Genomic DNA, 143,418 nt, shown 5'->3' with positions numbered 1-143,418 from the left:
AATACATTTCTTTGCCAAAAACAGAGGCACATGAGATTGTACCTGAGAGATCACTCATAGCAGATGCACTACCAACGTGATTGGCCAAGGAGTTGGGCTTATTTCCATTGAGCATTGTCATGACATTCTGGTACTGTTCCGCCGTGAGGGTGAAGGAAGGCGCTATTGTATTGGCATTGACATGGTTGGCTTTGGGAAGAAAGTTCTTGTGTTCTTGCTGATCAGATCTACCACCTGCAGGATTCATCTTTTTTAGCTTACGACAAACATCAATGGTGTGACCTTTCCAGCCACAAAAATCACACTTAAGATGTGCTCGACATGTCTCTGAAGTGTGCCCAAGCTTGTCACAATTTCCACATTTTAAATGAGGATTTTTGGGTGTGAAAGCTCTCTCAGAGTTTCGTGAGTTGCTCCTTGCAGCAAAGGCTGTAGCTTCAGTCATCACAGCACTTCCTTTTGATATTCCTCGTTGTTTCTCATCCTGGAGGATGAGAGAGTGGGCTTTGTTGACAGTAGGAAGTGGATCCATGAGCAAAATTTGTCCTCGAACAGCAATGTAGGCTTCATTAAGCCCCATGAGGAACTTCATGGTCCTTTGACTTTGTTGGAACTGCAAAACTTCTTTCACAGTGCCGCAAGTGCACGTTGGGATACAACACAATGCGTCTCGTTCGTCCCAAAGGCCCTTTAGCTTGGTGTAATAAGCACCAATTGTCATGTTGTCCTGTTTACAATCATGGATGGCTTCCTCAACATGAAAAAGATGGACACTATTAGTGCGTGAAAAACGCTCTTTCAGATCAGTCCAGATTTCATGAGCACTTTCATTGTATATTACGCTTGCTTTAATGTCCTCCGAGATTGAATTGAAAAGCCAAGCCTTGACGAGGTTGTTGCAGCGCCTCCATTGTTGGAATTCTGTAGTGGAAGTTGTTGGTGGCTGTTGAATGGTGCCGTTGACGAAACCCTCTTTATTCTTGATGTTGAGGGCCATAAGCATGGCACGACTCCATGTGTTGTAATTTTCCTCAGTCAACGGTTGTGTGACGAGGATGAGTCCAGGTTGATCGGAGTGATGAATGTAAAAGGGATCATTTGGGTTATTGTATTCATTGGCCTCAGGCTTGGCTGAGTTTTTTGAAGTTTCAGTATCCTTTTCTGCCATGTGTGTTGGCTAGAAGAATGATGGTTGCTATGTTTGAGAAGGAAACAAGGGTTTAGGAACGTGTGTGCTCTGATACCATGAGAAGTGGTACAATTGTCCACACATCTATTCATTGAAAGAAAGGAAGTTTATATACAATACAGAAACTAATTTAGATCCTAAATTAGTGGATGTACACTGTCATTGCCTACTTACATTCCTATGAAAAAGGAAAACAAATCAAGCAAAGATGAATGAGGGTTGACTGTCCGTAATTGTAGGAGATCCCAGATTTTGTGCATCGGCTTTACATTCCTTAACAGCTTCAGATTACTACGATAAACTGTCGATAGGGCCCACACATGGCGGTGTGCAAACCACACATTTTACACCCAGCGGTAAAGAAGTTAATCTCTTCTAGAATTCTCAATTATTTACGGTACATTTGTTTTCATTTCCATCTCATTTTACTTTTCCTTCCTTTCTCCCACTTTCTTTGACTTCAAAATAGAGTTTTTTTTTTTTTCCCATGGACCAAACAGAGTTACCCAAGTATATATAAGGGGCAGATGGATAGAGTAGCACCGTCCGTAGTCATTCGTTCCAAAACTCCTCTTTTCTCTCTCTCACTCCCTCTCTCCTAGGGCTAGGTTTTTGGCTATTCAAGACAAAATACCAGTTTGTGAGGGTCGTCATGTTAGCTTCTATGATGCGTAAACATTACATTACCTTTGAGGCCACGGTCGAGCTTGAGGCTGCTGCTCTGTTTGCTTTTTAGGCCACTGTTTTTTTTGGATTCACCGAGGCGAGTATGCCATGAAGGTTATCTTGTGTTGTCTTAAACAAAATCAAAAACTTGATTAACCTCGAGGGACGGTTTGGTTCGACTTGTTTTATTTCTCATCATTATTAGATTGGTTTACATGCTTTATGCAGTCATATGGTTGAACTTACAGGAGGTTGCAACCATGTTAACTGCAGGTAAATTCTTCCAAACACTTCTACATTGACTTGCCTTGGGGCTTTGAATCCTGTTGTAGCGCCACTCCTGCTGTAGCGCCATAATGTACCCAATTAACCAACTGGGATAGCTAGTTATTTTTATAGTGAGGAAGGAAAAAATGGAGGGTACTGACCTATTATTTTTGTAATGATCCAACTTTCTGCTTTGCTACTTTTAAAACGTTTCAATCTTTCTCTCCCTTTCCAACAACTTGATTCCTTTCCTCGCAAAGAACTTTACCAACGCCCGGAAGTTCTGGCCTCCAACGTGATCCCTTATTCTCCAACCATCTACGCCATCTCCGTCAGCTCCTACGACCCCCTCCTCCACCACGAGGACATCTCCACCCTGATTCTTTCCGCCATTCATAACGTACACATGGCCCTCCGCAGTTTCGGCGTTTCCCACGTCGCCGTCTCAACAACCTTATCCTTCGTCGATATTATAACCATCCCCTTCCCCCTTCCTCCGCCGAGTTTCAAACGGCCGCCGCCGCCGCCCTCATCCATCCCCTCCTTCAATTTTTAAATGAAATCAACTATTCATTTTTTGTAAAATTTAGACCGTACGACCTTTATGTGGCAACCACCAATTCGGTTTGGAATTCGCCGTTTTCAGGAAAATCAGATCGTTGAAGACCGTGGAAACCAATATACGAATTTGTTTGACGCGATGATCGATTCGGTGGTGACCGCGTTAATAGTGGCGGGGCACGCCGGTAAACCTGTGGTGGTGATTGAAACGGGGTAACGGGGTGGCCGAGCGGCCCGGCCGGCTTCGCTGATGCAACGTCGGAGGTGGCGGCCTTATATATCAACGGCTTGATACGTCATCTCCATTCCGGATTAGAAAGCCCACTAAGGAAGGAAGGGGCCCTGTTCACGTTCGTATACCAGTTATTCGACAGAGATTGTGCTGGCCCTTGTTATGGCATATTTTACCGGAACCTGACCCAAAAAAGTGGGCGTGAATTTCATCGATCCACCGGTATATAGATCAACCGGAGACCCACCGGTATACAGCCTAACCGGAGACCCGCTGGTATACAACCCAATCAGAGACACGCAGGTCTCCGGTCCTACTGGATACCCACCCACTGCGGGTGGGCCGGATAAACTCGGTTGGGCAATTGCTATTGAGGTCAGTCTGGTCATGCTCGGGGCCGGGGTTCGTCGTTTGGTATTTTTATGAACAGAAGAGGAAGGGAATTCTTACTGTGCACGCGAGAAAAGATATAGAAATGATTGTTTCAACTAGAGCTGGGCAACGGACACGAGACACGATAACACGACACGAACCGGACACGAAGTTAGCGGGTTAGGGTTGAACATTTATGACACGAAACACGAAAATGACACGACTCGAGAACACGAATTCTAAATGGGTTGGGTTCGGGTTGAACACGCGAGACACGAAATTAACACGTCTAACACGGTTACTAATCTGTGTCACTCATTAACACGAACGTATCTACATAATATATGGTATATCTGTAATTCTATGTAGAGTTAGGCACAGACACGATAACACGACACGAACCGGACACGAAGTTAACGGGTTAGGGTTGAGCATTTCTGACACGAAACACGAAAATGACACGACTCGAGAAACACGAATTCTAAATGGGTTGGGTTCGGGTTGGGTGATTTGTGACACGAACCCGACTAACACGACACGAACACGACCTGACACGACCTGTTACCCAGGTCTAGTTTCAACCACGAGGGAAGGGGATCTTGAGTCTTTGAAGCTGCCGGTTCTGACTGGGGGAAGAAGAAGGAGGAGCTGCTGGTTCTGATTGGGGAAAAGAAGAAGAAGAAGAACGTGGAAGAGAAGGCATGGGATGGGTTGGAGAGGAGGGGGAGACTAGTTTATGTCTGTATGTCAACTTGGTATTAGTATATCAACTTTCTGGTTTGTAGTTTAGAATGTCAAAATGACTTTGATGAATACATTTTACGGCTCTCTGCACCTCCAGAAAAATAGTAGTACCATGTAGAAAATAGTAATACTATGTTTGATGCTATTTCGAACCAATTTTATTTTTCAAGATCTCTCTCTCTCTCTCTCGTTTATGAGCGCGCTTCTTAGTGAAGAAAAGTACTCAAAAAAAACTGTTAGGTTGCCAGTTTTTCCTTGTAGTGAAGCCATCTATATCATTGTAAACTTTGTTTCGATGATTAATAAAATTTTCTTTTACCAATAAAAAAAATGTTATGATTGATCACGTGGTAAAAAATAACTTTTGTTTTGATGTAGGTAGATATAACATCACTCTAACCTCACTCTTAACGGGTAATCAACCATAAAGAGAACATTACACGACGTCAACTTCAGCAACAATGACTGCTGTTGTTAATTTTGGGTGAGACAACAGCATTGATAAGAATCGAAACCTGAGACCATTAGGACTTCCTTTTTTTTTTTTTTTTTTTTTTTGTCTTCACTCAAATTTGCTACTGCTAATTTAATTTTGAGTGAACCTTTTTTTCTACTATAGATTATTAGTTCATCTCAAAGAGAGTAATCTCAAAAGTAAGAAATTATGATCAAAATTTTAAAAATGTTCACCAATAACAAAATTAATTCAAAACAAACCGTTGATGTTTTGAATTGTTTGTTATTCAAGTTTTCTCTAGTTTGGTTCTTACTCTTTATTTTTCTAATCAATAATGATTCCCACACAGATTTTTATGCACATATCATATACATACATTTTTGTGAGGCTCATATCAGGGTCCCACAAAATGATCCAAATCACTCATCTTTTTTAAAATATTTTTTGGAGGGTTTCCATAAAAAATGAATTCCAATGAATATTGATTGTTTTATCAGAAATCGTAGGGCGAATCGTTCTGAAAAGAAAAAAGAAAATCTGTACCAGTGATACACCTGCTTTTTCTATTACAAAATAGGTGAAATTACATGGAGACCCCTAATGTTTAAAATGGTCCATTCGGACTCCTTGGTCTATAGCGGATAAAAAAAAAAAAAAAAGACTCCTTGGTCTATATGTAATAAAAAATTGGCTAAAAATTGGCTAACTCTGTTAACGAGATGAGGAGAAATGACGATATTATCTTGTAAAACTCGCTCGCACTGACCCTCTCAACTATTGAAAATTGTTCATGTTGACTCCTTCATTTTAACAGTCTTTTGACAGAATGGTGCTGATTGATTAACCATTAGAGACGAGAGGGTTCTTTTGGGCGTTTTTAATGGTTAGGGTGTGTTTGCATCCAAAACGAATAGATGTGGGGGTCTCCATGTAATATCACCTAAAAGTACGAACCGGAATGAAGGATTACCCACTTTCGAGGGGATTGACGTTCAATCAGCTCACTTTCGATCTCTTGTCCTTCAAAACGGAAAGACTTTTCGCAGTATTGAACTTAACTTTGATAAGAAAAAAATATGATCAATTTTTTTTTTTTTTACAATGTATACAAAAATTGTATATGCAAGAATCTCATTTTTAACTCGTGATTCTACAAAATGATGAATACAATGAAATATTGAATGGTGAAATACTGGATAATTACATTTCCAAAGCCTGATAATTATGGGGCGTTATAGACTATGTGGTACAGTGTAGAGCACATCGTATAGCTGGAATCTTAATTGAGGAGAAGTCGAAGACTCTTGAGTCTGTTGAGAAATCGGTCAATCATAACCTACATAATGCACAACGAACAATCAAGAAAATAGCGCATATAGAAAAGTTGCACATATTTTTAAGTGAGTTTTCAACTGTGTAGTTAAATACATCTACTACTCACACAATTTTTACTATATATTAAATGAAAAGAGTACCATATTTATGACACAAATTGCCATAATATCCTTGTCTAAGTTTTCGGTAGTGCTATTCCTGAGCCCCAAACAGTAAGAGCAAGTGCAAATTAAACTGAATTAGGCTTCACAAAATCAAAAAGATGATGGGGAAATATGTGATTTATAATTGCTGTTATGAAATGGATTTACAATAATTTCAAATGTGTGCGATATTAGTAATGTGCATTTACTCTCTTTTTTTCACAAAAAAAGGGACTAAATACAAAACCTTAAAAAAAGCATATATCAACTGGGGTATTGAATTACCCTCTTGTCCTCCTCCAAAGCAATCAAGTCTCGCCCACCTGTTGTGGTTTGGGTGGTTGACCTTTGGTGCAGACCCCTTGGGTCCTCTGTTGTGGTGTCACTCTTTAGTGGCGAGGCTCTTGGGCCTGCATCAGCTGGGCTGACTCCCACATCGGAAGTTTGGATATCATGTGTATGTTTAAAGGATCCATTATGTCTTTCCTTGGTCAGCAATTACCTATATGAGTTGGTATGAAAATGGGGGTGCTCAATTACCTATATGAGTTGGTATGAAAATTGGGGTGCTCAAGCCTTCGCCAAGTACGGGAACCAATAGAAGGGTTTTGATGATTTCCACTCTCCCTCGAAGAAGAATTCAGTTCATTATATTTTGCTCTGCATTCACGTTTCAGTTATATTTGATCAAATCCAACCCGAGAGATGATTTTACAATAATAATTCTACAACCACACTCTTTTTACACATCCAAATACACATCCACACACACGTGTGTGGACCCTACACACACTAGACACTCTAGTGGCCCCACACACTTGTGTATATGGGTGTGTGTTTGGGTGTGGTCTTAGAACTACTCATTTTACAAACGAGTTATTGGGGAAAAATGACAATAAGATGGCGACGGCAGAGATGACATCCTGCGTGGGGCAACCCTGCCTATTGGAAACCCGATGCTATGCCAAAATTTTATTCGGATAGTTTAAAATGCAACCAATATGTCATTTTAAAAAATTATTGAACAGCTCGAATCATTCGTGCGACGTTCGGAGTAGACCCCGCGTGGCCGTCGGTTCTCTCGATTCCGTCGGTGGCCTTAGACTTTTCGGATCATAAAAGATTACTCCCTCTGTTTGGATTTAATAGTCATTTTTTGAGGTTCGTATCATTTTTCAATCGATTATATCTTCCAATTTATAATGTTTTACGTGATTTCGAAAACATTGTATTATAGAACTAATCGAGATCTATCAAATAAGATGCATATTCGATATAAAGTTTATTATGGATTCAAAGATATATAATTCATTTTTTAGCCGGTTAGAATAAAATTAAGGATAATTAAATCCGGACGAATGGAATATAATTCATTTTTTAACCGACTAAAATAGAATTAGAGACAATTAAATCCGGACGGAGGAATAAAAAATAGTCCACCCACGAGGATTTTCTCCCCACCGAGGCACCACCGGCCACCGTTATTGACCAGGTCTTATCTCAACTACTACGTGTGGCTGACAGTAAAAACAGGAAAACCGACCAATCCAGGTGGCGCGATATCACTGGCGTGGAACCTAAGCTACTAAACCGCCTTAAAAAACGCGGCAAAGAATACTTCCTTTTCCTTGAAAGATAAGGATATCCATCCACCGTCCGATCTCGAAGCACCTATAAATCCTAGCCGTGTATCTTCGCCGACCTCATCTATAAATACCCCTGCAAGTCCTACGTTTCCAACCGCGTCAGGTTTTAGGTCAGGTGCTCCCCTCTCTATCGGTATCATCTCTCTATCTCATGCTTCTTGTTCCGTATTTTCTCTTAGGGTTCGGAATTTGGCGTCTAATTTGGATGCCGGGCGATTCGGTATTGCATATTGTGTAGAAACGTAGTGCTTGATTATGTCGGCGTGTTGCTCTCTGAAATTGTTGAATTCCGTTTCCTAAAGGGTTATGTTTGGCGGGCGATGCCGTTAAGGTAGAAGATAGATTCGGGTCGAGTAGATGTTCTTGTTCGCCTCAATTCGAGTTTTAATTCAGGTTCTTTTACTAGTGGAATTCTCTGGTTTCTTTGGAATTTCTGTTGCTATACCTAACAAGTGGTGCTTGATTTGATCGGTGTGCTGTATGTGAAGATTGTTGAATTACGTTCCCTAAATTTATTAGTGTACGGCGATTCTGTATCGGTTGAGGATTTTTTTTCAGGTTTCGTAGATGTTCTTGTTTGCCCCCATTCGGATTCTGGCGGAGGTTTCTTTATCAATTGAATTCTTAATTCTTCTTTGGACTTCTCTTGCTATTACCTGACAACTTGTGCTTGGTTTGATGGATATGCTGATCGGGGGCTAATTGTTTCAGCGTTCCAGAAATCGGATAATGTTCTTTCAGATTCTTGATTTGAGAACGCTGGTTTGTTGGCTCGAGTAATATTTTTCTTTCTTCGATTCCTAGTTAGAGGTGATTGCTTGAACCAATTTTCATGTACTACCATGAGGCTATTACTTGAGATCATGAATTCTACAGTTCTCCGGAAGAGATTTTTAATGTAGACCCCAACTCTCAGAATCTTCGTTGGACAAGGTTTATGTGGTATTTTTCTTGGAGATATTTCGAACCTTTAGTATTGTTTTTTATTGGCCTTAACTTGTTGGGCTCCCTCTAGAATTGTTTTTTATTCGCCTTAATTTGTTGGGCTCCCTCTAGGGTTCTTTGCAGTTGATGATGCGTCCTGGCGTTTAGGATTCAAGTACGGTACAAGTACTATTGTGTTATGTTTGTGACCCCTTCTTGTTGATTATATTGTCTCAGCCGTGGACATCGAGTCTCAGCATGGTCATTCATTCAATTCCTATTTAAAATTTTTTCAAGTACATGTGAATGTTAGGGCTGGGTAATGATTTTCACACTCATTTGTTTATAAATATAAAAAAATGCATTCTAAGATTGAAATTGATGTTTAGACTAACGCACTGTACAATTTTCAAATCACACTAAAAGACAATTTTATTGTATTTATTTACAAGAATGGAGTGAGGAAATAATTTTTGTTTAGTTTAAGGGTTGGGGTTTATTCTAGTCGCTTGTCATTAGCTGGATTGGTATTATATGTTGTGGTCTGAGACCTGTCTTTTTGTTGCAGTCTTATTTGGGGTGGTTGAAGATCTTCAACAAGTGGCTGCATATGCTTTTGTAGGAGACGTGGGGGTATTACATAGTGAACATTTGCAATTGCGGTTTTAAATAATTTCCGCTTCTAATATGTGAGTAATATACACGGATATACAGGGATGAAGTTGGGGTTTTCAATAATGGTTTGGCTTGTGTGGTTCTGTTCATTACGATGAGAAATTCTTTGGTAAACTATTTTGGGTGACTGTTGATCATCTGTTGTGAACAGGAGGGAGCTGGATCACACTGGATGTGTTGGTTTTGGTTCGTTCCACACCGTTTAGTATTCATTTTTTTATTACAGGTTCTGGGATGATAGATAAGTGCGTTGCCATCATGTTGCTGGGTATATTGCTATGTTTCTTTCCTTCGTGTTAGCTCTCTTTTCTGCTGCCCTCCAAGTGATCTGTTTATGCCACACTATCTGTCTTTTTTTTACCCATTCCATGTTTGTCATGAGAGTCGCAGGCTCGCAGAGGTAAGCCATGCAGGTCGTAATGTTTCTCTCATCATGTTCCCTTTCATAAGAACTTGCTGATATTGAGTACACTACTTTCTGTGAAGTACTATATTATATATAGTTGTAATATATCGTGGAAATATCATTCAGTCAACCTGGATTTATTGTGTTTCTGTCCTCCTACAACCTAAATTTTGCAGATCTTTATTGGCTTAGAGAGGGAGATACTTCATCTGTTATTGGATCGTCAATGTTAGGTTTTTAGCACCTTACCTTTTATTGTTTTCTGGTTAACAGATTTCAAGCGAGTTGTTATAAGCAATATGAAAGGTCTTGGACTTTCTAGATGATGTTTACAAAAAAGAATAAGGATGTCCTAACACGTTACAAACTTTTTCTTGAAGAATTGGAGTTCCTCTAGTAAGTGGGTCAGTGCAACTAAATTAAGTGGTGATAAACTACGTGGCATTGAAAACATATACTCCCATAGTGTATTAGTCCTATTGAAGGGTAACCTTGTTTAATATGTCCAGAACAGCCATTTTACATCTCCAGGAGGTCTCGAACTAAGGCGGGTTGGTAGGTTGAGCCATTATAGAGATGATACTGTGTTTGTTTTCAAGTGTTTTCTTCTCTTGTTCTACCAGAGATTTGCTAACCTCTCTAGGTACTTGGAATTCACGTCATGGCTCATTGTTGAAGTATGAAGCTAGGGCGTTTTTAGATTTTGCCTTGTGTCCTTTCTTTGGATTACTAATGCTGGCACTTCATCCTTTTTTTGTGTGTGTGTGTTTCATGGTTGTGGCTTGTTATGTAGTGTTGTGTTTTGCAGCAAATTATCAGGAAGCCAGTTCAAAAAAAAAAAAAAACAGGATGCTGAACAGAGGAGGGGTGTAATAAATCTTTTCTTGCTAAATTTACCTTGCTCAGTTGTGCTTGATTTGGTCGGTGAGCTTATTGGGGGCAAATGGTTCGTTTTTGCTACTGTAAACGGTCCGAGTATTTTGGGTTAGTGCTGGCATAAGAGTTCGTTTTAATTGTTGGCCTGAGTAATAGATTCCTTTTATTGGATTCCTAACTAGAGGTGATTACTCGAACCAGATTCCATTTACTAGAAGAGATCATGACTACTAGGTAATTCTTTATTCTACAGTATTCTCGAATGGGGAGATTTACATTCTGATTGAGGGGAAGTGAAGAATCTGGAAGGATTTTGAATGTAGATCCTGCTCTCAGAATTTTTGATGTAAAAGGTTTATATAACGATTTTCTTCATGATTATTCCAACCATTACTACATATTGTTTGATGGACTTCCCTGGACCAATTGGATTTCTCTAATGGTGATTTGCAGTGTGTGATGCGTCCTGGATCTGTGATATTTTTCGCTGATGGGTGTTGCCTCTTTTGTTGGCGATGGTCTTGGTGGTCATTCATATGGTTTTTTCCTGTAATTTACATTGGTATTTTTAGATTGAGGATTGGGGATTATTCTGTTAAGTTTGTCGGTAGCTGGGTTGATATTTTATGTCATGCGCTGAGACCTGTCTTTTCCTTGCAGTCCTGGTTGGGGTGGTTCAAGATATTCAACAAGTAGCTTATGTGCTTTTGTAGGAGAGTGGGGACATTGGCGCACTAGATTTGCCTTTGTTGTCCTAAATTATTTGCTTTCTTAAGATGTGACCAGATAAATACAGGGATATTGCTTTTGGAGATAAGGATGATGCTAGGATTATCCCTATGTCCGCGTCAGAGGATGGGTTGTAGCACGGATTGGTACTGGCTTTTGCTTTTTACTATTTTCGTCATTTTAGTTGGATGGCCTTTTTTTAAACAAAATTTTGGTGACTGTCAGAGTCTCATCTCTTGAGGACAAGAGGGAGCTGGATCGACACTGGATTTGCTTTTGTTTCATTCCTTTTCTTTCTTTCTTTCTTTATTTTTTCCCCAATTTCTAGGATGATTGAAAAGCACATTGCCATCCTGTCGTTGGGTCTGTTGCTATGCTTCTTCCTTTCTTTTTTTTTTTTGCAGCATTTTCCGTCATGCAATAGCGGCTTTCCATTTCCATGTGCATTATCTGTCATGTGGTAGGTTTTAATGATTCTCTGGCATATTGTCTTCTGAGAACTATCATATGTTCATAACTACTATAGTTCTATTTTGTGTCATCTTTCTGTCCTCCTGCATAAGTTTTGCAAATCATTATTGGCTTGGAGATCATTATGGTTCCTGTCTGATTTACATCATATATTCTAGATTTTTTCATTTCACACTTGCTATTGGGTTACTGCAGATCAGATATAAAGCTGAATTTGAATTTTTTTTTAGATTTCTTTAGGAGTTAAAAGTATGTACTGATCGTCGAGTACTCAGGGTTAGAGGTTCATATATTCGCATTTGTGGAGTTATGATAAGCCGTGTGTTGGGTCTTGGAATTCCTTTATTTCTTGTGCCGATTTAAGTTTTTATTTTTTGCAGCCAATTATCAGGGATCTGAACATTGGAGGGGTAGTTGTAATGTTTTCCCCTAGCTCTCCTTTTCCCCTAACGTATCTGTGTGTTCTTGTCCATCGTGGATCAGGCTTTTTCCTGCAGTATTTGTTGAAGTTGGAATTGCATTTTAGGAGGTGTTTAATGTTGTGGTAGCACCTGCATATGTCTCAACTGTCTTGTTTTATCCTTTTTATTTTCTGTTGCTTTCTTCCTCCTTCCATCTGCCTAATTTTATCCACAGTTCCACACGTGTTTTAGATGTGGGGTTTGTCAGCCGCCAGCATGTTATGACACATCAACTTGATTGGATTTGAGGAAATGAGATAAATACTGTTCATTCCGTTGAAGAGCAAAACTGCAGTAACCAGATAGGTGTATTCCCACTCATCCTACTTTTTCTGTCTGCTTCATCCATTGAGATTGAGTTGCTCTTTTCCTTCAGTTGTATAAGATGCGGATTCAAATTTTCTCGGCATTCTCGTGGTATATGGGTTCTTTCTAATTTCGAGTGCTCCTGTAATTTGTGAGACAACCTGACCTCTGTTTCAGTTACTGCTTAGAATTGTACTCTGATTTCTCTCAGCATGAACCGATTAAGTGCTGTTTAAGTTCTGTATTGGTGATTGTTGGAAGCTGAAGTTCTGTATTGGTGATTGTTGGAAGCTGAGATACCGAAGCCAGGTGAAAAGGTGCATCACGGAGGGCACTTGCCGAATTGCTATTTTGTTACACCCTCTCCTATTACATCTTATCGCCATCTATATTATTGATGGGATAGAGCTTTAGCTTTTACAGTTCTATATTCTGCGATAATGCTGGGATTTTGGTTTTTGGTCTGTTGAAGTTTCACCTTCTTTTGAGCCTCTCAATCTCAGGGATGAACCAATATAGCGGCAAGTGACGATCTCTGAAACTAGGGTAAACTAATACAGTGGCAAGTGATGATCTCTGGTCGTTTCAGTCCATATGGAATCTGTCTGTTCATTGGTTGGCCTTGTCCTTCATGGTTAAACACTTAACCTTAATCACTTGTTCCAGCTTTTTGTTCATGGTTAAACACTTAACCTTAATCACTTGTTCCAGCTGTTGAGTTTGGCACCTTGCTTATATAATGATGGCTGTTCAGATGCAATTGGTATGCTTCTTCAGATATTAGAAAGATGTTTCCAACGTGGACTCAGACGTACTGCTATGATGGTTCATTTGTAATTCCATTAACATATCTTTCAGTTGGACGTGTGGCAGTTTTGCATATATTCGCTCATGCCTGCCACCACGTACAGTATCCCTATGAGGCTTCCAATACATAGTGCATGCAATTAAAGTCTAGACAGTCACTTAAAATGTCTGGTTTCAATCAAAATTATGGTGGACTTTATTGAGAGTTTCTTTTCTTAGAGTTGGATTTCAAGTTCCGTAGTCACCTATTTTTGGGGATTAATATACTACTCTATGAAGTTCTAGTATTTGGTGGTCCTTTCGATGATGTTTCATTACCTAGATGCCAGTTTTCTTACTGTTTTCATTCCTCATCAACATTTTTTTGTCCTTGTTGAATATTTTTCTTTTCATTTCAACCTTTTCATAATTGTTTTCCAGAAATCAGTGCAACTACAAGGGGGTGAATTTTACAATCATTACTGGAACCACCAAATTAAGTCACGATAAGCATGGCGTGATCTCCTTGTTTATGTATTAGGAACTTTTTGGGTCAGACTGTTATTTGGTATTGTTTTTAAGACGATTTAGCGTTGCTTTTTATGTTTCTCTTTTCACCAGAAATTTACAATTCTGAAAGCTTGCAAGGCCGTCATTTGAGTTTGCTGCTTCTTCCTTAACATGTCACTTTTTATTTTATTCCCTTTTTGTCCTTTTATTGTCTTCAATTTTTTATTTTTCTAGTTTGGTTTTTCTTTCCGAGTTATTCATTATTTTGTGGTGGTTATTTACTTGGTTTATGGGCAAATTACAAAACAGCGTAGTAGTGTTAAACGATATGAAGATTTCAACCTGATTGTTCTGAGTTCATTAATTGTAGTGGAGTACAACCTCTCTCTGTCTTTGTCAGACAGTACTTTACATGAAATTTTTGAGAGGGCATCATTTGGCACCCTTTCCACTATTTCCCCTGCATTTATATGCATTTTCTTTTCCTTGATTGATTACGTGATACCCTGCAGCATTCCAAGTTTCATTCAAGGAGGAAGCAAATATTGTCGGGCAGCCAAGGGTCTCTGTTAGTCTGTCCTCCCCCTTTTCCTGTTCCATTTTTCTTTCCTCATCCTCATTCTGTGGGTACGCGGTATAGATGTGGTCTGTCACCAAGCACACCATGAAGGCTGAATTAGAGGGTATATCAAGTTGCTATTGAGCAGCAGTACCCAGCTACCAAGTATCCCTAATAGCTTCTCCTTTTTTCTACTTGTTTGGCTGTATCATAACACTCTCTTCCACTCTAGCAAATATCCCTATAGACAGTTTGGTTTTTCTTTAACTTCTGTGGTGCAGATGTGTTCAGTAGATTCTATGTGCTGCTGAAAAGTGTGAGGTACTCTGAACTTAGTTCCAAATACTGTTTTGAACTGTATTCTTTTATTCTCTCGAGTAGGGTGCTCTAGCTTGTGGCGGATTTTTTTAGCAATTATGTGAATTCCAATCGTGGGTGAAAGGATAATGGGGAATATTGATCACAGTGGGGGTATTGTGTCTGCTACACTCTCCTCTGCATTTTTTATGTGTGCTTCAGTAGTTGTGGTTGTTCACTCTGTGCTGCAATTTTGTTCCTGGTCTATTCATGTAAGGTAATTGGAAGCCAGGGATCAATATCTGTCGAAGTCCGATTTATGATGGTCTCAATATGTTAGTGATGTTCTTGTTCCCCATTGGTGAATTGCCTTGTCCAAGACACATTGGGGATTGAATGCTGGTACTCTCTGGTTACTTATTACCCTTTTCCATATCCTCTATAATGTGGGTAATGCTACAATTGTTGTAAGGTCTATCCATGTTTGGGCGAGCATAATTTATGAGCTCGTATGCTGCATTGTTCAGTTAAGGTGGGATCTAAGACTGGTGAGATTTCAATTAACTTGTGATATTTCAATAAAGCTTTCCAGTTGTGACGTTGACACATTGGTTGGTCGTGGATGGTTGCTCAGATGTATTTGGCATGGTTCCATGGGGATTGTTAAGGGATAGGTTGCCGTGTATGCATCTTTTCTTTTTGGTGTTCCTCTTTCGATGCATTACCAGGTGCGACAAAGCTAAGTTACGGAAGGAAACCAAATCCTAATCTTGCCATATGAAAGAAACAGACCAAGGGAGAGGTATTGATTTTTTACTTGTTGCTATCAGTGTCAGCAACCTCTACTGGTCTTGGTATATCTCTCTTTACAGAAACACTTCTTATTTCCCATGTACACTGTCAAACCTCATATTTACAGTATCATTGGCAGACTTGGGAGCATGATACGGCCTATCTGCCATGTGTTCTAATTTCGCGACGGCCAAGTTCAACTGTTGTCTCACTCTGTTAAGGTATTTTTGCCGGTCTGGGCTTTTTCTTATGAATTCATGTAGCCATGATGGCCGAAAGTGGGAAAATGCCACTACAGCTTCTCAAATAATCAGATCTTTCTCATGATGATTAGTGTTGGAGGCTGTATATGGATACTTCGGGACACAGATATGTATATACAATTAACGAGGTTTGGCCATCTGTCCCCATAGTTTTGTCTGTTGGAAGGGGCCTGGGACTTTTACTTTGTTTCCAATTGCATGTGTTCGGGTGGAGGTGTTAAGTCTCATCATTGAGGTTTGGCTGGTGTTAAGCCTCATCATTGAGGTTTGGCTCATGAATCGATTCATTGGGGCCTTCGAAGCAAAACTGAGTGAATCGATTCATTGTGGCCTTCGAAGCAAAACTGAGGGAGCTAACTTTCGCATATGTTGACCTTCATACTACATTCATACATTGTATTCCATTGTCCATGGGCTGTTTTGGATAGGTCTCTTGTTTCAGCTCCTTGGAAGACCTTCATCTGTATGACTGTCATCAACCCCTCTAAGAATCTTCATCTGGGAAATTTGGTAGTTTGTTTATTCTCCATTGGTATCGGTGTCATGACAACTCATAGGTAAATCTATCCAATTTTTTTCCCCTGGGTTTTAACTGATTTTTTCTTCAACTTTTTTGATAATTCTATCTTGGAGAAAGGTTATGGTAATTATTTTTTTGTTGGTTTCTGAATTTTTTTTAGAAATTTATTTTTGTTGGAAGTCAGTGGTTTTAAATTCCAAGTTTATAAAGTGGATAATTTCTTTCTTAGGTGCAGTTTGTTTAATGGAATGATGTCTGACGAAAAAGTAGCAAAAAATTCACTTTGCCAGCTTTTGCCTATTATCCTCTTCCGGATAAAGGATAAGTATTGTTTCGGCTGGCTGTTTTGCTGGCTGTTTATCATTTTTCTGAAGTCCTGCGTATCTATATTCCCATGATTAGGTAGCGATGATGGATCTGGTCTTTTTGCACGCTCAGTAGAGAAGTTTTTGAGGACAATTAGAGTTCAAGACTCCTTCTGTGTGTGGTAGCTGGTTTGGTAGTTTAGTCTTTTTATTCTCTCTTGTCGCATCATTAGCTTTTTTAAATTGTTGGGAATGCATGCTGGGAGACATTAATAAATACTCTGTTCTTTTGACCAGTGATGCAAGATTTTCTGGCTACTTAATTTAACTGAGGATTGTAGGGTGTATCACTTGTTAACACTTATTTTGGTGAAAGTCTGGATGTACCTGCATCAAATGGGAAGTCTCTTGGGTAGAGGTTTTGTTGATGGGAGTCTCTTACCCTTTTCCTTTTTTGACCTCTTTCTGATCTGTTTGTGCAGAAGTTGTTGACTGATATTCTGAAATTCTTTTCAATTGTGGTCTGAAACTTGTCTTTCCCTTGCAGTCTTGTTTGGGTTCGGGTTCAAGATGTTCAGCAAGTGGCTGTATAATGTATTTCAACATGTTGGTTAGGTCTTGCATCTTAAAAGTCTTCATGTATTATTTGAAAATATTTTCTTTTTTTTTTTATCATATCCTAATTTTTTTGTCTCAATATTTTAACTCCGCCTGTGTTATCTTCCACACAGCCGGTCCCAAGCCCGGAGAAGGAGGAGGGTTGTACGTTTGGTATCCTGACAACCATCACGTAAAAATATTGCATGTCCTTTATGAACTTAATCAGGATATGGTTTGGTTTGATTTGCTCTTCACAAAAGTCAAATTGAGTAAGAAACATGAATATGCTTTGGAGATGGCCATGAAGTTAGCATTCTTCCCTATGTCTATGCGATTCATGTCTGGGGATGGTTGTAGCTGGACTTGAACCTATTGTAGTCTGGTCTTCTTACCATCTTGTGCATCATTACAGCTAGTCAATCAACTTTGATTAGTTGTTTGAGAATAATTGCTGAAATTTTTTAATGTATACTGTGCTTTCAGGACCAGTGATGCCTGACGTCCAGGCTGTTTTTTTATGGCCCATGTGAATTGTATAATATCTCGCACGCGAATAGTGCATTATGATTTCAGGTGCATGGATCTCTATGGATAGAAAGATAGGGTGCATCGTTGAGGTTTTGTTGGAGGATTCTCTTACCTCTTCCTTTTCTGACCTCTTGCCTGATCTGGTTACGCAGAAGTTATTTTATCGTGTGGCTGAGTGTGTTCGTTGTGGTCTTTTTTCCTGTGGTTCAAGATTTTCAGAAAGTAGCTGTTAATGCATTGGTGCTTGTCGTGGTTTTCGTTGTATCGCTTTTTTTGTTGCACTTTGATTTTCTATTGTTAGTTACTTTTTGGTGGCAGTTCAAGTCGTCTTTGTTGTGGATAGGAAGGAGCTGGATAAACGCTGGGTTGGTTTCCTACGCTTTGTTCTCTATCCTTTTTCTTTTTTTTTTGTTACAGATTCTGGGATGACTGATAATCGCATTATCATCTACTTTCACAATTCTTTCCTCTGATTACTTCTTCTTTCTGGTGGCCTTTTTTCACCTCGACTGAATGTTTAGAAATTGCCCGATAACAGGTGATGTAAAGCTCAACATGGATGGCTGTTGGTATGATTTTGATGGCAAGTCAGGGTTTGGTTTGGGGGCCTTCTTCGAGACTCTTCGGGAGAATGGATCCCAGGCTACTGTGGAAAGCTCTCATGCGGATCCAGCTTGGAGGCAGAACTTGGGCTATATATTGAGACCAATCATTATTGAAAAAACCATGCAGTGCAAGTTGAATCCAACTCTCTCATTGCGGCCAAGCTAATCAATGAGGATCCCCTACGGGACACCCTCACCGAGCCATTGTGGAAGATGCAAAGCTGCTTGCGACTTATACTGGAGTCTCCCCTTCTCATATCTATTGCTTTGCTAGGCAGTTTGGCGAATCTATGTGCAGACAACTTGGCAAGAATGGAGTGGAGCAGGCTCAAGACTTGGTGATCATGACCAACGTTCCACCAGCAATAAGCTCCTTAATCATTGAGGATTTCCTTCTTGTTGGGAGAAGTCTTGGCTTAGGGGTACCGAGTATTGGACTGATGTCCCTCAGTTTATGTTGCTAGTCATGTTGTTGGACTTATATTGTAGTACTCTTTCTCAAGTGTAATTTTATGAATTTCCCATTAACCCAAAAAAAAAAAGGAAGAAAGAAAGATGCTTACCGTTATGGTACTTTTGGAGTTTTGGTCATGAGGTATACTCTCAACTATCTAATGGAAGTGCCTTAAATTTCCCTCTACTCCATTTTTTAATTTGCTGAGAATTGAGAAATGCGAAAAGTACCCACGACCTGTGGAAATGAGATTATCTCTGCCCTTGACCCATAATATGGAAAAAATACGTTAAACTAGCATGGAACCATAATAATATAAATATGGAAAACATCCTAACGTATGTACCTATCTCTAGTTGATTTTCTCGTTATTTTCATTTAACTGAATGGAGGCATAGTAAAAACTAAGGGCCTGTTCCAGAACGTGAATAAGAACTTATTTTTTGTTCAATAATAAGGCTTGTTCCACAAAAATAAGAAGAAGGTACTTATTTTTTCAGAATTTATATAGGTACCAATGGATGTCGGGGAGGGAAATCGTACCGACGGCTGCGTTGGGCCGTCTCCGGCCACCGGACGGTGGATCCGAGTTGTCCAAAAATTATAAAAAAAATAACCGAGGGAGCCTATGCACAAACCAACGGCATCCGAGGTGTGTAGGATGCTTGATCCGAGCACCCCTTTTTCGTGTATATGATTTCACATGAAAAAGGGGTGCTCGGATCAAGCATCCTACACACCTTAGATGCCGTTGATTCTCGCGAAGGCCCCCTCGGTTTTTTTTTTTATAGAATTTTTGGACGGCTCGGATCGGCCGTCCGGTGGCCAGAGACAGCCCGCCGAGCGCGGCCGTCGGTACTATTTCCCTCCTCAGCGCCCATTAAAAGTTAAGTTTCTTGTACAACTTCTATAAGAATAGTTACATAGCTTTCAATTTCTTGTTATGAAAATTTTCCTCTTCATAATTTGCACTTTTTCAACTTCATTTTACACTTCTTTACCGATAGATAGATTAGCTAATATGTGCGTACACATTCAAAGAGAGGGAAGAAGTACTTACAACATCTCTAGTCTTGACTCAAATCCTTTCCCAAATTTAAAATTTGGGCAAAACGTTTAAAAATCTCTCTCCAATCTTCTACCCAAATCCTTCCCCATTTTGGTTTTTTCCATTTCTTTCCTTCCCCATTTTGGTTTTTATACATTTTTTTACCCAAATTTGAGACAACCCAAACCCTTTTCCTATTTTTGCAACGGCTAGTTAGAGAGAGAGACGTATAGATGAAACAAGTTCCTATAGATGGAAATCGGAGCCGGATTTTTGGGGATTCACATGGCCATCGCTGCTGTCGCCGCCAGTACAAGTTCCTACAGATGGGAAAGAAAGGATGATATATGGATCAGAATTCTTTGGGTGGTGGACTGTTTGGGTGGTTGCCGGAGGGTTGTGGTGATTGGTGGTTGCCGGAGCACGGGTCAAATTTTGGGGAGAAAAACCGGAGAGGTTGGCGGTGGTTATGGAGGTGGTTATCAGAGTTCTTCTTCTTCTTTTTCTTCACAGTAGTCACTCTCTACCCCACCAAATCAAATTTGTTCCCCTCACTTAGTTGCATTATTGCCATTGAATACTTAAAAAATAATATATTTGGGTAAAAGATCATTTTGCCATTGGAGTAGAGCTAACCCAAAATGAGTTTTTATCCAAATTTGAACTCAAATTTGGGTCAAGACTGAAGATACTCTTATTGTTTAGTAGTTTTTTTCAAATATGATCTCTTCTTTTCTCCTTCTAAAAGAAACGCATCTTTTATGTTTTTGAATTACCCAATAACTCTATGAGGGATAAATTGATAGTTTGTCCCATCTTCTAATCTTATATCGTTGGTTTTTTACCGAAAGCATAAACAAGATTTGGTAGAGGAAAACTGAGAAATTTGAGATTGCCTAATCCACTTTGTATGCTAAGGGTACTTTAGTAATTATAAGTATTTTCTTTTCAAGATTTTGACAAAATGAACTTATTTTAACAAAGAGCATAGAAGAAAGTTTTCTTATATTTATCTGTATTTCATTTTAATTTTCTTTATTTTCACTATTTATCAAGATTTTTTTTTTTCAATCAAACAAACGCTAAAAAGAATAATAATAATAATAAAAATCTAGGCACACATCTATTCTTAAATCATCTCTCACAAGCAGACGGTTAAACCCTCCAAAAATAATGTTGTAGGTCTCACATTCTTTTTTCTTTTGGTAAAATATTATATCATCAAAATAGCAAGAAGCTACGACGAATCAACATATTATCCCCTGAAAATCTGTACATCAAAAGGCCCAACATCAGACCAATGCCCAAAGCCATACAAGTAAGCAAACAGTTCCTATGGACAGTTGTTACTAGAGTCTACAAACCAAGCTTAACAAAGTCTTCGATTCTGGGTGGAGAATTTTAGAGATGACCAAGAGTTGACCTTAGCTCTAATTGAGTTGAAGATAGCTAAAGACACCCCATCCCTGGATTTGCCTTGAAAGATTTGTAGGAAAATAGTGCGGAAAACAATTAACAATTTTACTATTTCTGAAAATTACAACATAAACATGAATCGCAAAATTACAGAATATGAAATGTAAACATAAACTGTAAAAAGAGTTTTGACAATTCCAAACCGAGACCCGTTTTGTACAACGGTGCCCTTAAGACAAATTCGCCGCCTCACCGGTGCTGGAGGTTGTGTCGGTGTTCGTCTCCCAGGGTTGACTCGGTTACCACTCAGCCGCCGGAGCACCGCCGTAGACTGCCCGTCGAACCAACTTGTGTCTGTACTCTCTCTCTCTCGAAAAGAATAATCGTATTGCAGAAGAATGCTTTGGATTGTTTTCGGTGTGTTGAAACCAAAGATAGAGGTCCCTTTATATAGCTGAAGGAGGAGCCTCTACCATCAATACGACAATGAATACGAATATTTATGGAGGAGCCAATAATCAATAGGGGAATTGATTCCGCAATTCAATTCTGAAATAAAACTGATACAGTTATTATTCTCGACATTGAATACACAATCATGGGTAATAACTCTGGGTAATCAACCCAGCTTTGACCATTCAACCGTGCACTGTTGTCGGTCCAAAACCCACTTTGAGAGACAATTTCTCATTCATCTCTCAATGGAATTTAGGTCCACCTCGCGCGGTGTGGGTCCCACCAAATTCTCTTTGGTTAAAATTCCATTTTTCCAACAATCCCCCACATGAATGAAATTGACTGAATCCGACTCGGGAGACAAAGCTGATACGATAGAGAGTACAAAGGAAAAATTCCGCATAGGATAGGTAGCTTTTGGCCTTGAACCTTCCCTTGTGAATACCTATCGGATTTACTGGCTGACCAGTGAACATGTTGTCTTGAACTGTTCTGCCGTTTGTGTAAACAGAGACAACAGGCATCACACGGAACTTCTCCCAACACAGTTCAGTTCTCACTGTTGGGTTCGTTTTGGCCATGACACCCCTTCCTGGTTCTGCAAGTATTTTCTCGAGAATTTCGCCTTCCTAAATTCTCAAAGAAGCGGCCCCACTTCATACTCACATAGGTGACCTTCATATAAAGGGTATCCTGCTATACCCCGCCTGGCATTCCAGCGCATAAGAGTCATTAAAAGCCAACGCTTAACCTGTTTTCATTTGCAGGTATCACTGTTTCGCACTATAGGAATGAGCAAGAGAGCATGTCTCCATAGTGATCGTTCTCCGTTACTCGCAAGTAGGTTGTCCCATTGAACCTAGATCTTGGGATCTCCAGTCAGCTAGGTTGGGTTTCCTTCACGGTAACACGAGCGTAGTAGGCTTTAGCCCCATTCCCTTCGATGCTTTCTCAACTAGCTCTTTGTTTAACCCTTTGGTTAGCGGATCCGCAATGTTGTCCTTTGACTTCACATAGTCAACAGTAACAACCCCAGTTGAGAGTAATTGTCTAATGGTATTGTGTCTACGACGAATGTGCCTAGACTTACCATTATACATATTACTTTGTGCCCTTCCTATTGCTGATTGACTATCGCAATGGACGCAAATTGCTGGCACAGGTTTCGACCATCTTGGAATATCTTCTAGAAAATGGCGTAGCCATTCCGCTTCTTCAGTTGCTTTATCTAAAGCAATGAATTCAGATTCCATCGTAGATCGTGCTATACACGTTTGTTTTGAAGATTTCCAAGAGACAGCTGCACTACCAAATGTAAAGACATATCCACTCGTGGATTTCGAGTCTTTCATATCTGATATCCAGTTTGCATCACAGTACCCTTCCAGTACTGCTGGATATCTGGTGTAGTGCAGTCCCAAATCACGAGTATGCCTTAAATAGCGTAGTACTCTCACTATCGCCTTCCAGTGGTCATGCCCTGGATTACTCGTGTATCTACTCAGTCTGCTAACTGAATAGGCTATGTCGGGCCTTGTACAGCTCATCAAGTACATCAGACTCCCAATTATCCGAGAATACTCCAATTGGGATACCCCTACCCCCACATTCTTGGATAAGTGGAGATTCACATCCACAGGAGTCCTTGCTATACTCGTATCAGACTTGCTGAACTTCTCAAGAATCTTATCGACATAATGAGACTAAGATAGTGCAAGTCCATCAGATGTTCTAGTGATTTTAACACCTAGTATTACATCTGCAAGACCCATATCTTTCATGTCAAACTTTGAGTTCAACATCTTCTTGGTAGATGTGATAATCTTATCGTTACTACCAACAATGAGCATGTCATCAACGTAAAGACACAAAATGACATACCCTTCGTCTGTGTCTTTGACATATACACATTTGTCACACTCGTTGATTGTGAAACCACTTGACATCATAGCATTGTCAAATTTTTCATGCCATTGTTTCGGTGCTTGTTTTAGACCATACAAAGATCTAACAAGTCTGCAGACTTTCCCTTTTTGACCTGGCGCAGAAAAACCCTCGGGTTGTTCCATGTAGATTTCCTCATCTAAATCGCCATTTAGGAAAGCTGTTTTCACATCCATTTGATGTATCTCAAGATTTCGCAAAGCTGCAAATGCGATTATCATTCGAATGGATGTGATCCTGGTGACAGGAGAATAAGTATCAAAGTAGTCTAGGCCTTCCTTTTGTCTATAACCTTTAATGACAAGCCTAGCTTTGTACTTATCTATTGATCCATCTGCCTTCATCTTCCTCTTGAAAATCCACTTGTAGCCCAAAGGCTTACTACCAGGAGGAAGATCCACCAATTCCCACGTATGGTTTTGCAGAATGGAATCAATTTCACTCTTAATAGCCTCTTTCCACAAAGGACCCTCAGGAGAGCTCACAGCTTCCTTGAATGTCCGAGGCTCACTTTCTAACAGATACGTTAGGAAGTCTGGACCAAAGGATGTTGATGTTCTAGCCCTTTTGCTACGTCTTGGCTCAACCTCAACTTCTTCCTCTTGGTCTTGACTGCTTTCATAGGCAGTCTCCAAAGTCCGTTTCACGGAACTTGACTCTTTTATGGATCTATAAGGAAATATGTGTTCGAAGAACGTCACATTCCTAGATTCCATGATAGTGTTCTTGTGAATATCCAGTATCTGAGATTCATACACAAGAAACCGATAGGCAGTACTGTTATGTGCGTAACCAATAAACACACAATCAACAGTCCTTGGCCCTATCTTCTCCTTTTTAGGTGGAGGTACAGCTACCTTTGCGAGACACCCCCACATTCGAAGGTAACTGTAGGTAGGCTTCCTGCCTTTCCACATCTCGTAAGGAGTCTTATTGACTTTCTTGCGAGGTACCTTGTTAAGTATATAATTTGCGGAGAGGATAGCATCCCCCCACAAGTTCCGTGGCAACCCAGAACTTATCAACATAGCATTCATCATCTCTTTCAAGGTACGATTTTTCCGTTCAGCAATTCCGTTTTGCTGAGGGGAATAAGGTGCAGTGGTTTGGTAGATAATTCCGTGTTGTGCACAAAATTCTCCAAACGGTGATTCATACTCACCACCTCGGTCACTTCTCACCACCTTAATCTTTTTGCTAAGTTGATTCTCAATTTCATTCTTATAAAGAATGAATTTGTCCAACGCTTCATCCTTGCTATTAAGCAAGTATACATAGCCATATCTGGTGCTATCATCGATGAAAGTAATAAAATACTTTTTACCAGTTCGCGTTTGGACATACTTTAGATCACACACATCAGTGTGAACTAAATCCAATGGCTCAGTGCTTCTTTCAACCGCTTGAAAGGAAGACCTGGTCAATTTGGCTTCAACACAAGTCTCACACTTGTGTTTTTTATCAATTTGGAAAGCTGGAATGTGGTCTAAGTTAATTAACCTTCGCAAAGCATCATAATTAACATGACCTAGTCTACCATGCCACAAATTGGAAGACTCAAGCAAGTAAGCAACTGGGGATTTCATTTTATTAATACGTGGAATTACAGTCATTACATTGAGCTTAAATAGACCACCAGTCATATAGCCCTTTCCCACATATACCCCAGCTTTGGTGACAGTCACCCTGTCCGCTTCAAACACCATGCGGAAGCCATGCTTGCTCAGCAGAGAACCGGACACCAGGTTCTTGCGAATGTCCGGCACGAACAGGACATTGTTGAGAGTCAACTCCTTGCCAGATGTCATCTTCAAGATCACCTTGCCTTGACCCTCCACTTCAGAGGTTGCAGAGTTCCCCATGAACAGCTTCTCGCCGTTTGTAACCGGCTCGAAGGAGGTAAACAGCTTCTTATCACAGCAAATGTGGCGGGTAGCTCCAGTATCAACCCACCACTCTTGAGGGTTTGACCCCACCAAGTTCACCTCAGAGACCACTGCTGACAGGTTGACATCAGAGCCATCCTCCAGTTCTGCCAAATGCGCGCGCGCCCTTGGGTTCGGAGGCTTGGTGCACTCTGAAGCACGGTGCCCAACCTTGTCACAATTGAAGCACTTGCCTTGAAACTGAAACTTTTTCTTGGCAACGCCTCCTTTAGGTCCCAGCTTGACATCTTTGCCTTTCTGCTTGTCAGACTGTTTCCCAGACTGCTTTCCAGACTGATGCTTCTTCGTTCCTGAAGATTGACCATGTTCCACAACATTAGCCTTGGCGGCGTAGGTGCTCCCTACCCTCCTTTCAGCCATCTTATTGTCCTCCTCAATGCGGAGCCTAACAATAAGATCCTCCATCGTCATAGCTTTTCGCTTGTGCTTCAAGTACAACTTGAAGTCTTTCCAACCAGGGGGCAGCTTTTCTATCATGCATGCCACTTGGAAAGGCTCACACAGCAGCATCCCTTCGGTAGCAATTTCGTGCAAGATCACTTGGAGTTCTTGGACTTGACTGATCACAGTTTTCGAGTCCACCATTTTGTAGTCCAAAAACCGGCCGACGACAAATTTCTTTGATCCGGCATCCTCGGTTTTGTACTTTCTGTCTAAGGACTCCCACAGTTCCCTAGCCGACTTCTTTACACAGTACACGCTGTAAAGTGCATCGTGCAAGCAATTCAGAACATAGTTCTTGCACAAGTAGTCGTTCTCTGTCCAAGTGATTTGGTCCCTCAGGACTTGCATGTCTTGCTCATCTTCAGCAACGACAGGTGCATCCTCACTCAAAAACCTCGCAAGGCTCAGAGTCGTGAGGTAAAACAGCATCTTCTGCTGCCACCTCTTGAAATCCACACCAGTGAATTTCTCGGGTTTCTCCCCGTGGTTCACAGGAACCGCACGCACCGCCATTGGGATTGGAGGATTCTGAGCCAAAGTCACGGGAGGTTGCCCATTGTTGCCATTGGGGTTCCCGCTGCCACTTCCATTTCCAGTTTCAGTCGACATCTTTTCGGAATTTAAGATCGAACACAAATTAGTTCCACAATCTTAAACAGGAAAAATAGCCCAAACAGCCTAATCTTTTGAACTATATAAAGACTGGAATTGGAAAAACCAAAGCAGAGAGTATCAAGTAATCTTTAAACAATTGATCACTGTGTAACAAACAGTAGCTTGCTGAGGATTAAAACGGTTAGTCCACAGTCAAATATAACAAAATGAGCTATTAAAAATCATTGGTCAAATAAATATGCACTGATGTATCAAATAATAACGGACAAAACTTGAGAGTTATGCACAAACTACAATATCCACGTATTCAATGCACCAAATAAAAATGGTCAATAACAGTTGTCTATGAATATCCCCTACTGAATGTATCCAATGACTAGCATTTACTAGGGTAAAAATTAGCACAATAAAACTGTTGTTCTCGGCAATAATGACCAAAAGAAATGATACTACTGACTTCACTCCCTAAAACCGTAACAGCCACAAATGCTTTAAAGAATTCAATGCTCTTAATCAAAAAAAATTTCGTTACTGCAATAATCCTTTACTGTTACAAAAAATTCTAAAGTTTGAAAAGTCAAACAAGTATAATTCACTAATATTCAAGTCTATAGCAATGAATGTCTATTACAAAGAATATACTGCTTTTCAAAATCAAATGGGGAAAACCGTAACAGTAGTTTTTTTTTTTTTTTTTTCGTAACTGGCTAAACCAATTAGATCACAAAAGTTCCACAAATTCAGTAGTGAACCAGTAGCATACAATAACTCTCCAGTGATGTCAGAAGGAAAATCAAGGAGTATAGTCTAAATAAACACTAAATCAATAATACACTACTGTTACGAAACTGTTCACCCGTGAGCACTAATTTATTATTATTTTTTTTTTAAAAGCACTACACTGAGAATGTAAAACAGTTTAGACACAATTATCATGCAAAACTAATCAAAAGAAGAGCACGAGATGCAAATCAGTTTTTCACTAGCAAAGAGTAAAAAATCTTAGCCAATGAAAATATTAATCAGAATAGTATCTAAAAGGTTGATGCTAATAAAAATATGGTCACGGTTTCCAAAATCACAACCTGTTCTCGGAAAAAGTAAGAAAAACTTATTCTCGCAGAAAGTCAATTTGAAATCCAAAATACAGTTTGAGTGCCCGAAAATATTACGCCACAAATCCGAAACACATACAATTTTGTAAAACCGTATATTTCCCAAAACTGTTTTTTAACAATATCCAGAAAACTCAACGTAAACTGTTTGTTTTATAAAAACACTATTTTTCCAATGAAAGGGTTTTGTCTTAAGATTGTAGGAAAATAGTGCGGAAAACAATTAACAATTTTACTATTTCTGAAAATTACAACATAAACATGAATCGCAAAATTACAGAATATGAAATGTAAACATAAACTGTAAAAAGAGTTTTGACAATTCCAAACCGAGACCCGTTTTGTACAACGGTGCCCTTAAGACAAATTCGCCGCCTCACCGGTGCTGGAGGTTGTGTCGGTGTTCGTCTCCCAGGGTTGACTCGGTTACCACTCAGCCGCCGGAGCACCGCCGTAGACTGCCCGTCGAACCAACTTGTGTCTGTACTCTCTCTCTCTCGAAAAGAATAATCGTATTGCAGAAGAATGCTTTGGATTGTTTTCGGTGTGTTGAAACCAAAGATAGAGGTCCCTTTATATAGCTGAAGGAGGAGCCTCTACCATCAATACGACAATGAATACGAATATTTATGGAGGAGCCAATAATCAATAGGGGAATTGATTCCGCAATTCAATTCTGAAATAAAACTGATACAGTTATTATTCTCGACATTGAATACACAATCATGGGTAATAACTCTGGGTAATCAACCCAGCTTTGACCATTCAACCGTGCACTGTTGTCGGTCCAAAACCCACTTTGAGAGACAATTTCTCATTCATCTCTCAATGGAATTTAGGTCCACCTCGCGCGGTGTGGGTCCCACCAAATTCTCTTTGGTTAAAATTCCATTTTTCCAACAAGATTCTCATGTTGCATTCTCCCCAAATAACATAAATGGAAGCTGTCAATGAAAGCTTATAAAAAGTATCACATAAATCTTTTCCCTTCCTATTTTGGACTGCTCACTCCAATTGCTAGGCCAGAGGGGAAATAGGTCGAGAAATACCATTCCCAGACAATATTTGCCGCCATATCAACATAGAGAAATGACAATCAAAGAAAAGATGGTTGCTGAGGAAAAAAAAATCATAGAAAATATGGTTATGAGATTCCATATCAGTCAAACAAAAAGAACATTGAGGGGACACCATCATACCTTAGCTCACCAACCATATCATTTGTAGACAGCCTTCCAAAACAGCCAACCACTCAATAAAGCTCCATCTATAAACACCTTAACCAAACCACACAGGAGTATGCCATGGTTGAAAGAAATTCCTATGCCTACAAGCCTCTCAAGCAAACTTAGCTGAATACTTGCCATCTGAAATTAAAAGTCCAGTCCGAAGTGGATGGAATTGGTCCAAAACCTTCACTTATGAGAGAAGATGTAATAAGAATGAATGTAAATTTAGATGTGTATCTAGCATTGCTAAAAAGAATTAAGTGAGTACACTCATGAGAGAACACATGATGAGACCCATCTCCCATGGGCTGCGGGCAGTGGATGTTCTATACTGGTCCACCGAGAATAGCATAATACTACAACACATAGATCATCTGCTTTGTAGTCCAGTGGGCAAAGATTTTTATCTATTTTGCGAATTGTTCATTCTTTGTGCTGGGCAATTACAGCCCAATGTTATGTGGTCATAAGAAAATTATGAAAATGGATAAGGGTGCTAAACTAAATGAATTTCTGCTAAAATGTCAAGTTTTTTGAGCCCATTTAGTTTAGCGGAAACACATCGTAAGGTGATAAGGGTGGGTTTTCCTTAAACTTTTGACATTTTTTTGTTTTGGTATTTTTTTAAAATTTTTTTTGTTAGATTCAAATTTTATTTTATTTTAGCTTTTCATCTATCTTGACAAGAGAAATTTAAAAAATAAAAAATTATGATCAAAAGTAAGAAAAAATCATATGAAACAAAAAATACCATGGTAAAGAAAGACTACTATGAAAGATAGAAGGTTATAAAAACTAGATGGGACGTTATGAAAAATAAAAAATACCCAAAAAAATACTCCAACTGTCCGAATTTGTTAGTTTATTTTTGAAATTTGTGCCATTTTTGATTGTTTATATTTCTCAATATAGATATTAAAGAATATGTAATATGAATCTTATTTGATAAATTTCAATTAATTTTATGATACAAAATTCACAAAATCATAACATTTTTTTATAAATTAAAAAATATAAGCAATAAAAATAACAAATTTTAAAAACGGACCAACAAATACGAATAAATGTTAGTGCCTGAGACAAAGTTTAGGCGAGTGATTTTTCAGTGCCGAGCGAGTATATCCTACGTGATACCACTCGGCGCATCCGAGCCGTCCGATACACTTTTGGACGGCTCGGATTGAAACCCTCTCTCTCCTCTCATCCCTACACTTTTTTTTTTCTATTTTTCTCCAAATCTGAGCCGTTCAAACACATAATGGACGGTTCGGATGAGCAATCGGACATCACGTGACGTGGTACCACTAGGCACTGAAATTTTTTCCAGTTTAGGCAGTCAACCGACCACCTAGATTGACCAAGGAACGCGGGTATTAGTTGTCAGTTACGTGTGGCTGAGAATACTTTCATATATATATATATATATATATATATTCCTTAAAAAACGAGAGAATAAAAATAACTAACCAACCAACCGACACGACCCAGTGGGCGACAGGTGGCCGGATAACACTCGCGTAGATCATAAGCCGACTAACGAATCCACCGCCTTTGAAAACGCGGCAATGGTTCCTTCAAAGATAAGAACGTCTATCAACCATCCGATCTCAGAACATCGCCTAATCCTAGCCGTGCATCTTCACCGCCCTCCCCTATAAATAGCCCTCGACCTCTTTCGCTTCATGCCTTGTCTGGTTTTACGCATCTAGGCAGCGACTAGGTGATCTCCTGTCGGTATCTCCCTCTTACCCTTTTCTAGGGTTTCGGAGTTTGGCTTCTAAATTGGCGATTTGGTATTTTGCATATTGTGTAGGTTGTTTCAGGTTGACTTCGTTCCTTACGATCCGAATGCTTATTCAAGTTGGTAGCGGTTACGTATACCTTTGGAAATCGTTGATTTTTCTGTGGAACTTCCCTTGCTAATACCTTAAAGCGTAGCGCTTGATTTTAACGGTGTGCTGATCTTGGAAACTCTTCGATTCTGTTTCCTAAAGGTTATGTTTGGCGATTCCGTATCTGTAGAAGATAGATTCGGGTCGAGTAGATGATCTTGTTGGCCACAATTCGAATATATTAATTCAGGTTCCTTTACTAGTGGAGTTCTCTGATTTTTTTGGAATATCTCTTGCTATACCTAACTGGTGGAATTCCCTAATTTAATGTACGGCGATTCTGTATCGGGTGAAGATTTTTTCAGGTTTCATTCATAGATGTTCTTGTTTGCCCCATTCGAATTCTAGTCGAGGTTTCTTTATCAATTGAATTCTTGGATTTCTTTGGGCTTTTCCTGCCATTACCTAACAACTTGAGCTTGGTTTGAAGGGATATGCTGATCGGGGGATAATTGTTTCAGTGTTCCAGAAATCGGATTAAAGTACTTATGGATTTTTGATTTGAGAACGCTGGTTGTTGGCTTGGGTATAAGATTTCCTTTCTTTGACTCCTAGTCAGAGGTGATTAATCGAATTGATTTCCATGTACTACCATGAGGTTATTACTTTAAGATATCATGAATTCTACAGTTCTCTATTGGGATATCTAGATGCGGATTAAGGGGTATTGAAGGATTTGGATGAGATTTTGAATGTAGATCCACCTGTCAGAATTTTTTCGGGACAAGGTTTGTGGTATTTTCTAGTGATATCTCGAACCATATGTTTGATGTTTGATTGGACTTATCTTAACTAGTCGGATGGTTCTTTGCTGTTGATGATGTGTCCTGGAGTTTAGGCTTTAAGTATGGTACAAATAATTTCTGGGTTATGTCTGTGATCCCTTCTTGTTGATAAATATTGTCCTAGTCGTTGACATTGGATTTCCTTGGTGGCCATTCATATGATTCCTATTTTTTACACTAAACGGCAAACTAAAAAATCTGGCACGAAAGGGGGAATGTGTTCCCATGACTCTTGATAGGTTATTAGCTCTTGCATATTTCAGAAATTCCCCTTTTGTTTTCCATTCCAGCTCTTGAAAATCCATAACTTGGCAGGTCGCTCAAGCACGTAAATTTGTGCCTGAACTAACTTTATTGTGAAATTTTCATTATTTTATTTTATTGTGAAATTTTCTTTCTAAAATTTTGTGAAATTCATTGATATTTCAAGTTGTGGTATGATTCTTGCACTTTATTTATTCATACAAGCATTCTGAATTTTGTCATTGTATAGAGTTAGAGATCACACAATTTCCATAGCACAATTTGGGGCGGAAATTATTTTTATTTAGTTTGAGGATTGTGGTTCATGCTAGTCATTTGTCGGTAGCTAGATTGGTGTCATTGTCGGATACCTTTCTCTTTGTTGCAGTCTTGTTTGGGGTAGGTCAAGATCTTCAAGAAGTAGCTGCATATGCTTTTGTAGGAGAGTTGTGGGCATTGCATAGTAAAAGTTTGCTTTTGTGGTTTTAAATTATTTGCTTTTCTAGGACGTGACGAGAAGAAAACACGGATGAAGTTGGATTCTCAATGATGGTTTGTTATTGTTGTTCAATGTTCATTACAGTTAGAAATTCTTTGCTGAAGTACTTTTGGTGATAGTTGAGTCTCATATTTGGACAGGAGAGAGCTCGATCACACTGGATTTTTTTGTTTTGCATTGTTCCATATCATTGGTCATTTTTTTATTACAGTTTCTGGGAGGATTGCTGAGTGGGTTGCCATCATGTCATTGGGTATATCACTATGCTTCTTTCTTTTGTATCACCTCTCCTTTTGCTGGCCTCTACCTAATATGTTTATGCAGCACTGACTGTCAAGCGATGTCATTTTTTAAAATTTCCATTTCATTTGTATGGCGAGTCTTAGAAGCAGAAGCCCCTTGCATGCAGGTATGTTTCTCTAATTGTGGCACTCTTCTGTAAGAACTTGCAGATAATAGTTGCCCACTTATCTCTTGAAATACAAAACAAGGTCACCTTTTAATAAAACTAATACACTTGGCACTCAATATTTTCAGTGAAAGGTATCACTGCATAAGTTAAATAATGCACTTGCTCACCCACCGTAGGAACTCAAGTTCTTCTTTGTTCCTTTTTATGTTCTTTTTCATAAATACCATTTCATGAAGGAAGTCCAAGACCTTACCAACTGCCTATAACAACTCGTCCCAAGAAACTGTGAACCTCAAAATGAGAAATGATGCTAAACCCTAAGATGATAAAAACCTTGTTAACTGAGCTATATTCCAAACATTTATAACAAATTTATGGTAGTTTGCAGATTTTCAGTGAAGGTAGTTTATCATCTCGTAAGTTAAATGCACTTACTCACCACAGGAACTCAAATTCTTCTTTGTTCTTTTTCTGAACACCATTTCATAGATAAAGTCCAAGACCTTACCCATTGTATATCACAACTTGTCCCAAGAAACTGTTAACCCCAAAATGAGAAATGATAAGATGCTGAACCCTAAGACAATAAAAACCATGTTATCTGAGCTATTTGCAAAAATTATTGCAAATACATGGTAGTTTGTAGATTTTCGGTGAAGGTAGTTTCTTATTTTGTTTCTTCCAGAGATTTGCTACCCTAACTAGGTACTTGGAATGCACGTCATGGCTCAGTGTTGAAGTATAAGGCAATGGAGTTGTTTGACTTTGATTTTTGTCCTTTCTTTGGATTACAATGCTGGCACTTCATCTTAATAGTTTGGTTTCACGGTTTTTGCTTGTTATGTTGTTTGGTGCAAGTTACCGGGGAGCTGAACAGCGGAGGGGTGTAATAGTTCTTTTTTGCTGAGAAATCCAAGCTGCTTCAGTTTTAAGATACTGCATGATCTCTTTGTAGCAAATTTGGAACCCTATACTATGATGTTGATGATCTATGGCAATTTGGTATTGCATACTATGGGCTCGGGTTTATTTTCTTGTGTTGTTTGTTACTTTGGAGTTCTGATTCAGGATTTGTTTGGATTTCCCCTAGCTACACCTAACAAGTTGTGCTTGGTTTGATGGACATGCTGATTGGGGAAAATTCTTAAATTGTGTTCCTTAATGTCGCATCGTCTGGTGATTTCATCTTGGTCGAGGATTCGAGATAGATTTGGTTTGGGTTGGGTTGGGTTGATGTCTATTAATTCAGGTTCCTTTGCTATTGGTATTCTTTGCCTTCTATGGAATTTCTGTTGCTACTACCCAACAAGTTGTGCTTGATTTGATCGGTTTACTAATTGGGAGCAAATTGTTTTTCACTGTTGCAGAAAATGGTTTTGAGTGCTTTTGGACTCTTGGTTTGACATTGGGGGTGTAAGAGTTTATTTTAGTTTTTGGCAAGAGTAACAGATTCCTTTTTTGGGTTCCCAATCAGATGTGATTACGTGAGATCATGACTTCTAGTTAATTCTTACTTTTACAGTTCTCTCGGATGGAGAGATTTAAGATTTGATTGAGGTGAAGTGAAGGATCTAGGAGCATTTTGAATGTGGGTCCTCCTCTCAGAATTTTTGACGTAGAAGGTTTATTTAACAATTTTCTTCATGTTTATCCCAACCATCAAGAGATTTTGGTTGATGGACTTCCCTTGACTGGTTGGATTTCTCTAATGGTGCTTCGCACTGTGTAATGCGTTCTGGATATTTGATATTTTTTTGCTGATGGATACTGCCTCCGCCGCTCGTTAGTCTTGGTGGCCATTCATGTGATTGTTTTTGTAGTTTACTTTGGTCTTTATTATGGAGGATTGGAGATTATTCTAGTCATGTTTGTTGGTAGCTGGGTTTTGATATTTCATGTTATGGTATGAGACCTGTCTTTTCCTTGCAGTCTTTCTGGGGTGGCTGTTTATGCTTTTGTAGGAGAGGTGGGACACTGCTGGACTGTGTTGGCATTGCTCTAACTTATTTGCTTTCCTTAAGACATGTCGAGGAAATGCAGGGTTATGATGTTGGTGTTAAGGATGAAGTGGATTCTCCCTATGCTCAGTTGTTCGAGTAGTTGCAGGGACTGGTATTGGCTTATCATTGTTTGCGTTGTACTATTTTGGTTGTTGTAGTTGGTTTGCCTTTTGTAAACTAAAATTTTGGGGACAGTAGGTCTCATGGAGGACAGGACGGTGGTGAATTGATGATGGATTTTGGTCTTGTTTCATTCCTTTGCCTTTTTTAATCCCAATATTTTGGATGATTGAGAAGCACATTGCCATCCTGTCGTTGGGTATGTTTCTGTGCTTCTTCCTTTTTTTGCCATCTCTCCTACTGCTATCTATCTATGCAGCATTATCTATCATGGGTCTCGTTTTTTAGTTACCATGTGTGCCATGAGAGTCGCCCCCTGCATGCAGGTTATAACAATACTCTTGCATGTCTTCCTTGTACTATCCTATATTACGAGTATTATTTTACGACAGGTTTATTTTTTTAATCATCTTTCCGTCCTCCTGCGTAAGTTTTGCAGATCTTTATTGGCATGGAGAGGGAGATGCAATATTGGTTCTGTGACTTCTGTCTGTCTTACATTGTATATTCTGGAATTTTTTCCCCATGATTGGTATTAGATTTGTGTAGATAAGATATAAGACCAAACTTAACATTTTTGTAGATTTCTTTAGGTGTTAAACATATGTACTGATCATCGAATCGTCAAGGTTAGAGTTTTGCATTTGAGATAAGTTATGATAAGCCATGTATAGGGTCTTGGAGTTCCTTTGTTTTGTGTGCCTATTTAAGGTTTTATCTTTTGGTAGCTCGTTCTGTAAGCCAGGGAGCTGAACAATGTACTAGCAGTAATATTTTCTCCCTCTCTCTTTTCACCTGACATCCTAAGTTGTGTTCTTGTCCATCATGGTTTATATTAGGTTCTTTCCTGCAGCATTTGTTGAAGTTGGAATTGCATTTTAGGAGGTATTTGATATTGTGGTAGCACCTGCAGATGTCTCAAATGTCTTTGTTTTCGGCTTTGTCTTTTTTGTTGTTTTCTTGCTCCTTCTGTCAACCTAATTGTATCCTCACGTGTTGTAGATGTGGTTTGTCAGCTCCCAACCCGTTATGACACATCACCTGCATTGGATTTGAGGGAAACAAGATAAATATTGCTCATTCCATTCCCCTCTCATACTACTTTTTCTCTCTTCCTTCAATTGTATAAGATGCGAGATTGGCACGTCAAATTTTCCCCGCATTCTTGTGCTGCAGGGGTACTTTCTAATTTCGCGAGCTGCTGTAACCTGCGAGACAGCCTGACCTTTGTTTCTGTTCTTGGTTAGAAGTGAACTCTGATTTCTCTCAGTATCAACCGATTAAGGGCTGTTTTACATTCTGTATTTATTGTTATTGTTTCCTTTGAAGGAATCTGCAATGCTGAAGCTAGGTGAAAAGGTGCATCACAGAGAACACTTACAGTGTTGCTATTATTATAGTTATGTTAAACCCTCTCCTATTACATCTTATCTTGCTCTATTTTGTTGATGGGATAGAGCTTCAACTTCTTTAGTTCTATATTCTGAGATAATGCTGGGATTTCGGCTTTAGTTCGGTCAAGTTTGGATTATGGAACTTTTTCCCTAGATGCTGATCTGTGTTGAAGTGTCACCTAACCTCTCTATCTTAGAAACATTAAGGGATAAATCTATATGGCGGCAAGTGATGATCTCTGAAACTAGGATTATCCAATACAGCGGCAAGTCCAGTTTCAGTCCATACAGAATCTGGTTCTTCATTTGTTGGCCTTGTCCTTGTTGAACTCAAATCACTTGTTGTAGCTCTCTGGTTTTGTTGACTTCAAGCTCGTTGGCTACTCAGCCTTCAGTGATGCTTTCTGTTGAGTTTGGCACATTGGTTATCTAGTAATCTTCTAAGCAGCTTTGTGTTGAGTTTGGCATATAACCAATGATGGTTGTTCAGATGCAATCGGTGTGCTTCTTCCGGATATTTGAAAGATGTTTCCAACGACGACTCAAGTATACCACTATGATGGCACATCCCTTATTTTTCCATACATTTCTTTCAGTTGGATTTGCAAGCAGGTTTCCATATCTTCCCTCGTGCCTGCCACCACGTACGCTATCCCTATGTGGCTGCCAATTCATAGTGCATGCAATTAAAATCTATACTAGTCAATTTAGTTGTCTGGTTTCAATCCAAAAATTTTGGTTGACTTTGTTGAGTTTCTTTTCTTGATGATATTGTTTTCATTTTGGTTTGCAGTTCCTTGTGCTTCTTAATGTCAGTTGCCGAGCGATTGTTGGCCATACTTGGATTTTGAGTTTCGAGCTCTGCGGTCACCTGTTTTTGGGGATTTATACGACACTATGACGTTCAAGTTTGTGGTAGTTTTCGTGTTTCATTACCTATATGCCAGTTTTTTTCCCTCTATATTTCATCTTCTACGTGTTTTGGTCCTTGTAATTTTTTTTTGGGTCCTTGTTCTTTCATTAATCTTCATCTCTTCCATCTTTCATCACATTTCAACCTTTTTGTAATTTGTTTTCTAGAAGTCAGTGTGGTGCTGACAAGGGGATGTATTTTGCAATCACGGTGGACCACCAAATTAAGTCACGATAAGCATGATCTGATTCTGATTACAACAACATTCTCTGGCGATCAATCATTTTTATTGAAGAATCCATTGCTTAAGGTTTATGTTTGTTGGAATGCCGTGATCTCTGTCTCTGTATTAGTAACTCTTGAGATTTACTTTCAGAGATAGACATACCCTTGTCAAGTGCCGCGGGAATGCCAACTTGGGCCGGACTGTTATTTGGTCTTGTTTTAGACGGTTTAGTGTTGGTTTTTATTTTTATTTTTCTTTTGTCCAACAGAAATTTACAATATTAAAAGCTAGCAAGGTCGTCGTTTGAGTTTGCTATTTTTTCCTCAAGCTGTCACTCGTTATTTGGTTCCCTTTTTGTCCTCTTCTTCTCTTGAACTCTTTATTTCTTTTAAGTTTTGTTTCTGCTTTCCAAGTTATGTTTCATTTTGTGCTGGCTATTAGGTATTTGGTTTATGGGCAGTTACAAGCTTAATGTACTGATTTTGTTAATTGTAGTTGGTGTACAACAGCTCTTTACATGAGATTAATCGGAGGGCATCCTTTGGCACCCCTTTCCCCTATTTCTCTTGCATTTTAATGCGTTCTCTTTTCCTTTATTGATTGCGTGATTCCCTGCAGCAATCTAAATTTCATTCAAGGAGGAATCAAATGTTGTCGGGCAGCCAAGGGTCTCTCTCCTCCTCTCCTTTTGCCGTTCCGTTTTTCTTTCCTCATCCTTATTCTGTGGGTATGCGGTATATGTGTTCTATCACAAAGCACATCATGAAGGCTGAATTAGAGGGTAAATTATGCTAAGAAGTTGTTGAAGAGTCGTGCCCATCTAGCAAATATCCCTAATCACTTATTTTTTCTGCTTGCTCCCATCGGTGGCATCATAATGTTGTCTTCCACTATAGCAAATCCCTATAGGCAGTTCAGTTTTCTTTGACTTCTTGTGGTGCAGATGCGTTCATTATATTATATGTGCTGCTAAAAAGTGTGGAGTAAGCTGAACTTTTAACTGTATTCCCTTAAATCTCTGGAGTAAGGTGGTCTGGTGATTTTTTTTAGGAGCAAGATCATCACTAACCGTGGTATTATTTACATTATAATGTCTGCATTTATGTGGGTGTCAGTTATTGTGGTGGTTCATTCTGAGCTGCAACATTGTTCCTGGTCGATTCATGTAAGGTAACTGGAATCTAGGGCAATCTCTGCTAAAGTTCGATTTACCTGAGATGTTAGTGATGATCTTGTTCCTTATTGGTTTATTGCCTTGTCCAGCCTGGTTGATCTGTGACAAGTGACGCACTTCTATGTAGACTTCGAGACATTGGTGACTGAATGACAGTACTCTTTGGTTACTGATTACCCTTTTTCATATTCTCTATGTTCCGGGTAGTGCTACAATTATTGTTAAGTCTATCCATGCATAGGTGAGGATAAGTTGTTGATCTGGAATGTTGCATTGGTTGTTTAAGATGGGATCCTGGACTGGTGAGATTTCCATAAAGTTTTCCTGTTGTGTTCCTTCTATGTAGGTTTCTATTGACGTTGACAAATTGGTTGGCGCTGATGGTTGCTTAGATGTAGTTGGCATCGAAGGGATTGTTAGGCTGTGGGCTGGAAATCGTGATTCTTTTGGGGTAGGTTGCCGTGTACGTATCTTTTATGGTTGGTGTTCCTCTTTCGGTACATTACCAGGTGCAATAAAGCTAAGTTAGGGAAGGAAACTATATCCTAATCTTGCCATATGAAAGAAATAGACTGAGGGGAAGGTATCAATTTTTGCCATTTTTGTTTGATGGGGACACTGCTAACAGGAAGATTTCTATTGTAGTATCTGTCAGCAACCTCTATCGACTTTGTTATAGTTCTCTTTGCAGCAACACTTCTTATTTACCAGTGTACACTTTCAAGCAAAGTATTTCAAGTATCAGTGGCAGAATTGGGAGTGTGACAGGGCCTATGTGGTGTATGTTCTAATTTTGCGAAGGCCAAGTTCTACTTTTGTCTGACTTGTAGACTTGATGCTAAGGTATTCTTGCATGTCTTCCTCTTGGTTGGGCTTTTTCTTATATATTCTTGTATCCTTGATGGCCGAAAGTGGAAAAATGCTACTATAGCTTGTGAAGAATCCAATCTATCCCATGATGATTAGTAGCTGCTGCTGTGTATGGACACCTGGGGACACATATATGTAGATGCAATATACGAGGTTTGGTCATCTGTCTCCAATGTTTATTCTTTGCTAGGGGTCTGGGACCTTTTCCTTTGTTTTGGGCTCTTGTATGCGAAGTAGGGTTCTGTTTCATACTATGTTCATACATTTTACTTCTCTATCAATAGGCAGATAGGTCTCTTGTTTCAGTGCCTAGGAAGACCTATAGGCCTGTAATCAAGCTCTAACAGTTGTCGCTGCGGGAAAACTTGGTAGTTCTATCGTGCATCTTCTTTATTTATTCTCCATTATTATTGGTAATTTTTTATCTCATTCTAAAAAGTTTTTGTATCTACATTCCAATGATTAATAGCGATGATTTTTTTTTTTGATCCGATTAATAGTGATGATGGATCTGGTCTTTTTTAACACTCAGTAGAGGAGTTTTTGTGGGAAATTAGACTTCAAGACTCATTGTTCTATTTGTGGCAGTTGGTCTGGTAGTTCAGTTGCATCATTAGCTTTTTTAAGTTGTAGAGAATGTATGCTGGGAGACATTAATATACTCTCTTCTTTTGGTCAGTCATGCAAGATTTTCAGGCTACTTTCTTTTGCCCTCCTTTGGATTGAAGGGCATCTCACTTGCGAACTCTTATTTGGGTGTGAGTGTCTGTATAGATCTATTTGCATCAAATGGGAAGTCTCTTAGATGGAGGTTTTGTTGATGGGAGTCTCTTACCCTTTTTTTCTTTTGACCTCTTTTTGATCTGTTTGTGAAAAGGTTATTTCATTTTGAAGTCACTTCATTTGTGGTCTGAGACTTGTATTTGCCTTGCAGTCTTGTTTGGGTTGGGTTTCAAGTTGTTTAGCATAGCTGTGAAATGTATTTGAACTTGTTGGTTTGGTCATCTATTGATTCTATCCTAAAAGTCAGTATCTATTATATGAAAATAATTGTTTTTTGTTATTTACTAATATTTGTTGTATCAATATTTTAACTCCGCTTGAATTCTTTTACACAGCCGATCCCAAGCCCGGAGAAAGGAGGAGGGTTGTACATTTGGTAGGCTTACAATCATCACGTAAAAAGATTCAGTCAGATCTTTTATGAATGTATTCGATTTATGGTTTGGTTTGATTTGCATTTTGGAAACTCGACTTGAGTAAGGCACATGAACATGCTTTGGAGATGGGTATGAAGTTAGCATTCCCTTGTGTCTGTGGGTGGTTGTAGCTGGACTTGAACTTGTGGTAGTATGGTCTTCTTTTTCATGCCACAGCTGTAGTACTATCTGTCATGAGCTGTAATTTTTCTTCTTTCCCGGTGTATTATGAGGTCGTAATACGATTTTTCAAACTCTTGTATGTAGGTTTTGATGCTTTTTTAATCTCTTTCAATGCCAGTTGCTTAAAAGCACTCGGGTATGCAAGTTTCTGATAACTGTAATTTATGTTTCTATGTAAAAGTATTGGAATCAATCAGAGATTCCGAGTCACTATTTTAATCATTTTTCTCCCCTCCTCTTGCATGAATTCTGCAGATTTTATTGGCATTATCAGTCTTGTTTGTTTTACATCATGCGTTCCTTGCTTGGAGCTGTTGCTACAGTGGTCTACTGGTTATTATCTGTGCCGTTACATTCCTTCCTTCCTTGGAGCTGTTGCTATAGTGGTCTTACTATCTGTGCCTAACTGCTCGAACCCCCCTCTCCCTTTACTCATGTTTTCTGTTTACGGACTTCAAATGTCGTCTCCACTAGGTCATGCTTTCGTTCCATTTTTCTTTTTATAGGAACAAAGGAAGCTTTGGACTGGTTCCATCTGCAGTAGATTCACATCCTGTCTCATACCATGTTGGCCATGCCTACATGGCTCTCATCAGACATAGTGTGGGCTATCAAGTTCACCCAGGCTATTTGTAGTCCGGTTTCGCATCGGACTTCTTACACAATCATGGTAATGAATTTTCTCTGCATTCTCGTGGTGCAGGGGTTATTTTTAATTGCGCATGCTGATGTAATTTCTGAGACAGCCTGACCTTTGTTTCCTTTCCTGGTTAGAACTGTATTCCAATTTCTCTCTGTATCGGCCGGTTAAGTGCTGTTTAACTGTGTTTGTGATTATGTTTGCACTGAAGGAAGCTGAGATCCAAAGCTAGGTGAAAGGTGCATCACAAGGAGCACTTACTGTATAGCTATTATGTTAAACCCACTGCTAGTACATCTTGTTGTCCTCTATTGATGGAATAGAGCTTCAGCCTTTTAGTTCGTTTTTTTTTTTTGAGATAATAATGCTGGGATTTTGGTTTTGATCTGCTCAAGTCTAGATTTTGGAATTTTTCAGACGTTGATATCTGTTGAACATTCACCTTCTTTTCGAGCTTCTCGATCTTAGTTTTGTCAAGTGGTAAAGTAAGCGATGATCTCTGGTTAGTTTCAGTCCATACGGGATCTGGTTCTTCATTGATTGGACTTGTCCTTCATGGTTAAACATAATCATTTGTTTTAGCTTTCTGTTTGTGTGGACTTCTAGCAGATTGGATATTCGACTTTCTCAGCAGCTACTTGAGTTTGGCTGCCGGGTGCCCCGCTTCCCTATGCGGCTGCCAATACGTAGCGTATGCAATTGAAGTCTACAAGATTGTGGTTGATATTGTTCCCATTTTGGTTTGCAGTTCCTTATCCTTTATGTTGGTTGCCGCCAAGTGATTATTGCCCGTTGTTGGATTTTGAGTTCCATAGTGACCTTATTTTCGAGGATTTTAAACTACACTATGAAGTTTAAGTATTTGGTGGTTCTTTCAATGATTTTTTATACGCCAGTTTTTCTTAGTCTTTCACTCATCTTCATCATTTTTTTGGTCCTCATTGTTTAGTATCTTTCTTCAAAATTTCAACCTTCTTGTAATTGTTTTCCGGAAATCAATGTATTACCTACAAGGGAGTGAATTCTGCAATCACAGTTGGACCACGAACATTCTAAATTTTGGTTACAACATCGTTCTAAATTTCATTCAAGGAGGAAACAAATATTATTGGGCTGCCCGGTCACTTGGTTACCACCACATTCTCTGGTGATATTACTCTTTTTTACTGAAAAAATCCATTACTTAAGGTTTTATGTTATTTGGAGCAGTGTGATCTCTTTGTTTATGTGTCATTTGAAAATTACTTTTTGAGATAGACAGACCCTTGTTATGTGCTGCGGGAATGCCAACTCGAGTCAGACTGTTATTTGATCTCATTGTTTAGATGGTTTGAATGTTAGTTTTTATTTTTCTCTTGTTCTAGCAGAAGTTTACAATATTGAAACTTGCAAGGCCTTCGTTTGTGTTTGCAGATTTTTTCTTAAGCGGTCACTGCTGGCACTCATTATTTGGTTCCCTTTTTATCCTTTTCTTCTCTTCAGTTATTTTTTATATGTTCTGTTCCTTGTTTCTGAGTAATGCTTATTTTGTGGTGCCTATTTAGGTATTTGGTTTATTCGCAATTATGGGGAGAGAAATAGTTGGACAATATAAAGATTTCAAGGTGATAGTTCTGAGTTCATTAATGGTAGATGGTGTACAACCTCTTTGTATGTTGTCAGAAAGCTTTTTACATAAGATCAATGAGAGGGTATCTTGTGGCTACTAGTATTAAATGTCAAGTTTTCTCCATCATTTGGCACCCTTTTCCACTATTTCCCCTGCATTTAATGCAGTTTATTTTCCTTCATTGATTACTTGATTCCCTACAGCATTCTAAATTTCATTCAAGGAGGAAACAAAAATTGTCGAGCAGCCAAGCATCTCTCTCCTTCACTCCTTTGTTCTGTTGCATCTTTCTTTCCTCATCGAAACTAGGTGGGTCGCGGTATATAGATGAGATCTATCACCAAGCACAACATGAAGGCTGAATTAGACGCTAAATAACGGTAATTTGTCGTTGAAGAGCAGTACCAAGCTAAGCAAATTTTCCTAGATTGCTTCTACTTCTTCTGTGGCGTCATAATCCTCTCTTCCATGGTAGTAAATATTCTTGTAGGCAGTTTAGTTTTGTTTACTTCTGCTGCTGCAGATGGGTGCAATAACATCTATGTGCTTCTGGGAATTGTGGATAAGCTGAAATTCCTTTCAGATACCAGTTTGAACTGGATTCTCTTATTCTCTCGAGTAAGATGCTCTGGCTTGTGGTTATTTTTGTTAGCAATGACACAATCAGTTTGTGGGGAAAGGTGCGTAATCGAGAATACTGACCACAGTGGTATCAGGGCCATTATACTATCCTCTGTATTTTTATTTTTTATGTCCAGCTCTGTTATTGTGGTTATGTGGTCTCTAATATGTTACTCCCTCCGTCCCATTTTAAATGCTCTTACGTAAAGTTGCATCATTTGGGTGAAAGGCTATATGGATCTATCCGCATCAAATGGCAAGTCTCTTAGGTTGGGGTTTGGTTGATGGGAGTGTTTACCTTTTTCCCCCTTTTCACCTCTTTCTGATCAGTATGTGTAGGAGTTATTGAGTGGCTCTTTCAATTCATCTCATTTATGGTCGCAGAATCGTCTTCCCCTTGCAGTTTTGTTTAGGATGGGGTTCAAGATGTTCAGCGTAGCTGTGAAGTGTATTTCAACATGTTTGTCTTTTTTTTAACATTTTAATATGTTTGTCTCCATATTTTAACTCTGCCTGTGTTATCTTTCACACAGCCGGTCCCAAGCCCGGAGAAAGGAGGAGGGTTGTAATCTGGTAGCCTCACAACCATCACATAAAAAGATTCTGTGAGATCCTTTATGATTCGATTTATGGCTTGGTTTGATTTGCTTTTTTGGATACTCGACTTGAGTAAAACACATGAACATGCTTTGGAGATGGGTATGAAGTTAGCATTCTCCCTTATGTCTGTGCATCCAGGTCTGTGGACGGTTGTAGCTGGACTTGAACTCGTGGTAGTATGGTCTTATTATCGTGTGGGGCATAATTAGCTTCGTCTAGTTGATTGTGATGCTGTAATGTTATAATGAAAACTTTGTTTTCTTGACCAGTGATGCTGGATCAGCTGTTTTCTATGGCCCCTGTGAATTATTTAGTGCCTTGCGTGCGAATAGTTCATGATGATGACGGGGGATAGTCTGTATGGATGTGTCTGTATAGAGAGGTAGAGGAGTTGTTGAGGTTTTGTTGGTCAAAGTTATCTTCTTCATTTTCTGACATCTCCCCTTATCTATTTACGCAGAAGTTATTTTATTTTGTGGCCGAGTCTTTTCCCCGTAGTCCTGTGGTTCAAATTTTTGAGACAGTAGCTGTCAATGTATTTGTACGTGTTCTCATCCAAAAAGCATTTTAGGGTCCATTATTTTTTTTTGGGGTCAAGAAATGATAAGAAAGAAACATGAACACGCTTTGGAGACAGGTATCAAGTTAGCATTCTTCCCTGTTGGCTTGTTGAAGTCATGTCTTTGGATGGTTTGTAACTTAATTTATAGGCGTTTATGTTGTATTTCTTTGGTCATTGCACTTTAATTTTCTATTGTTAGTTGCTTTTTGGGGACTGCATCTTTGTTGTGGATCGCAAGGAGCTGGATCAATGACAGTTCAAAAAAAAAGTAGCTGGATCAATGCTGGATTGTTATAGTTTTCTATTGTTTTGTTCTCTATCATCTCTTCTTTTTTTTTTTTCTTTTTTTCTTTTTTTACAGATTCTGGGATGACTGATAATTCTTTCCCTCTTATTAGTTCTCCTTATCGGTGGCCTGTTTTTTGATCTACTTGTACAGCAGTAGCTCTACCTGTCATGCACTGTAATTTTTTCCTCCCCAGTGTATCATGGGGTCGTGTAAGATTTTTCTTCCCCTTGTATATAGGTTTTATGCTTACCCATTGTCTTTCATTTTTCATCCCCTCGTATATAGGTGTTATGCTTACCCATTGTCTTTCAATGCCAGTGACTTAAAAGTTTGCATATGCAAGTTTCTGATAAGCCTTAACATATGTTCCTATATAGAAGGATTAGAATAAGTCTGAGTCACTGTTTTAATCATTTTTCCTCCTTTTGAATGGATTTTACGGATCCTATTTGCATTCTCAATCATGTCAGTTTTCCTATTTGCTGCAGCAGTCTTACTATCTGCGCCTGACCTGCTCCGACCCCCCTCTCTCCTTGTACACGTATTTTCTGTTCACAGGCTTCAAATGTTTCTACTAGGCCATGCTTTTGCTTCATGTTTCTTTTTTTAGGATCAAAGGAAGCTGTTAGAGTACTGGTTCCATTTGCAGTTGGCTAGCATCCAGTCTCATGCTAGTTTGGCTTTGCCTACATGGCTCTCAACAAACAGTGTGGGCTATGAAGTTCGGGCATGCTGTGTAGTCTGGTTTTGCCTAGTGTTTGCTTACACAATGATGGTAATGATTCTCTCTGATGCTATATTGGACCAGTAATGTAAGGTCCATGAGCTTGGATTTTAGGCTGGTTTACACTCTGGAATATGTTTTCTACAATTATTGTTGCTTTCTCTGTGGACCTTATGAACAGTGACTGGTGTAAAACCCAGGTGGTGGTGTCCAAGGGCATGATTGGATTCAGGGTGACAATGACTCACAAAGTCACAATGCTTATGCATCTAAGGATTCACGGCATTGCAGGACAAGAGGTGTTGCAGGGTATGGCCCTTTGAGATAAATAAGTGCTGTAAAGATTTTAATATGAATGTATACACAGTTCAGCAATCGCTACCTCTTCTTTTGTTCCACAATTGACGATATGCTTCCTCTTAGGGTAGATCATAAAATTAAATTGATGATAAATTGTTCCAACATTAATATTTAACTTTCTCCACACAAAAAATTGTGTAGCTTTTTGTTGGATTTACAGCAAGTTCACGTAATTGCGCTCATGCCAGGCTATCCCTACGCGGCTGTTGATGTAGATAGTGAGTGCAATTGAAATCTGGGTAGGTCATTTAGATGATCTGGTTTCAAAATGTGGTTCCTTTTTTGAGTTTCCTTCTGCATCCATGGATTAATGTTTCTTGTGTGCTTGCAGTTACCTTGTCCTTTGCTTTACGGTTGATTATTATCAGCTATTTCGAATTTGGGGTTTCTGGAGTAGTAAGCTAGTTCTGCGAGTTGTAGGGTCCATTACAAGGTTGGAAGTAATGGCTTTATACGGAATACCAAGTTTATCTATTTTCCTTCCATTTCCTCTTTCTCCATGCGTTAATGTGTTTCCTTAAGTTGCTATTTTCCTATCACCCAAGGGCCAAGGGGTGTTTCTCAGTCCTTACTGCCTGTACATGCGTTGTAGATGTGGTCTGTTACCCCACCACAGGGAATATGAGCTCGAGGGTAAATATGAGTTACCAGATATCAAATATCCCTTTATCGTGTATCTGTTCTCCTTTTACATAAATCTGCAGGTCTTATTGGCATAGTGGGGAAAATGTGATATTGTTCTTATCTGTCTACATCATTCTTGTTTCTCCTGTGGAGCTGTTGTTGCGGCAGTGTTACTCTCTGCGCCTGACCTGCTCCCACCCTCCTTTTTCCCTGTACATGTTTTCTGTTACAGGCTTCCAATAGTTTCTATCGGGTCATGCATCTGCTTCATTTTGGAAGAGGAAAAGTTAGATGCTAATCTCAATCGGCTGAAACTAATGGATGGCCTGCACAAGGGGTGGAGCATTGGATCAGTTATGATGGACGAGATGGTACTTAATAGATACATAGTCGCTATTCAGTTGATGTAGCTTTCAGTTGAATATGTGGTAAGACTCCGAATATTTTCTCTGATACAAGGTTGGTTATGCCAACATGGTTCACGTAGTATTTGCTTTTTTGATTTACTTAACTGGATTCATCTTTCGCTCTTTATATTTTCTTTTGCAGTTCCTTGTCGTTTCCTACATTTGGTATGTGGACAGCATGAACAGGAACGGGCAAATCTTAGCTGGGTTACCAACTACACAAGTGATCGCATATGATTACATATTTCGAAGTAGTGATCACTAGTTTTTTAAATTTTTAGTGGTGGCCTCCAATGAAAATGAGAATTCCTTTTCTTGCTATCATTGATAACAAGTTTTTACTATTGAATTACCCAAAAAAAAGAAAGTAAAGGTTTTTACTGTTGGTATGATTCTTACTTTAGTTATTTTGTGGAAAATCTGGTTGGCTCGTAACAAAAAAGTGTTTGATAATGTTATTGTCAATGCTAATGTTATTTGTAATAGTAATCTCATTTTTGCTTCTGATATTGTGAAAAGTTTTTTGTCAACTACTTGTGCTGCTCCTAGACCTATAAGACTTGTGTCTTGGCTGTTTCCAGGGACTGCAAAGTTGAAGCTTAACACTGATGGAAGCAGCCGTGGTAACCCGGGAGAGGCCATTGGATTTTGGGCTTCTTTGGACACTCAAAGACTGTACAAGCCTAGAAGCGGAGCTATGGGGTATATTCAGAGGTGTAGAGCTGGTTCTGAATCAAGGAATGGAGCCGATGGAGGTGGAATCAAACTCAACTTTTGCTGTTCCGTTGATCACGGAGGACCCACGCGTTGATCAAGAGCATAACATGGTTTCTCATATCATCCCTCATGATAATCTCATTCCCCTCCTTGAGGCGGATATGAGGGGAGTGGCTTTCGAGAGGTTTGAGTTTGTTTTCATTTTTTTATGTACCAAAAAGAATGATGTTGGTAAAGATGGCTACCAGAATGGTACTCTTTGTAATGAGGATGACAAATAAGTTATGAAGATGATAAAATAGGTTGCAAAAATGATAAATTTGCAAACCCCTCCCGTCTCCCGTCTCCATTGCCGGTTTGACCATTCAGAGCACCAAACTTAGGTTCCATGAATGTAGAGCCATAGAGGATCTTTCATTCCAAGGAAGCACTGAATAATTTTCTCTTTTCTTAAAGAGGCTACGGTGATAAAACTTTATGTGCCACATTGGGAGCTCGTACCAAAATTACATATTGAAGACATCGCCTTCAAACAAAGGCTTCATGGCCAACGTTGAAGCCGTTGAGCACGTCCTAAACAGCTGCCTCGCCGAGTCAAAGATTGAGTCGGCCGCTGCTGTCATCCTCCACTCCCAATCCTTTCCCACGCGCCGCCTCTGCCCAAACTTATTAACGATTTGCGAGATTTAGAAGGCATGGCAAGATTTGGAAGGCTTCATGGCAGCGGCAGGCAAATCTCTTTGCGCGCCCCACCCGCCCCCCCCCCCCGACCAAACTACTACCCCGGCAATAATTCAACCCACTCAACCCACGCCATTTTCTTATTTTTTATTTATTTACTTAATAACTTTTATATCTTTTTTCATTTTTATTTATTTAATATTATTTAAGTGTTCCAATTTTCAATCCGGTTGAATCGATGCAAAGATCTTATTTTTTTTATCATTTTGTCTTCAATGATCATAATGAATTTTTGGCTCTAAGGCCTTTCAACAAGTACCCTAAGATTTATTATTTAGTTTCAAGTCTCTATTAGGGTGCTCATTGAAAGGCCTTAGAGCCAAAAATTCATTACGACCATTTAGGATGAAATGATAAGAAAAATAAGATATTCGCACCGGTTCAAACGAATTAAAAATTGGAACACTTATTTTTTTACGCTTTATATGTACTTTTAAATTATTTAATATTATATATGTGAGTAAATTTCTTTATGTTATTGAAATTTCTTTATAGTAAGAAGTCTTTTAAAAGTAAAACAAAAAATAACTAAAAGTAAAACAAAAAAAAGTTAGTAAAAGTTAAAAAAAAAAAACAATAACAGTAATTAAAGTTTTTTATAAGTAAACAAAAAAAATTAGGAAAAATTAAAAAAAATCAAAACAGTAATTAAAGTATTTTAAAAGTATAAAAAAATTAGTAAAAGTAAAAAAAAATAAAACAGTAATTATTTACTTTTAAAAGTAAAACCAAAAAAAATTAGTCAAAGTGAAAAAAAAAAAAAACCGAAAAAGTTTCTCTTCAACCTTCCTAGCTTGATTGCGGCAGGTTGGGGCACTTCTGCCGGTGCTGGAGCAGGAAGTGGCGGCGCCTGTTCAATTTCGACCTCCTCTTGGCTGATTCCAGGGGTTTCTACCCGTGGCAAAGGGGGACTGGCTTGCGCATGGGGGCCAACGCCTGTAGAAGAGGAAGACGTTTCCGGGGCCCGGGATGGGCAAGGGGGGAAAGGCAGTGGGGCCGGGGAAGGGGGTGGTGTCAGGGGGGTGCGAGAAGAGGGCCTCCGGCGGCAGTGACTGGATAGTGTTTGATTATTTTCATGGATCGACCCCCGAAGGAGAACCAGGCAAAGACCTACAATATTTGGATAGGTCGTCTGGATGGCGACAATGTGGTTAGGTCGACGGTGGTCGGCTAGAGGTGTTGGCGGGTATGGTTTGATTTTGTTTCATGAATTCATCGAGAGAGATGAGAGAGTTGTGAACATTTATACAAATTTCAAGATGAGAATATAATGATTTGAATCACGGAGGTCGGAGACTTGAGTATTCTTAGGGACATAAATCACTATTTAACCAGAACTGCTATTTAACTCCCCATATATTTTTCATAATTTTAAGTAAAAATCACCCTAAGCGCCCTTTGAAATATTGTCAGCATTTTTCCCACGATAAAAAAAAGGGACCAAAATAGGAGGAAAAAAAAGAGGAAGGAAAAAGTTGAAAGGTTGAAAAAAGTCAACATTTGAACGACATTAGGTCCAATTAATTGAGTATTCTGAGCCTTTTTGTCAAATCAAATACGGAGTATCAAATATGAGATATCTCGCCTGTAATTTTGCTATGACTAAAAGTCCATTTAATTTGGAAAATTAGGACATATTCCATGTATGGAAGCGTCAATATGACCGTTGGAGTTGGAGCCGCTCCACGTCGCCCTCTAATTTAAACAGGGCAAGCATCTTTCTTGGAACGGTAACCAAAACCTTTTGAAAGGTCATCATCTCCCTGGCTCTCTCTCTCTCTCAGTGATTTCATCTTTCTGCAGTTCTCTCAGGATTGAACAATGTCGATAATGAGAACAGATCGCAAGCCCCCACTCGCCAGATCTCCTATGCGACTTCGTCCTCGCCGTATCCTCCGCTCCACCCCAACCAACGTCCAATTAACTCCGCCGGGTATGTTCTAACGCCGGTCAAACACACTGCTAGCAGTTTTCATTTTTCCGTTATTAGAAATAAACAGTTAGCGATTATCTTTTTCTTTTCTTTCGTTTGTGTGCGTATGAGTTTTCACAGTTTGTGTAGAAACATTTGAGATTCTCGAGAAGTAGTGGGGGTCCTGGGGGAGGGAGAAGATGAAATCTTGTTTTGACTTTTGAGAACAAGTCAACCCACCATTGTTTTTGGTTTTCACATATTTGAGAGATTTAAAAACTGCGCCTACCATTTTATTGTTGAACATGGTTTTATCTTCTGTTTTTTCATTTTTTGGGAACAGATGCAAGAAGCGAAAAACTAGCATATTTCCAGTTTTCCCTGATTTTTGGTGATTTTTTGGGGGTAAAAGTAGCATATATCCAGATTTGCTTGATTCTTGTTGAGTTTTGCACTGTATCAGGCTCTTTGACGAAAACCCAATTGCCGAATCGTCCTTCTGAATCGGAGCTCCGACCTGAATACCACACGATTTCGTACGAATTAAGGGCATTGGCGAAAATGGTGGAAAACGAGTTCGGAGATCCGGATTTGGGTAATGCCGCGTTTGGAAGCAAATCCAGGGGTATTTCAATGTCAAGTCCTCTGTTTGAAAGGGGAAGGTTTTATGAGGAGTACTCCGCGAGGAGGAATGAGAGGCTGAAGAGGAAGAAGGGGGATACAGGGGATGATGAGAGGAAGAAGAATGCTTATGGTCTCGGTGTTAAGGTTGAATGGGCGAAAAAAAGGGATTCGAAGAGGCTTGAGGGGTTGAGGAAGTCCGTGTTTTCTACTCCGGTGATAACGGCTGATTGGAAAGAGAATCCGAGGTATTTGCTGAGAAGCATGACCAAGGAGAACAAGAAGCCTCCTCTACCACCCGTGGGTGGCGGTGGTGAACGGAAAACCGCTGCTCGAAGGGTTCGGAAAATCTGATTTTTCTGAATTGGGTTTGTCAAAGAACAAAAAAAATTATTTTAGTCTGGTGTTTGCTTTAGGGGATCTGATTTGCTTCTGCTGCCTATGGTTTTTTCAAACTAGTTGTTTGATGGTGCTTTTGGTTTCCAAGCGAATTGGAAAACAGTTTGAAGAAGAGCTAGCTTTATAGTTCTTGGAAAATTTACTTCTTGTTCATGCAAAAACAGGGCTATGTTTTTCATAGCTGTACATCCCTTCTTCATTTTGTATGGTAGCATTTCGGCCTGTTTAATACTTCTTCAGAGTAGACGTCAGTCCATAAAATGCAAGGTTGCAGCTTGTGTCCGACGAACCCGAAAACCCAATAGATGCGGTTTCGAATCTTTAGATTGTAAATGGGTCATGATTCTCCCTCCTGAAGTGGTTGGGTCGCTGATCAAATTGATTGCATCAGTTGTTTCAACCATGCCAGACCCTTACGATTGACAACTTTGCATCATTATACGTTCACAACGATATCCAATTATTTCTGAACCTCCAGGTTTTGAACTTCCATCCCCATCAACAAAGGTACTTTCTAACCTGCAAAAACAGAAGTAAAATATTTGGGCCAAAGGCATTAATTAGCAGCTGAATTTTTTTGAAGAAAAAACTCGGAGAAAAAAGCGTCTTGCAACATCAGATAGCTGCAACTACTTTTGAAGACAACAGAAACAGAACCAGAGATCGGCACAGCACATCACATAACAGAAATCAACCCCAACCTTGCCTAAAGATACTGGTACATGCATGGGTTCACTACTCCCCAAAGCAATCTAAAAACATCAATGAAATCAAAATACTTCACCTGTGTGAGTTTTGAGACCATGAATAAGTTATTGTAAGCATGTTTATTGAATAAGTGTTTCCTTTTCACTTTTCGCACAAATGGTCGAACCCACACAGTTATGGACCAGGTAATCACAATCTAATGCAATTGATGCAGTATTCGGCCAAGTCATTTTGTTTGATGTAATAAACGAAATTAACTGTAGCAAGAAAAGTTGACCATAGCTCATAGCCTCACAGTTTGTATAACAGGAGGCAACACAGAGAATAAAGATTTTAACACTACCTCTTCAATATGGTACCCTTTTCTTGAAGCTTCTAAAAATAATCTCCATCTGAAATTGTATCCCTTACTAACGCAAGTGCTTATGGCATCTTCAAGCACCGATTTCTTATGTAGCCTGCAAAAAGTGCAAAATATTGTTAATGTCTTCCAAAATCACTTTGTGAGAGGAAGAGACAACTTACTCAATGAAAATAACTAATACTAGAAAGATCCAGTCAAGTCTGAAAAAGCCGGCCAAAGAAGTGTCTGTGCAAGGACATTACCTCTCCTACTTGTCAATTGGCGCTTAAGATTCCACCCATGAAGACCACCACCTTTGATATAACTAGTTTCAGTAACTATACTTCCACCAGTCTTCATCAAGCTTGGCAGGTACTTTGGCTGTGGGAAAAGCTCAAAAAATACCATACGTTAAACATTTTCAAAATAGTGGAATTAAATGGGATGGTTGTGGGAAACGTCCTTCATTAGAAAATTTAAAAAATTTTAGGAGATAAACAAAAGTGGACACGCCAACGAAGTTATCCCAAAGTTCAAATGAAGCATGCTTGGAGGATCACATGATTTAAAACCTAGCTTAGATGCTCCTAACTGTCAGACCTACCAAATATTTTGTTACATCCTTGACATGTCCCTTAATCTGGACTTGAATTGGTTGCATCTTCGATACTCGAAGCGTACTCGTCAAGATAGAACAACATTGCATGGTCCAAGTCAGCTATGAATCAATCGAAATCCTTTGAAAAAAGGATTCATCAAAAACCCAAACCTGAACCCTAAAATGGGTCAGGACGAGAACGAAGTGGTGGTCTGGCAGCGGCGAGGGGAGCGGCGCAAGGGGTAAGATCGGAAGAAGCTCTCTTTCTCACGGAATCTCGCCAATATGGTGAGAAACGAAATGGGGTTTTAAGGGGTTCTGATTCTCCCCCTCCCCCTCCTCCTCACTGTTTCTCACCATTTTGATCATCCAAACGTGAGAGAGAATCCCCTCTCCCTCAGTTTCTTTTCTCTTGAAATCCTTCAATCCAAACGAGCTGTTAGGGCTGAAAGAATGGAAGATTAGAAGAGACCTGTTTACTATGGCAGTTAGACCAGCCACAGTAACAATACGCGCGAGGGCGAGCATAGAGCGGGTTCGGTCAGTCCTACTGGAAGGATCATGTCGCTAAGCTCGCAACAACTCGTACAGTGGTAAACAAATATACTTGACAAAGCTTAATTAACTCAATTTAAACAGGCAATGTAGCAGAAATTTCATGATCATTGGGTGATAGACACATCGTTCGTAGCCTCCCTTCTTCAAAAATGACTGTTTTTGCAGATTAATAGGTGCAAAAACAGCATCAAGGGATCAAAGATAAATTCCAGTGACCATGAAATCCCGTATAAACATACTAATTGTTTGTCAAACTAATAATGGAGTAGTGGGCAGTTCTTTAATTTTCATTTGCGATATTTGGGAAAGAAGAATGAAAGCTATACACATTACAAAATCAACATCAGCTGACTGGTTGTGAGATTTAAGAATGGAAGATTAGAAGAGACCTGTTTACAATGGCAGTTTTAGATCAGCCCCATCCCTTCCTCTGCTGAACAATTTCTCTCTCGCTCGCTCGCTCGCTCAGTGAATTTGTTCGATAATAAGATGGGTTTAATCCAATGTGGCCAAGTCTATTTAAAAAAAAACAAACTCACATTGATCATCCCGGATCATGTACGAATTAGAGTTCGATTACTGTGATCATTAACTTGATTAATCCTCTTGACAAGGTCTACAACTTGAAGAGTTCCGATCAAGAAATAAGCCAGGTATAAGTTCACAATTTATCAATTACCCGCCGGAATCGTCATTATGAACAAACTCGCAGGTATGGGTTTAATCCAATGTAGACAAATCATTTTCATAAAAAAAAAACTCACACCGATCATCCCCGATTATGGATGAATTGGTGTGTTCGATTGCCATGATCATTACCATGGTTTATCGTCTTGACAAGATCTACAAATTGAAGAGTTCCGATCAAAAAATAAGCCAGGGATGAGTTCACAATTTATCAATTACCCGTCGTAGTTGTGTTTTGAGACACTTCTTATGTTCAACCTGCGAAGTGTCCATGAATTTCAACCGCCGTCGTTTTAATAAACTCCCGCGTTGTAGATGCGATATCTCAATAAGTCCCAGACCCGATTCGTTCTATTCGCCCCGAAATATCCAGCCGACCCGCCCACGGTGGGGAAGGTCATCTCCGACCAATTCAACCGTCGCCACAAGCCGGAAAAGCATCTTTGCTCAACCTTGTGAGAGTCGACTTTAACATTCTTGATGAATTACCAAGTTAATTTGTAGCATAAGAGGTCCAATAAAGTGTTTTGTTTTCTGTGAATAATTTCCTCAATTTAGTTTATTTTCCTACGTATAGTTGTCATTACTGCGCGATACACTAGTTATTAACGTTGTTTCCTCCTGAATGACTGTTCCAGAAAAGCTATCATTTATATATGCAGCTCCGTCGCTGTTTGTTAAGGACATGAACGGTTAAGGACATGAACTACATTGGAGTGAAATGGTTGATCACTTAACATTTAGGACCTTTCTACTCATTGTCAATTAATTTTGGGGCGCCGCTATTCACAGCCCTTTATTTTCTCCCATAACCCGGTAAAAATTTCCAATTATACTCGACAATTGGTTACCGAAATTGAGATATATTTTCAGCATCCAATTATCGAAATACAATATTTTTTTCAACAGCTATTTACCGAAAATGTATATTCGGCAGTTGTTTACCGAAAGTTGAATATATTTTCGACATGTAGTTACCGAAATATAATCTTGTTTTCAACAGCTATTTACCGAAATGTTATGTATGATTTTCAACAACCATTTACCGAAATGTAGTGGGCTATGGGAGAAAATAAAGGGCTGCGAGTAGCAGTGCCCTAATTTTGAGATAAATATAAGGTTTCTACATGGGATCAGAGCGGGCCCGGTTCCATCCCATATTTTATAAAATTCACAATCCACACTCCCTGCGATGACAGACAAGCGAAAAGGCTGAACGATGATAGGACACAAAAAAGTAGCCGCACGTGAGGAAAACCTTAAACGCGGCCGCACGTGAGGGGGGATGTTAAGGAAATGAACCACATTGCTTAAGAGTGGAATGAGTGATCACTTAATAACATTTGGGACATCTCCACTCATTGCTAATTGATTTTGAGATAAATATAAAGTTTCTACACTACTTATCTGTTTTTATATTTTTGTCTTTTGATGTTCTGGCGATATGATTTTCGTAGCAATTGTAAAACGTCTAGTTTTACTGGGATTTGTGTTTTTGCTGATTCTTAGAGTTAGGGACATACAGGAGAACGCTCGAAACATCCCAACCTTATCGAAAATCCTATATGTACCGACCAAATACTTTAGTTTAACCCCGGTTTGTACTTGGCTTGAAATGCAATGCGAGGTTTGATCATTTCTGGAAGTTTTTGAACCATGTGGTTCTTCATCTCGGGAAGGTTTGGCACGTTAGGAACTTCGGATTGCCAGGGGGATTCATGAATTCATAAGTTAGCTTTCTTTGTTCCGTTGCTTAAATGTAGTGTGATGTGGTCATGTAAATGTAGTCTGATGTGGCCATGTGGACTCAGACACCATCGATCTTTGCCAATCTCTGCTAGGCCAATTCAATGGTGTTTGCTCGCACATATACATTTACAAGTGTATGCAAGTAAAGGTAAAGAAGTGTAGTGATTTTCATATTCTTTTTTTTTGTCTTTATTCACGGGAAACTATAGCATTGTACTTTCGCTGCGGGCTGAGCCAAACCCGACCCGACCCCTGCACACCCCTAATTGCAACATAATTATTTCCACGTTTTCTCTATCCATCTTTTTCTGATCTGGGGAAAAACAGTTATGAAATGCTGAAACCATCTAATTGACATAATCGACGAATCCATAGCCTGAGAGTTGTAAAAGGACAAAATGAACTGCTGAAACCATCAAATTTGACTTTAAAACGTGTACTAAGAAACAGACATTTAAACAGACGACATTTATAAAGATGTAAATGTTTTTTATAGCTGTATATTCCTTCTTCATTTTGTTGGTTACACTTGCCTGTTTAATGTTTGTTAGCCTCTCTATCCATCTTTTTTCAATGCTGGGGGAAAACAGATGATACAGATTTCGATTGTGTAGTGAACTTAAGGAAGTCGGATTGAGAAGGACAAGTACTCGGATAAGACTCCCGTCCAGTCCCTTCTGCATTTCTGGAAATAGGGAGAAGCCCTTCTTGCTGTGTCTTGTTTTCGTTCTAGCAAACAGGCAGTTCTTGATCGATCAGTTGATTTTAGAACAAGAGTGGATCAATGAACTGCAAAAGGGACTTCAAAATGAACTGTGGAAACCATCTAATTGACTTCGAAACATGTACAACCAAATGGATATTTGTAAAATTTGTTGACAGAGTGGAAGTGATACAATCAGGGAATAAGAGAGACGATACTTAGGGTTGATCAAATTGCTTGCATCAGTTGTTTCAATCAGAATTCCTGACTTGCAAAAACAATGACTCTACTGCAAGCCAAAAAAAGAAAAGAAAAATAGCAAACAATCTCTCTCCACTTCAAGTCGTAACCAAAAGATATGCCAGACCCTTACGATTGACAACTTTGCAAAGGTAAACAAACAACGTATATTGCATCATACGTTCACAACGATATCCAACTATTTTTGAACCTCCAGGTTTTGAACTTCCATATACCCTATCAACAAAGGTAATTTCTAACCTGCAAAAATAGATGTAAAATCCAGGTCAATTATTCGGGCCAACGGCAATAACTTTGAGTTAGCAACTGAAAATATTTTAAGAAAAAAGCGTCCTTGCAACATCCGATAGCCTCTACTACTTTTGAAGACAACAGAAACAGAGCCAAAGATCGGCACGGTACATCACATAAAAGAAATCAACCCCGACATTGCTAAAGATACTGGTACATGGGTTCATCACTCTCAAAAGTAATCTAAAGACTACACTGAAATCAAAGTACTTTCACCTGTGCGAGTTTTGAGACCATGAATAAGTTATATTGTAAGCACGTTTCTTGAATAAGTGTTTCCTTTAACCTTTTCGCACAAATGGTCAAACCCACACGGTTATGGACCAGGACATCAATCTAATGCAATTGATATGGTATTCGGCTAAGTCATTTTGTTTGATGAAATACACAGGTATTAACTGTAGCAAGAAAAGTTGACCATAGCTCACACTTTGTATAACATGAGGCAACACAGAGAATAAAGATTTTAACACTACCTCTTCATTATGGTACCCTTTTCTTGAAGCTTCCAAAAATAATCTCCATCTGAAAATTGTATCCCTTACTAATGCCGCAAGTGCTTATGACATCTTCAAGCACCGATTTCTTATAGAGCCTGCAAAAAGTGCAAAATATTATTAATGTCTGCCAAAATCAATTTGTGAGAGGAAGAGACACAACTTTACTCAATGAAAATGACTAATACCGGAAAGATCCAGTCAAGCCTGACAAAGCCGGCCACTTACTTGTCAATTTGCGCTTAAGAATCCACCCATGCACACCACCACCTTTGACACACCTAGTTCCAGTAACTATACTTCCACCAGTCTCCATCTGTTTCCTGCAAATGTATCAAACAGACGTAACAAAAATAAAAAACTACTGTGCACATAATGCAATTCAACTCCAAAACTTGAAAGGAAGTTTTCTCACTTGATGAAGCTTGGAAAGTAGTTTGGCTGTGGAAAAAGCTCAAAAAATACCAGACATCGAACAGTTCCAAACGAGTGGAATTAAATGGGATGGTTGTGGGAAACGTCCTTCATTAGAAAATTTACAAAATTTGAGGAGATACACAAAAGTGGATACGCCAAAGAAGTTATCCCAAAGTTCAAATGAGCAAGCTTGGAGGATCACATGATTTAAAACCTAGCTTAAATGCTCCTAACTGTCAGACCTACAAAATATTTTGTTACATCATTGACATGTCCCTTTATCTGGACTTGAATACAGTTGCACCTTCAGTACTCAAAGCATACTCGTCAAGATAGTACAACATTGCATGGTCCAAGTCAGCTATTAATTAATTGAAATCCTTCGAAAAAAGGAGTCCAGTGGCAGAATGGTTGGCGTCGCAGAGAATTTAGACATAAATGAACTAGTAGAACTGAAGGAATGCTTACGATCACATCTTTAGTATCCTGACAATGCATTAGTCCGCAACGTATCCATCAACATGAACTTGTTTTCCCACGTCTCTCTCAAACAGACACAACCCACCAAAAGAAAACCCATAGTTTCCATTAGCAATCAAAACACATACTTACATGGTGCGATAAGTCCGCATCCATGATCACAACAAAATTGCCCGAGACATGCTTCAAACCGTGAACATAAGGAGTCCCTGAAATTAAAACTGCATCAAGTACCAGCTCATCATTTTCATTGCAAAAAAAGAGCTTATATACATTACATCATTCAAGTTTCTTCGGTCTAGCTCTCAACAGCTGCATTTATAAAGGACAAATTAAGGGTGTTACAAGCCAATAATGAGTAAAATAATTGATCATCGAATATAGTTCCAATGCTACTTACAATACGATCTTCTCCATACACCTTCTGCAACCTTTTGACAACATCTTGAGTTCCATCAGGACTTCAGTCATCAATTGTTATCATTTCAAAATAAACATCCCTACCCAGGGAAGAATAAATTTTGTGAGCCAGAAATTATCTATTAAAAGGTGGCGTGTGGTCAAATTTGAAGCATGCAGTAATAAATCCTCTAAACAACACCACATGAGACATATGAACAGAGGTGTTGGATTCCACGAGGTCTTAGTGATCTGGGTTCCAACCTCTTATATGCAGCAGAAGCCAAAATAGAATGATTTGATCAAAGAAGCTCGCTGTCCCAGCAAACCACAATGCCAAACAGGCTAACACCATAACATTGAAGTCGTGGTAGAACAATCAACCACCCTCACTTAATTCCAAACCAACAAGAATCCTAATCCTTATTTCATCCTGTTCTTCTGAAGAATGGAACTCAAAAAAAAATTAAGCATAAACTTTCCTTCTGCTTGTGATACTTATGATTTGTCCTTCTGCTTGTGATACTTATGATTTGGACACCCGCAAAAATCATCACTATTGTATTGTATAAATGTATTTTGGAGATTAGAAATGCACACTTCTGACCACATGACATGAGTTTAAAAGCGTAAAAATAAAGAGAATAAAGAACACACGTTTTCAAGAAGAACAAAACCATCGGATCATCTTAGTTCTTTATGGCTTCCTGGTCTGCTGTGCAACCCATTCAATGTAAAGTGTTAATCCACTATCGGCACAGCAAAATCTGCTCTTGCCACACCCATATGTGTTACAAAAAAAGAGTATATTGAGGATGAACAGGAATGAGAATGGTTCTTTAGATGCTAATTCGACTGCAATCTCATGTATCCATTCCATTCTACCAAACCAAAGCAAACATAGCTGAATGCCCTTATCTTTTCCATTCACTATTCTTATCATGTGCATCAATGAGGAACTCTGATATATGACAATTCACAACATAATTTCCTTGCTTTTTTCTTCAATTACGATATGTTAATCTCTGTATTTTTCCTTCATTATCTACCGAACCAAAGAAAGTTGGAATTCTTCTTGGTAAATCGAATCTATGGTACAGCATTGAACTTGACATAAATTTGAAGTGTCTCGTTTTGTTGCAACATAGAATTTTGCACACCCATCCTGCTTTCTACAACTTCAAGCCCAGCTATAATAGTGCAATCCAGATTTTGGATAAATCTCAATTTGGAGCCGTGTCACATGTTTTGAGTCCCAATAATACCCACACTGAAACAGCAAGAATTCCACATCGCCACAACTCACAAGTTCAAGCAGCAATCAATGATAAATATGAAAATCCAAAGTGCATGAGTCATGGCTAATCCCCACATCGAAATCTCACTAAAAACTAGACCGCTTTACAAAGAGAGAAACTGAGTTCTTTTTGTCCGATAACTCCGGGCAAGCTTACATGTAACTCGACTAATTTTGGTTTTTCACCTCGCAGTCGTCTCCCTCACTCGACTTCTTCCAGTCGTCTCCCTCACCTCCACAGAACCAGTCCTGGTTTTGAAGCTCAGATCCACCGATTCTCAACACCCTCTCTCTCTCTCTCTCTCTCTCTCTCTCTCTCTCTTTCTCACGGAATCTCGCCAATATGGTGAGAAACGAAATGGGTTTTTAAGGGGTTCCTAATTCTCACCCTCCCCCTCCTACTCTTACAGCCCCTTTGGATGCCCAGGTGAGAAAGGGGAAGAAAGGGGAGTGGTCTCCCTTACTAGTGAGAGAAGAAAAGAAAGGGGTGGGGTTTCTCACCATCCCATCCAAACGCACGTGAGAAATCAAACTCTCACTCCCATCTCCGGCGACTGGTGTCTTCTCCGGCAACTCTCCGGCGACCTTGAACTATTCTCTCTCTTCTCCGACGACCTGAAACTCTTCTCCCTCTTCTCCGGCGACCACACAGCCACTGGTCCGAAGACGAAAAGACACCGGCGTAGCCGGCATGCGCTGCCGGAAGTTGAGCGAGTGAGATCCACTCTCACTCACGCTGTCCAGTCGCTTGTCTCTTCTCCTTTCTCACGGAATCGCGCCAAAAGTGGCGAGAAACAGAAACAGGCAACGATGAGACTCTCGTCTCCCACCCTTCCTCACCCTCTCTCGCCTTGTGGATCATCCAAACGGAGGAGAGATTGAGTTCTTCCTCCTTCCCCTTTCTTTTCTCCTGAAATCGCGCGATCCAAACGAGCTGTTACTGTTTCTCACCATTTTGATCATCCAAACGTGAGAGAGAGTCCCCTCTCCCTCAGTTTCTTTTCTTTTCTCCTTAAATCCTTCAATCCAAACGAGCTGTTAGGGCTGAAAGAATGGAAGATTAGAAGAGAGCTGCTTACTATGGCAGTTAGACCAGCCATAGTAACAATACGCGCGAGGGCGAGCATAGAGCGGGTTTGATGGGTCCTACCTAAGGATCATGCCGCTAAGCTCGCAACAACTCGTACAGTGGTAAACAAATATACTTGACAAAGCTTAATTAACTCAATTTAAACAGGCAATGTAGCAGGTGATAGAAACATCGTTCGTAGCCTCCCTTCTTCATAAAAGATTGTTGTTGCAGATTAATTGGTGCAAAAACGGCATCAAGGGATCAAAGATAAATTCCAGTGACCATTAAATCCCGTATAAACATACTAATTGTTTGTCAAACTAGTAATGGAGTAGTGAGCAGTTCTTTAATTTTCATTTGCGATATTTGGCAAAGAAGAATGAAAGCTATACAAAATTAACATCAGCTGACTGATTGTGAGATTTAAGAATGGAAGATTAAAGGAGACCTGTTTACAATGGCAGTTTTAGACCAGCCCCATCACTTCCTCTGCTCTGCTGAACAATCTCTCTGTGTCGCTCGCTCGCTCGCGAAGTGAATCTATTCGATAATAAGATGGGTTTAATTCAATGTGGCCAAGTCTATTTTAAAAAAAACAAACTCACCTTGATCATCCCGGATTATGTACTAATTAGAGTTCGATTACTGCGATCATTAACATGGTAAATCCTCTTGACAAGATCTACAACTTGAAGAGTTTCGATCAAAAAATAAGCCAGGAATAAGTTCACAATTTATCAATTACCCTCTGGAATAGTCATTATGCGCAAACTCGCAGGTATGGGTTTAATCCAATGTGGGCAAATCATTTTCATAAGAAAAAAACTCACATCAATCATCCCCGATTATGTATGAATCAGTGTTCGATTTCCTTGATCATTACTATGGTTTATCTTCTTGACAAGAACTACAAATTGAAGAGTTCCGATCAAGAAATAAGCCAGGAATGAGTTCACAATTTATCAATTACCCGGCGGAGTTGTGTTTTGAGAAACTTCTCATGTTCAACCTGCGAAGTGCGTATGAATTCCGACCAGCGTCGTTTTCATAAACTCCCGCGTTGTAGATGCGATGTCTCATTAAGTCCCGGACCGGCTTCGTTCTATTCGCCCCGAAATATCCAGCCGGCCCGCCCAGGGTGGGGAAGGTCATCTCCGACCAATTCAACCGTCGCCACGCGCCGGAAAAGCATCTGTGCTCAACCCTCTGAGTGTCGACTTAAACATTCTTGATGAATTACCAAGTTAATTTGTAGCATAAAAGGTCCAATAAAGTGCTCTGCTTTCTGTGAATAATTTCCTCAATTTTGTTTATTTTCCTTCGTATAGTTGTCATGACTGCTCCAGAAAAGCTATCATTTATATATGCAGCTCCATCGCTGCTTATCTGTTTCTATATTTTTTTGTCTCTTGATGTTCTCGTGATATGATTTTTCGTAACAATTGTAAAGCGTCTTAGAAGTAAGGGTACATATAGGATAGCGTTCGAAGCAGCCCAAGCTAATTTTAGTTTAACCCCGGTTTGTACTTGGCTTGAAATGCAATGCGAGGTTTGATCATTTCTGGAAGTTTTTGTACCGTGTGGTTCTTCATCTCGGGAAGTTTTGGCATGTTAGGAACTTCGGATTGCCAAGTGGATTCTTGAGTTCATAAAGTTAGCTTTCTTTGTTCCGTTGCTTAAATGTTGTGTGATGTGGTCGTGTGGACAAAATGAACTGCTGAAACGGACATTTAAACAGACGACATTTATAAAGATGTAAATGTTTTTTTATAGCTGTATATTCCTTCTTCTTCATTTTGTTTGTTACACTTGGCCTGTTTAATGTTTGTTAGCCTCTCTATCCATCTTTTTTCTGTTCTGGGGGAAAACAGTTGATACAGATTTCGACTGCTTAGTGAACTTAAGGAAGTGGGATTGAGGAGGACACCTACTCGGATAAGGCTCCCGTCCAGTCCAGTCCCTTTTGCATTTCTGGAATTAGGGAGAAGACGTGCCTTGACGAATTTCAAGTCCAACGGTAGTTTCATTCACTTTTGCAGTCATAGGCCCTTCTTGCCGTGTCTAGTTTTTTTTTAGCAAACAAGCAATTCTTGAGAACAAGAGTGAATCAGGGACTTCGACATGAACTGCTGAAACCATCTACTTGACTTCTTAATGTATACAACCGTCAACCAAATGGATATTTGTAAAATTTGACGACAGAGTAGAAGTGAAACAATCAGGGAATAAGAGAGACGATGATACAACTGATCAAATTGATTGCATCAGTTGTTTCAACCTGAATTCCTGACTTGCAAAAACAATGACTACTGCAAGCCAAAAAAAGAAAAGAAAAAATAGCAAATAATCTATCTATCTCTCTCTCTCTCCACTTCGAGTCGTAACCAAAAAATATGCCAGACCCTTACGATTGACAACGTTGCAAAGGTAAACAAACCACTTATATTGCATCATACGTTCACAAAGATATCCAACTATTTCTGAACCTCCAGGTTTTGAACTTCCATATACCCTATCAACAAAGGTAATTTCAAACCTGCAAAAAAAAGGCGTAAAATCCAGGTCAATTATTCGGGCCAAAGGCAATAACTTTGAGTTAGTGGCCGAAAATATTTGAAGAAGAAAGAACTCGGAGAAAAAGGCGTCCTTGCAACATCCGATGGCTACAACTACTTTTGAAGACAACAGAAACAGAGCCAGAGATCGGCACAGCACATCACATAAAAGAAATCAACCCCAACCTTGCTAAAGATAACTGGTACATGGGTTCACCACTCCCAAAAGCAATCTAAAGACTACACTGAAATCAAAGTACTTCACCTGTGCAAGTTTTGAGACCATGAATAAGTTATATTGTAAGCACGTATCTTGAGTCAGTGTTTCCTTTAACCTTTTCGCAAAAATGGTCAAACCCACACGGTTATGGACCAGGACTTCAATCTAATGCAATTGATACGGTATTCGGCTAAGCCATTTTGTTTGATGAAATACACAGATATTAACTGTAGCAAGAAAAGTTAACCATAGCTCACACTTTGTATAACATGAGGCAACACAGAAAATAAAGATTTTAACACTACCTCTTCAATATGGTACCCTTTTCTTGAAGCTTCCAAAAATAATCTCCATCTGAAAATTGTATCCCTTGCTAACGCCGCAAGTGCTTATGACATCTTCAAGCACCGATTTCTTATAGAGCCTGCAAAAAGTGCAAAATATTATTAATGTCTTCCAAAATCAATTTGTGAGAGGAAGAGACACAACTTTACTCACTGAAAATGACTAATACCGGAAAGATCCAGTCAAGTCTGACAAAGCCGGCCAAAGAAGTGTCTGGGCGAGGACATTACCTCCCCTACCTGTCAATTCGCGCTTCAGATTCCACCCATGCACACCACCACCTTTGACATAACTAGTTCCAGTAACTATAGTTCCACCAGTCTCCAAATCCTTCAAAAAGGAGTCCAGTGGTAGATTGGTTGGTTTCGCAGAAAATTTAGACATAAATGAACTAGAACAGAAGTGCGGCTAAATATCCCATTTTAAAGATCCTGACATCGGGTGGGTCTGCAACATATCCGTCAAAATGAACTTGTTTTTCCCAAGTCTCTCTCAAACAGATACAGCCCACCAAAAGAGAATCCATAGTTGCCATTAGCAACCAAAACACATGCTTACATGGTGCGATCCGCCTGCATCCATGATTAGGAAAAAATTGCCTAAGGCATGCTTCAAACCGTGAACATAAGCAGTCCCTGAAATTAAAGAAAGAATCCAACCACAGCCAAAGATCCACCAGATAATCAAACACAAGGCTTTTGCACTTGGAAATTCGCATGCACAGAAACTTATCCAAACACTTGAGAAAAACATAAAGAAAAAATGATAGCTTTGGTAAGTACATGAATTGTTGAAAATAATTGAGGGCCAGAATCAATTCACACAGAATTGAGAGAGAGAGTGCGTACAAATCTTTGGGGAAATGGGAACGAAGAACGGTGGGCCGGTGGCACCCATTGGAAACTCCCGTTTCAGAGACGCGAGGTTCCACAAAACAACGTCTAAAAGCTTTCATTGGTCCTCGCAACTTAAACACGGGAGGTTTCCCTAAACGACGTGGATCCCAAAATTACTATTAGCCGCAAAATATTACTTCTAGCCACGAACTATTGTAGAAGCGCAACTACGCATCACGCTTTTCTGTTATTTAAACGACGTCGCAAACTTTTTGCTGTTGAGCGCTAACTATTACACTTGGCCGCCTTATATTACTCTTGGCCGCTAATTATTGCTTCTGGCCGCGGGTTTTCCTGTTAATTCAGAAAGCGTGAACCTAAGACACGCTTTTCCCTTCTTGTTTTTTCCCTTACCCACGCTTCCCCTCTCGCTCTTCCATCGTCGCTTGTATTGAAAAGCGTGAACTCATTTTTATTCACAACGGGTTTGTTTTGTTCAGCAGAGCCAGAGGAGGAAATCGGAGCAGAAATCTGGATAAGAGATCTTCCATGTTTTACCCTAGCTAGTTTCTCATCCTTGCTGTTATAGGTAACTAAGGTAACCACTTCAATTAGGTTTTTTCTTATCGTCATCTTGTTCAAAATCCTTCCTGACATCTGCTGAGGCCTGAGCTGAACTATGCATGTGAGTTTTGATTCAGTAACATTCTTCATGAATTTAGTTTGTCTCGTATAAATAAAGAGAGTTGCTAATGATCACTACCAAAAGCAGTTTGCAATTTTTTGGCCATGATTATGTAGTAGGAGTAGCTATTTGTTTACGACGCAATTTGATATAATTGCATTGGGTATTCACTACCTCTGGTGCTTATCTTATGTAGTTTTGGTTGCGTCTGCACTTGTTCTTTGCATACATCTCCAAAACATTTAGATGGAACCACTCTAAGGAATTACTTCATCTCTTATTTCAGCATTTTACTATAATAATAATAATTGTTATTATTATTTATTTATTCTTTTTCTTGGTGTATACTTGATTTGATCTGTTTTTCTTTCTAAATAATTTTTTCCCTTGATACAATGTGATGGGTGAAAAATGGAAAATTGGTGAAGCAGTGGACTATAGCTCCACGAGAAATTAAATGTCACTAGTAAGCAACCTCCACAGCTGCAAGTTTGGAGCATCAAGCCACCCTACTTCGTTAGAGCAAATTGGTTGACAGACATGTTACCTGTGCTTACCTGACTTAGGAATTGTTGCCACATCCAGATTCTCCCTAATGACACCATCCATAACCAAAGCATGTGTTTTTCAGGACAACAAACTGTTCACATGTATCTTGTGATTCCTTCTTGTAGCATAATTGGTTGGTTAACTTGCTTGAATTACTATCCAATCTGTGGTTCAACCAGGTTCCACAATTATGAAATATGGATATGGAGTAGCTAAGAAAAATCTATGAGGTCCATGTGAAAACATAATATATTGGTGATATGGTTGCTTGTGTACTGTACTTGTACTGTTGAAGTTACAGAAACCATAGGAGGAGCAGGGTGTTGTGGCTGCATTCAGGGGACTCGAGAAGCATATTCCATACCTATTCTCACTGATGATATCCTCTCATTCTGCAAGTGCGAAAGGGCTTGCCACCAGAGTTTTGTTCACAAAATTATCAAGAAGTCACTCGAGGAATCATAATACCACAACTCAGAAATGAGTTACTTGTAATGTGACAATCTTTTTCTTTAATATTTTATCGGCAAAAATGGTTCACCAATAGATAAACAACCTTGCTCTTGGGAACATGACTCTATATGCTTGTTATTTTCTCTGAAATTTTATAGTTTCTCCCTTCCTGTTTCCCATTTTGTTCTGCTGTGCTTTGAATATAGTCTGTTTTATGTGTGTTTATCGTGCTCTGTTAAAGACACTCGCTATTGTAGGTTTAGTTGAGTTATGTAGAGTTTACGGGTTCAGTTATGGTCTTTTCATCTTTAATTTGACCATTTACACCAATGTAGAGTCTTAACAGATTGGACACGTGTGAGTTAGTGTTTCCATTTTGTTCTGCTGTGCTGTGAATATAGTCAGTTTCACACGTTTTTATTCTGCTCTGGTAAAGCCACTCGCAAGTCGCAACTGTGGGTTCAATTATGAATATAGTCAGTTTCATGCGTTTTTATTCTGCTCTAGTAAAGACACTTGCAAGTCGCAGCTGTGGGTTTAGTTGAATTATGTCAGTTTCATGCGTTTTTGCTCCTGTTATCCTAGTCCATTGAAAAAACTTGATAAAAAGAGTACAAACTCCAGAAAGAAGAATTATAAGGTGCCGCAATAGCAAAACATGAAACTTGATCCTTCTGGAAAAGATAGCATATGGCAGTAGCAACATTCTGCAATAGTTTCCATTATGTACAAAGCCGGAACCTTTTAGAAACAAAAGATCCTCGGACAGATCTCTATAACTATCGGTACTGTTGCGATTATATGCCGTGACAGGTCCTTTTGACTTAGTTAGTCGCACTGCAATATGTACACAGGAGTGGACTGCATTTTTAGATCAATTCGAGTGAAAATATGAAGTAACGGGATGTAATCAATCATCCATTGTGCCTTCTCCTGTCTCTTCCACTTCTAAATCTTCTGCCACACTTGGATCAGCAGCAAAATCGTCATCAGGAGCTGACTCTTCAACTCTCTCATCCCTGGCCATAACATCTGCGGCAGCTGACTCACTGACACTTGCCATATCGCTCTCATCAGTTTTTTCCAACTCTTCTTCAACTCTGTGGTAAACCTTAACACAAAAAGAAGGGAACTTTAGCCTTCAACATTATCATCATGATTCATGAGTAGAAACAGAAAGGGACCAAAAGAGACAGTCATACCACACAAGTGCGTGCTGGTGAGAGTACTTTGAAGGAGTTGGGACGGTTGTTAAAGTTTGTTTCAGGCACTCCTGGTATTCCTTCAGGGGATGTGAAATGGTCGACGTCATGGCCCACCTGCAAAACAAAGGTATCCATTATATCATCAAACATGTGTCATAGGCGATGGAATTGATTTTTCATTAACGAACCCATTAAGGGTGCAACACATTTCCGACCAACGAGAACTGAAGTGGCCAACAAGTGAGATCTTCACATTAATAAGAAGGAAATAGAAAGGGACAAAGTTGTTTCAAAGTTGGTCATTAAGGCAAATAGAGTTGATTTTTAATGTCTGAAACCTGTGACCAAAGTCTACCATCTTAGTCAGAGCCTTGAATCATAAATCATACTCCCTCCGTCCCAAAATGTTTGTCCGGTCCACAAAACGAGGACTAAAAAATAATGCTTTTCTTTCAATAAAAAATTCAAACTTTTTTCATAAATTACAAAAACTCATCGATATCTAATGAATTGTTGAAAAAAAATTTGAATTTTTTTTGCAAAAATTGTATTATTTTTATGTCTTTGTTTTGTAAACCGGACAAACATTATGGGACGGAGGGAGTACAATAGATGATTGAATCGCAGTACTAACACTTTTGGCACAATAGAAGTTCCAACTACATCTTTTGGAAGCATAATTATGAGTTCCATGTGGAGGTTCTTATACAGATCAGCCCGTACCCGTAACATCTTTGGAGTGGATGTAGTATACGAAGACTGCATGAACGCAGGTGGCAATTGGATGCCCAGAAATAACATGAAAACAATTCAAAAACAAAAATGAAAAGGGCCCCTTACCCTTCCATGTCCGCCAAACTCTAGAGCATCACTGTCCAGAGCAACCCTATATTTCCCAGGCAAGTCACACCCAACTTTGTACCTGTATGTGTCAGACCATATGGATCAAATGAAGAATTATAAAAATCCCATCACTATGAAGTTGACATCATCATATGATATTACAAGGCTTGAGCAAAAATGTTCCAATTTTAATTCCACAAATTCAATTCTCTCATTCATGCTATGTAAACCACATTCACATCACATACAAAGAAGCAAATATTGTGAATCTCTTCATACATACCCATCATATGTATTCTCCGGATGAAAGTTGAACACAAAAACTAGATTTCCACGTTCAAATACAATAACCTGAAGGTGAAACAAAACGACCACCAAATGTTAATGAGGCGAAATTTAAGCAATTTGAATGATACTGTAGTTCCTCATAGAAACCAAACAACTAACAATCATGAAAATGCGGAGACAGAAGAAGATTTGACCAGCTTGATAGCACCAGGACCACAATTACTCTAGCTCACATATGCGACCATATACATAAAAACTTGTATCAAGATCCCAGAAATAACATTCTGGATATCCCAACTCACGGGTGGAAAAGAAACTTTTATTTACCCAGGAGTATCTGTAGTCTGTACCTTGTCATCCTCACTTGTGCTGCTAACAATCTGCTTTGTTGATGCAATGAAGGAATATTTGTCATCAAGCGCGTTCATAGCTCTATTGAATGCATTCATGAACTGCACAATTTCAATCACAAGACATGAGAAATTTAACAGCGTGCAATTACCAGAAGCCAAAGAAGAAAAACAAATCTGCACTCACAAATGAGATTATCATACACAGGGAAGACTGGAAGTTACAAAAATGGACATATCAATTTCACACTGCAAATTTTAAATGGAATGAGGAGTCAAGTCCACAAAAATTCAAGCTATGGTCTTTGAAAGCCAACAATGTGGCCACAATAAATTTTATATTGCTTTATTCTGAAAGGACATCAATTGCAAGAGGAGATGAGTTGGATGAAGGTTGCCATTCAATGTCCAAAACCAAGTACTGTATTAAAGCAGCTGAACAAAGATGCTGATACTGAAACAATAATGAATTAAATGTAACCTTGTATCTCAAATTATCTGAATCCGCTAGGTCCCATTGACGCCTGCATTTGTCATAACTCCAACCATTGCCTTCTCTTGGGAAGTCAATCCACTCAGGATGGCCAAACTTCAATCAGCATTCATGACAAAGAAGCATAATATGAACATTAAAAATTAAACTTGGTGGATATGGTGTAAAATTACGTATTTATGTGTCAGCATCGATCAAGAATTATGTTCCTCAAAACAGATTTATGATGAACAGACTCAGCAGATGGTGTGAGCTTGTTCATTTAAATGTTTTCAACTTTGAACAAGGTCTAATAAAGCCGACCCTCAAACCTTTTTATGGGCAGAAGTTCATCCTTTAATAATGAATTTGACAAAAGCCCTTGAAATTAAAATCCCGATGGGAAGCTACATTATTATTTCAGACAATATCTGAGTCTTGACAAGCACTAAATCCATAAGTTTGGCAGGTTATGGTGGGGACTGCAACTTACCTCATTCCCCATGAAATTGAGGTAGCCTTCTCCTCCCAATGCCATTGTTAGAAAATGAATCATCTGGAATAAAAGGTTGCCAACAAAGTTTTATATTAGAAACCCATTGATGCCCAGAACATGAACAGAGATACTGTTAGAAGAACCACATTTACGAAACCATAACATACCTTGTGAAGCGCTACCCCTCGCTCAACAGTGGGAGAAGCATCCACCAAACTAGACATGCCAGTATACATTTCTTTATCCATTAGGAGAAATGCAATAGTCCTGTCACCCACAATGGCCTACACAACATTGCAGTAAACCGAAAAATAGGGGAAGAAATGAGAAAAGCCAATGATGCGATTGACCTAGTCAAAAGATCAAGGTAAGTAATCAATGGTACAATATATCAGGATTGCGCAAAGGAGAGATGAGAAAAGCCAACGATGCGATTGACCTAGTCAAAAGATCAAGGTAAGTAATCAATGGTACAATGTCAGGATTGCGCAAAGGAGAGAATCTTTCTGTCACATTTTCCTCCTGGGAAGTTGGCAACTGAGTTGTAATACCAAATTAATTTAAAATTCCAAGAGGTGGAAACCATTCCAAAGATTTTCAAGATGTAAACTTCATAAAAAACAGAAAATCTCATACCTGGTCATGACTCTCAGCATAAGCTATACACTTCTCACTGTATCTCCTATTTGTCAAACTCCATGATATCTCCTGCATTGACCATTCTTGATCACTCTTGTTCTTTACGTAATCAATCCACTTGTCAGGAATACCCATTGCCAAGCGGTAGTCAAAGCCATTTCCCCCCTCAGAGACTGGCCGACCAAGTCCAGGCATACCAGAAACATCTTCTGCTACCACAGTTGCATCCGGCAAGACATTATGAATCAAACAATTGGCCAACATCAAAAAAACCATGGCGTCAACATCCGTTTCCTCGCTAAAATAATCATTATAATTCCCCGTGAATGTCATGTTGATTCCATGATGATGATACAACATTGATGTAACTCCATCAAAACGAAACCCATCAAATTTGTACTCATCCATCCACCACCTCAAGTTAGATAGAAGAAAACGCAGAACTTCCCAATTAGCATAGTTAAAAAGTCTACTATCCCATAGCTTATGGTAGCCATGATCCCCCGTGTGGAAATAAGAATCTTGGGAGCTTTGGCCAACATCAAATCCGTTGAGGCCATCGGTGACATTGTTACTTGCATGGCTATGAACAACATCCATCAAGACCTGCAAACCTAGGCTATGGGCTTTATCAATCAGATACTTGAGGTCCTCAGGGGTTCCTGACCTACTGCTGACAGCAAAGAAGTTTGTAACGTGATACCCAAATGACCCATAGTAGGAATGCTCCATTACGGCCATCAACTGGATAGTGTTGTAATTATTTGCTTGAATACGGGGCAAAATATCATCCGCAAACTCTCTGTATGAGTTAATACGAGGTTCTGAGCTGCTCATCCCTACATGAGCTTCGTATATCCTCGGGGCCTTGGGTTTTGGAGGGCGAGGAAATTTAAATTGGTACCTGAGTTGATGAAAGCACGAGTTAAATCAGTCCCAAATTTTCTTGTCTTTTTGTCCAAAATATAAATATTCCACCAATTTTTATCATAGTGCTAAGAAAAGGACAGCTGAAAATTCAGAGATGCAATATTATAAACCCCTTAATTTGGCTCCTTTCAAAGGAAAATGTCCCCACAAACACTAAAGATTCAGTATTACCTTTCCAAGGGTGGTGGATCCCAATAAACTCCATCATATGGCGCCCCGAATTTTGTAGGGTCCACAGTAGCATACTTTATCCAAGCTGGAATTCGATCAACCCAAATTCCATCACCATGTTTGTATCGGAACTTGACTAGAGAATTGTGAGGGATGGCAGGATTTCCACCGGAATCAGGAATCTTGATACTCCAAACTCCAAATTCATTCTTTTCCATGCAGTGGTTGGAACCATTCCATCCATTGAAATCCCCAACAACTTGTGCTTCCCTACACCATTAGAAAGTCAACTTCAACGTCAACACTCGGATTGAAAACAAGAAGTATACATGATAACTTTTGCAGATGTCAGCTGGAGATCTTACTGAGCTGCAGGGGCCCACTCACGATACACTATGCCATCTTCTTCTCTGTAAAAACCGAATTTCAAATAACCTGCAAAAAAAAACCAATTGATATTGAGGTATGTACTCAACAACGAACTAGTGACCAAATCGAAAGGTCAATAAACGAGAGGAAATCCAACTAATAGATAGAAAGAGAAATCTAGTTTCAACAGAAATGATAACCAAAACATCCACTTAGGCGACAAAATGTTCAGTTGGTTGTAAGGAGAATTCATTTTGCATTCAGCTGATGAAGTAACTTTTAAACTTGCATTGCTGATGTAGAGACACACCTTGCGCAAATTCCTCAAGGCTTCCTTCATATTTCTCAATGAGCTTTTTCTGATCCACATATCTTTTCAATCGGTATCTGAAGTGATCTTTGAATGGTTCCAAGCCAGGATCTATGCTGAACAGACCAATCTTTTCAGTATCATCTTCGATGGTCATCGTTGAGTTGTCATCAGTCAAAACAGCCGATATAATGGAACTGTGGTCCGCCTAGTTTACCAAATGCATCAGATAGCAACTTGCACAAGCATGTTTAAAAGAGTTATTAGATTTGATGCTGCACAAAACAAGCATTTATTCTTCAGTCAAATTATGACCATTAAAAATAGATTCTGTTTTCTTTTTTCCCTTTCTGATATCCTACAGAAATTTCAATTTAGTCAGTTACTACTCAATCAACTGTTACTCATAACCATCCACCGTTTGCTGCCGGTGGCACTCAGAGTACTTGAAGATTGGATGATTAAAACCAAACACATAGATCAAGCTTTTGTTTAACTTAAAAACTGGCTCTGCTCTAACAATTTACCAGAAATGTGGAAAATTATGACGTACCCTCCCATTTGATCTGACCTTCAACGGAGAAATGAATTTCCCAAGCAATTTACGAGACCCAGCCATAAATCCAATTGTATTCTGTGTTGTAAGGTACCGGCTGTGGCTTGAGGCCTAACCAAAAGATTAGTCAAACTGTGAAGATCGTTATATTAAAGTCGATAAACAATGAGGGAAAATTCTTGCTTCGTACACAGTCATGAAATAGCACTTTGCAGAACATTACACATGGTAAGCCTGAAAACAACACTTGACCGATGTTTTGTAGAAAGTGGTGTTTTCCCAGGATTTCACGTTGATGCTCTATAACGTTTTTTTCCGTGATGTGGCTTCTATGCAACACATGTAGTGGTAATTATCAACCATCAAACGCGAGATACCACCACTCTTGGAGCCACTTGTGATTTGGAATCCGCGGTGGCCAGAAAATCAGAGTATCCACCCAAACCAAAGAGGTAATTTTTACGAAAATAAAACATTGCCTTCGAGATTGGAATAAGAGATCTGCCAACGATCGGCATCTAATATCACAAATGCATATTCCATATGAAGAAGTTATGGCGGTGAAGTGCTAGCACAATTACCCTCACGAAAGGTAAAAAACAGTGTAATTGAGGGAGTTGGGGATAACTTTGTATTCATAGGAAGGCACAGAACTAGGAAATCAACTGAAGTGAGGGAAACAACCATTGACTTTTATAGCTGTTGGTGCTGCTTCAGAATGTTATATCAAGTTATTTTATGCCAATGAAACCAAAACATATATGAAGGTTCTTCAAGTAGATACTACGAATATCACCTTGATAAATCTGAACAGTGACCTTTAGTACCCTAAAGATCCTACGAATGGAATAGCATTGTGGAGAACCAAAATAATACTACATCTGTATTTTCTGTATATCCTATTTTAAAGTTGTGGCATCACTGTCTCATCTATTGTGAAGCTAAGCGTACCTGACCAGATAACAATTCGAGGATACTTTACTCGAAATCAGTGGAGGACATTGTTCACTTTGAGGCTAATCTTCACATAACTATTCAAGCTGAGAATAATCCGCCTTAGGTATCAATTATTCTTGCTAGCAGTCCCAAATCTGTTATATTTCTCATATCTTCGGACTTGTTGTTAGTCCTATAGAGAAAAATGACAAAGAAATTCAATTTTTAAAATAATAGCTAACGGAAAGGAGTGCTCCATAGGCCACATGAGCTATTCGTATATGATCTTTGTTTATTTTCGTAAATTTTCCTGCCTCGCTAGTCAAAATACCCTTCTACTACATAATCAACTCATCAAACCCCGAAACAACCTACTTAGAGCTTCTTCGATGGCTTGCTATCACTATATCTAGGGATCTAGCATCGAGTTCCAAAATTTAACGCTCCAATGGGATGCTATTTGGGGTGCTAGTTTTACATACTGCTAGGCTTGGTGCCAAGTACAACGTAAGTTTACCTGTGTATATATTTTATCAAGACTGTATCTCTCCATCTCTTGATGGTTCCCACCAATAACATTATGATTTGTCTTTTTTACAAAGACCATACACTACCAGCCTGTTTGGAAATTAGAGAAAGTGAGGGGGAGAAAGGGAAAATGAGAGAAAATTCACCAAACCAGCGCATCATCATACATTGGAAAAAACATTACCATAACACAATAGAGATTTGGCACTATTTATATTATTAATATGGAGTAGCACTAGCATATTTTTCTTTTTTTGGTTTGACGGGCGGGAGTGTCTGGCCAGCTTACGCGCACCTTCACTATCCCCTCCCCAGTCTGGTCAAAGGACGGCCATCCATGCCGGGATTAAGAAATTCACAAGAGAGTTCTCTTGTGACCTGCCCCAAAGCGGTTGCTAAGTTTCGAACACAAGATGTATGGTTTACTGCTAATCCGTGTTGACCTGCCCCAAAGGGGTTGCTAAGTTTCGAACACACGATGTATGGTTTACCGCTAATCCGTGTTGACCTGCCCCAAAGGGGTTGCTAAGTTTCGAGCACACGATGTATGGTTTACCGCTAATCCGTGTTGCCACTTGAGCTAACCCTTGAGGTTATATTAATACCATGGCATCCAAACATAGGAGATGCTCCCAGAATCATGCTCATCGAATTCATATATCACATATACAAGTGAACAAAAGATCTGGGTATTTTAGCTATTGCCAGACAATGAGCAGAATTAAATACAGTAATAAAAAAATGGTACAAGAACTAGACCCAATAAAATAAAAAAGATGAAACATAGTCAAATCAGAAACTGAAAGAACAATTAAAAGTTAATTACCTTTGCTGAATCTTTGCTGTAGAACGGCGCTAAAGATCCAACAACACAAGGTGTCGAAAGAAGTCCCAAAGAACCGTACATTTTGGACTCCGACTCTCAAGACTCACTGTTCCGAACTTAGCTCTCTTAATTCTCTACCAAATCTCTCTCTCTCTCTCTCTCTCTCTCTGTTTTGACAGTATTCATCTGATATTAACGATAAGACTCGTAATTAGCAATCAGGGAAATCTGAGCCGTTAATTCTTTGATATTATGAAATATCACACTCCGCTCGGAAAAGGCGCTACCTTTCTTGGGCTGGTTATGATTTGATTGATTCTCTACCAAATCCCTCTCTCTCTCTCTCTCTCTCTCTCTCTCTCTCTCTCTGTTTTGACAGTATTCATCTGATATTATGAAACATGTTAGGTAACGATAAGACTCGTAATTAGCAATCAGGGAAATCTGAACCGTTAATTCTTTGATATTATGAAATATCACACTCCACTCGGAAAAGGCGCTACCTTTCTTGGGGTGGTTATGATTTCATTGATGGCATGAATAAGCAAAGCATTTTTTATTTTTATTATTCTATTCCCAAAAACAATTTTAAGTTTATAAATCCTCATAATTTCCGATAAATCAAACAGCAGTATCCAATCTATTAGAGCATCTCCAATGCATCCTTTAAAACACAACAATAGAGAATGAATTTGACATATTGAGAAAATATTTTATAATTTATTCTTTTTTTTTATTTTATGAGAGAATATTAGAAGGATCCATGATACTTTTTAGAGATGTAGTCTCCAAAATTACTTTTTGGTCTTCAAAAATCGAGACCCTACTCTCATTTTGGAGACCAAATATCTAAAAAATATCATGGGTCCCTCCAAGATTCTCTCATAAAGTACAAAAAAAGGAATAAATTATAAAGTCTCCTCTTAATATGTCACATCCATTCTCTATTTTTGTGTTTTATAGTTTGGTTGGAGATGCTCTTATGGGTCATTTTCTGACGAGATTAATTTTGAATGGATATAGTATAAGGGGACATATGATGAAAAGGCGGATATATATGATATCAATAATTTGTTTGAGTAATTTATAAGAGAGGAGATATGTATGTGTTTTGATTGTATTGGGAAATATGAGAAGGTGGATATAAACTAAAAAAGGATGGTGGCATTTTCGTAATTAAAAAGACGGATATAATAACACTACCTCTTTCCCTGTATCTTCCGTTCCTAGGTATCCTCCTATCCAATCTATATCTGAGTGACAAACACCGAAAAAAAGTATTTCATAATATATTCGCTCTTCTTATATCCATGAAACGGTAGGTTACGTCTTCCAGTTGTGATCAACCGTGTCACACTTTTTATTATGCTACAACTGCTCTTTCTTCTAGTTTATTGCAATCACCAGGACGCCAATGTTTAGCCAAAAAGAAAAAAAAAAAAGAACTTAAATAGGGGTCCTCTCCTATATAGATACTTATGTCCTAATTCTTAGAAGTATGAAAACTTATGTTGTCATTCTGAAATTTAAATAATACCCATCTTACCCTTAATAATTGATTTACCATGTTTTTTCTTTAAACAAGTTTGAATGGATAATATCGCATAACTATCAGAAAAAATTATTTGGTGGAGGTACTGTTTCCATTAGAATTGGTGTACATAATTGTTACCCCTTTATACCCGTTTATTTTGTTTGCACAGGTGTCCCACCATCCTATTTACTCTCCACTTTCTCCATCCTCATCCTTCAAAACAGGGAACAGTAGAAACTGAAAAAAAAAAAAACAAGAAAGGGGAAACGAAAAAAGGGACGGTAGGTCCGTTCGCGAGACCCGTTGGTCCACTTCCCCATCATTTCCCATTCGAAACAAAAAAAATACTAAAGCAGAAGGAAACCGAAAACGGCGAGCTCCGTTTTCAATTGTACGTAGTTCTTTCCGCGACGAAAAAATCCAAAAGGAAACCACCGCTGACCTCCAAATTCAAGTGATCAGCTTCGACGACGGCGGACAATGGGCTGAGATGGTGGATGAGATTCACGTGGTGATTGGCACTTGGGATTTTTTCTAGATCTGAACCATGCGTGTCGTACATTTTTTCCCCCCAATAAATGAGTGTTAAACGTTGAGTCGATGAACGGCGAAGTTTGACTCTCTATTGGTTCTTGTCCTCAATGGGTTTTTCCATATCTGAAACCATGTGGCAATTTGTCAAGTTTTGCTTGAAAAATGTTTCAACTTACTAGTATTTGGTGCACGTCCTTATGTCCAGGTCGTTCGTTTCACTCACCTTCTTCATTATTTGCATTTGTGCTATCATGTTTGCAAATTTGTGACCCATTTTATCATGTTTTTAACTTATTTGTCATGTTTGTTGCAGATTTATATCTTGTATAATAATATTAGCTTCAATTTCATGGTAACTTGTAAAAAAATTTATTATAAGTATTGTCAATTTGATTTTAATGTGTGTGTTGAGTAATTTTGTGACGAAATGTGTCATGATAAAACATGGTGAATTTGCAAAAAATTGTCATGAAATGATTGTTGTAGTTTGATTCTCAATTGTCATGATTTCGGTATGCTTGTTTGTATTTCACAACTTCATCATGATATCGGTTTACAGTAGTTTAATTTTTTTTACCGCGGGGAGGGAATGTTGGGTGGGATAGCATGGTGAGAATGTTTAAAAGTCCATTTGAATCTTTCAAAAGTGGAACTTAAATAATTGGAGATAATCAAAATATAATATATATAATATTTATATTAATATATAACTAGGGGTATATTGGAGCCATAAAGCATATTGAGGATGACAACATAAGTATTCAAAACTACTAGGATGAGCACCTAAATAAGTCCTCCAAATAGGATGCCTATTTAATTTCTTCAAAGAAAAACCCAGACTTAATACATCTTGCCCCTAAACTGCATAATATTTTTCTAAACTATTCCGGAAATTATAAAATTCTACACTCAATCACCTTAAACTTTCAACAAATATCCAAAGAATAATGGACTTTTTTGGGTGATTTTGATCATGGAGATGGGCCCAAGAAGACCTCATAAATAGCCTAAAACTGGACTTTCCAATCCAGTTGAAGGACCGAAAAAGATTTAACTCCTTTTTAAAAATATGCGTTTTTAATGAAAAAACAAATTTTTGATGATATTATTTAGTTTTTTTTTTCCCACCAATTGATTGGTTTGAGAAATATTAGAAAATTATTTGTGAGATATGTTGGTTGTCCTAAAATAAATATATTTGTTTAAAACATGTATTTATTTAACTTGCTATCACTCTTGTATTTGTCTTGTTCCAAGTTGTTATTTTAGTCAATCTTACACCTTTGAAACACTCCCTTAACACTTGAAAGTGGCTAATATAGGAGTTTGAAATTTTAATCGACCCAACTTGACATAATTCTACCATCTTCAAAACAAGGTTTTTCTTTCTTCAACAAAGGTCTTGCTAAGTCAAAGTTTTAATTCACTTTAAGATTTAAAATTCCAAACGATGATGGGAATGGTGGAGTAGGGGCGATGGCAAAATGGAAGATGGGTGGTGGAGTAAAATGGTGATAGGGCTGAGAAGACATGTAATGTGAAAAAGATGATTAAAGTTTTATAATGGGAATATAGAAAAAATAAAACATGATGTTAGCAAAATATGTTAGTTAACTTAACGTTCAACTAACAGAAGGTACCACTTGTGCTCTAACCTAAAATCTATAGGACGACATTGCAATTTTCAACACTCAAAGGGTCTCAAACCAAGGCAAAGTTGGGAAGGTTAGTGAAACTTATGCAAAAGATAAAATCACGGTAAAGAACATCGGAGTTCACACAACAGTTTTGTCTCCTCCCTCAACCATCCCATCTCATTGTTCAAAGCATTCATTCAGCTGCAAAACCGCAATGTCATTCGACAAACATCAACATAAAGCTAATTAATCAATCAATCAAAGTCAATAAACTTGATTTCACATCCCATTTCGGCATAATATTTGTACAACTAAGAAGGAGACGAACGTCAACAAGCGAAAGACCGTGCTTTTAAAGTCTTCTTTTTCAAAAAAATGATAATTTCAAATTCAATATAACGAAAATAAAAAATAAATTTTTGATTTTTTTTTGTACCATTTAAAATATTTCAATAAAATTCATTAAATAAGATTTATATTGATAAAAAAATTATTTGCGTAAATATATTATTTTTGAATTTAAAATTAATTTTATTTTGAAAAAAAAGATTTTAAAAAAAAGCGGAACGGGCCGAACGCACGGGGCCAAACACATCGAGGTAAACGCGACTCCCATTCGATAGTCCAGTGAAGGTTAGGGTTTTACAGGGGACGAGAGAGAGAGAGAGAGAGTGAAGCGAAGCCATAGTCATGAGCAGGAGCTTGGGAATACCGGTGAAGCTTCTACACGAGGCGTGCGGTCACGTTGTATCGGTGGAACTGAAGAGTGGAGAGCTCTACAGAGGAAGCATGGTCGAATGCGAAGACAACTGGAATTGCCAACTCGAGAGTATCACTTTCACGGCTAAGGTAATAACACATCCTTCTAATCACAGTGACCCCACTTCTATTTTTATTAGTTTTCGTTGATTAACTATGATTTCTCAGATCGTTCGGCCTACACTTGTCCTTATCAGAAGTCATTGATTACGTAATATGCAGTGAAATTAAACGAAACTAGCTCTTGAAGGCTGTTTTTTCCCGGAAATCCTATGTGTACCGACCAAAGTGTAGGAAAACCGTACCGACCGTCTCCGGCCACCGGACGGCCAATCCGGTGGCCGGCTCAGATCGGCCGTCCGGTGGCCGGAGACAGCCGCACGCGGCCGTCGGTATACGGTCGGTAGGAATCCTATCGGTGCAAATAGCACCACTCGTTTTTTCCAGTTGGGTTGTGCTCATTAGAATTTATTTGTAGCTTCTGAAGTGAAGATCCTTGCGTACGTATTCTCAGTGAATAGTTTCATTTGATCTTTGATGAATAGGCATTTTAAGATAGATTTGACTCCTTCAATGCCGTTTGTCTCGAGTGCTTCTAGTTAAAAGAGGAGTTCGCCTATCGATATGTCAATTAAGTACTACTTAACCCATTCCCTCCCTATCCCACAGTGACGCTGGAGGAGATTGTTCCTTATATCCATTGCTCATAAACCAAATCCCCCCCAACCCCCCCACACCCCCCCCCACCCCCCCCCCCCCCCCCCCCCCCCCGTCCCAAAAACAAAAAACAAAAAAAAGGGTAAATTGTATTTCCTCCAATCTAATTTTCAATTTCTCGACTTCTAAGTACCTCCTATGTACTTCCATTATGTCTTGGAACCTCACAAAGTGTCGAAAATCTATTACTTGTATCTTTCTTTTATTTTTGAACTGTTGACCTAAAACAATCAAACACAAAGAATGTACGTAAACAAAGGTAGTCTTCAAAATAATTTTTTTTTTATTATAAAAAATGGAAGTGCGAGATGAGCATTTTTTCTCTAGGTAAACATGCTTGTTACAACAGAGTAGTAGTAGCTCCAATGAGACGAGCATGTTTTCTTTCGGTCACTCCATTCTGCTCTAGCGTACGAGGACAAGTGGCTTCATGAATAATCCCAAAACAAGGAGAAAGAAAGGAAGACATCACTTGATCAAGAAATCCTTCACCACTATGTGTTCTTAATGTTTCAATAGTGGAAGCAAAATTGGAAATGCACATAAGCTTTGAAGAACTGAACATGTTGAGCGACTTCAAATTTCACTTTTAAAAGAAACAACGAAGAATATATAGTGTAATCATCAGCTAAGACCTTATGCTTATATTCTCAGTGAATAGTTTTATTTGATCTTTGATGAATAGGCATTTCTAGATAGATTTGACTCCTTCAATGCAGTTTGTATCGAAGAGTTTGCCTGTCGATATCTCAATTAAGTACTACTTAATTCCATGCTCTGGGCTATGATTAGTTGTAGTCAGACTTGTAGAGGATCGATTTAAGATGGAATTACACATTTGAATTTGTTTGTGACCTAAGAAAACAGGGAATTCTAATAGCATATGTGAAATAACATGAGTGGAAAATGTAGGAATCTGTTCTTTGGTTTGTTAAGATTATGGAAAATTAAACTTAGGTGTTGGCCTGGTGAAGGCATGCCTTCTTAGATGCTATCAACTCCTATAGGGCCAGTCCATGCGGGTCTTCATTCCAACTTTAAATGGCCACGCACTAGTGATTGGAGGGATTGGTCCCCAAGAGATTAGCTGATGTGTTTAAGTTCGCTAGGACAGGGAAACCTACTCTTCCAAGTAACCGTTCTTTTTTGTGCTGACTTAAATGATTGATTCTTTGTAGGATGGGAAGGTCTCGCAGCTTGAGCATGTTTTCATCTGAGGCAGCAAAGTCAGGTACTTTATTCAACTTACATGAGTTATTTTAAATTTTTTTTTTGTTAATACCTGGATCCTTTGAACTAGGTTATTTAATTAAAGGGTGGTGCTATTTGCACCGACCATTCCATACCGACGGCCGCGCGCGGCCATCATACACGAAAAATAGGGTGTTTAGATCAAGCACCCTACACACATCGGATGCCGTTGATTCCCGCGTTGGGCCCCTCGGTTTTTTTTTTTTAAATTTTTGGACGGCTCGGATCGGCTGTCCAGTGGCCAGAGACGGCCGTGCGCGGCCATCGGTACGATTTCCCTACATTTTTGGTCGGTACATATAGGATTTTCGTTAATTAAAATTCTTTTGGCCGTAGATTTGTTTTAAGGTAATGTGAAATCCATTCAGGTTTATGGTGATTCCAGACATGCTTAAAAATGCTCCTATGTTCAAGCGTTTGGAGTCTAGAATCAAGGTAACTACTCCATAGATGTTTTCGTGTTTCCCCTTTCAGATTCATTATTTGTTTTCTGATTTGTTTGGTGTGGCTTTGTCAAGGGTAAGGGCTCGTCAATTGGAGTTGGCCGGGGTCGTGCTGTTGCAATGCGTGCCAGAGTGAGTTATCCATCTCCTTCATAAATGTGATATGGTTTGTTAACACCATAAAATATGTCTTAATAGTCAAATTTTTAGGAAGTCTGAAGTTCTCTATATATTATTCAGACAAGAAACATGAGTTTTAAGGCATGTGTCTGGGTTTCAAGTCATTCATCTAAAAGAATGTCTGAGGAAGCTGTACTTGAATCACGAGATGATTGAACTACAAACTTAACTGGTTGTTTGACCTCCCTTAATGACTGTCACCTGATTAACTTATTTTACTGCACAGGCTCAGGCTGCTGGTCGTGGAGCTCCACCTGGTAGGGGTGTTCCGCCTTCTATAAGGAGGTGATCCGTCCTTGGTCTCATCGTCTCTGCTCTAAATTTTACCATGTTCCTAGGTTACTGTTTCCAAGCGATGTATTTGGATCCAACTTTTTTTGTAACCTAGAAGTTGGTGGAAAAGGACAACTAGTCTTTTGCAGAGCTTCCCGTTAGCTAGGTGATTGCCCCAGTCACTCATGATGTATGCATTTGGGATGGCTTCTACTGCCTGATTTTATATGTATGTGGATCTTTGAACTGATGTTAATAGATAATTTGTTTTGTGTCATTCTCACCTTCTAACAGTATGAGTGCTTTTGGTCATTAATTTCATGCTCTCCCTCAAATGCAATGCTCTGCTCTCCCTCAAATGCACCAAATCTCACGAGTGTTGGTGCGACGTGAATCAGACAGACTAGAAAAAAGATTTAAGTCCAATTTAACATCTGCTTTCATTTCTGTGAAGTGAAAATTTGCAAGAAGAGCGAACAATGTAAGATTTTCGAGTTCGTATGTGGTTAACACGACCATTTAACCAAAGTGTAAAATCCAGAGTTTTATCTTAACGAATCAACTGTCCCTTGGGATCCATCAAATTTAAGCAAACAAGAATTGGTGTAACTTAATGCGCATCTTGACAAATCACGGAGTTCACTTTCGAATCAATAAGATTTTATCTTTTGATACTCGATTTTAAGAAAATTGCCATAGGAAGCCTGAATTGACACAACATAATTTTCTTGGGTTGGCACACTTCGCCACATTAAGGGTGAGTTCAACCTATTATTTTTGGTATTTTTCGTTCCGGTATTTTAGTTGTTTTTTAATGAATTTTTGTTAAATTCGCATTTTATTTTTTGGATTAATCATCTGTCTCGACGAGAGGAGTTTAATAAGTAAAAAATTACAACCAAAAGCAAAAAAAAATGTTCACTAAAAACGAAAAAATATCAAACCACCATTTTATTTTGGTCATAGTGTCGTCTTATATGATTTTTTTTTTCAATTTTGGTTCACATTTTATACATTTTCAATTCCTTTCATTAAAAGGAACAATTAAAACTACGACGAAAAGCTCAAGAAAAGTTATCAAGAGTAAGTTTTACACGAAAAATAACGAATACAAAAAAGAGAGAGCATGAATTCACCATAATTGGTGGGTCATATGATGACAATAGGTCGTGATTGATTGAGTGCAAATGTCCCATTCTTAATATTGTTTTTAATAATAAACAATGAGATCCAAATTCAAAATCCGTTGTAGTCTAGTTGGTTAGGATACTCGGCTCTCACCCGAGAGACCCGGGTTCAAGTCCCGGCAACGGAATCCTTTTTCATTTTGTGCAACTTTCTTAAGGCTTTGTTTGGTTTTCTTAAGGGAAAATTTTAAAAATGGTCCCTCTAGTTTGTACGAGTTCTCATTTTCGTCCCTCTACTATTAATTGTATCAATTTTAACCCTATAATTTTCATTCCATCTCAATTTCGTCCTTCTCCCTGACGCCGTCCATGAAACAAACGGAATTGAAGGGCAAAATTGTCATTTTCTCTCACAGAGGGACCAAATTGAAATTTTATGCAAACCAGAGGGATTATTTTTAAAATTTTACATTTTACTTTCGTTTTTTTCAAATAAAATAAAAAAAGACCATAAGTAATGTATTTGACAACAGAATTATTTTTTATTGGGTAATCAAATTATATTGAAAAATTTATATTTCATTACACATTACAAAAATATTAGAAAATGCACAAATCAACCCCTTAGCTAATGTCTTTGTATCATGTTCTTATAATCTTCTTATTTTTTCACCCAATAAAAAAATGTTTAAAATCCGTGTTTATTTGTTATATGATTGATCTTATGAGTAAGTCCCAAAATAAATACACTTATACCCATATTTTAATGTATTTGATCTCTTAATATTTAATAGTGTTTTATTGCTTAATTAAACACAATTACAAGATTTCTAAATACTACTGAACAACTTTTTCTTTTTAATCATGTGATAAAAAAAAATAACGATAGTGAAAATTCAATTGAAAAAAAAATACAAGACCAAGACAATTAATATAAAGGTTGTTTTTCGAATTTTCTCATATTTTTTGTGATGTATATAATAAAAATTTTAAAAAATTTCAACATATTTTTTATTATTCAATATAAAATGAGATGAGAAATATATTATATATGATGTATTTTAAATTTATTTACAAAAACAAAAGTAAAAAACAAAATTATAGAAATAGTCCCTCTAGTTTGCATGAAATCTCAATTTAGTCCCTCTGTGAGGAGAAATGACAATTTTGTCCTCCAATTCCGTTTGTTTCATTAACGCCGTAAGCGAGAGGGACGAAATTGAGACAAAATGCAAATTATAGGACTAAAAGTAACACAATTGATACTAGAGGGACGAAAATGAAAATTCATGCAAACTAGAGGGGCCATTTATAAAAATTTCCCTTTTCTTAATTGGGCAAAAAGTGCAAGGGATTCTACATTCCAGAGGCATATCATGCCAACAATGCTGCAACTCTATCCCCTTTTTGCAGTTTTATTTTATCCAATCAACTGAACGATTTGAACCATCAATTGTTTCCCAAGATTCTATATCTCACAAAAGTTTCAATAATAAAGCTTGTGCTCTCTTTATTGCACTCGGGTGTGGTGTTACGCGAAATTAATTGATGCATATTACCCTCATCCTGAAAACAATGAATCCGATGTCTGTTAATGACTTCCGGCTGATTAGTTTGTCTGATGTTCTTTATAAAATCATTGCGAGTACACCCTTCAGCTGACGTCACTCATGAAGTAGCAGATAAGGCGGTTATCTCCATATGCTCACATGCTCAACTCGTGCGATAACCGCTTCGGATGATGTCACAACCGGCGTATCTAGATAAGGCAGTTTAACCACATGTGGGCGAGCTGGTATGGATTGATGAGGAGCCTCATGGCTTTGGCCGAACCTCAGGAGGTACGCCAGCTCCCTACACGGATTAATTACTACAGAAATTGCTTACCCGAGCATGGATAGTGCCCAGCCGCGTGTGGCAGAACCTAGAAGTTCAGTGTCCTTCCTGACCAGGCCATACAGAATTAGCAGATAAGGCACATGCTCAACTCGTGCGATAACCGCTTCGGATGATGTCACAACTGGCGTATCTAGATAAGGCAGTTTAACCACATGTGGGCGAGCTGGTATGGATTGATGAGGAGCCTCATGGCTTTGGCCGAACCTCAGGAGGTACGCCAGCTCCCTACACGGATTAACTACTACAGAAATTGCTTACCCGAGCATGGATAGTGCCCAGCCGTGTGTGGCAGAACCTAGAAGTTCAGTGTCCTTCCTGACCAGGCCATACAGAATTATGGGTCCTGACCCGGCCTTCCACCGAGTGTAGTGACCTCACTACAGATTTCTATACAATTTACTTGTGTTTTTGTGGATTCGTCAACCAAGTTGGAGGCTATTGCTGGCTGCATGCTCTTAGATGGGGAAGGGCAAAAGGGATCAGGAATGTTGACATTTGCACCGATAGTTTGGAATTAGGTTTGGTATTGCAAGCCTATAGCTGATGTAATGCTATAGGTTTGGCAAAAGGGATCAGAAAGTTATTAGGGACTTTATGAGTTAAGTTTCCAACTTTGAATGCGTCTTTGTATCAAAGGTATCCCCGGCAAGAGGTGAGGGTTGCTCACAGGCAAAAGGGATATATGTGGGTTTGTGTGAAGGTTCAGCAGATACAGAACTTTTCATGTTCATCGTCTCCAAAGGGAAAAAAAAAAATCATCTGCTAACGTATAGTCACCCTTTCACTAGTAGAGATTTGCTTTTGCTGAAGCAGCTTCTGCTGCAGCCGGGACAAAACACTGCCAAGTCAAGTTCAATCAAGACTTGAGAACACATGCAATAAACGAACTACAGGTTTTATCATTCACAGGGAAAAAAAATCTGGAAATAGTTCTAGTAGAACTCAACAAATTACAAAAGTCTAAAGAGAAACTCATCCTTCCAGTATGTTCAGAAAGAACATCAAATAAAAAAAGTCACTTGCAATGAATTTCAACAATAGTACCCCGGGGCAACTTATGTTGCACAATTGCATCCCCCCAACCCCGCTGTTATACTTAGTTACTGTTTCAATTGGTTCTTCTCTGCACTAGGATTTATCCTCCAACAGGAAGTGAGCCGGTTCTGATTTTGCAGCATAACCATATTTCGAAGTGTTATACTTTCGGTGCACGCCCGTGAGTTTTCCGTTGCCTGCCTTCTGATGGAAAGTAACCATCAACCTTGAGCATTCCCTATAGAAACCAAAGGGAGCAGAATCATATCAGACTGTGAAATATACAGTATACCACGTCAGCCAGAAGCATCAATTCAGATGAATTTGTGTGTTTTACGAACGAGATGGTTTTTTCATACAATGAAATATTCTCATATTAAGAATCAATTCAGATTGGTTTCTCTCTTATCCTCCTCCAATTAAGGGTTGTTTCATGAGGTCTTGTTTCCATGACACAACTTCGTATGTGAAGTCAAACTTTCAAAACACTAAATCAATGAGTTTCAGCCTTAACTAAAAAAAATCATCCAAAAAGACTTGGGTTCGGGTAAGCAAGTTAAAAAACACTTGTATTTTGCACACTGCTTTTGTTAAGTCATCTTTAACTTATTTTCGGAGTTATTCTTGTTTCCATAATGCAAAGTTTTCCCATAAAAACCAGTGATTAAAGACGTGTTTTGGAAACAACGCATTTCCTAACTCAACTCCAAAGAACAACTTGGGTTTGATATGCAACTTAACAAACTGCTTGAATTTGGCAAAAGTTTGAACACTACTCGAACATAAAGAAATGCAGAAAAAGAGTAAATATATTTTTTTGAGCAGGCAGAGAGAACATACATGAGGTGATCTTCAGAGTAGTTAGTATGCCTCTCACTGGTCATACTCCATTTCTTGTACCCACAGAGAGCAGACTGAGCAGTGAAGACTGCTGCGGCAGCTAGTAGAGACGGTGGGAACTTGAGCATTTCATACTCAACCAAGCACAGCTCAATTATGAAGAAAGACAGAAGCTCCAGCTGGTTTAAGGTCATTTCAAAAAAAGTTCTATCAGGATCATCCTTTTCCAAAGAATACAATTAGCGAATATTAGTATCGAACAGTCCTACATTACCAATACAAACCTTTTTATCAGATTCTGCAGCTTTGAGGAACCTCCTCATAAACACATTTGGAGTTGGAACTGACATATTAAACTGTAATGTGTTCACCATCAATTTCTCCTGCAGCCAATAGAAAATACGTCACACATGTAAATTTAATCATATGAAAGTGAAAATAATAACTGACTTTCAGGGCGACATCAACGAGTTTCCGTGACATGACTTCAGTCGCACTTTCAAACCAAGAGATCAATGAGTTTATATTCCGGCAATTGAAAATGTGAAACCGAAAGCAGTGTTTCCGAAACACAAATTAACAAAGTACTCAGGTTTGGTAGGTAAACTACGATGGAGATTGCGTTGTAGCCAGAAAACCTACCATATCAAGCACATCCTTTCGGCTGTAAGCCTTGTCAGATATCAGAATGAGATCCTCTACAACAGGAACAGAAACTTCCTCATATTTGCAAGCGAGAAGCATTGCCGTTACTCCAACAAGCTGGAGCTTCTTCCTCACTACAGGTTGGATTGCTAAGAATCTATCAATAAGATTCACAGTCAGATATAAGGTCTCCTCCATTAGCTCGAACTTATAGTGAACCTGCTCATTTGACCGAAGTGATTTTAGACACAGAGTCAGATTGAATGTACCATATACTAGCCATTACTGAAGCCATTAAACTAATTAATACAGAATTTAACATACCTCAATGAGCCAGTCAATCAAAATGCCTCTCATCCTTTCATTAAGATCAAATTGTTGTGCCATATAGTTTGGTGATACACAGCTAGAACTCTGCATTAACGAACTCATTGTTCAGTTTTTTTTCTTTGAAAAATGTATTGTTCAGTATATAAAGTCCAGCTATATGAAACATTGGCAGATTTTTAAGGTAAGTAAGAGCCTAAATTCCAGAAGAATGTAAATAAGCCAAAGCAAACCATGAAAACTATGGTTAGCAACTTAGCATGAATAGAGATTTTACTGTTTAAAACTTTTAACAAATAAGTCTTAGGAACTGAATTCTGTTAAAACACAAACATTAAAAGAAACAACAAATAGATGATCCTATAAGTCTGTGTCTCAATGCTCAGATGATCATATAGTTTGATTAGTGATCCTAAGTCTGTGTCTCAATGATCGTACTCTTAGCCAAAGTGATCATCTAAACAGAATGAGTAAAACATCAACTTTTGTGTGAAAACCAAATTAGGATGAGTCCAAATTATGATCAAATGCAATGAGACAACAAATCTATCTAGTTCAACGATAAGTATCAGTTCAAGTCCAGTGATGAAGGAAGCAGGTGTAGTGGAAATTATATACCACCTCTACTTTCTTGTAGTATGAGTATATATCATCTATGTACTCAACAACAGCTAGCGGATTCTTCTTATCATTGCTGTCTATGTCAACAACTGGTTCTTCACTTGTGTCTTCCATTTCAACCTCCTACCAAAAACAAAACGACAAGTGATGCCACCATGGAGGGAAAAAATAAATACTACCATCTTTACCATATGGTTTTAAATATTGCTAGTTGAAGAAATTTCAAATACCATCCGATCTATTTCATCTAGCAATGCCTCAGTGTGCTGCACAAACATTGGCACAGGGAAGGCACTGGCTGCCTTATAATCATCCACATCTATGATGGCGCAATCTTCTGATTCAGCCGGAACTGGAACTGATTGGACCAGTTTCTTTGTTTCCTATTGACAAGTACCATGGTTTATGATTAACACAAACCCATTTGTACTCCAATGAAACAACTATTTAAGTTCTCAGATTGAAAGTACCTCAGGTATTCGTGGCTTCTGTTTACTAGCCATTTGTGCAGCAAACTTCCTATAGAAACAGCAAGAACCAAGTAGATCAATGATATCGTAAAACTAGTGAAATTTAGGAACCAAAGACATCAATCAGGGATAGTTACTGACCTAGTAACTGGTCGATGTGCCGGGATGGGTTGGTTCTTAGTTGAGATTCCATTGTTTCTGAATTGAAAATATGATGAATGTCAGAAGGGGGCGTACTTAAAGAAGAGGATTCTTGATGTTCCATCAAACACAAGATTTGAACCATCAAAAGCTAAGGAAGGGTTTAAGAAATTACTCAGACAATGCCCCTCTCTTGTGAACTGCACAAGGGTGAGGAGGAGCTCCAATGATGTTGCGGTTAATCGTACTTAAAGCTCTCCGGGTTTGCCCCATTCCGGCTCCGATTTTTCCAACTCCGGGGTGTAATCCCCCTATAATGATTGATCAGAAAGGTTCCATTTGTTAAGGTTGGGGTTTCAAAACTTTATTTTCTAGATATTTGTAATCAATGAGTCATCTCAATACAGACGCCAGAGGGAAGACAAACTGATAATCGGTTCAAATTTCAAATTACCTACAACATTGGAGGGCCTGATTACACCCGGATGATTCTCATCTGACCCAACCATTTTGACCAACAGCTACAAAAAAGGAAAAGAACTTATCTTCGGTAAAAGAAATCCAAATAAATTCTAATAGGATGCTTGAAGAAACCCAAAGAAAATCGAAAACCCATCGGGAAAAAGAAAAAAATTCATTGAAAAACACATCAAATTCCACGGAAATAAAAGGGAGCGATCGCAAATATGGATCCACAAACAAACCCAGATCATAAAATTCAAAAAAACAAATCAACCAATCGGGCAAACACATATATATTTTTTAAAAATACATCGAATTTCAGTCAGATAAGAAGGGAGCAATCAGCAATAAGGATCGACAAAGAAATCCCAGATCTTAAAATCGGAAAACCCAACCTAATAATCAAGAATCCCTCGAAAAAACCGTATCGATATCAATCATTCAAGCCAAAACCCAATCCTTTTTCGGTGATCGCAAAGAGGAGAGGATAATCACTAATCAGAAAACCCCATCAAATTGTACAATGGAGTGTTTGATCTTGAGTCTCTCTCTCTCTCTCTAAATAAATCGTTCTCCCACCACTGGTTCTTCTCCAGGTCTTGACCCTTGAGTCAAAACCAAGAAATCAGTAAAATCCAGAAGAAAATCAGTAACTGGACGAGCGAGATTGAGTCGTAAACATCGGATATATGTCCGCACATGTGCCCTATTTCTCACGAGTAATTTTTAAAACTAACGGCTAGTAAGTCGTAGCCGTCCGATCATCATCAAGATTGAAAAGTCGCGTTGTTTTAATAACGGTTATCAAACCCCAATGTACTTTCAAAATTTTCTTTTGATTCTTCACATTAATACACCCCCTAGGCCTAGTGACAGCCTCTGCAATGGGGCATGTTGTATTAAAAGTATGGTTTTTAAGTTTGATTCTTTACTACTTCTCCCGTTCATATTTATTGGTCTCTCGCTTTATCCTGGCCGAATATTTAATTGGTTATATTTTTCGAATGAATATTTATTGCTAGAAATATTTGTTTGAAATTATATTTTGCATGGAATTGTTTTACTAATTGAACGTTGGGTTGATAGTATTTCATTAATAAAGTGTGATATTACATTCTCATAAAAATTATTATATTGGTCTATAGCAATCACCACTACATGCACATTGACTGTTTTTTTTTTTTTTTTGATCGGCAGCACATAGACTGGATTGTAGACATAAAGAAATTCTTTTTTCTGGTTATTTTTTTCTTTTTTTCTCTCATAAAGAAATTTCATTTGACCCGTAGAGTTACTATATATTTTGCATGCGAAATTATGATCTTATTTGGAATGGAGACTTTCCTATCTGGGCTCAATTGGAAGTGTCTTTGGATATTTCTACCATAACGTAATGAATAAAGCCTACCGATTGAAAAATAAATAAAAATTATGATTTTATTTTGATGCTGGTAACCTCAAGGGGTTTGGCCAATTGGTTATGGGAAAACAATAAGTGTTCATCCATGGGGTCGCATGTTCCATTCCCTTGAAGGTCAAACATTTCACATATTGGGACCATTGGGGGTTATCAGTTATATATGTCCGGTCGTTAGCTTCAGGACCCTAGAACTAGTCGAGGTGAGCACATTTGACCCAGACATTCGGTTATAAAAAAAATAAAAAAAATCTTATGGCGGAGTTTTGTGAAATCAGTTTGTTCATTAATTCACCTTTGTAATGGGAATTATTACTTTTCTTCTATAAATGGTTATTTTAAATTGTGGAGGCCACTCAACAATGGACTTCAAGGAGAGAAAGCAATTTGGCAGGTAATTTTTTCCATGACAAATCTTGAAGGGGAGAAGATTCAATAAATATGTCGTGAAGGTAACAAATGTCCCCGACGCCTCGGCGAATGATGTTTCTAGCAACACAGATTAGAGGATGATGTTCTTTAAATTCGTGGTTGTTCCACATATATCAATCTTTACACTCCTACTCGTGCAGTTAAATTTTTCTTGTATCATATTCGAAAAAGAGTCTTAGGTACCAAAAAAAAAAAACACAAATTCGCCCAAAGGGCTCTTTAGATTCTGGATATACATCTACATGTGTACTACTGCTACATGCTACACAACTACAACTTTTTTTTTTCTACTAAACTTCGTTGCTAAACAAGTAAATATTTGAAAGAAATGTAATTAATGCCTCGGATTCTGCAATTGAATAAGAATGATACGGTTTTCAATGGTCTATCTCTCTCCTTCTCTCTCTCAACCCTAGCCACCACAACTTCTCGATATTCTCCCTTCTCCTTCCCCCCGTGGGTTCCATGCCGGTGTGCGGCGGAGGGAGAGGGAGGCCATGGCACTACCGACTCCCTTTCTTTGTTTTTTTTTTTTCCCCTTCCTTCTCTTTAGATCTACGACTTGTTGTCTGATTTGTAAGAGTTTTGTCTCTCGTTCTATGAGAGTTATTAGTTTCGTCTTTGGACGGATTTTGTCTACAGATTGGGTTCTCTCAATCGAGGTTGCTTCACAACGATATTTGTGGTTCAACGTTCTATCCCTACACGATGTCTTTGGCGAGACAACCCGTGGTGGCTTGACAGATCTGTAGTTCTTGGGAGTTCATTGGTGCGTTAATTGGGTGGAGTGCATCTGATCGTCTGGGTATTTGGTGTCTTTTGTCTTTAACTTTGCACTTTTTCTCGTTTAAGATTCCTAATTAGATGTTAGACAGTTTAAAAGTGTCGCTATTGCGTCAGGTCATGTCTGGATTAGGATGAAAGACATCAATTACCTTGTAATTTATTTGTTTTATATTTGTTAGACGATTAGTTTGGTTTTGTCCAAATTCTTTGTAATGATCTCCGTTTTGTAAGTACCGTTTATCAATACAATCTTTCCACTTTAAAAAAAAAAAAAACTTTTTCCGACATAGGAGAGAGAAATATTTTCTTCTACTCAAATGATCTTACCTGGCACATTTGCAATTTCTGGAACATTTGTTACACACCGCCAGGCCGGCATGATAACGAAAACAGACACTGAGACTTTTTACACAGACATCGTACAAATTTTTGTGGGGCCTACTATGGGGTTTCATAAAATGATCCAAGCCATTTATTAATTTTAAAATATTTTTTAAGGAACCTTGTAAAAAATTAGCTCAATCAGATATAGGTAAAAGCTGGATCTAATCTTACTACTTTTCATTCAGAATTTTAATCCGGAATTCTGAACGAAAAGTTATAAAATTGGATCAAGCACTTACATGTATTCGATTGACCTGATTTTTTACGAGGTCACTTAAAAAAAATATTTTAAAATTAATAAACGGCTCAAATCATTTTGTGGGCCCCACAAAAAGTCTGTGCAATATCTGTGTAAAAAGTCTTTGTATGGATAGAACGGTTCTAAAGATAAGACCAACACATTTGCTAGAATAATGATACAGACGTAAACGGAAAGGCACAGACCCAAACAAAAATGTGTTCGAAACCGAACAATGCATGTAGATATCACATGATGCATGTGGAAATCGCACACATGGGATAGCGCCAAACCATCAGTGTCTAAGTATGTCCTCCGCGGCATGTGTCCATAGTAGTATTTTTACCTTAAATGAGTCCAAATACTCTCATTCCAATGGAAGAAAAATTACACGGTAGGGTGAGTTTCAAACGTTGTGAAACTCACTTTTAAAACGGTTTTTATCTGAACTTACATGTGTTTTTTTTAAGGAATAAACATAGTGCATTCATACTAAAAGCCAAGTACGAGGGTATAAAAGAGTCCGAAAATACAAGAAAACAACGGAAAAAGAAAATTAAAAAAATAAAGAAGTGCATGTTTATGGTCCTTTAACCTTTTATCCAGACTCTTCATTAATCGTGTTCCTCACTTCTAGTTGTCATCTTTGAGTTTTGAAATGTTTGTAATCATTACACAATTTCGCATTTGAGGATCCTGTAATCGATCTGAGCCGTCCGTTCAATAATCAATGATCAAGATTTCATCTCGGCCACACAATCTCACCATAATAGGCAAGTTCAATTCCAATTAAAGTACCAATTTCTCCTTTTGACTATTAGGTTTCAAATTTTTGTCATTAAAGCATCTCTAAAGTTTCACATTGGAGTTATCATAGTCAAAAAAATGTGACGATCACTCAGCTTTTGACATCAGGCAAATAGCAGGACATTACATTTTGTTAATTAAGAGTTTAACTTGGAATCCTCACAATAACATATATCAAGGGTCCTTTGGATAAGACCCATAACCAAAAAGTAGGGCCGTAAACGAGTTGAGCCGAGCTTTGTTGAGTTTAAGCTCTGTTTGTTTTAGTAAACGAGCCAAAAACTTGATCTCGAACTGGATTTTGACGTTTGGAAGAGACAATAATAGAAATGTGATGTCATACTTTCAAGTTTCCCCGTTTGAAAGAGACATGAATAAGATTGTGATTCCCGATGACACATCCCATGTGAATCTTAGATTCCTGGCTCAATCAATAAAATAAGAAAAAGTTGACTTTGATAAATTTTTAAAATAATTAATTCGTGCATAAGATTACTGAATTAATCAAAACCCCGAAATGAATTTAATTCAAGTGTTGTATTCCTAGGAATTTAATTCCTACTGACCATATTCCTATTATTATTCCTATTCAGTCAAACTCGTAGGAATTTGATTCGTAATGATCAACTTCCTTTCTAAGCAACTCTTGGTTACATCACCGCTAAGCTTAAACTTGTAAAACAATTATAAGATGAACTACGGAAATTAAACTACAATGTGCGCAAATTGATACGAGACACCCAATCTTAGGAAGAGAGGGGGAAAAAAGAAAAGAAACAGAAAATTTTGTTGTGGCAAACTGACACCTAACGGCTCATTCTAATCCTTTCAATCTTGGAATCGGATTGGCATCTAACAGCGTTCACATTGATCCATGAGAAAACTCCAAGGGAGTTTGCTTTGATGGTAACACATTTAAAATGCTTCTTCTTTCTTTCATGCAAGGTGTTCTGGACTGGTTTGTGCACACCACGGATCAATCCTTATCGCCTCTCCCACGGCCGTTTCACACGCTTGTACATCAGGGTGAGGACGCCGAAAAAGTTGCTGGCAAGAACAATCGAACACAAAACATTAGAAGGAGGTAAACCCCTATTCCTAGGCCAAGGGTTTATTGCAATGCTTGTTACATAAGTGTCGCGTCCTTATAGGTCCATGTCATCTCCTGCCACAAGTGTGGATGTGAAGCAGTTCAAGAAAATCTCAAAAATCTTGGATAAGGAACAAACACCACTGAATTCACAATCCTCTCATTTTTCTCGTTTTGGGAAATATTTCCAATACGATGATGCGCGGGTTGTCCACAATCTTGCTCGAAGTCGCCTTTGTAATTAATGGCTAGTTACGTAAGAGAATGCCTATGTTGGTTGGTTCTCCAAAAAAACAAAAAACAAAAGTCCAATACGATGAATGCGTGTGTGGATTTCTAGATAAAACCCTATGAACTCTCCGGAGTTCTTAAGAATATGAACGACTACCTTAGAACTAGGAATGCGAACACCTAATGGAACTTAGAATGAGGGGAATGGAGCGAAAGAGTGCTTTTAATATCAATGCATGCGGCTCAGACGATCTTTGAGTTGGTTTACTTCCGACCAACTTTTTATAAATCAAAGTCCATTATTTTCATGGCTTGATTCAACCATCTTGTAGTGCTTAGAATACCCTTTTTATCGATATAAAAGAGGTTTTGATCCGATTTAAAATTATTGCGATTCAAGGATTTTCTAAAAATAATTTTTTTTCGATCAATTGATGGTAATATCGTAATATCTTTTGATGTGTAAATAATTTTTGGGCCAAACTAATTTGGTTAGAAATTAGGCTTGAAAAGCTTTTCAACGGTTCAAACCACGTAAAAATTGGAGTTCGGAAGTGTCCGTGATAAGACCGCAAAGTTTGGTCGATTTTGAAATTTGAAGGAGGATGCGCCTGGTTTGTCCTGAACACTCTCGAACTCAGATTTTCAATAGGTTTGAACCGTTAGAAAGCTTATGGAGCCTACTTTCTAACCCAAGTAGTTTGGATCTAAATTATTTGAATATCAAAAAGATATAACCAATTTACCTTCGGTGAGTCGAAAAGTAAATCATTTCGGTAAAATATTCGCATCTCCCTCATTTTAAATGGGATAAAGACCTGTTATATATGGATAAAGAGGATTTTCAAAATACTAAAAGATAGTGGAATCCAACATAAAAATAATACAAAGATCATCGGAGCACCACCACCCCTCCACCACCAACACTGTCAATGTAACACAAACCCCTCCACCACCTATACCACCATCACTTCACCACCACAACTACCAAACTTCCACTCTTCTACCACCATTGGCACCTCACCTCAATCCTACCCCTTTCGTCTTTACTTAACAACCACCACCGATACCACCATTTCAAACGCTACAACTATCACAATTCTATATGCAACTCAACAATGACTACTATCCCACCTCTACCCACACCATTTTTGAAGCACGTCCCGTCCGCTTCACCACCCCTAACAACATTATTTTGCCAGCACCACCGTCACAACAAAGCATTCAAATTAAGGATTGAGAATATTCTTGATTTGTAAAACTACCATCACCACAATTTAAAGTACGACCACAACGAATCGAGAATATCATCGATTCAATAAATTATTAAGGTTAAAATATATTGTTATTTTAAATACTCAAGCCCCTATTATCTCTGTAGTTCGTGTTATGAGCTAATGAAATTTTTTTTCCTGATAAAAAAAAAATTTAATGCTATTTCAAAACCACCAGAACCTCCACCGCCACCACGAAAATCATGTTGAGACGGATGGTTGTCAAGGTTAATATTTTTTGTAAACTCTTTTGGCATTATGGTAGTTGAGATGTGAAAATTTTGTAATTTTATTTATTTATTTATTTATTTGTAGTTTTTGGTCTATTTTATTCAAAGAACTGAGTAATTTTATTAAAAATTTAAGAATTGAGGAGGTTGTGACCATGTGAAAATAAAAATAAAAATTAAGCAGTTTTTTGTGCTTTGATAAGTGTGGAAAGCCCTATGAACTCTCTGGGGTTCTTATTTCTTAAGAATATGAATGAGTGGCTTAGAACTCGGAATGCAAGCACCGAATGGAAGTTAGAATAGGCGGAATGGAGCAAAAATGTGTTTTAATATCAATGGCTCCGACGATCTTTGAGTTGGTTTACTTCCGACCAACATTTTATAAACCAAAGTCTATTATTTTCATGGCTCGATTCCACCATCCTGTAGTACTTAGAATACCCTTTTTATCGATATAATATTAGTTTCAATCTGATTTAAAATTATTGCGATTCAAAAAATTTCCAAAAATAATTTATTTTCTGACCTATTGAGGGTAATATCGTCATATCTGTCAATATGTAAATGTTTTTTGGGCCAAACTAATTTGGTTAGAAATTAGGCTTGAAAAGCTTTCCAATGGTTCAAACCACGTAAAAATCGAAGTACGGGAGTGTCCGTGATAAGGCCGCAAAATTTGGTCGATTTTGAAATTTGAAGGAGCATGTGCCTGAGGCACATTGAAGTGTGCCTAGGGCGCACAGAATTGCTCTTGGGGCATAATAAAACTCCAAAATTGGTCGAACTTTGCGGCTTTGTCCTGAACTCAAATTTTAACAAGGTTTGAACCATTATAAAGCTTTTGGAGCCTACTTTCTAACCCAAGTAGTTTGGATATATATTATTTGAACTTCAAAAAGATATGACCAATTTACCCTCGGTGAGTTGAAAAGTAAATTTTTTCGGTACAATATTTGCATCTCCCTCATTTTAAATGGGATAAAGAGGATTTTCACAAATACTAAAAGATAGTGGAATCCAACATAAAAATAATAAACTTTGGTTTGTGAAAAGTGCGTAGAAAGCAGAAAACTACAAAGATTATCGGAGCACCACCACCCCTCCACCACCAACATTGTCAACATAACGCAATCCCCTCCACCACCTATACCACCATCACTTCACAACCACAACAACCAAACTTCCACTCTTCTACTACCATTGGCACCTCACCTCAACCCTACCCCCTTCGTCTTCATTTAAAACCACCACCAATACCGCCATTTCAAACGCCACAGCTGTCACAATTCTACATGCAACTCAACAACGACAACTATCCCACCTCTACCCGCACCATTTTTGAAGCACGCCCCATCCACTTCACCACCACTACCAACGTTATTTTGCCACTACCACCGACAGAACAAAGAATTCAGAATAAGGATTGAGAATATTCTTGATTTGTAAAACTACCATCACCACATTTTAAAGTACGACCAAAATAGAGAATATCATCGATTCAATAAATTATTAAGGTTAAAATTTATTTCTATTTTAAATACTCAAGCCCTGATTATCTCTGTAGTTCGTGTTATGAGCTAATAAAATTTTTTTTCCGGATAAAAAAAATTTAATGCTATTTCAAAACCAACAGTATCTCCACTGCCACCACGAAAATTTGGTTGTGTCGGACGGTCAAGGTTAATATTTTTCGAAAACTGTTTTGGCATTATGGTAGTTGAGATGTGAAAATTTCGTAATTTTGCTTATTTATTTATTTATTTTGTAGTTTTTGATCTATTTTATTCAAAGAATTTAGTAATTTTATTCAAAATTTCAGAATTGAGGAGGTTGTGTGAAGGGGAAAATAAAAATAAAAATTAAGCAGTTTTTTGCGCTTTGATATGTGTGGAAAGCCCTATGAACTCTCTGGGGTTCCTATTTCTTAAGAATATAAACGAGTGCCTTAGAACTTGGAATGCGAGCACCGAATGGAAGTTAGAATGGGCGAAATAGAGCAAAAATGTGTTTTCACTTCAGTGGCTCCGATGGTCTTTGAATTGGTCTACTTCCGACCAACTCTTTGTAAACCAAAGTCTATTTTTATCATGGCTTGATTCCACCATCTTGTAGTACTTAGAATGCCCTTTTTATCGATATAATATAGGTTTCGATCCGATTTAAAATTCATACGATTCAAGGATTTTCCAAAAATAATTTCTTTTCCGGACCTATTGAGGGTACTATCGTCATATCTTTCGATGCGTAAATATTTTTTGAGCCAAACTAATTTGGTTAGAAATTAGGCTTGAAAAGCTTTCCAATGGTTCAAACCACATAAAAATCGAAGTTCGGGAGTGTCCGTGATAAGGCCGCAAAGTTTGGTCGATTTTGAAATTTGAAGGAGCATGCGCCTGGGGAGCATTGTAGTGCGCCTGGGGCGCATGGAATTGCGCCTGGGGAGCAATACTACTCCACAATTTGACGAACTTTGCAGGTTTGTGCCGAACACTCCCGAACTCAGATTTTCACATGGTTTGAACCGTTAGAAAGCTTATGGAGTCTACTTTCTAACCCAAGTAGTTTGGATCTAAATTATTTGAACATCAAAAAGATATGAGCAAGTTAACCTCGGTGAGTCGAAAGTTAAATCATTTCGGTAAAACATTCGCATCTCTCTCATTATAAATGGGATAAACACCTGTTATATATGGATAAAAAGGAGTTTAAAAATACTAAAAGATATTGGAATATTCCACATAAAAATAATAAAGTTTGGTTCGTAAAAAGTGCATAGTAAGCAAACAACTACAAAGATCATCGAAGCACCACCAACACTGTCAACGTTACATAAACCCCACCACCACCTATACCACCATCACATCACCACCACAACTACCAAACTTCCACTCTTCTATCACCATTGGCACCCCACCTCAACCCTAACCCCTTCGTCTTCATTTAACAACCACCACCAATACCACCATTTTAAACGCCGCAACTATCACAATTCTACATGCAACTCAACAACGAATACTATCCCACCTATAATACTATCCCACCTCTACCTGCGCCCCGTTCGTTTAACCACTACTACCAACATTATTTTGCCACCACCACCGACACAACAAAGAATTCATAATAAGGATTAAGAATGTTCTTTATTTGCCAAACTACCATCCGCACATTTTAAAGTACGACCACAACGAATCGAGAATATCATTGATTCAATAAATTTTTAAGGTTAAAATTTAGTGCTATTTTAAATACTCTAGCCCCTGTTATCTCTGTACTTCGTGCTATGAGCTAATGAAAATTTTTTTGGCTAATAAAAAAAAATTTATCGCTATTTCAAAACCACCAGTACTTCCACTGCCACCACAAAAATCATGTTGAGACGGACGGTTCTCAAGGTTAATATTTTTCGTAAACACTTTTAGCATTATGGTAGTTGAGATGTGAAATTTTCATAATTTTATTGATTTTGTAGTTTTTGGTCTATTTTATTCAAAGAATTCAGTAATTGTATTCAAAATTTCAGAATTGAGGAGGTTGTGAGAAGGTGAAAATAAAAATAAAAATTAAGCTGTTTTTTGCGCTTTGATAAGTGTGGAAAGCCCTATGAACTCTATGGGGTTCTTATTTCTTAAGAATATGAACGAGTGCCTGAGAACTCATAATGCGAGCACCGAATGGAAGTTAGAATGGGCGGAATGGAGCGAAAATGTGTTTTAAGATCAGTGGCTCCTAAAATTTTGGAGTTGGACTAGTTCCGACCAACTTTTTATAAACCAAAGTCTTTTTTTTTCGTTGCTCGATTCCACCACCATGTAGTACTTAGAATACCCTTTTTATCGACGAAATATTGGTTTCGATCCGATTAAAAAATTTTGAGATTCTAAGGATTTTCCAAAAATAATTTCTTTTCCGGACCTATTGAGGGTACTATCGTCATATCTTTCGATGTGTAAATATTTTTTGAGCCAAACTAATTTGGTTAGAAATTAGGCTTGAAAAGCTTTCCAATGGTTCGAACCACGTAAAAATCAAAGTTCGGGAGTTGTAAAGACCCGTAAATTTATAAAATCTATTGAAATGTTTTATAAGAAATAAAAAGGAGGAAATTGATTTGAGTTATTGAGAATTGGGGCTAATGAGATGAAATGTTGCATTTGAGGGGTAAATGTGTGAGGTGTGCATATAAGTGTGTAGGGTGAGAGGCAGGGAATTCATTTTCCCTTCTCTGTCTTCTCTCGGTCTATCCCTCTCTCACTCACTCCCACTCAAACTTCACCCAAATCACCCAAAACCCCCAAGAAACAACCTCAAATCCTTCACCCATTTGCGTATTTCAGTCCGTATATCGCTGGTTTGAGCTCGGTGGAGGAGTAATCCTTCCGTTTTCAAAGTTTGGAGCTAGGGCTTGGAAAATCATTCAAATTCGTTCTTCAATCTTGAGGTAGGGAGTTCTAACTTTCAATATATGTTTATGACTTGTTTCTTGTAGCTTGATTGGTGTCTTTGATCGTTGTTGTTGTTGTTGTTGTTGAAGTTGTTGTTGTCGAGAAACCCACGAAAATCTGCAGAAATTCTGCTCGAACAGCCTTTGTTATCGATACCTTAGCCTTTGTTATCGATACCTTTGTGTTCAAAAACCCAGAAAATCACTTGTTATCGATACCATTTGCCATTGTTATCGATACCCTTGCGTCTGGAACCATTTTTTGACCAAATGGTATCGATACCTTTGTGTTAGGTATCGATACCTGTTGCTTATCTCCGGTTTTCACTGTTTTGCTTCATTTTTCACTGTTTTGGTTTCTAATCACTTCCAACCTACCTAAACACTTCCCAAATGATCCCTTAACTTGATTACTCGCACCTAACGACTTCGTTGAATGTACCCATGACCTTAATGCTCATTCGAACTAAATTTTACGAAAATCGTTTTATAAATCAAAGTTGGATTTGAACGCTACGGACTAGTTGGAAAAAGGATTTTGAAACTTCACGGACACGACGAGGACATTTCAGGACGCATCGACGGGTGAGTGCCTGGCAGAGGACTTCGGGGTTCTTTAACAAGCCCGGCAGGAGCTATATGCTCATGTTTTATACTTCAGGACCTCCCATCGGGTAAGGTGCCTAGCAGAGGACTTCCGGGTTCTTTAACAAGCCCGGCAGGAGCTTCGGCTCAAGACACATGTACGAAAAAACACTTGGACACATGGTGCTTGAAAGGTTACTCATTGAGTCATGCGGTTAGTACTGAACTGAGTATTGGATTTTGAATTGTCGTTGTTACCTATTCATCAAGACTTGTTGCCTAGTTCATCATGTGATCACTCTTACGTTTCATTTGCATACATTGCTAGATTAGAGCTTTCTACTGGGCTAGTGTAGCTCAAACCATACATTATCTTTCAGGTACTAACCCAGGGTAGTAGCATCATGATTGGAGTGCATGGAAGTGGATATTCTTTTGAAAGCAAACATTGAAGGGTTATTTGGCCATCTTTGTAAATCTATTTTTGGAAGATGTCTTTGTAACATTATTTGTAAATCTTTTGACTAAGGAATATTGCAAGTTCTTAACACTCTTTTGACATTCGGTAATTATGAAGATTTGGGCCTCGGAGCCAAAGATGTAGCCTCATGGAAACGTTAACCTATTTTGGGGTATCGTGAGATAATTGTGAGGTTTTATTTATGGAAATCACTTATCATTATATTTAAAATCGAGGGTGTGACAAGAATGTCCGTGATAAGGCCGCAAAGTTTGGCCGAATTTGAAATTTGAAGGACCATGCGCCTGGGGCGCAATACTACTCCACAATTAGTCGAACTTTGCAGGTTTGTGCCGAACACTCCCGAACTCAGATTTTCACAAGGTTTGAACCGTTAGAAAGCTTGTGGAGTCTACTTTCTAACCCAAGTAGTTTGGTTCTAAATTATATAAACATCAAAACGATATGACCAAGTTACCCTCGGTGAGTCCAAAGTTAAATCATTTCAGTAAAACATTCGCATATCCCTCATTATAACTGGGATAAACACCTGTTATATATGGATAAAAAGGAGTTTAAAAATACTAAAAGATAGTGGAATATTCCACATAAAAATAATAAAGTTTGGTTCGTGAAAAGTGCATAGTAAGCAAACAACTACAAAGATCATCGGAGCACCACCAACACTGTCAACGTTACACAAACCCCACCACCACCTATACCACCATCACATCTCCACCACAACTACCAAACTTCCACTCTTCTACTACCATTGGCACCTCACCTCAACCCTAACCCCTTCGTCTTCATTTCACAACCACCACCAATACCACCATTTCAAACGCCGCAACTATCACAATTCTACATGCAACTCAACAACGACTACTATCCCACCTCTACCTGCACCATTTTTGAAGCACGCCCCGTCCCCTTCACCACCACTACCAACATTATTTTGCCACCACCACCGACACAACAAAGAATTCGGAATAAGGATTGAGAATGTTCTTGATTTGTCAAACTACCATCCCCACATTTTAAAGTACGACCACAACGAATCGAGAATATCATCGATTCAATAAATTCTTAAGGTTAAAATTTAGTGCTATTTTAAATACTCAAGCCCCTATTATCTTTGTACTTCGTGTTATGAGCTAATGAAATTTTTTTTGGCTAATTAAAAAAAATTATCGCTATTTTAAACCACCAGTACCTCCACCGCCACCACAAAAATCATGTAGAGACGGACGGTTCTCAAGGTTAATATTTTCGTAAACACTTTTAGCATTATGGTAGTTGAGATGTGAAAATTTCATAATTTTATTGATTTTGTAGTTTTTGGTCTATTTTATTCAAGGAATTCAGTAATTTTATTCAAAATTTCAGAATTGAGGAGGTTGTGAGAAGGTGAAAATAAAAATAAAAATTAAGCAATTTTTTGCGCTTTGATAAGTGTGGAAAGCCCTATGAACTCTCTGGGATTCTTATTTCTTAAGAATATGAACGAGTGCCTTAGAACTCGGAATGCGAGCACCGAATGGAAGCTAGAATGGGCGGAATGGAGCAAAAATGTGTTTTAACATCAGTGGCTCCTAAAATTTTGGAGTTGGACTAGTTCTGACCAACTTTTTATAAACCAAAGTCTATTTTTTTCGTTGCTCAATTCCACCACCATGTAATACTTAGAATTCCCTTTTTATCGACGTAATATTGGTTTCAATCCGATTAAAAATTATTGAGATTCAAGGATTTTCCAAAAATAATTTCTTTTCCGGACCTATCGAGGGTACTATCGTCATATCTTTCGATGTGTAAATATTTTTTGAGCCAAACTAATTTGGTTAGAAATTAGGCTTTAAAAGCTTTCCAATGGTTCAAACCACGTAAAAATCGAAGTTTGGGAGTGTCCGTGATAAGGCCGAAAAGTTTGGTCGATTTTGAAATTTGAAGGAGCATGCGCCTGGGGAGCATTGCAGTGCGCCTGGGTCGCCTGGAATTGCGCCTGGGGAGCAATACTACTCCACAATTTGACGAACTTTGCGGGTTTGTGCCGAACACCCCGAACTTAGATTTTTGTAAGGTTTCAACCGTTAGAAAGCTTGTGAAGTCTACTTTCTAAAACAAGTAGTTTGGATCTAAATTATTTGAACATCAAAAAGATATGACCAAGTTACCCTCGGTGAGTCGAAAGTTAAATCATTTCGGTAAAACATTCGCATCTCCCTCATTATAAATGGGATAAACACCTATTATATATGGATAAAAAGGAGTTTAAAAGTACTAAAAGATAGTGGAATATTCCACATAAAAATAATAAAGTTTGGATCGTGAAAAGTGCATAGTAAGCAAATAACTACAAAGATCATCGGAGCTCCTCCAACATTGTCAACGTTACACAAACCCCACCACCACCTATACCACCATCACATCACCACCACAACTACCAAACTTCCACTCTTCTACCACCATTGGCACCTCACCTCAACCCTAACCCCTTCGTCTTCATTTAACAACCACCACCAATACCACCATTTGAAATGCCGCAACTATCACAATTCTACATTCAACGCAACAACGACCATTATCCCACCTCTACCTGCACCATTTTTAAAGCACGCCCCGTTCGCTTCACCACTACTACCTACATTCTTTTGCCACCACCACCGACACAACAAAGAATTCATAATAAGGATTGAGAATGTTCTTCATTTGACAAACTACCATCCCCACATTTTAAAGTACGACCACAACGAATCGAGAATATCATTGATTCAATAAATTCTTAAGGTTAAAATGTAGTGCTATTTTAAATACTCAAGCCCCTATTATCTCTGTATTTCGTGCTATGAGCTAATGAAAATTTTTTTGGCTAATAAAAAAAAAATTATCGCTATTTCAAAACCACCAGTACCTCGACTGCCACCACAAAAATCATGTTGAGACGGACGGTTCTCAAGGTTAATATTTTTCGTAAACACTTTTAGCATTATGGTAGTTGAGATATAATTTTATTGATTTTGTAGTTTTTGGTCTATTTTATTCAAAGAATTCCGTAATTTTATTCAAAATTTCAGAATTGAGGAGGTTGTGAGAAGGTGAAAATAAAAATAAATTTAAGCAATTTTTTGCGCTTTGGTAAGTGTGAAAAGCCCTATAAAATCTCTGGGGTTCTTATTTCTTAAGAATATGAACGAGTGCCTTAGAACTCGGAATGCGAGCACCGAATGGAAGTTAGAATGGGCGGAATGGAGCGAAAATGTGTTTTAACATCAGTGGCTCCTAAAATTTTGGAGTTGGGCTAGTTCCGACCAACTTTTTATAAACCAAAGTCTATTTTATTCGTTGCTTGATTCCACCACCTTGTAGTACTTAGAATACCCTTTTTATCGACATAATATAGGTTTCGATCTGATTTAAAATTATTGCGATTCAAGGATTTTCCAAAAATAATTTCTTTTCCGGACCTATTAAGGGTACTATCGTCATATCTTTCGATGTGTAAATATTTTTTGAGCCAAACTAATTTGGTTAGATATTAGGCTTGAAAAGCTTTCCAATGGTTCAAACCACGTAAAAATCGAAGTTCGGGAGTGTCCGTGATAAGGCTGCAAAGTTTGGTCGAGTTAGAAATTTGAAGGAGCATGCGCCTGGGGAGCAATACTACTCCACAATTTGACGAACTTTGCGGGTTTGTGCCAAACACTCCCGAACTCAGATTTTCGCAAGGTTTGAACCGTTAGAAAGCTTGTGGAGTCTACTTTCTACCACGAGTAGTTTGGATATAAATTATTTTAACATCAAAAAGATATGACCAAGTTACCCTCGGTGAGTCGAAAGTTAAATCATTTCGGTAAAACATTCGCATCTCCCTCATTATAAATGGGATAACCACCTGTTATATATGGATAAAAAGCAGTTTAAAAATACTAAAAGATAGTGGAATATTCCACATAAAAATAATAAAGTTTGGTTCGTGAAAAATGCATAGTAAGAAAGCAACTACAAAGATCATCGGAGCACCACCAACACTGTCAACGTTACACAAACCCCACCACCACCTATACCACCATCACATCACCACCACAACTACCAAACTTCCACTCTTCTACCACCATTGGCACCTCACCTCAATCCTAACCCCTTCGTCTTCATTTAACAACCACCACCAATACCACCATTTCAAACGCCGCAACTATCACAATTCTACATGCAACTCAATAACGACTACAATCCCACCTCTACCTGCACCATTTTTGAAGCACGCCCCGTTCGCTTCACCACCACTACCAACATTATTTTGCCACCACCACCGGCACAACAACGAATTCAGAATAAGGATTGAGAATGTTCTTGATTTGTCAAACTACCATCTCCACATTTTAAAGTACAACCACAACGAATCGAGAATATCATCGATTCAATAAATTCTTAAGGTTAAAATTTAGTGCTAATTTAAATACTCAAGCCCCTATTATCACTGTACTTCGTGTTCTGTGCTAATGAAATTTTTTTGCTATTTTAAAACCACCAGTACCCCGACCGCCACCACAAAAATCATTTCATAATTCCAATGGTTCAAACCATGTAAAAATCGAAGTTCGGGAGTATCCGTGATAAGGCCGCAAAGTTTGGTCGATTTTTAAATTTGAAGGAGCATGCACCTGAGGAACATTGCAGTGCGCCTGGGGCGCAATACTGCTCCACAATTAGTCGAACTTTGTATGTTTGTGCTGAACACTCCCGAACTCAGATTTTCACAAGTTTTGAACCGTTAGATTGCTTTTGGAGTCTACTTTCTAAGCCAAGTAGTTTGGATATAAATTATTTGAACATCAAAAAGATATGACCAAGTTACCCTTGGTGAGTCGAAAGTTAAATCATTTCGGTAAAACATTCGCGTCTCCCTCATTATAAATGGGATAAACACCAGTAATATATGGATAAAAATGAGTTTAAAAATACTAAAAGATATTGGAATATTCCAAATAAAAATAATAAAGTTTGGTTCGTGAAAAGTGCATAGTAAGAAAGCAATTACAAAGATCATCGGAGCACCACCAACACAGTCAACGTTACACAAACCCCACCACCACCTATACCACCATAACGTCACCACCACAACTACCAAACTTCCACTCTTCTACCACCATTGGCACCTCACCTCAACCCTAACCCCTTCGTCTTCATTTAACAACCACCACCAATACCACCATTTCAAATGCCGCAACTATCACAATTCTACATGCAACACAACAACGACTACTTTCCCACCTCAACCTGCACCATTTTTGAAGCACGCTACGTCCGCTTCGCCACCACTACCGACATTATTTTGCCACCACCACCGACACAACAAAGAATTCAGAATAAGGATTGAAAACATTCTTGATTTCTCAAACTACCATCCCCACATTTTAAATTACGACAACAACGAATCGAGAATATCATCGATTCAATAAATTCTTAAGGTTAAAATTTAGTGCTATTTTAATTACTCAAGCCCCTATTATCTCTGTACTTCGTGTTATGAGCTAATGAAATTTTTTTTGGCTAATAAGAAAAATTTTCTGGCAAATAAAAAAAAATTTATCGCTATTTTAACACCACCAGTACCTCCACCGCCACCACAAAAATCATGTTGAGACGGACGGTTCTCAAGGTTAATATTTTTCGTAAACCCTTTTAGCATTATGGTTGTTGAGATGTGAAAATTTCATAATTTTATTGATTTTTTTTTGTAGTTTTTGGTCTATTTTATTCAAGGAATTCAGTAATTTTATTAAAAATTTCAGAATTGAGGAGGTTGCGAGAAGGTGAAAATAAAAATAAAAATTAAGCAGTTTTTTTGCGTTGTGGTAAGTGTGGAAAGCCCTATGAAATCTCTGGGGTTCTTATTTCTTAAGAATATGAAAGAGCGCCTTAGAACTCGGAATGCGAGCACCGAATGGAAGTTAGAATTGGTGGAATGGAGCGAAAATGTGTTTTAACATCAGTGGCTCCAAAAATTTTGGAGTTGGGCTAGTTCCGACGACCTTTTTATAAACCAAAATTTATTTTTTTGGTTGCTCGATTCCACCACCTTGTAGTACTTAGAAAACCCTTTCTATCGACGTAATAGAGGTTTCGATCTCATTTAAAATTATTGCGATTCAAGGATTTTCAAAAAATAATTTCTTTTCCAGACCTATTGAGGGTACTATCGTCATATCTTTCGATGCGTAAATATTTTTTGAGCCAAACTAATTTGGTTAGAAATTAGGCTTGGAAAGCTTTCCAATGGTTCAAACCACGTAAAAATCGAAGTTCGGGAGTATCCGTGATAAGGCAGCAAAGTTTGGTCGATTTTGAAATTTGAAGGAGCATGCGCCTGGGGAGCATTGCAGTGCGCCTGGGGCGCAATACTACTCCACAATTAGTCGAACTTTGCGGGTTTGTGCCGAACATTCCCGAACTCAGATTTTCACAAGGTTTGAACCGTTAGAAAGTTTGTGGAGTCTACTTTCTAAGCCAAGTAGTTTGGATATAAATTATTTCAACATCAAAAAGATATGACCAAGTTACCCTCGGTCAGTCGAAAGTTAAATCATTCCGGTAAGACATTCGCATCTCCCTCATTATAAATGGGATAAACACCTGTTATATATGGATAAAAAGCAGTTTAAAAATACTAAAAGATAGTGGAATATTCCACATAAAAATAATAAAGTTTGGTTCGTGAAAAGTGCATAGTAAGAAAGCAACTACAAAGATCATCGGAGCATCACCAACACTGTCAACGTTACACAAACCCCACCACCACCTATACCACCATCACATCACCACCACAACTACCAAACTTCCACTCTTCTACCACCATTGGCATCTCACCTCAACCCTAACCCCTTCGTCTTCATTTAACAACCACCACCAATACCACCATTTAAAACGCCGCAACTATCACAATTCTACATGCAACTCAACAACGACTACTATCCCACCTCTACCTGCGCCATTTTTGAAGCCCGCCCCGTCCGCTTCGCCACCACTACCAACATTATTTTGCCACCACCACCGACACAACAAAGAATTCGGAATAAGGATTGAGAATGTTCTTGATTTGTCAAACTACCATCCCCACATTTTAAAGTACGACCACAACGAATCGATAATATCATCGATTCAATAAATTCTTATGGTTAAAATTTAGTGCTATTTTAAATACTCAAGCCCCTATTATCTCTGTACTTCGTGTTATGAGCTAATGATAATTTTTTTGGCAAATAAAAAAAAATTATCGCTATTTTAAAAGCACCAGTACCTCCACCGCCACCACAAAAATCATGTTGAGACGGACGGTTCTCAAGGTTAATATTTTTCATAAACACTTTTAGCATTATGGTAGTTGAGATGTGAAAATTTCATAATTTTATTGATTTTGTAGTTTTTGGTCTATTTTATTCAAAGAATTCAGTAATTTCATCCAAAATTTCAGAATTGAGGAGGTTGTGAGAAGGTGAAAATAAAAATAAAAATTAAGCAGCTTTTTGCGCTTTGATAAGTGTGGAAAGCCCTATAACCTCTCTGGGGTTCTTATTTATTAAGAATATGAACGAGTGCCTTAGAACTCGGAATGCGGACATTGAATGGAAGTTAGAATGGGCGGAATGGAGCAAAAATGTGTTTTAACATCAGTGGCTCTTAAAATTTTGGAGTTGGACTAGTTCCGACCAACTTTTTATAAACCAAAGTCTATTTTTTTCTTTGCTCGATTCCACCACCTTGTAGTACTTAGAATACCCTTTTTATCGACATAATACAGGTTTCGATCCGATTTAAAATTATTGCGATTCAATGATTTTCCAAAAAATAATTTCTTTTCCGGACCTATTGAGGGTACTATCGTCATATCTTTAGATGTGTAAATATTTTTTGAGCCAAACTAATTTGGTTAGAAATTAGGCTTGAAAAGCTTTCCAATGGTTCAAACCACGTAAAAATCGAAGTTCGGGAGTGTCTGTGATAACGCCGCAAAGTTTGGTCGATTTTGAAATTTAAAGGGGCATGTGCCTAGGGAGCATTGCAGTGCGCCTGGGGCGCGATACAACTCCACAATTAGTCGAACTTTGTTGGCTTTTGCCGAACACTCCCGAACTCAGATGTTCACAAGGTTTGAACTGTTAGAAAGATTGTGGAGTCTACTTTCTATGTCAAGTAGTTTGGGTCTAAATTATTTGAACATCAAAAAGATATGACCATGTTACCCTCGGTTAGTCGAAAGTTGAACCATTTCGGTAAAACATTCACATCTCCCTCATTATAAATGGGATAAACACCTGTTATATATGGATAAAAAGGAGTTTAAAAATACTAAAAGATAGTGGAATATACCACAAAAAATAATATAGTTTTGTTCGTGAAAAGTGCATAGTAAGAAAACAACTACAAAGATCATCGGAGCACCACCAACAATGTCAACGTTATACAAACCCCACCACCACTTATACCACGATCACATCACCACCACAACTACCAAACTTCCACTCTTCAACCACCATTGGCACCTCACCTCAACCCTAACCCCTTCGTCTTCATTTAGCAACCACCACCAATACCACCATTTCAAACGCCGCAACTATCACAATTCTACATGCAATTCAACAACGACTACAATCTCACCTCTACCTGCACCATTTTTCAAGCCCGCCCCGTCCGCTTTGCCACCACTACCAACATTATTTTGCCACCACCACCGACACAACAAAGAATTCAGAATAAAGATTGAGAATGTTCTTGATTTGTCAAACAACCATCCCCACATTTTAAAGTACGACCACAACGAATCGAGAATATCATCGATTCAATAAATTCTTAAGGTTAAAATTTAGTTCTATTTTAAATACTCAAGCCCCTATTATCTTTGTACTTCGTATTATAAGCTCATGAAATTTTTTTTGGCTTATAAAAAAAATTTATCGCTATTTTAAAATCACCAGTACCTCCACCGCCTCCACAAAAATCATGTTGAGACGGACGGTTCTCGAGGTTTATATTTTTTGTAAACACTTTTAGCATTATGGTAGTTGAGATGTTAAAATTTCATATTTTATTGATTTTGTAGTTTTTGGTCTATTTTATTCAAAGAATTCAGTAATTTTATTCAAAATTTCAGAATTGAAGAGGTTGTGAGAAGGTGAAAATAAAAATAAAAATAAAAATTAAGCAGTTTTTTGCGGTTTGATAAGTGTGGAAAGCCCTATCAACTCTCTGGGGTTCTTATTTCTTAAGAATATTAAAGAGCGCCTTAGAACTTGGAATGCAAGCACTGAATGGAAGTTAGAATGGGCGGAATGGAGCGAAAATGTTTTTTAACATCAGTGACTCCTAAAATTTTTGAGTTGGACTAGTTCCGACCAACTTTTTATAAACCAAAGTCTATTTTTTTCGTTGCTCGATTCCACCACCTTTTAGTACTTAGAATACCCTTTTTATCGACATAATATAGGTTTCGATCCGATTTAAAATTATTGCAATTCAAGGATTTTCCAAAAAATAATTTCTTTTCCGGACCTATTGAGGGTACTATCGTCATATCTTTCGATGTGTAAATATTTTTCGAGTCAAACTAATTTGGTTAGAAATTAGTCTTGAAAAGCTTTCCAATGGTTCAAACCATGTAAAAATTGAAGTTCGGGAGTGTTCGTGATAAGGCCGCAAAGTTTGGTCGATTTTGAAATTTGAAGGAGCATGCGCCTGGGGAGCATTGCAGTGCGCCTGGGCCGCATGGAATTGCGCCTGGGGCGCAATACTACTCCACAATTAGTCGAACTTTGCGGGTTTTTGCCGAACACTCCCGAACTCAGATATTCACAAGGTTTGAACCGTTATAAAGCTTGTGGAGTCTACTTTCTAACCCAAGTAGTTTGGATCTAAATTATTTGAACATCAAAAAGATATGACCAAGTTACCCTCGGTGAGTCGAAAGTTAAATCATTTCGGTAAAACATTCGCATCTCCCTCATTATAAATGGGATAAACACCTGTTATATATGGATAAAAAGGAGTTTAAAAATACTAAAAGATATTGGAATATTCCACATAAAAATAATAAAGTTTGGTTCGTAAAAAGTGCATAGTAAGCAAACAACTACAAAGATCATCGAAGCACCACCAACACTGTCAACGTTACATAAACCCCACCACCACCTATACCACCATCACATCACCACCACAACTACCAAACTTCCACTCTTCTATCACCATTGGCACCCCACCTCAACCCTAACCCCTTCGTCTTCATTTAACAACCACCACCAATACCACCATTTTAAACGCCGCAACTATCACAATTCTACATGCAACTCAACAACGAATACTATCCCACCTATAATACTATCCCACCTCTACCTGCGCCATTTTTGAAGCACGCCCCGTTCGTTTAACCACTACTACCAACATTATTTTGCTACCACCACCGACACAACAAAGAATTCATAATAAGGATTGAGAATGTTCTTTATTTGCCAAACTACCATCCGCACATTTTAAAGTACGACCACAATGAATCGAGAATATCATTGATTCAATAAATTTTTAAGGTTAAAATTTAGTGCTATTTTAAATACTCAAGCCCATGTTATCTCTGTACTTCATGCTATGAGCTAATGAAAATTTTTTTGGCTAATAAAAAAAAATTTATCGCTATTTCAAAACCACCAGTACTTCCACTGCCACCACAAAAATCATGTTGAGACGGACGGTTCTCAAGGTTAATATTTTTCGTAAACACTTTTAGCATTATGGTAGTTGAGATGTGAAATTTTCATAATTTTATTGATTTTGTAGTTTTTGGTCTATTTTATTCAAAGAATTCAGTAATTGTATTCAAAATTTCAGAATTGAGGAGGTTGTTAGAAGGTGAAAATAAAAATAAAAATAAAGCTGTTTTTTGCGCTTTGATAAGTGTGGAAAGCCCTATGAACTCTATGGGGTTCTTATTTCTTAAGAATATGAACGAGTGCCTGAGAACTCATAATGCGAGCACCGAATGGAAGTTAGAATGGGCGGAATGGAGCGAAAATGTGTTTTAAGATCAGTGGCTCCTAAAATTTTGGAGTTGGACTAGTTCCGACCAACTTTTTATAAACCAAAGTCTTTTTTTTTCGTTGCTCGATTCCACCACCATGTAGTACTTAGAATACCCTTTTTATCGACGAAATATTGGTTTCGATCCGATTAAAAAATTTTGAGATTCTAAGGATTTTCCAAAAATAATTTCTTTTCCGGACCTATTGAGGGTACTATCGTCATATCTTTCGATGTGTAAATATTTTTTGAGCCAAACTAATTTGGTTAGAAATTAGGCTTGAAAATCTTTCCAATGGTTCGAACCACGTAAAAATCAAAGTTCGGGAGTTTTAAAGACCCGTAAATTTATAAAATCTATTGAAATGTTTTATAAGAAATAAAAAGGAGGAAATTGATTTGAGTTATTGAGAATTGGGGCTAATGAGATGAAATGTTGCATTTGAGGGGTAAATGTGTGAGGTGTGCATATAAGTGTGTAGGGTGAGAGGCAGGGAATTCATTTTCCCTTCTCTGTCTTCTCTCGGTCTATCCCTCTCTCACTCACTCCCACTCAAACTTCACCCAAATCACCCAAAACCCCCAAGAAACAACCTCAAATCCTTCACCCATTTGCGTATTTCAGTCCGTATATCGCTGGTTTGAGCTCGGTGGAGGAGTAATCCTTCCGTTTTCAAAGTTTGGAGCTAGGGCTTGGAAAATCATTCAAATTCGTTCTTCAATCTTGAGGTAGGGAGTTCTAACTTTCAATATATGTTTATGACTTGTTTCTTGTAGCTTGATTGGTGTCTTTGATCGTTGTTGTTGTTGTTGTTGTTGAAGTTGTTGTTGTCGAGAAACCCACGAAAATCTGCAGAAATTCTGCTCGAACAGCCTTTGTTATCGATACCTTAGCCTTTGTTATCGATACCTTTGTGTTCAAAAACCCAGAAAATCACTTGTTATCGATACCATTTGCCATTGTTATCGATACCCTTGCGTCTGGAACCATTTTTTGACCAAATGGTATCGATACCTTTGTGTTAGGTATCGATACCTGTTGCTTATCTCCGGTTTTCACTGTTTTGCTTCATTTTTCACTGTTTTGGTTTCTAATCACTTCCAACCTACCTAAACACTTCCCAAATGATCCCTTAACTTGATTACTCGCACCTAACGACTTCGTTGAATGTACCCATGACCTTAATGCTCATTCGAACTAAATTTTACGAAAATCGTTTTATAAATCAAAGTTGGATTTGAACGCTACGGACTAGTTGGAAAAAGGATTTTGAAACTTCACGGACACGACGAGGACATTTCAGGACGCATCGACGGGTGAGTGCCTGGCAGAGGACTTCGGGGTTCTTTAACAAGCCCGGCAGGAGCTATATGCTCATGTTTTATACTTCAGGACCTCCCATCGGGTAAGGTGCCTAGCAGAGGACTTCCGGGTTCTTTAACAAGCCCGGCAGGAGCTTCGGCTCAAGACACTTGTACGAAAAAACACTTGGACACATGGTGCTTGAAAGGTTACTCATTGAGTCATGCGGTTAGTACTGAACTGAGTATTGGATTTTGAATTGTCGTTGTTACCTATTCATCAAGACTTGTTGCCTAGTTCATCATGTGATCACTCTTACGTTTCATTTGCATACATTGCTAGATTAGAGCTTTCTACTGGGCTAGTGTAGCTCAAACCATACATTATCTTTCAGGTACTAACCCAGGGTAGTAGCATCATGATTGGAGTGCATGGAAGTGGATATTCTTTTGAAAGCAAACATTGAAGGGTTATTTGGCCATCTTTGTAAATCTATTTTTGGAAGATGTCTTTGTAACATTATTTGTAAATCTTTTGACTAAGGAATATTGCAAGTTCTTAACACTCTTTTGACATTCGGTAATTATGAAGATTTGGGCCTCGGAGCCAAAGATGTAGCCTCATGGAAACGTTAACCTATTTTGGGGTATCGTGAGATAATTGTGAGGTTTTATTTATGGAAATCACTTATCATTATATTTAAAATCGAGGGTGTGACAAGAATGTCCGTGATAAGGCCGCAAAGTTTGGCCGAATTTGAAATTTGAAGGACCATGCGCCTGGGGCGCAATACTACTCCACAATTAGTCGAACTTTGCAGGTTTGTGCCGAACACTCCCGAACTCAGATTTTCACAAGGTTTGAACCGTTAGAAAGCTTGTGGAGTCTACTTTCTAACCCAAGTAGTTTGGTTCTAAATTATATAAACATCAAAAAGATATGACCAAGTTACCCTCGGTGAGTCCAAAGTTAAATCATTTCAGTAAAACATTCGCATATCCCTCATTATAAATGGGATAAACACCTGTTATATATGGATAAAAAGGAGTTTAAAAATACTAAAACATAGTGGAATATTCCACATAAAAATAATAAAGTTTGGTTCGTGAAAAGTGCATAGTAAGCAAACAACTACAAAGATCATCGGAGCACCACCAACACTGTCAACGTTACACAAACCCCACCACCACCTATACCACCATCACATCTCCACCACAACTACCAAACTTCCACTCTTCTACTACCATTGGCACCTCACCTCAACCCTAACCCCTTCGTCTTCATTTCACAACCACCACCAATACCACCATTTCAAACGCCGCAACTATCACAATTCTACATGCAACTCAACAACGACTACTATCCCACCTCTACCTGCACCATTTTTGAAGCACGCCCCGTCCCCTTCACCACCACTACCAACATTATTTTGCCACCACCACCGACACAACAAAGAATTCAGAATAAGGATTGAGAATGTTCTTGATTTGTCAAACTACCATCCCCACATTTTAAAGTACGACCACAACGAATCGAGAATATCATCGATTCAATAAATTCTTAAGGTTAAAATTTAGTGCTATTTTAAATACTCAAGCCCCTATTATCTTTGTACTTCGTGTTATGAGCTAATGAAATTTTTTTTGGCTAATTAAAAAAAATTATCGCTATTTTAAACCACCAGTACCTCCACCGCCACCACAAAAATCATGTAGAGACGGACGGTTCTCAAGGTTAATATTTTCGTAAACACTTTTAGCATTATGGTAGTTGAGATGTGAAAATTTCATAATTTTATTGATTTTGTAGTTTTTGGTCTATTTTATTCAAGGAATTCAGTAATTTTATTCAAAATTTCAGAATTGAGGAGGTTGTGAGAAGGTGAAAATAAAAATAAAAATTAAGCAATTTTTTGCGCTTTGATAAGTGTGGAAAGCCCTATGAACTCTCTGGGATTCTTATTTCTTAAGAATATGAACGAGTGCCTTAGAACTCGGAATGCGAGCACCGAATGGAAGCTAGAATGGGCGGAATGGAGCAAAAATGTGTTTTAACATCAGTGGCTCCTAAAATTTTGGAGTTGGACTAGTTCTGACCAACTTTTTATAAACCAAAGTCTATTTTTTTCGTTGCTCAATTCCACCACCATGTAGTACTTAGAATTCCCTTTTTATCGACGTAATATTGGTTTCAATCCGATTAAAAATTATTGAGATTCAAGGATTTTCCAAAAATAATTTCTTTTCCGGACCTATCGAGGGTACTATCGTCATATCTTTCGATGTGTAAATATTTTTTGAGCCAAACTAATTTGGTTAGAAATTAGGCTTTAAAAGCTTTCCAATGGTTCAAACCACGTAAAAATCGAAGTTTGGGAGTGTCCGTGATAAAGCCGAAAAGTTTGGTCGATTTTGAAATTTGAAGGAGCATGCGCCTGGGGAGCATTGCAGTGCGCCTGGGTCGCCTGGAATTGCGCCTGGGGAGCAATACTACTCCACAATTTGACGAACTTTGCGGGTTTGTGCCGAACACCCCGAACTTAGATTTTTGTAAGGTTTCAACCGTTAGAAAGCTTGTGAAGTCTACTTTCTAAAACAAGTAGTTTGGATCTAAATTATTTGAACATCAAAAAGATATGACCAAGTTACCCTCGGTGAGTCGAAAGTTAAATCATTTCGGTAAAACATTCGCATCTCCCTCATTATAAATGGGATAAACACCTATTATATATGGATAAAAAGGAGTTTAAAAGTACTAAAAGATAGTGGAATATTCCACATAAAAATAATAAAGTTTGGATCGTGAAAAGTGCATAGTAAGCAAATAACTACAAAGATCATCGGAGCTCCTCCAACATTGTCAACGTTACACAAACCCCACCACCACCTATACCACCATCACATCACCACCACAACTACCAAACTTCCACTCTTCTACCACCATTGGCACCTCACCTCAACCCTAACCCCTTCGTCTTCATTTAACAACCACCACCAATACCACCATTTGAAATGCCGCAACTATCACAATTCTACATTCAACTCAACAACGACCACTATCCCACCTCTACCTGCACCATTTTTAGAGCAGGCCCCGTTCGCTTCACCACTACTACCTACATTCTTTTGCCACCACCACCGACACAACAAAGAATTCATAATAAGGATTGAGAATGTTCTTCATTTGACAAACTACCATCCCCACATTTTAAAGTACGACCACAACGAATCGAGAATATCATTGATTCAATAAATTCTTAAGGTTAAAATGTAGTGCTATTTTAAATACTCAAGCCCCTATTATCTCTGTATTTCGTGCTATGAGCTAATGAAAATTTTTTTGGCTAATAAAAAAAAAATTATCGCTATTTCAAAACCACCAGTACCTCGACTGCCACCACAAAAATCATGTTGAGACGGACGGTTCTCAAGGTTAATATTTTTCGTAAACACTTTTAGCATTATGGTAGTTGAGATATAATTTTATTGATTTTGTAGTTTTTGGTCTATTTTATTCAAAGAATTCCGTAATTTTATTCAAAATTTCAGAATTGAGGAGGTTGTGAGAAGGTGAAAATAAAAATAAATTTAAGCAATTTTTTGCGCTTTGGTAAGTGTGAAAAGCCCTATAAAATCTCTGGGGTTCTTATTTCTTAAGAATATGAACGAGTGCCTTAGAACTCGGAATGCGAGCACCGAATGGAAGTTAGAATGGGCGGAATGGAGCGAAAATGTGTTTTAACATCAGTGGCTCCTAAAATTTTGGAGTTGGGCTAGTTCCGACCAACTTTTTATAAACCAAAGTCTATTTTATTCGTTGCTTGATTCCACCACCTTGTAGTACTTAGAATACCCTTTTTATCGACATAATATAGGTTTCGATCTGATTTAAAATTATTGCGATTCAAGGATTTTCCAAAAATAATTTCTTTTCCGGACCTATTAAGGGTACTATCGTCATATCTTTCGATGTGTAAATATTTTTTGAGCCAAACTAATTTGGTTAGATATTAGGCTTGAAAAGCTTTCCAATGGTTCAAACCACGTAAAAATCGAAGTTCGGGAGTGTCCGTGATAAGGCTGCAAAGTTTGGTCGAGTTAGAAATTTGAAGGAGCATGCGCCTGGGGAGCATTGCAGTGCACCTGTGGCGCATGGAATTGCGCCTGGGGAGCAATACTACTCCACAATTTGACGAACTTTGCGGGTTTGTGCCAAACACTCCCGAACTCAGATTTTCGCAAGGTTTGAACCGTTAGAAAGCTTGTGGAGTCTACTTTCTACCACGAGTAGTTTGGATATAAATTATTTTAACATCAAAAAGATATGACCAAGTTACCCTCGGTGAGTCGAAAGTTAAATCATTTCGGTAAAACATTCGCATCTCCCTCATTATAAATGGGATAACCACCTGTTATATATGGATAAAAAGGAGTTTAAAAATACTAAAAGATAGTGGAATATTCCACATAAAAATAATAAAGTTTGGTTCGTGAAAAATGCATAGTAAGAAAGCAACTACAAAGATCATCGGAGCACCACCAACACTGTCAACGTTACACAAACCCCACCACCACCTATACCACCATCACATCACCACCACAACTACCAAACTTCCACTCTTCTACCACCATTGGCACCTCACCTCAATCCTAACCCCTTCGTCTTCATTTAACAACCACCACCAATACCACCATTTCAAACGCCGCAACTATCACAATTCTACATGCAACTCAATAACGACTACAATCCCACCTCTACCTGCACCATTTTTGAAGCACGCCCCGTTCGCTTCACCACCACTACCAACATTATTTTGCCACCACCACCGGCACAACAACGAATTCAGAATAAGGATTGAGAATGTTCTTGATTTGTCAAACTACCATCTCCACATTTTAAAGTACAACCACAACGAATCGAGAATATCATTGATTCAATAAATTCTTAAGGTTAAAATTTAGTGCTAATTTAAATACTCAAGCCCCTATTATCACTGTACTTCGTGTTCTGAGCTAATGAAATTTTTTTGCTATTTTAAAACCACCAGTACCCCGACCGCCACCACAAAAATCATTTCATAATTCCAATGGTTCAAACCATGTAAAAATCGAAGTTCGGGAGTATCCGTGATAAGGCCGCAAAGTTTGGTCGATTTTTAAATTTGAAGGAGCATGCACCTGAGGAACATTGCAGTGCGCCTGGGGCGCAATACTGCTCCACAATTAGTCGAACTTTGTATGTTTGTGCTGAACACTCCCGAACTCATATTTTCACAAGTTTTGAACCGTTAGATTGCTTTTGGAGTCTACTTTCTAAGCCAAGTAGTTTGGATATAAATTATTTGAACATCAAAAAGATATGACCAAGTTACCCTTGGTGAGTCGAAAGTTAAATCATTTCGGTAAAACATTCGCGTCTCCCTCATTATAAATGGGATAAACACCAGTAATATATGGATAAAAATGAGTTTAAAAATACTAAAAGATATTGGAATATTCCACATAAAAATAATAAAGTTTGGTTCGTGAAAAGTGCATAGTCAGAAAGCAATTACAAAGATCATCGGAGCACCACCAACACAGTCAACGTTACACAAACCCCACCACCACCTATACCACCATAACGTCACAACCACAACTACCAAACTTCCACTCTTCTACCACCATTGGCACCTCACCTCAACCCTAACCCCTTCGTCTTCATTTAACAACCACCACCAATACCACCATTTCAAACGCCGCAACTATCACAATTCTACATGCAACACAACAACGACTACTTTCCCACCTCAACCTGCACCATTTTTGAAGCACGCTACGTCCGCTTCGCCACCACCACCGACATTATTTTGCCACCACCACCGACACAACAAAGAATTCAGAATAAGGATTGAAAACATTCTTGATTTCTCAAACTACCATCCCCACATTTTAAATTACGACAACAACGAATCGAGAATATCATCGATTCAATAAATTCTTATGGTTAAAATTTAGTGCTATTTTAATTACTCAAGCCCCTATTATCTCTGTACTTCGTGTTATGAGCTAATGAAATTTTTTTTGGCTAATAAGAAAAATTTTCTGGCAAATAAAAAAAAATTTATCGCTATTTTAACACCACCAGTACCTCCACCGCCACCACAAAAATCATGTTGAGACGGACGGTTCTCAAGGTTAATATTTTTCGTAAACCCTTTTAGCATTATGGTTGTTGAGATGTGAAAATTTCATAATTTTATTGATTTTTTTTGTAGTTTTTGGTCTATTTTATTCAAGGAATTCAGTAATTTTATTAAAAATTTCAGAATTGAGGAGGTTGCGAGAAGGTGAAAATAAAAATAAAAATTAAGCAGTTTTTTTGCGCTTTGGTAAGTGTGGAAAGCACTATGAAATCTCTGGGGTTCTTATTTCTTAAGAATATGAAAGAGTGCCTTAGAACTCGGAATGCGAGCACCAAATGGAAGTTAGAATTGGTGGAATGGAGCGAAAATGTGTTTTAACATCAGTGGCTCCAAAAATTTTGGAGTTGGGCTAGTTCCGACGACCTTTTTATAAACCAAAATTTATTTTTTTGGTTGCTCGATTCTACCACCTTGTAGTACTTAGAAAACCCTTTCTATCAACGTAATAGAGGTTTCGATCTCATTTAAAATTATTGCGATTCAAGGATTTTCAAAAAATAATTTCTTTTCCAGACCTATTGAGGGTACTATCGTCATATCTTTCGATGCGTAAATATTTTTTGAGCCAAACTAATTTGGTTAGAAATTAGGCTTGGAAAGCTTTCCAATGGTTCAAACCACGTAAAAATCGAAGTTCGGGAGTATCCGTGATAAGGCAGCAAAGTTTGGTCGATTTTGAAATTTGAAGGAGCATGCGCCTGGGGAGCATTGCAGTGCGCCTGGGGCGCAATACTACTCCACAATTAGTCGAACTTTGCGGGTTTGTGCCGAACATTCCCGAACTCAGATTTTCACAAGGTTTGAACCGTTAGAAAGTTTGTGGAGTCTACTTTCTAAGCCAAGTAGTTTGGATATAAATTATTTCAACATCAAAAAGATATGACCAAGTTACCCTCGGTCAGTCGAAAGTTAAATCATTCCGGTAAGACATTCGCATCTCCCTCATTATAAATGGGATAAACACCTGTTATATATGGATAAAAAGCAGTTTAAAAATACTAAAAGGTAGTGGAATATTCCACATAAAAATAATAAAGTTTGGTTCGTGAAAAGTGCATAGTAAGAAAGCAACTACAAAGATCATCGGAGCACCACCAACACTGTCAACGTTACACAAACCCCACCACCACCTATACCACCATCACATCACCACCACAACTACCAAACTTCCACTCTTCTACCACCATTGGCATCTCACCTCAACCCTAACCCCTTCGTCTTCATTTAACAACCACCACCAATACCACCATTTAAAACGCCGCAACTATCGCAATTCTACATGCAACTCAACAACGACTACTATCCCACCTCTACCTGCGCCATTTTTGAAGCCCGCCCCGTCCGCTTCGCCACCACTACCAACATTATTTTGCCACCACCACCGACACAACAAAGAATTCGGAATAAGGATTGAGAATGTTCTTGATTTGTCAAACTACCATCCCCACATTTTAAAGTACGACCACAACGAATCGATAATATCATCGATTCAATAAATTCTTAAGGTTAAAATTTAGTGCTATTTTAAATACTCAAGCCCCTATTATCTCTGTACTTCGTGTTATGAGTTAATGATAATTTTTTTGGTAAAAAAAAAAAAATTATCGCTATTTTAAAAGCACCAGTACCTCCACCGCCACCACAAAAATCATGTTGAGACGGACGGTTCTCAAGGTTAATATTTTTCATAAACACTTTTACCATTATGGTAGTTGAGATGTGAAAATTTCATAATTTTATTGATTTTGTAGTTTTTGGTCTATTTTATTCAAAGAATTCAGTAATTTCATCCAAAATTTCAGAATTGAGGAGGTTGTGAGAAGGTGAAAATAAAAATAAAAATTAAGCAGCTTTTTGCGCTTTGATAAGTGTGGAAAGCCCTATAACCTCTCTGGGGTTCTTATTTATTAAGAATATGAACGAGTGCCTTAGAACTCGGAATGCGGACATTGAATGGAAGTTAGAATGGGCGGAATGGAGCGAAAATGTGTTTTAACATCAGCGGCTCTTAAAATTTTGGAGTTGGACTAGTTCCGACCAACTTTTTATAAACCAAAGTCTATTTTTTTCTTTGCTCGATTCCACCACCTTGTAGTACTTAGAATACCCTTTTTATCGACATAATACAGGTTTCGATCCGATTTAAAATTATTGCGATTCAATGATTTTCCAAAAAATAATTTCTTTTCCGGACCTATTGAGGGTACTATCGTCATATCTTTAGATGTGTAAATATTTTTTGAGCCAAACTAATTTGGTTAGAAATTAGGCTTGAAAAGCTTTCCAATGGTTCAAACCACGTAAAAATCGAAGTTCGGGAGTGTCCGTGATAACGCCGCAAAGTTTGGTCGATTTTGAAATTTAAAGGGGCATGTGCCTATGGAGCATTGCAGTGCGTCTGGGGCGCGATACTACTCCACAATTAGTCGAACTTTGTTGGCTTTTGCCGAACACTCCCGAACTCAGCTGTTCACAAGGTTTGAACTGTTAGAAAGTTTGTGGAGTCTACATTCTATGTCAAGTAGTTTGGGTCTAAATTATTTGAACATCAAAAAGATATGACCATGTTACCCTCGGTTAGTCGAAAGTTGAACCATTTCGGTAAAACATTCACATCTCCCTCATTATAAATGGGATAAACACCTGTTATATATGGATAAAAAGGAGTTTAAAAATACTAAAAGATAGTGGAATATACCACAAAAAATAATATAGTTTTGTTCGTGAAAAGTGCATAGTAAGAAAACAACTACAAAGATCATCGGAGCACCACCAACAATGTCAACGTTATACAAACCCCACCACCACCTATACCACGATCACATCACCACCACAACTACCAAACTTCCACTCTTCAACCACCATTGGCACCTCACCTCAACCCTAACCCCTTCGTCTTCATTTAGCAACCACCACCAATACCACCATTTCAAACGCCGCAACTATCACAATTCTACGTGCAATTCAACAACGACTACAATCTCACCTCTACCTGCACCATTTTTCAAGCCCGCCCCGTCCGCTTTGCCACCACTACCAACATTATTTTGCCACCACCACCGACACAACAAAGAATTCAGAATAAGGATTGAGAATGTTCTTGATTTGTCAAACAACCATCCCCACATTTTAAAGTACGACCACAACGAATCGAGAATATCATCGATTCAATAAATTCTTAAGGTTAAAATTTAGTTCTATTTTAAATACTCAAGCCCCTATTATCTTTGTACTTCGTATTATAAGCTCATGAAATTTTTTTTGGCTTATAAAAAAAATTTATCGCTATTTTAAAATCACCAGTACCTCCACCGCCACCACAAAAATCATGTTGAGACGGACGGTTCTCGAGGTTTATATTTTTTGTAAACACTTTTAGCATTATGGTAGTTGAGATGTTAAAATTTCATATTTTATTGATTTTGTAGTTTTTGGTCTATTTTATTCAAAGAATTCAGTAATTTTATTCAAAATTTCAGAATTGAAGAGGTTGTGAGAAGGTGAAAATAAAAATAAAAATAAAAATTAATCAGTTTTTTGCGCTTTGATAAGTGTGGAAAGCCCTATCAACTCTCTGGGGTTCTTATTTCTTAAGAATATTAAAGAGCGCCTTAGAACTTGGAATGCAAGCACCGAATGGAAGTTAGAATGGGCGGAATGGAGCGAAAATGTTTTTTAACATCAGTGACTCCTAAAATTTTTGAGTTGGACTAGTTCCGACAACCTTTTTATAAACCAAAGTCTATTTTTTTCGTTGCTCGATTCCACCACCTTTTAGTACTTAGAATACCCTTTTTATCGACATAATATAGGTTTCGATCCGATTTAAAATTATTGCAATTCAAGGATTTTCCAAAAAATAATTTCTTTTCCGGACCTATTGAGGGTACTATCGTCATATCTTTCGATGTGTAAATATTTTTTGAGTCAAACTAATTTGGTTAGAAATTAGTCTTGAAAAGCTTTCCAATGGTTCAAACCATGTAAAAATTGAAGTTCGGGAGTGTTCGTGATAAGGCCGCAAAGTTTGGTCGATTTTGAAATTTGAAGGAGCATGCGCCTGGGGAGCATTGCAGTGCGCCTGGGCCGCATGGAATTGCGCCTGGGGCGCAATACTACTCCACAATTAGTCGAACTTTGCGGGTTTTTGCCGAACACTCCCGAACTCAGATATTCACAAGGTTTCAACCGTTATAAAGCTTGTGGAGTCTACTTTCTAACCCAAGTAGTTTGGATCTAAATTATTTGAACATCAAAAAGATATGACCAAGTTACCCTCGGTGAGTCGAAAGTTAAATCATTTCGGTAAAACATTCGCATCTCCCTCATTATAAATGGGATAAACACCTGTTATATATGGATAAAAAGGAGTTTAAAAATACAAAAAGATATTGGAATATTCCACATAAAAATAATAAAGTTTGGTTCGTAAAAAGTGCGTAGTATGCAAACAACTACAAAGATCATCGAAGCACCACCAACACTGTCAACGTTACATAAACCCCACCACCACCTATACCACCATCACATCACCACCACAACTACCAAACTTCCACTCTTCTATCACCATTGGCACCCCACCTCAACCCTAACCCCTTCGTCTTCATTTAACAACCACCACCAATACCACCATTTTAAACGCCGCAACTATCACAATTCTACATGCAACTCAACAACGAATACTATCCCACCTATAATACTATCCCACCTCTACCTGCGCCCCGTTCGTTTAACCACTACTACCAACATTATTTTGCCACCACCACCGACACAACAAAGAATTCATAATAAGGATTAAGAATGTTCTTTATTTGCCAAACTACCATCCGCACATTTTAAAGTACGACCACAACGAATCGAGAATATCATTGATTCAATAAATTTTTAAGGTTAAAATTTAGTGCTATTTTAAATACTCTAGCCCCTGTTATCTCTGTACTTCGTGCTATGAGCTAATGAAAATTTTTTTGGCTAATAAAAAAAAATTTATCGCTATTTCAAAACCACCAGTACTTCCACTGCCACCACAAAAATCATGTTGAGACGGACGGTTCTCAAGGTTAATATTTTTCGTAAACACTTTTAGCATTATGGTAGTTGAGATGTGAAATTTTCATAATTTTATTGATTTTGTAGTTTTTGGTCTATTTTATTCAAAGAATTCAGTAATTGTATTCAAAATTTCAGAATTGAGGAGGTTGTGAGAAGGTGAAAATAAAAATAAAAATTAAGCTGTTTTTTGCGCTTTGATAAGTGTGGAAAGCCCTATGAACTCTATGGGGTTCTTATTTCTTAAGAATATGAACGAGTGCCTGAGAACTCATAATGCGAGCACCGAATGGAAGTTAGAATGGGCGGAATGGAGCGAAAATGTGTTTTAAGATCAGTGGCTCCTAAAATTTTGGAGTTGGACTAGTTCCGACCAACTTTTTATAAACCAAAGTCTTTTTTTTTCGTTGCTCGATTCCACCACCATGTAGTACTTAGAATACCCTTTTTATCGACGAAATATTGGTTTCGATCCGATTAAAAAATTTTGAGATTCTAAGGATTTTCCAAAAATAATTTCTTTTCCGGACCTATTGAGGGTACTATCGTCATATCTTTCGATGTGTAAATATTTTTTGAGCCAAACTAATTTGGTTAGAAATTAGGCTTGAAAATCTTTCCAATGGTTCGAACCACGTAAAAATCAAAGTTCGGGAGTTTTAAAGACCCGTAAATTTATAAAATCTATTGAAATGTTTTATAAGAAATAAAAAGGAGGAAATTGATTTGAGTTATTGAGAATTGGGGCTAATGAGATGAAATGTTGCATTTGAGGGGTAAATGTGTGAGGTGTGCATATAAGTGTGTAGGGTGAGAGGCAGGGAATTCATTTTCCCTTCTCTGTCTTCTCTCGGTCTATCCCTCTCTCACTCACTCCCACTCAAACTTCACCCAAATCACCCAAAACCCCCAAGAAACAACCTCAAATCCTTCACCCATTTGCGTATTTCAGTCCGTATATCGCTGGTTTGAGCTCGGTGGAGGAGTAATCCTTCCGTTTTCAAAGTTTGGAGCTAGGGCTTGGAAAATCATTCAAATTCGTTCTTCAATCTTGAGGTAGGGAGTTCTAACTTTCAATATATGTTTATGACTTGTTTCTTGTAGCTTGATTGGTGTCTTTGATCGTTGTTGTTGTTGTTGTTGTTGAAGTTGTTGTTGTCGAGAAACCCACGAAAATCTGCAGAAATTCTGCTCGAACAGCCTTTGTTATCGATACCTTAGCCTTTGTTATCGATACCTTTGTGTTCAAAAACCCAGAAAATCACTTGTTATCGATACCATTTGCCATTGTTATCGATACCCTTGCGTCTGGAACCATTTTTTGACCAAATGGTATCGATACCTTTGTGTTAGGTATCGATACCTGTTGCTTATCTCCGGTTTTCACTGTTTTGCTTCATTTTTCACTGTTTTGGTTTCTAATCACTTCCAACCTACCTAAACACTTCCCAAATGATCCCTTAACTTGATTACTCGCACCTAACGACTTCGTTGAATGTACCCATGACCTTAATGCTCATTCGAACTAAATTTTACGAAAATCGTTTTATAAATCAAAGTTGGATTTGAACGCTACGGACTAGTTGGAAAAAGGATTTTGAAACTTCACGGACACGACGAGGACATTTCAGGACGCATCGACGGGTGAGTGCCTGGCAAAGGACTTCGGGGTTCTTTAACAAGCCCGGCAGGAGCTATATGCTCATGTTTTATACTTCAGGACCTCCCATCGGGTAAGGTGCCTAGCAGAGGACTTCCGGGTTCTTTAACAAGCCCGACAGGAGCTTCGGCTCAAGACACTTGTACGAAAAAACACTTGGACACATGGTGCTTGAAAGGTTACTCATTGAGTCATGCGGTTAGTATTGAACTGAGTATTGGATTTTGAATTGTCGTTGTTACCTATTCATCAAGACTTGTTGCCTAGTTCATCATGTGATCACTCTTACGTTTTATTTGCATACATTGCTAGATTAGAGCTTTCTACTGGGCTAGTGTAGCTCAAACCATACATTATCTTTCAGGTACTAACCCAGGGTAGTAGCATCATGATTGGAGTGCATGGAAGTGGATATTCTTTTGAAAGCAAACATTGAAGGGTTATTTGGCCATCTTTGTAAATCTATTTTTGGAAGATGTCTTTGTAACATTATTTGTAAATCTTTTGACTAAGGAATATTGTAAGTTCTTAACACTCTTTTGACATTCGGTAATTATGAAGATTTGGGCCTCAGAGCCAAAGATGTAGCCTCATGGAAACGTTAACCTATTTTGGGGTATCGTGAGATAATTGTGAGGTTTTATTTATAGAAATCACTTATCATTATATTTAAAATCGAGGGTGTGACAAGAATGTCCGTGATAAGGCCGCAAAGTTTGACCGAATTTGAAATTTGAAGGACCATGCGCCTGGGGCGCAATACTACTCCACAATTAGTCGAACTTTGCAGGTTTGTGCCAAACACTCCCGAACTCAGATTTTCACAAGGTTTGAACCGTTAGAAAGCTTGTGGAGTCTACTTTCTAACCCAAGTAGTTTGGTTCTAAATTATATAAACATCAAAAAGATATGACCAAGTTACCCTCGGTGAGTCCAAAGTTAAATCATTTCAGTAAAACATTCGCATATCCCTCATTATAAATGGGATAAACACCTGTTATATATGGATAAAAAGGAGTTTAAAAATACTAAAAGATAGTGGAATATTCCACATAAAAATAATAAAGTTTGGTTCGTGAAAAGTGCATAGTAAGCAAACAACTACAAAGATCATCGGAGCACCACCAACACTGTCAACGTTACACAAACCCCACCACCACCTATACCACCATCACATCTCCACCACAACTACCAAACTTCCACTCTTCTACTACCATTGGCACCTCACCTCAACCCTAACCCCTTCGTCTTCATTTCACAACCACCACCAATACCACCATTTCAAACGCCGCAACTATCACAATTCTACATGCAACTCAACAACGACTACTATCCCACCTCTACCTGCACCATTTTTGAAGCACGCCCCGTCCCCTTCACCACCACTACCAACATTATTTTGCCACCACCACCGACACAACAAAGAATTCGGAATAAGGATTGAGAATGTTCTTGATTTGTCAAACTACCATCCCCACATTTTAAAGTACGACCACAACGAATCGAGAATATCATCGATTCAATAAATTCTTAAGGTTAAAATTTAGTGCTATTTTAAATACTCAAGCCCCTATTATCTTTGTACTTCGTGTTATGAGCTAATGAAATTTTTTTTGGCTAATTAAAAAAAATTATCGCTATTTTAAACCACCAGTACCTCCACCGCCACCACAAAAATCATGTAGAGACGGACGGTTCTCAAGGTTAATATTTTCGTAAACACTTTTAGCATTATGGTAGTTGAGATGTGAAAATTTCATAATTTTATTGATTTTGTAGTTTTTGGTCTATTTTATTCAAGGAATTCAGTAATTTTATTCAAAATTTCAGAATTGAGGAGGTTGTGAGAAGGTGAAAATAAAAATAAAAATTAAGCAATTTTTTGCGCTTTGATAAGTGTGGAAAGCCCTATGAACTCTCTGGGATTCTTATTTCTTAAGAATATGAACGAGTGCCTTAGAACTCGGAATGCGAGCACCGAATGGAAGCTAGAATGGGCGGAATGGAGCAAAAATGTGTTTTAACATCAGTGGCTCCTAAAATTTTGGAGTTGGACTAGTTCTGACCAACTTTTTATAAACCAAAGTCTATTTTTTTCGTTGCTCAATTCCACCACCATGTAGTACTTAGAATTCCCTTTTTATCGACGTAATATTGGTTTCAATCCGATTAAAAATTATTGAGATTCAAGGATTTTCCAAAAATAATTTCTTTTCCGGACCTATCGAGGGTACTATCGTCATATCTTTCGATGTGTAAATATTTTTTGAGCCAAACTAATTTGGTTAGAAATTAGGCTTTAAAAGCTTTCCAATGGTTCAAACCACGTAAAAATCGAAGTTTGGGAGTGTCCGTGATAAGGCCGAAAAGTTTGGTCGATTTTTAAATTTGAAGGAGCATGCGCCTGGGGAGCATTGCAGTGCGCCTGGGTCGCCTGGAATTGCGCCTGGGGAGCAATACTACTCCACAATTTGACGAACTTTGCGGGTTTGTGCCGAACACCCCGAACTTAGATTTTCGTAAGGTTTGAACCGTTAGAAATCTTGTGGAGTCTACTTTCTAACACAAGTAGTTTGGATCTAAATTATTTGAACATCAAAAAGATATGACCAAGTTACCCTCGGTGAGTCGAAAGTTAAATCATTTCGGTAAAACATTCGCATCTCCCTCATTATAAATGGGATAAACACCTATTATATATGGATAAAAAGGAGTTTAAAAGTACTAAAAGATAGTGGAATATTCCACATAAAAATAATAAAGTTCGGATCGTGAAAAGTGCATAGTAAGCAAATAACTACAAAGATCATCGGAGCTCCTCCAACATTGTCAACGTTACACAAACCCCACCACCACCTATACCACCATCACATCACCACCACAACTACCAAACTTCCACTCTTCTACCACCATTGGCACCTCACCTCAACCCTAACCCCTTCGTCTTCATTTAACAACCACCACCAATACCACCATTTGAAATGCCGCAACTATCACAATTCTACATTCAACTCAACAACGACCACTATCCCACCTCTACCTGCACCATTTTTAAAGCACGCCCCGTTCGCTTCACCACTACTACCTACATTCTTTTGCCACCACCACCGACACAACAAAGAATTCATAATAAGGATTGAGAATGTTCTTCATTTGACAAACTACCATCCCCACATTTTAAAGTACGACCACAACGAATCGAGAATATCATTGATTCAATAAATTCTTAAGGTTAAAATGTAGTGCTATTTTAAATACTCAAGCCCCTATTATCTCTGTATTTCGTGCTATGAGCTAATGAAAATTTTTTTGGCTAATAAAAAAAAAATTATCGCTATTTCAAAACCACCAGTACCTCGACTGCCACCACAAAAATCATGTTGAGACGGACGGTTCTCAAGGTTAATATTTTTCGTAAACACTTTTAGCATTATGGTAGTTGAGATATAATTTTATTGATTTTGTAGTTTTTGGTCTATTTTATTCAAAGAATTCCGTAATTTTATTCAAAATTTCAGAATTGAGGAGGTTGTGAGAAGAAGAAAATAAAAATAAAAATAAAAATTAAGCAGTTTTTTGCGCTTTGATAAGTGCGGAAAGCCCTATCAACTCTCTGGGGTTCTTATTTCTTAAGAATATTAAAGAGCGCCTTAGAACTTGGAATGCAAGCACTGAATGGAAGTTAGAATGGGCGGAATGGAGCGAAAATGTTTTTTAACATCAGTGACTCCTAAAATTTTTGAGTTGGACTAGTTCCGACCAACTTTTTATAAACCAAAGTCTTTTTTTTTCTTTGCTCGATTCCACCACCTTTTAGTACTTATAATACCCTTTTTATCGACATAATATAGGTTTCGATCCGATTTAAAATTATTGCAATTCAAGGATTTTCCAAAAAATAATTTCTTTTCCGGTCCTATTGAGGGTACTATCGTCATATCTTTCGATGTGTAAATATTTTTTGAGCCAAACTAATTTGGTTAGAAATTAGGCTTGAAAAGCTTTCCAATGGTTCAAACCACGTAAAAATCGAAGTTCGGGAGTGTCCGTGATAAGGCTGCAAAGTTTGGTCGATTTTGAAATTTAAAGGGGCATGCGCCTAGGGAGCATTGCAGTGCGCCTGGGGCGCGATACTACTCCACAATTAGTCAAACTTTGTTGGCTTGTGCCGAACACTCCCGAACTCAGATGTTCACAAGGTTTGAACTGTTAGAAAGTTTGTGGAGTCTACATTCTATGTCAAGTAGTTTGGGTCTAAATTATTTGAACATCAAAAAGATATGACCATGTTACCCTCGGTTAGTCGAAAGTTGAACCATTTCGGTAAAACATTCGCATCTCCCTCATTATAAATGGGATAAACACCTGTTATATATGGATAAAAAGGAGTTTAAAAATACTAAAAGATAGTGGAATATACAACAAAAAATAATAAAGTTTTGTTCGTCAAAAGTGCATAGTAAGAAAACAACTACAAAGATCATCGGAGCACCACCAACAATGTCAACGTTATACAAACCCCACCACCACCTATACAACCATCACATCACCACCACAACTACCAAACTTCCACTCTTCAACCACCATTGGCACCTCACCTCAACCCTAACCCCTTCGTCTTCATTTAGCAACCACCACCAATACCACCATTTCAAACGCCGCAACTATCACAATTCTACATGCAATTCAACAACGACTACAATCCCACCTCTACCTGCACCATTTTTCAAGCCCGCCCCGTCCGCTTTGCCACCACTACCAACATTATTTTGCCACCACCACCGACACAGCAAAGAATTCAGAATAAGGATTGAGAATGTTCTTGATTTGTCAAACAACCATCCCCACATTTTAAAGTACGACCACAACGAATCGAGAATATCATCGATTCAATAAATTCTTAAGGTTAAAACTTAGTGCTATTTTAAATACTCAAGCCCCTATTATCTTTGTACTTCGTATTATGAGCTAATGAAATTTTTTTTGGCTTATAAAAAAAATTTATCGCTATTTTAAAACCACCAGTACCTCCACCGCCACCACAAAAATCATGTTGAGACGGACGGTTCTCGAGGTTTATATTTTTTGTAAACACTTTTAGCATTATGGTAGTTGAGATGTGAAAATTTCATATTTTATTGATTTTGTAGTTTTTGGTCTATTTTATTCAAAGAATTCAGTAATTTTATTCAAAATTTCAGAATTGAAGAGGTTGTGAGAAGGTGAAAATAAATATAAAAATAAAAATTAAGCAGTTTTTTACGCTTTGATATGTGTGGAAAGCCCTATCAACTCTCTGGGGTTCTTATTTCTTAAGAATATTAAAGAGCGCCTTAGAACTTGGAATTCGAGCACCGAATGGAAGTTAGAATGGGCGGAATGGAGCGAAAATGTTTTTTAACATCAGTGACTCCTAAAATTTTTGAGTTGGACTAGGTCCGACCTACTTTTTATCAACCAAAGTCTATTTTTTTCGTTGCTCGATTCCACCACCTTTTAGTACTTAGAATACCCTTTTTATCGACATAATATAGGTTTCGATACGATTTAAAATTATTGCAATTCAAGGATTTTCCAAAAAATAATTTCTTTTCCGGACCTATTGAGGGTACTATCGTCATATCTTTCGATGTGTAAATATTTTTTGAGCCAAACTAATTTGGTTAGATATTAGGCTTGAAAAGCTTTCCAATGGTTCAAACCACGTAAAAATCGAAGTTCGGGAGTGTCCGTGATAAGGCTGCAAAGTTTGGTCGATTTTGAAATTTAAAGGGGCATGCGCCTAGGGAGCATTGCAGTGCGCCTGGGGCGCGATGCTACTCCACAATTAGTCGAACTTTGTTGGCTTGTGCCGAACACTCCCGAACTCAGATGTTCACAAGGTTTGAACTGTTAGAAAGTTTGTGGAGTCTACTTTCTATGTCAAGTAGTTTGGGTCTAAATTATTTGAACATCAAAAAGATATGACCATGTTACCCTCGGTTAGTCGAAAGTTGAACCATTTCGGTAAAACATTCGCATCTCCCTCATTATAAATGGGATAAACACCTGTTATATATGGATAAAAAGGAGTTTAAAAATACTAAAAGATAGTGGAATATACCACAAAAAATAATAAAGTTTTGTTCGTCAAAAGTGCATAGTAAGAAAACAACTACAAAGATCATCGGAGCACCATCAACAATGTCAACGTTATACAAACCCCACCACCACCTATACCACCATCACATCACCACCACAACTACCAAACTTCCACTCTTCAACCACCATTGGCACCTCACCTCAACCCTAACCCCTTCGTCTTCATTTAGCAACCACCACCAATACCACCATTTCAAACGCCGCAACTATCACAATTCTACATGCAATTCAACAACGACTACAATCCCACCTCTACCTGCACCATTTTTCAAGCCCGCCCCGTCCGCTTTGCCACCACTACCAACATTATTTTGCCACCACCACCAACACAACAAAGAATTCAGAATAAGGATTGAGAATGTTCTTGATTTGTCAAACAACCATCCCCACATTTTAAAGTACGACCCCAACGAATCGAGAATATCATCGATTCAATAAATTCTTAAGGTTAAAATTTAGTGCTATTTTAAATACTCAAGCCCCTATTATCTTTGTACTTCGTATTATGAGCTAATGAAATTTTTTTTGGCTTATAAAAAAAATTTATCGCTATTTTAAAACCACCAGTACCTCCACCGCCACCACAAAAATCATGTTGAGACGGACGGTTCTCGAGGTTTATATTTTTTGTAAACACTTTTAGCATTATGGTAGTTGAGATGTGAAAATTTCATATTTTATTGATTTTGTAGTTTTTGGTCTATTTTATTCAAAGAATTCAGTAATTTTATTCAAAATTTCAGAATTGAAGAGGTTGTGAGAAGGTGAAAATAAATATAAAAATAAAAATTAAGCAGTTTTTTACGCTTTGATATGTGTGGAAAGCCCTATCAACTCTCTGGGGTTCTTATTTCTTAAGAATATTAAAGAGCGCCTTAGAACTTGGAATGCGAGCACCGAATGGAAGTTAGAATGGGCGGAATGGAGCGAAAATGTTTTTTAACATCAGTGACTCCTAAAATTTTTGAGTTGGACTAGGTCCGACCAACTTTTTATCAACCAAAGTCTATTTTTTTCGTTGCTCGATTCCACCACCTTTTAGTACTTAGAATACCCTTTTTATCGACATAATATAGGTTTCGATACGATTTAAAATTATTGCAATTCAAGGATTTTCCAAAAAATAATTTCTTTTCCGGACCTATTGAGGGTACTATCGTCATATCTTTCGATGTGTAAATATTTTTTGAGCCAAACTAATTTGGTTAGATATTAGGCTTGAAAAGCTTTCCAATGGTTCAAACCACGTAAAAATCGAAGTTCGGGAGTGTCCGTGATAAGGCTGCAAAGTTTGGTCGATTTTGAAATTTAAAGGGGCATGCGCCTAGGGAGCATTGCAGTGCGCCTGGGGCGCGATGCTACTCCACAATTAGTCGAACTTTGTTGGCTTGTGCCGAACACTCCCGAACTCAGATGTTCACAAGGTTTGAACTGTTAGAAAGTTTGTGGAGTCTACTTTCTATGTCAAGTAGTTTGGGTCTAAATTATTTGAACATCAAAAAGATATGACCATGTTACCCTCGGTTAGTCGAAAGTTGAACCATTTCGGTAAAACATTCGCATCTCCCTCATTATAAATGGGATAAACACCTGTTATATATGGATAAAAAGGAGTTTAAAAATACTAAAAGATAGTGGAATATACCACAAAAAATAATAAAGTTTTGTTCGTCAAAAGTGCATAGTAAGAAAACAACTACAAAGATCATCGGAGCACCATCAACAATGTCAACGTTATACAAACCCCACCACCACCTATACCACCATCACATCACCACCACAACTACCAAACTTCCACTCTTCAACCACCATTGGCACCTCACCTCAACCCTAACCCCTTCGTCTTCATTTAGCAACCACCACCAATACCACCATTTCAAACGCCGCAACTATCACAATTCTACATGCAATTCAACAACGACTACAATCCCACCTCTACCTGCACCATTTTTCAAGCCCGCCCCGTCCGCTTTGCCACCACTACCAACATTATTTTGCCACCACAACCGACACAACAAAGAATTCAGAATAAGGATTGAGAATGTTCTTGATTTGTCAAACAACCATCCCCACATTTTAAAGTACGACCACAACGAATCGAGAATATCATCGATTCAATAAATTCTTAAGGTTAAAATTTAGTGCTATTTTAAATACTCAAGCCCCTATTATCTTTGTACTTCGTATTATGAGCTAATGAAATTTTTTTTGGCTTATAAAAAAAATTTATCGCTATTTTAAAACCACCAGTACCTCCACCGCCACCACAAAAATCATGTTGAGACGGACGGTTCTCGAGGTTTATATTTTTTGTAAACACTTTTAGCATTATGGTAGTTGAGATGTGAAAATTTCATATTTTATTGATTTTGTAGTTTTTGGTCTATTTTATTCAAAGAATTCAGTAATTTTATTCAAAATTTCAGAATTGAAGAGGTTGTGAGAAGGTGAAAATAGAAATAAAAATAAAAATTAAGCAGTTTTTTGCGCTTTTATAAGTGTGGAAAGCCCTATCAACTCTCTGGGGTTCTTATTTCTTAAGAATATTAAAGAGCGCCTTAGAACTTGGAATGGAAGCACCGAATGGAAGTTAGAATGGGCGGAATGGAGCGAAAATGTTTTTTAACATCAGTGACTCCTAAAATTTTTGAGTTGGACTAGTTCCGATAACCTTTTTATAAACCAAAGTCTATTTTTTTCGTTGCTCGATTCCACCACCTTTTAGTACTTATAAGACCCTTTTTATCGACATAATATAGGTTTCGATCCGATTTAAAATTATTGCAATTCAAGGATTTTCCAAAAAATAATTTCTTTTCCGGACCTATTGAGGGTACTATCGTCATATCTTTCGATGTGTAAATATTTTTTGAGGCAAACTAATTTGGTTAGAAATTAGTCTTGAAAAGCTTTCCAATGGTTCAAACCACGTAAAAATTGAAGTTCGGGAGTGTTCGTGATAAGGCCAGAAAGTTTCGTCAATTTTGAAATTTAAAGGAGCATGCGCCTGGGGAGCATTGCAGTGCGCCTGGGCCGCATGGAATTGCGCCTGGGGCGCAATACTACTCCACAATTAGTCGAACTTTGCGGGTTTTTGCCGAACACTCCCGAACTCAGATATTCACAAGGTTTGAACCGTTATAAAGCTTGTGGAGTCTACTTTCTAACCCAAGTAGTTTTGATCTAAATTATTTGAACATCAAAAAGATATGACCAAGTTACCCTCGGTGAGTCGAAAGTTAAATCATTTTGGTAAAACATTCGCATCTCCCTCATTATAAATGGGATAACCACCTGTTATATATGGATGAAAAGGAGTTTAAAAATACTAAAAGATAGTGGAATCCAACATAAAAATATTAAAGTTTGGTTTGTGAAAAATGCATAGTAAGCAAACAACTACGAAGATCATCGGAGCACCACCACCCCTCCACCACCAACACTGTCAACGTTACACAAACCACTCCACAACCAATACCACCCTCACTTCACCACCACAACTACCGAACTTCCACTCTTCTACCACCATTGGCTCCTCACCTCAACCCTACCCCCGTCGTCTTCATTTAACAACCACCACCAATAAAACCATTTCAAACGCCGCAACTGTCACAATTCTACATGCTACTCAACAATGACTACTATCCCACCTCTACCCGCACCATTTTTTAAGCACGCCCCGTCCGCTTCACCACCACTACCAATATTATTTTGCCACCACCACCGACACAACAACTAATTCTTAATAAGGATTGAGAATATTCTTGATTTTTCAAACTACCATCCCCACATTTTAAAGTACGACCACAACGAATCGAGAATATCATCGATTAAATAAATTCTTAAAATTAAAATTTATTGCTATTTTAAATACTGAAGCCCCTATTATCTCTGTAGTTCATGATATGAGCTATTGAAATTTTTTTTCGCTGATAAAAAAAAATTTATCGCTATTTCAAAACCACCAGTACCTCCACCGCCACCACGAAAATCATGTTGAGACAGACGGCTCTCAAGGTTAATATTTTTGGTAAACTCTTTTAGCATTATGGTAGTTGAGATGTGAAAATTTCATAATTGTGTAATTTTATTTATTTATTTATTTTGTAGTGTTTGGTCTATTTTATTCAAAGAATTTAGTAATTTTATTCAAAAAAATTTAATTGAGGAGGTTGTGAGCAGGTGAAGATAAAAATAAAAATTAAGCAGTTTTTTACACTTTGATAAGTGTGGAAAGCCCTATGAACTCTCTGCGGTTCTTATTTCTTTAGAATATGATCAAGTGCCTTAGAACTCTGAATGCAAGCACCGAATGGAAGTTAGAATGGGCAGAATGAAGCGAAAATGTGTTTTAACATTAGTGGCTCCGACAATCTTTGAGTTGATCTACTTCCGACCAACTTTTTATGAACCAAAGTCTACTATTTTCATGGCTCAATTCCACCATCTTGTAGTACTTAGAATACCCTTTTTATCGATATAATATAGGTTTTGGTCCGAATTAAAATTATTGCTATTCAAGGATTTTCCAAAAATATTTTATTTTCTGACCTATTGAGGGTAATATCGTCATATCTTTCGATGTGTAAATATTTTTTTGGCCAAACTAATTTGGTTAGAAACTAGGCTTGAAAAGCATTCCAATGGTTCAAACCACGTAATCGAATTTCGGGAGTGTCCGTGATAAAGCCGCAAAGTTTGGTCGTTTTTGAAATTTAAAGGAGCATGCGCCTGGGGAGCATTGAAGTGCGCCTAGGGCGCATGGAATTGCGCCTTGGGTGCAATAAAACTCCACAATTGGTCGAACTTTGCGGGTTTGTCCCAAACACTCTCGAACTCAAATTTTCACAGGGTTTGAACTGTTAGAAAGCTTGCGGAGTCTACTTTCTCACCCAAGTAGTTTGGATCTAAATTATTTGAACATCAAAAAGATATGACCAATTTACGCTCGGTGAGTTGAAAAGTAAATCATTTCCGTAAAACATTCGCATCTCCCTCATTTTAAATGGGATAAAGACCCGTTATGTATGGATAAAGAGGATTTTCAAAATACTAAAAGATAGTGGAATCCAACATAAAAATAATAAAGTTTTGTTTGTGAAAAGTGCATAGTAAGCAGACAACTACAAAGATCATCGGAGCACCACCCCTGACCCCTCCACCATCAACACTGTCAACGTAACACAAACCCCTCCACCACTTATACCACCATCACTTCACCACCACAACTTCCAAACTTCCATTATTCAACCACCATTGGCTCCTCACCTCAACCCTACCCTCTTCGTCTTCTTTTAACAACCACCACCAATACCACCATTTCAAACGCCACAACTATCACATCTCTATATGCAACTCAACAATGACTACTATCCCACCTCTACTCGCACCATTTTAAAAGCACGCCATGTCCTCTTCACCACCACTACCAACATTATTTTGCCACCACCATCGACAATACAAAGAATTCAGAATAAGGATTGAGAATATTCTTGATTAGTCACACTACCATCACCATTTGGCACCTCACCTCAACCCTACCCCCTTCGTCTTCATTTAACAACCACCACCAATACCACCATTCCAAGCGCCACAACTATCACATCTCTACATTTAACTCAACAACGACTACTATCCCACCTCTACCCGCACCATTTTTACAGCACGCCCCGTCCCCTTCACCACCACTACCAACATTATTTTGCCACCACCACCGACACAACAAAGAATTCAAAATAAGGATTGAGAATATTCTTGATTTGTCAAACTATCATCACCACGTACATTTTAAAGCACAACCACAACGAATCGAAAATATCATCGATTCAATAAATTTTTACGGTTAAAATTTATTGCTATTTTAAATACTTGAGCCCCTATTATCTTTGTTCTTTATGTAATGAGCTAATCAATTTTTTTTTCCCTATCAAAAAAAAATTTATCGCTATTTCAAAACCACCGGTACCTCCATCACTACCACAAAAATCATGTTGAGACAGACAATTCTCAAGGTTAATACTTTTCGTAAACTTTTTTGCATTATGGTAGTTTGAATATCCTTTTTATCAATATAAAATTGGTTTTGATCCGATTTAAAATTATTGCGATTCAAGAATTTTTTCAAAATAATTTATTTTTCAATCTATTGAGGGTAAAATCGTCATATCTTTTGATGTCTCAATTATATTTTAGCCAAACTAATTTGGTTAGAAATTAGGCTTGAAAAGCTTTTAAAAGGTTCAAACCACGTAAAAATCGGAGTTCGGGAGTGTCCATGACAATGCCGCAAAATTTGGTCAATTTTGAAATTTGAAGGAGCATGTGCCTAGGGCGCGTGGAATTAAGCTCCACAATTGGTTAATGCGGATTTGTTCTACACATTCCCAAACTCAGATTTTCGCAAGATTGGAACCATTAGAAAGCTTGTGGAGTCTACTTTCTTACACAAGTAATTTGGATCTAAAATTATTTGAACATAAAAATGATATGACCAATTTACCCTCAGTGAATCGAAAACTAAATAATTTCAATTATACATTTGCATCTCCCTCATTTTAAATGAGATAAAGACCTATTATATATGGATAAAGAGGATTTTCAAAATACTAAAAGATAGTAGAATCCAAACATGAAAATCATATAATGTTTAGTTCGTGAAAAGTGCATAATAAGCAGACCATTACGAAGATCATCGGTGCACTACCACCCCTCTGGCCCTTCACCACAAACACTGTATCCACTCTTTTACCACCACTAGCACCTCACCCCAACCCTACCCACTTCATCTTCATTTAACAACCACCACTTCAAATGCCATGACTATTACTACTCCACCACTTCAGTAGTTTTTGGTTTATGTTTAAAAAATTATCATTTGTGTTTGTGGCCGGTGTGATTTGCGCCATTAAAACTTAAGCAATTTTTGTGCGCTTTGATAAGTGTAGAAAGCCCTATGAACTCTCTGGATTTCTTAAGAATATGATCGAGTGCCTTAGAACTTGGAATATATGCGAGCACCGAATGGAACTTAGAATGAGGGAAATGGAGTGAAAATGTGTTTTAACATCAGTGGCTCCGACGATATCTTTGAGTTGGTCTACTTCTAACCAACTTTTTATAAACCAAAGCCTATTATTTTCATGGTTTGCATCCACCATCTTATAGTACTTTGAATACCCTGTTTATCGATATAAAGTAGCTTGCGTGCACCACTCGTCTCTCCTACAGCCGTTTCACACGCTTATGCATTGAGATGAGGTGGCCCGAAGAGTTACTGGCAAGAAGAGTCGAACACGAGACCTTAAGAAAGTATACCCTTAATTCCTAGGCCAACGGTTTATTGCAATGCTTGTTACATAAGGCTCCGTTTGTTTCGAAGTAAAATATTTTCCTCACAATTATTTTACCCACTTTGGGGTGTTTGGTTGGATAACATCAAGTAAAACATTTTTGGGTGTAAAATGTTTTACCCCATCCAGTGCAAAATGTTTTACTTCTGAAATCCCCGTAAGTTGTTTTTGGAAAATTTATTCCCAGCTTCACGCTTGAATTGCGGGAATTGTATATCTCTCTCTCTCTCTCTCTCTCTCTCTCTCTCTCTCTCTCTCTCTCTTTCTCTCTCTCTCTCTCTCTCTCGGAATGAACCAAATTGATTTCGAAAACCACAAGCAAGTTAATTACGTGAATAATCGGACACAATGTAACACAAAACTTGACCCAAATCTTGTTTGGAGTCCCACGCTAATAATCGGAGCTGTTTAATTGTTTAAAATATGTTTCTAAGAACTCTTATTACAAAATCAACTCACTCAGATATTAGTATTGGCTTGATCGATTTATTCAGTTTTTATTCTATCAAATTTTGGGACAAATATCTTAAAAATATGTTTTAAACAAATTGAATTACTCCGATCATTTGCATGTGACTTCAAAATAGGTCCCACACAAGATTTTGTGCCAAACGTTGTGTTATTTATTTTTTCCACGGAATCCGCCCCATATAAACATCTTTTTTGAAGTTTAAACTGATTCAAATTTTTGTTCTGAAAAATAATTTCCAGATGTCAACCAAATACCGAAAAACAAAAGTAACGAAAATCATTTTAGCAAAATCATTTTACAAGGAAAACATTTTTCATTGTAAAACATTTTACATCAAAACAAACGGAGCCTAAAGTGTAGCGTCCTTATCAGTCCATGTCATCTCCTGCCACACGTGTGGACGTGAAGCAGTTCAAGAAAATGTCAAAAATCTTGGATAAGGAACAAAAACCACTGAATTCACAATCCTCTCATTTTTCTCGTTTTGGGAAATATTTCCCATACAGATATATATGTCCAATACGATGATGTGCGGGTTGTCCACAGTCTTTCTCGAAGTCGCCTTTGTAATTAATAATGGCTAGTTTCGTAACAGAATGCCTACGTTTCTCCGGGGAAAAAAAGTCCAATACGATGGACGCGTGTGTGAATTTCTAGATTTATTGTATGAAGTCTACTT

General features: G+C 38.2%; 5 protein-coding genes, 3 long non-coding RNA genes, 1 other non-coding gene and 1 pseudogene across 64 annotated transcripts; 5 read left to right on the top strand and 5 right to left on the bottom strand.

Moving 5' to 3' along the window:
- Window positions 1–7,692: 7,692 nt before the first annotated feature.
- Window positions 7,693–18,865, top strand: LOC131330844 (uncharacterized). Of its 48 annotated transcripts, none has more exons than XR_009201254.1 (7): window positions 7,693–8,545; window positions 8,669–8,711; window positions 9,105–9,169; window positions 9,363–12,726; window positions 12,757–15,625; window positions 16,590–17,985; window positions 18,159–18,865. It is a non-coding gene; the product is annotated as an uncharacterized LOC131330844 (long non-coding RNA). The 48 variants fall into 48 exon arrangements; XR_009201227.1 differs by having other exon boundaries at window positions 7,693–8,554; window positions 9,105–9,225; XR_009201252.1 differs by lacking the exon at window positions 8,669–8,711 and having other exon boundaries at window positions 7,693–8,005; window positions 9,105–9,225.
- An 11,711-nt stretch (window positions 18,866–30,576) lies between these two features.
- Window positions 30,577–43,045, bottom strand: LOC131330847 (uncharacterized). Its single transcript, XR_009201266.1, has 2 exons — window positions 41,885–43,045; window positions 30,577–36,416 (listed from the first exon to the last, which is right to left on the bottom strand). It is a non-coding gene; the product is annotated as an uncharacterized LOC131330847 (long non-coding RNA).
- Window positions 36,415–39,858, top strand: LOC131330846 (uncharacterized). Its single transcript, XR_009201265.1, has 2 exons — window positions 36,415–38,546; window positions 38,640–39,858. It is a non-coding gene; the product is annotated as an uncharacterized LOC131330846 (long non-coding RNA).
- Window positions 43,046–49,809: 6,764 nt separating the features above from the next.
- Window positions 49,810–51,827, top strand: LOC131330841 (uncharacterized). Its single transcript, XM_058364575.1, has 3 exons — window positions 49,810–49,882; window positions 50,500–50,629; window positions 51,072–51,827. The coding sequence occupies exons 2-3, from the start codon at window positions 50,518–50,520 to the stop codon at window positions 51,581–51,583; spliced, it is 624 nt and encodes a 207-aa protein (XP_058220558.1). The 5' UTR covers window positions 49,810–49,882; window positions 50,500–50,517; the 3' UTR covers window positions 51,584–51,827.
- Window positions 51,828–57,129: 5,302 nt separating this feature from the next.
- Window positions 57,130–62,351, bottom strand: LOC131330843 (dolichol-phosphate mannosyltransferase subunit 1-like). Of its 8 annotated transcripts, XR_009201214.1 has the most exons (7): window positions 62,137–62,351; window positions 59,321–59,420; window positions 59,199–59,232; window positions 59,053–59,129; window positions 58,305–58,346; window positions 58,003–58,121; window positions 57,130–57,475 (listed from the first exon to the last, which is right to left on the bottom strand). XR_009201214.1 is itself a non-coding variant. In XM_058364577.1 (5 exons), exons 2-4 carry the CDS (start codon window positions 59,070–59,072, stop codon window positions 58,010–58,012), a joined length of 267 nt encoding a protein of 88 aa, XP_058220560.1. In that variant the 5' UTR covers window positions 59,073–59,420; window positions 62,137–62,351; the 3' UTR covers window positions 57,130–57,475; window positions 58,003–58,009. The 8 variants fall into 8 exon arrangements, 1 of the variants encoding a protein (XP_058220560.1); XR_009201213.1 differs by having other exon boundaries at window positions 59,199–59,420; XR_009201216.1 differs by lacking the exon at window positions 59,199–59,232.
- Window positions 62,352–64,056: 1,705 nt separating this feature from the next.
- On the bottom strand, window positions 64,057–65,222 carry LOC131330842 (dolichol-phosphate mannosyltransferase subunit 1-like). 2 transcript variants are annotated; one of them, XR_009201209.1, is made up of 3 exons: window positions 65,039–65,134; window positions 64,769–64,887; window positions 64,057–64,224 (listed from the first exon to the last, which is right to left on the bottom strand). XR_009201209.1 is itself a non-coding variant. In XM_058364576.1 (3 exons), exons 1-2 carry the CDS (start codon window positions 65,190–65,192, stop codon window positions 64,773–64,775), a joined length of 330 nt encoding a protein of 109 aa, XP_058220559.1. In that variant the 5' UTR covers window positions 65,193–65,222; the 3' UTR covers window positions 64,057–64,224; window positions 64,769–64,772. The 2 variants fall into 2 exon arrangements, 1 of the variants encoding a protein (XP_058220559.1); XM_058364576.1 differs by having other exon boundaries at window positions 64,978–65,222.
- A 2,742-nt stretch (window positions 65,223–67,964) lies between these two features.
- LOC131330839 (1,4-alpha-glucan-branching enzyme 1, chloroplastic/amyloplastic-like) lies at window positions 67,965–76,599 on the bottom strand. The gene is made up of 15 exons (XM_058364574.1): window positions 76,581–76,599; window positions 76,251–76,394; window positions 73,958–74,071; window positions 73,405–73,612; window positions 73,091–73,160; window positions 72,726–72,995; window positions 71,622–72,528; window positions 71,153–71,269; window positions 70,983–71,045; window positions 70,499–70,606; window positions 70,018–70,119; window positions 69,663–69,730; window positions 69,377–69,458; window positions 68,534–68,650; window positions 67,965–68,442 (listed from the first exon to the last, which is right to left on the bottom strand). Exons 2-15 carry the CDS (start codon window positions 76,329–76,331, stop codon window positions 68,242–68,244), a joined length of 2,508 nt encoding a protein of 835 aa, XP_058220557.1. The 5' UTR covers window positions 76,332–76,394; window positions 76,581–76,599; the 3' UTR covers window positions 67,965–68,241.
- Window positions 76,600–80,548: 3,949 nt separating this feature from the next.
- LOC131330838 (small nuclear ribonucleoprotein SmD3b-like) lies at window positions 80,549–83,855 on the top strand (annotated as a pseudogene).
- A 965-nt stretch (window positions 83,856–84,820) lies between these two features.
- On the top strand, window positions 84,821–84,893 carry TRNAE-CUC (transfer RNA glutamic acid (anticodon CUC)). Its single transcript has one exon. It is a non-coding gene; the product is annotated as a tRNA-Glu (tRNA).
- Window positions 84,894–87,484: 2,591 nt separating this feature from the next.
- On the bottom strand, window positions 87,485–91,873 carry LOC131330837 (G2/mitotic-specific cyclin-2-like). Its single transcript, XM_058364573.1, has 12 exons — window positions 91,541–91,873; window positions 91,138–91,204; window positions 90,859–90,994; window positions 90,684–90,740; window positions 90,543–90,591; window positions 90,303–90,455; window positions 90,073–90,195; window positions 89,449–89,538; window positions 89,122–89,343; window positions 88,764–88,862; window positions 88,480–88,658; window positions 87,485–87,877 (listed from the first exon to the last, which is right to left on the bottom strand). Exons 2-12 carry the CDS (start codon window positions 91,190–91,192, stop codon window positions 87,733–87,735), a joined length of 1,308 nt encoding a protein of 435 aa, XP_058220556.1. The 5' UTR covers window positions 91,193–91,204; window positions 91,541–91,873; the 3' UTR covers window positions 87,485–87,732.
- Window positions 91,874–143,418: the final 51,545 nt, after the last annotated feature.

The sequence above is a fragment of the Rhododendron vialii genome, chromosome 6a (genome assembly GCF_030253575.1).
Source record: "Rhododendron vialii isolate Sample 1 chromosome 6a, ASM3025357v1".
NCBI lineage: Eukaryota > Viridiplantae > Streptophyta > Magnoliopsida > Ericales > Ericaceae > Rhododendron > Rhododendron vialii.
Note: the sequence above shows the minus strand (reverse complement) of the source record. Positions and strands in the feature narration are given on the sequence as shown.

Coding starts and splice junctions, on each gene's coding strand:
- LOC131330841 (XM_058364575.1), top strand. CDS start 50,518: ATGTCGATAATGAGAACAGATCGCAAGCCCCCACTCGCCAGATCTCCT. Junction 50,630..51,071: donor CGTCCAATTAACTCCGCCGG/GTATGTTCTAAC, acceptor GCACTGTATCAG/GCTCTTTGACGAAAACCCAA.
- LOC131330843 (XM_058364577.1), bottom strand. CDS start 59,072: ATGCGGACTTATCGCACCAT. Junction 58,347..59,052: donor ATGCGGACTTATCGCACCAT/GTAAGTATGTGT, acceptor ATACATTTGCAG/GAAACAGATGGAGACTGGTG. Junction 58,122..58,211: donor GGCTTGACTGGATCTTTCCG/GTATTAGTCATT, acceptor CACTTTTTGCAG/GCTCTATAAGAAATCGGTGC.
- LOC131330842 (XM_058364576.1), bottom strand. CDS start 65,192: ATGTCTAAATTTTCTGCGAAACCAACCAATCTACCACTGGACTCCTTT. Junction 64,888..64,977: donor GACTTGACTGGATCTTTCCG/GTATTAGTCATT, acceptor CACTTTTTGCAG/GCTCTATAAGAAATCGGTGC.
- LOC131330839 (XM_058364574.1), bottom strand. CDS start 76,331: ATGTACGGTTCTTTGGGACTTCTTTCGACACCTTGTGTTGTTGGATCT. Junction 74,072..76,250: donor ACAGCAAAGATTCAGCAAAG/GTAATTAACTTT, acceptor TCTTTTGGTTAG/GCCTCAAGCCACAGCCGGTA. Junction 73,161..73,404: donor CCTTGAGGAATTTGCGCAAG/GTGTGTCTCTAC, acceptor TTTTTTTTGCAG/GTTATTTGAAATTCGGTTTT.
- LOC131330837 (XM_058364573.1), bottom strand. CDS start 91,192: ATGGTTGGGTCAGATGAGAATCATCCGGGTGTAATCAGGCCCTCCAAT. Junction 90,592..90,683: donor GCACATCGACCAGTTACTAG/GTCAGTAACTAT, acceptor CTGTTTCTATAG/GAAGTTTGCTGCACAAATGG. Junction 88,659..88,763: donor CTGCAGAATCTGATAAAAAG/GTTTGTATTGGT, acceptor ACCTTAAACCAG/CTGGAGCTTCTGTCTTTCTT.